This window comes from Corvus hawaiiensis, chromosome 7, assembly GCF_020740725.1.
Source record: "Corvus hawaiiensis isolate bCorHaw1 chromosome 7, bCorHaw1.pri.cur, whole genome shotgun sequence".
NCBI classification, from domain to species: Eukaryota; Metazoa; Chordata; class Aves; order Passeriformes; family Corvidae; genus Corvus; species Corvus hawaiiensis.
Genome location: NC_063219.1, coordinates 16,138,312 through 16,282,490, shown reverse-complemented (window position 1 = coordinate 16,282,490; position 144,179 = coordinate 16,138,312). Strand labels below are relative to the sequence as shown.

At 38.9% G+C, this 144,179-nt stretch overlaps 3 protein-coding genes and 1 long non-coding RNA gene across 7 annotated transcripts; 2 read left to right on the top strand and 2 right to left on the bottom strand.

The window, feature by feature from the left end:
- The first annotated feature begins 31,822 nt into the window (after positions 1 to 31,822).
- On the top strand, positions 31,823 to 67,049 carry ITGA4 (integrin subunit alpha 4). The gene is made up of 28 exons (XM_048308807.1): positions 31,823 to 32,037; positions 32,127 to 32,248; positions 38,165 to 38,271; positions 38,366 to 38,495; positions 39,834 to 39,901; positions 40,550 to 40,679; positions 44,099 to 44,184; positions 44,517 to 44,576; positions 44,670 to 44,807; positions 45,485 to 45,596; positions 46,757 to 46,851; positions 47,226 to 47,316; positions 48,661 to 48,706; positions 49,076 to 49,230; positions 50,560 to 50,714; positions 53,821 to 53,970; positions 55,241 to 55,317; positions 57,597 to 57,747; positions 58,457 to 58,555; positions 58,996 to 59,075; positions 59,422 to 59,508; positions 60,101 to 60,191; positions 60,876 to 60,983; positions 61,241 to 61,360; positions 62,841 to 62,960; positions 63,478 to 63,576; positions 63,786 to 63,905; positions 64,785 to 67,049. The coding sequence occupies exons 1-28, from the start codon at positions 31,853 to 31,855 to the stop codon at positions 64,875 to 64,877; spliced, it is 3,075 nt and encodes a 1,024-aa protein (XP_048164764.1). The 5' UTR covers positions 31,823 to 31,852; the 3' UTR covers positions 64,878 to 67,049.
- Positions 66,718 to 119,433, bottom strand: CERKL (ceramide kinase like). Of its 3 annotated transcripts, XM_048308810.1 has the most exons (14): positions 101,407 to 105,936; positions 99,528 to 99,626; positions 97,629 to 97,871; positions 90,161 to 90,292; positions 85,182 to 85,245; positions 82,207 to 82,349; positions 75,819 to 75,893; positions 74,596 to 74,773; positions 74,265 to 74,333; positions 73,901 to 73,926; positions 73,709 to 73,817; positions 70,670 to 70,766; positions 69,285 to 69,460; positions 66,718 to 68,459 (listed from the first exon to the last, which is right to left on the bottom strand). In XM_048308810.1, exons 3-14 carry the CDS (start codon positions 97,825 to 97,827, stop codon positions 68,378 to 68,380), a joined length of 1,350 nt encoding a protein of 449 aa, XP_048164767.1. In that variant the 5' UTR covers positions 97,828 to 97,871; positions 99,528 to 99,626; positions 101,407 to 105,936; the 3' UTR covers positions 66,718 to 68,377. The 3 variants fall into 3 exon arrangements, with proteins under 3 accessions (XP_048164767.1, XP_048164765.1, XP_048164766.1); XM_048308808.1 differs by lacking the exons at positions 99,528 to 99,626; positions 101,407 to 105,936 and adding an exon at positions 119,211 to 119,433; XM_048308809.1 differs by lacking the exon at positions 99,528 to 99,626 and having other exon boundaries at positions 101,407 to 105,939.
- Positions 119,434 to 128,435: 9,002 nt separating this feature from the next.
- Positions 128,436 to 132,241, bottom strand: NEUROD1 (neuronal differentiation 1). 2 transcript variants are annotated; one of them, XM_048310050.1, is made up of 2 exons: positions 132,096 to 132,241; positions 128,436 to 130,999 (listed from the first exon to the last, which is right to left on the bottom strand). In XM_048310050.1, exon 2 carries the CDS (start codon positions 130,988 to 130,990, stop codon positions 129,899 to 129,901), a length of 1,092 nt encoding a protein of 363 aa, XP_048166007.1. In that variant the 5' UTR covers positions 130,991 to 130,999; positions 132,096 to 132,241; the 3' UTR covers positions 128,436 to 129,898. The 2 variants fall into 2 exon arrangements, with proteins under 2 accessions (XP_048166007.1, XP_048166006.1); XM_048310049.1 differs by lacking the exon at positions 132,096 to 132,241 and having other exon boundaries at positions 128,436 to 131,005.
- Positions 132,242 to 134,329: 2,088 nt separating this feature from the next.
- LOC125328983 lies at positions 134,330 to 139,623 on the top strand. Its single transcript, XR_007204991.1, has 2 exons — positions 134,330 to 135,346; positions 138,436 to 139,623. It is a non-coding gene; the product is annotated as an uncharacterized LOC125328983 (long non-coding RNA).
- The last annotated feature ends 4,556 nt before the right edge of the window (positions 139,624 to 144,179 follow it).

Here is a 144,179-nt window from a genome sequence, read left to right as displayed (position 1 = left end):
AGGGAAGGCTGAAAGACTTTTGCTCATAGAAAATGGGACTTCGTATGTATGCTTTGTTCCTTTGACCCAAGCGTATCCTCTAAATTTTCTCGTATGCCTCCATTACAAGTATTTCAATTTGAAATCTAGGAGAAAACACTTAAAAGCTTAGAATGCTTCCTCCTATTTAATTGTACAGAAAAAGAAGTCATACTTTGTATTCCTTCATTGATCTACAATAATTCACCCCATCAACACACATCAGTAAAGGATGTTCTCTACTTGTTAGCATTTACCGTGGCTATGTTTAAATTCTATATTACTCCCCTCTTTCTCAATGTTCATACATTTTCAAATATGATTCATTACCATGGATGGAATATTTCTGAAAAAGAATTTAGAAACCATTGCTTTTTTGGAACACTCCAATTTTTGCCAACCCAGTAAGGTTGTTGCTTTTTTTTAAACCCTCCATTAACAAGCTCAGACAGAGAAACTAAAACCATCGCACTGTTCATATCAATGCTGTTTTTCTTCATATAATACAAGTGAAACAGCTCCAAATGCTCTAGAGAGAATGATTGAGCAAAAGAAATCTAACTTGATGGTACATGTTGAGGGATGAAATGGACAATGAAGTTTCCATATGTTGTTTTTACACAGTAATTAGAAACTGTCACACACCGTTTCATTTTTTAGTTTCCTTGGGGTTATTTGCATGTATGCAGCTTTCCTTAGAGCAGAATTGCAAGCATCAAACTGGCACTCAGTTGAAATCTGAGGCAGTGATACGTGGGCCTCTTCCACCTTATGGAAAAGAAGCCAGCGGCAGGTACTGTGACGGCCCAGAGCACAGCTCAGCAACAGCCAGCTGCAGCCTTACTCACCTCTGTGCCTCTGCCAAATTTTCTTTTCCAGGCTGAAGTAGTGGCCATTCCTGTAGTGTGAGTCTGTACATTCTTGGGCATGTGGACTAGCTTTTGTTCCCAACAGAAACAAGGAATTTAATATATTATTATGCATGCACATTCAGCAGGAGTTTGGCTCCTCATTCCCTAAGGTCCCTTTGGAAATCCTTACACAGTTTCTGAAGGGCAAGACAGGCAAACAGTGCTCTGGCTCTCAGTTTTCCTCATGACTACATGATGTTGACTATTTTTTTCCAGCTCTTTGGTAATGATTCCTTTCTATATCTTGATAAACAACTGGTTCACTTAAAGCACCTGAATCTGGCTCTCAGAATTAGACCAGAGAAGAAAGACCAATAAAACTATTTGCAATTTATCTTCTTTATCCTGCTGGCAATGACAACTGAGAAATTGGTCATACTGAATGTTTTTTTCTAAAATAGGGGAGATATATATGTACTTTTTAAGTCAGCTAAGAAACTAAGTCAGTGTGTGTGTTGTGTAAGTGGGTTAATATTTTCTGTCTCTGTTTTCCAAGACTTCGTAAAATCCCAGAAAGCTGGATGTGTATCTCTCTTGTCCATGCAAGACAGATTAGCCCTCTGGATTGTTGTTAAATCCTAACGCTTAAAGGATCTATATAACCCTGAGAAGCAGGACTGTGAAAAACATCAAAGGACATTGATTACATTCACGGTTATATCTGAGAGGCAGAACTCAAAGATCTACCACGAAACTACTGGTTTTTAAACACTGAACCAGATCCCTGATATTACTGATGCTCTTTTGTTCATTCCTGACTACAGCAAAAGTAGGGGTCTTTTGGGAAAAAAAAAAAAGTCTAAATAAAGTTTTTCAGCAATCAGAAATTACTTGTACTGTAATAGCACTGAAATGCTCCCCTTTGTCAGCTACTCTGCAATTTCCCAGAGATCCCCATCTTCACGCTCAGTTCAGAGATGGCTCTAACATAAATCTAATTCTTCCATACAAATGAGCCTTTGAGAAGAATAGGTCATGCTTACTCATAGTGATTTAAAACTGCATAACATAGATCTTTACTTTTATGTGTATTTTACTGGATATTTTTAGTTTTGACTTATGCTATATTCAAACTACAACTAGAAGTTTTTTTTAAACATGGAGGCACAAATCCTCAGAAAGCTATGAAGATAGGCTATTGATTTATACCAGCAAAATACATGGATATTATACTACACAGGAGCTTTCAAAGGCAGTTACGGTACCTTGCTTTATTTTTGCAATGAGTAAGACAATGAAAAAAATTCAGAAAGGAAAATTTTTAAATGGAAAATTATGTAAAGCTAGTTTGAGAGATAGCAGATATTGGTCAATACAGTGGAAGGCATGTCATTGGTTATAGCACAGCTGCTGGAGGTGACTGTGTTGGTATCTGTAGCATGTTGATGTGTGAAGTGCAAAAATGAATCTTATTCCTCAGGAGAATCCTGCATATGTCACATATATTGTCTCATTAAGCCAATCCATTTATCAACCCACTGAATGCCAATTAAATTGCACAGGATGGTGCAGGTATATGGTGGGCTGATGGTGCCAAACTTTATTACAGCTGAGCTTTTCTGGCTCAGTACATTCCTGCATAGCAAAATGGCAGACATATCAAAGCCAAATTAAATGTTCTTGAAATAATGCCTTTAAAGAGGAAGAAATGCCACAGTCTGGCACAAAAGAGTATGAAATGTAATGTCACTTCTTAGTGTACTTTTAGTTCCAATGAAGATGTCACGGCTCAGATCCAGCCAGTGCCAAATGTCTTCACAGCGTGCAAATTAGATCAGTGTAATTTCATCAGGATGATGATCAGACTCTGTTGCAGTTCTGTGGCTGCATACACAACTTCTGCTGACTGCTGCAGTCGGATTGGCACAGCTGAGCTAATGCTGCCATCCTCAGAAAGAGACAGAAGCTGATTTTATAGCATTCTCTTGATGCCAGAGTTCAAAGGATATTCCTAAATCCTGGGAATATGTTGATTAGTATTTACTCTGAAATTTTGACTCAAAGCACTCCCCTTTTTTATCTCTGACCACAGTAACATGAATATCTTTATTCAATATATTCCTGTTATACATTGTCAGATGATCAGGCTTTGACTGAAAGTATTTCAGCTGTTAAAATGTGAGCAACAATAATCTAGGCGAGAAGTCCATTCTGTCCCACAGCTTCAAGGCAGTGGCTGGTAGAAGATCTACTGCTTTGAGAGAGGTCTAAAGCCGGTGATGTGAACACAACCTCTTTGGCAGTATTCTTTAAGGGCCCTAACAGATGTACTCTGTTGGATTTAGTATCAGTCACTTAGACAGTATTTTTCTGACTGTTCTCATGACTCCTTTGCTGGAGGTTATGCCCTGTATAGCAGGGATGGGAGAAACTAATATTTTTCTTCAGTTCCCAATTCACAATTCACCATATTAGCTTGCCTTGTTAATTCTGAGCCCAGCATATCTGATCTTCTGAATCTTTGGATATCAACCCTCTCCTAGAGTGGCTGGTGCACACATTTTTTCCTGCTAACATGGTATGAGGCCAGTAACCCTCAGTTCTGCGGAAGGACAAACAGATGGGAAAAGTATGGGTTTAAAAAGACTCAGCCTGCCTGCTGCCTTTTTGTATGCCAGGTCTCCAGGTATGCAACGTGAGCCTGGTTCTTCTCATAAATATCATTGTTGTACAGCAAGATCAAATCAATAATTTGCTGATAAATGCTTTCAGAAGCAGGAACATGGTGTTTGGTTCTAGATAACAGAGCCAGTGCCAAGACACAACTTGTATATATTGAAGGTTTGGGTTTGCTTTAGCTTTTTGAGTGGAGAATATTATACATTAAATTGTTAGATTTGGTGATTTTTCTTCCCCTAAAGCATTTGGTAAAGAGCAATTACTTACACATATAACAGCTAAAATCCCCCAACACCATGGCACACAGCCATTTGAGGCAAGTTGCCAAGTCTGTATCTTCAATTAACCTTCACATATCCCCCCAAACTTGGAACACTATCAGAAGGCTATTATGTTCAAGCCTTACTCATGTGGTGAGCACTTACACACTGAAGTTGAAATCAATAGCACTGGTGGATACATGATTGCTCATGTATTCAGGTTTGCACAAGCAGACTTGACTTTGTAGCAATCTCATCCAGTCTGAAGCAGGGAGATGCAGAAACTTGCAAATACACAGCGATTTCAGGATTTTGGCACAGAGATCAAGTCCATTGTCCCTCATACAGCGTCTTTCCTTTACCTACTTGGTCTCAGATAGCAGCCACTGAAGGTGGGTGAAGGGAAAGGAGCACAGCAAGATTTGGATATCCCGTTAAATCTTTGAAGTAGCCACTGATTCCAGTAATAGCTCTGTGTTCACCAGACGTACTGTGCAAATGGGTTGCTCTCCCTGGAGATTGAAACAGTCTCTATGCATCCCAGATGTTCCTAAGCGGTTTGCTTACCCTCCCCTGTGTGCATTTAATTCTCAAGATGGATGGAGATGGAGCAGAAATGGGAAATGAAATAAAAAGTCAGTTTTGGCTCTGAAAATGTTACTTATGCTCACATGGAAAATGTAAAGCTTCAATAAAAGCAGATAAACACAGTTTTTATGTGGGGGCAGACAAAGGGCTAAATGCCCAGCTGGTACAAACTGGCATAGCTTCACACTGAAGTTGATCAAGCATAGTGCAGCTTGTGCCAGCTGAAGATCTGGCTTACAGTTACTGCTCAGTATCCCCATTGTGTGGGTGAAATCCTATCCATCTAGGACAGAATACGGAAACCAGCGATGGATATATCATGTGCAAAGGCTACAAGAAGCTCGTAAGATTCAGCCTGAAAAACTTACACAGTTTTTAAACCTCATGAATGCCATTACAAATGACTAGAAATTGAGAAAAAGTACTACTACATAGAACCTGAAGTCCGGGGGAGGGGAGTGGGTGTGTGAAGAACTTCTACCAATAGAATAAAGGGAAATCAAACTTAATAAATGTACATGTTTTTATATATAGTGAGAAATGCTTAATCTGAGGCACTTTTACTCGAATATTTCACATTTGTGGTCTAGAGGATCTACACTCTGAAGCAAATTAGATCTTTCAGCTGAGACAAGAAGCAATTTGCCCCGCCTTTGTGTTTGTGCACCTACCCTAATGAGGGGGGTAGCACCCTAGGCCGCTCCTGGGGCATGCCAGGACCCAGATGCCGAGCTTGGGAAGGCTCTAGCAGCAACATCTGGCTGTGTGGCGAGGTCTAAAGGCAGTTGCGCTAACAGATCTGGAATAGCCTCTGGGTCTGGGCTCACTCATGCTCTCCTAGGACACATTTTCCTTCTGCTTACCTTTGTTTTGTCAAATGTGTGGGGTTTTCGTTTATTACACGGTAGAGTAATATGGAAAGGCTTTCTATCTCATCAGCAAAGATGTTTCCTGTATAGTACTTCTTATTTTCCCACAAATCCTTGCCTCAATAACTGCTGCCCATGTAAATCCTTGCCACTTGATTTTTACCTCCTTCATTTTATCAAAAAATGCTCTGTAAGATCTAAGTGCTGACAGAAAACTTGTGACATGAACTTTTCTTCTCAGTTTTAAACAAAAAAATGTTTTTTGACAAATCAGTTTGCTAAAGCTGAAAAATGAAAAAGGAATATCTTTTGATTACACTTATATTTTTGCACACATAGAGGTAGAATTAAGCAATACTGATTGTGCACTAGAATTTGCTCAAGTTGCTTCTGTTAATACAAAAACACCAACAAAAGGACATTAAGCTATGAAAGTTGCCACTACATTAGTAGTTGCTCCTACATTACATTAGAGGTAAACTCTTTCATGCTAATCTTATGTCTGTAAGCCTTTGCTGTGCATTGTATATGCAGTACAAAACTTATGAAAAGACAGATCCTTACATCATTAATATAGAATGAAAAAGTTAAGGACTTCTGAATTCATAGCAAACATTTTTCCTGTAATTGCTCAAAATGTACATATATGACCTAAAAAATTATTCCAAGGGCACAAAGTCTGTTCCATCTACACTTGTGTGCTTCCAAAAATTCAGAGTTTTCTTTGTATCCTTTAATTTACAACAAAAATTTTATAAGAATGGCAAAACCTTTTTAAATAATATCAATTAGGCTTAAAGGGATCATGGCTTAGGAACTCACTAGGTAAGCTAAATAAAATCTTATTGTTATTATTTTATATTATTTATCAATTATATTATTTATATATATAATTTATATATAAATATATATTAATTATATTATTATTATATATTATTAAATAATACATGAATAGGTCACTAGCTTTTGGCCCTGAGCGAGCAAGAAATATGTCATTGCACATCTAACATTCACTAATATTTAATAAATTAATGTTTACAGTATTCGACTTTTTCCACAGGCAGAGTACAAAAAGAAATATCATGGGATGGCATATGTTAGTTGGAATGTTCTGTGCACTGCTAAAGGTATTCAACAAATTTTAATACAAGCTGAAATTTGCTTTCATAAGCCTCTACATAGCAAACAAAGAAATATATGATAGAAAAATAATGCTCCAAGAATTGCAGGTGTCTAACGGCAAAAAATTATTTTTCCCAGTAGTCTTGTGGGAATGAAATAACTATGATAGTTATAGTTCTGTGGAACTAAGGAGATCTTCCTCTTCATGGATCAAAAAAAAAAAAAATTCAAGAAAGCATAAATCCAGAAAACATAATCCAAGGGAATCAGAAAGGACATGTGGATTAATATGGAGAAAAATTAATTGGAGCATTAAATGTTAAAGAAAGCATGAAATGGATAAACAAGAGATCTCTAACTTAACATGTTTTTTAGGGATTTATGTGCAGCTCTGCTTAGCTACAGGCAAATTCATGGGCTCAGGCTCAGTTTTTCTTGAATTTAGAGTTAAGCTTATGGTACATTTAAGTACCCATACTAGGGTTATGTCATGTGTGAAGTGTCAGAGAGCTGGAGCTGGGCATAGAGATGGTGCAGTGATAGCCATTGCCATGATACTGTGCTGTGTTTGAAACTGTCTCATGGAAACTGAGTTGACCATGACAACCTCATTTATACAGATTTGTGATTGAGCTAATTAATAATCTGGGGTTATCACTAAAAATAACTCAGAGAAGAGTGAGAAAGAGTTGCTATTAGTCTGTAAAATATAGTTACACATATGAATTGGAATCTTGGGAATGTATTTACTAATAAACTGGTTAGTACAGACCCCCAGCAATTGGTCCCTTGCATCTCAAGGAGGAATGTAGCCTGCTGTTCACAATCTCCTAGTACATGATATACTAAGCTTTTCCACTTTTTGCACGCATCTGTGGGTGGGTAGATGACTGAGAGAAGCCATTTATTCTAAATGAATTCAAAATGACTGGAGCTAACTTCATAGGGAAATGAACTGTGGAAAAGAATTTTGGCACCGAAAAAATGGTAAGTATGTCTGACAGATTTTTCTTTATTGTCCAAACACAGCTGAACTATAATAGGGTAAATGATTAACTACAGTTAAGAGGTGATGTCACTAATTTTTAGCATATAGGAAAAAATACATTTACTCAATGCAAAGGAATTTATAACCAACTGTTACAGTCTTGCCAGTCCTTCGCTACACAAAAAGCATCAAAATAACTCCAAAAGAGTAAGAATAATGATCAAAGCTTCATCCTGAAGGAGATGTCACACTAGTTTCCCTTGACAAGGGAAAGCTTATCCTCATAACAAAACTTGCCTCTCTTCCAGGAAAAACAATGAAAGCCGTGAGTTCAATTCCCCTTCTGTGACATATTGAAGAAGCATGGCACTAACCCCAGAGGGTGTGGGGGGCCAGCCCTAGGGAGACTAGAAGAGGCAGCCACATGACCTTATGGATCAGCTAAGAGTATTTAAATCTGCTTCTTGTCATAAGTGTCGACATCTAGGTGATATTAGACAGAGCTTTATGAAATAAAATCACCTCACTTGCTGCTCTCCATATTGTTTTTCTTAAATAATGTACTCCTGTGACAGGAATCTGTCCAAATCTCTTCACAGAGTGGTGCCTAGTCAGTGGCCTTGCCACAAGCCCTGACAAAGCAAGTAGCAATGTTTTCTTTATAGCAAATCCAGATACAAATACATGTACATTATCTGGTCTACAGCTATTCTTCTACTTCAGAGAACCTAGCCCTGCCTGATGAGCAGTGAGGGTAGGTAGGGACTTCAGGATCACCCTTAGTGATCACAAGTGTCTCACATTCTTGAGATCAGTGGACTGAACTTCATCACAGGGCACACAACAAAGTCCTACTTTCAGTACATCTGTATTGTTTAATTCCACTGTAAGGAAAGCAAAGGTCATAGTAATGTATATCCTAATCCTTGTCTGTTTCTATTTATAGTTGTTCTGCTCATCTCATTCCTCTGATATTGCATCAAACAGCAGAATGCAGCCTGGGGGGTTTTTTTATGTTAAAAGAGTCTCACAAGACTATTGAAGACATGAGCAAAGCCTGTCCAACTTTGCAAACATGGATCCAACATTTCCATCTTAGGCGCACCTCCAATTTACATGACTGGAGCTAGCAGTGAGGCATTCATGACTATGATATGACCACTCAAGGCATCAAAATTCAGGTGATTTGGAGAAATTTTCACAGAATCCTTCTTCTTTCCTGGGCACACATTTTCCTGAAGGTTTATAGGGGTTTCAGATTTTATGATTTCTATTCGTCCAGAAAATAAAACAGTTAAGTATATTCTATAATATTTAGAGTAGGACTTTCTTTTTTAATTAATACGTACTATAAATTAACTTAATCCATTGAATGACACACCACATTTCCCTTATTTACAGTGTTGCATCTGCTAACAAGAGTGGTCTCATTGATGCATCCAGCTCTTTAAGACTGTTTTGTTACATAAGTACTCTCCAAACTGAAAATTAATATGAAATGTTGTATCATGTTCATCTTTTCTAAATTAACATTCTTCAGCATGCCTCTTTGGTTAACGCAAAGAAGGCACGGATTACTGTCTTTTCCATTGGGTATAACAAGGGGAATACTCTGTCATAAAATACTAGTTTGGAATGTATTTGGCAGATTTATGGTGATGACTTTGGAAAATGCTGGGTTAGAGAAGTAATTTCGAGCACTCTTTTCAATTCAAGCAACTTGGCTGCTCTGGGGAATTTCCTCTTGTTGGTACCAATATTGGCTATATAAACTACAGGGAACTTGGAGCAAATACTTGGAAGTGCACAAATGAGCTTTCACAAAGGTCATATAAAATAAGCCACTGACACTTTATGATTATAAGTAACAGCATCAGATCTGCTGTTTATTAAATATGCTAGATCCAGGGGAACTTCACTTAAAACATCCTTGTGAAGGAATAAGAGCTGCAGCATGGCTCTGCTCTGTCATAACCCTGAGGTTGATTTACACAGGCTCTGTCCCTGCCACAATTTATTCTAACTTGATGGCCAAGAAGATCAGTAGTGAGACAGCAATAACATAGTTATCATTACTAAATTCTTTTTTCCCTTGGGCATTCCAGCCGGAATAGTTGAGACTTGAAGTGAAAAGCTGACTTCATAACTTTCCAATTTCTTTGATCCAGGTCAAGAAGGGAATCAGAGTAGGAGCAACAGAAAGAGTATATCAGACAGTGATCCTCTTAAACAGAAACAGCCATTCAAGCCCACCCTGGGGCTGGCCTGCACAACCAGAAGAAAAGAAGTTAAACATGCTGGAATACCTAAGAAAAGGATTCAAGTTTAAAATGTGTGATTGATTCCTGAAATTGTTGTTGAATTATGCAAAGCAAAACTATTTCATGGCCCCAGCTCTACTGGAAACAAAAACTTGCCTCTGTCTGGAATCATCTAAATTAACCTTGTTGTTTCTTTAAATACTTTTATATCATTTATAGAGACTTGACTGTCATATTTGGTTACTCTAAGGTTTGAGGACAATATACAGATGCTTACCATTGTAGTCCTGTCTGAGGTTAACAGGACTCTGCATGGTTAAATATCACTTATTGCCTTGACAGTATATAATACACTTAATTTTTTACACACAGATCAAATGTTAGTAAGGAAGAACATCTGTTTCTGCTCATATACTATAGAAAAAACCCAGAAGATTAAAAATTGGTAGCAGAGTTGCAAAATTTTCTCTCAGAGCTTAAGCAATCATAATGTTAGCAATCCCTTCTTTTCTGGGTTGCCTGGGCTTTATATTTTTTTAATATTTAATTTCTGATTCATTACTTAATTCTCATTTTAAATTAAGCAGCAACAGATACTCTTGTATACTGAATAAATATATTTTGTAGTTGAACTGTTTGAAACTTGAACAGGAAAATAAGATACTTGGAGGTCCATTCAGTTCAATTTAGGAGTGTCAGCCTATTTCATTCTGTCATGGGGCACTAAGAAAACTGCAGCAGCTGTGACAGAACCACATCACTCAGTGGCACAAAATCTCCAATTAGTCTGCTAAGCAAAATGGCTATAGCAGGTACATGGTGATTTCTGCTCTAAGACTTCTGTTCCACAACACGTCACACTACACAGACACACAGCTGCCAAGGTCTTGTGCCATGACTCAAGTGAGCACCGTGCTTGCTCCAACAACCAACACATCCACCCAGACTTCAAGGTACAGTACTCAGCCTCCGGCTCAGACTTCTGCATGGGGTTAGACTTTGAGGAGGTGTGCCCCTGCAAATTATTTTTCCATGATTTACTGATTTCTAAGCTGAATGGTCAGGAAAAGCCACCAACGGCCTTATTAAACCACTTGACCCCCTAGCACGGTCGTTAAAGTGGACAGGTGGGAATCTCTGGAGCCAGAGCCTAAGGATGAGGTGAGTACATTAAGTGGGCCTTTGTCTGCCTCTGCAGGTCACTCAGCTCTGTGGGCTTCCAGCCTTCCCACTCTGAAAGGCAGCAGCTGTGCAGTAGCCAAAGTCCCCATGGCAAAGGGGGTGAGCTCTCTCAGGGTCAAGGTCCCATCTTTGAGGCAGCCCTGGCTCCACAGTGGCTTTGCTGCATGACCAGGGAGGGATTCACAAATCCAAGGAATCACATCTCTCTTTTTTATTTCCCCTGTGAAAATTATAATGAATATTAAAAATTTCAGTCCATTTGACCAAGCTAAAACTGCATGTCTCAACAGAAAAGGATTATCATGGAAAATTTCTGCCCAGATACAGTAACTTCTGTTTGTGATTGAGAGATTTTCTTTCTAGCTTTTCCATGTATCACATTTTTTTTAACATATATGTCACAGATACTGATTTACTGAATTAAGGTTTTTCAACGGTAGCTAGTCTTTTTTAAATTCAACAGGAAAAACTCCAGGGTCTTGCCTCCACCATTTATCTGGATTGTTTAAACAATTTAAAATCACATTATTATGTAATATATGTTCCATTTATCACAAATGGTGGTAATTTAATTTAATATAGTAGCTCTGCAGTTTGCATTTTTTTATAAATACTTAACAAGTAACTTTACAAAAATGTTCGTGCTTTTTTCTTCTCATTAATGTTTCATTGTTGCAACATTGTTCAGTAACAAACTAAAATTATTGTGTCGCAAGGAAGACATTAAACATTTTATAAGAGGTTTTATTTGGTGAGTTAGCCAGGTATTACCTCCTAGATAAAATTTCATCTGCAGATGAAATACCTTCCCGTGTGTCCTTCATTCCTTTTTCCACCTACTGCTACTGTACTACTGTATTATACTTATGTTAAGAAAAAATTGCTAGAGATAATGGAGAAAATACTGTATCAGCCTCAATGTTTTCTCTTCTTCTTTTTCTGTATCTGCTTCCTATTCAGTACTGGAGTCGTACTTAGAGCAGACGTCATCTGGACATTTCTCATGTAGGGTAGAAGGTTATCACGTAGATAACCCCAATTAGTGTAATAATGCCTCAAATTTTTGCTTATAAAATGTTTTGTCTTCAGAGAGGAAATGGACCAGCGTAGGTAATGGGAAACATTCCTTGGATAAATAAGTTGTTTTCCTTTCTTCTTGTTCAAAACCAAAGTGGCTTGCACAGTTTTAGATTTATTCCATTTACTCAGGAAAGCTGTCATCTCCCTACATTTTAGAGGGAGCTGGTGGTACTGAAGACTTTATCTCGGGCTGCTTCCACCTGGTGCCATTTCTAACTCAGGGGTACATGACCTACCCAAACCTTTGAGTTAGAAAACCATTCCTGTGGTTTTGGCCCATTTAACTGCATTTTAATTTCTGTTGATAGCAACCATAATCATATCTGTCAACAATTCTGAAACAACCTCTGAACACACCAAAAAAGTACTATATACCAGAGATCCTGAACTTCTTCCTTTGCCCCATTCTCCCACCCATTTTATTGTGTCCTTCAGAAATCAGCCCACTTTACCACTTACATACAATAATCTCTTTGTTCTTCACTTGAAATCATATATAACTTTCATTTGTAAGCACTGCTTCTGCTCAGCAGTATTTAAAGAATTTTAAGCCTTCTTTTTCCCATATTCAGCAAGAAATAAATTCAGTACTGATTAAGAAGCATTCTCAGTATTTTAATGTGTAGTGTTTTCATGCTATGTTATAGGTCTTATCCAAGACCAGTAAATACAGTATTGGTTACGTTTTCTTTTATTTCTCTGTGATAAGAGAATAATCCTTCAGATACACTTCGTAAAACTTTTGAAAATCTTGTATTTTCATTCTATAAACAAGTTTTTCTAGCACGTTCATTAGACTGGAGGCATAGACAAGAGGATATTAAATTAACCATGAGATTTTTTTAAGTACTCAAGGGATACCAGGCTGCATCTCTAAAAGGCTTGCAGGAGCTACAGATGTGTTGCAAAAAAGTTTTAAAATCTCATTTTATTTGTTTAACTGGAAAGTAATTGTTCTTATGAGTGGGAATATAACATAGCAGAATTTTTCCAGTCAAATGAAATAAATATTTGTGAAAAAAATATTGGGTTTTTTTCCAAAAGTTTTTGTCTGTCAGGATCCAACCATTCATATAAATGGAGACCCTTGCAAAGCTATTTTCTGTTTGGGCTTTGTTTACATCAAACTTCTGGTTACCCAAATCTCTATGGAAAGGTCTAGTGTAAAGCATGGCTGTTGGATTGTGAAAGAGCTCTGCAACTGCATTAAACTAACACTGAAAACAAATAGAGGGGGGGACAAAAAAGAGGAAAGAACTATCTTGAATTTTCTACTTACATGAAATAGATTTTATAATTAAAATATTCTTGTGATTTTAATAAGTAAGGCAACTAAAACAAGATACACAACAGTGTTTTGTAGATTTTTCAACTCATAGGCTCATTTGAGTTTATGCTCCTGAGTTTTCTAATGAAAACTAAATTCTACTGAAGCCACTTTTTCTGTAACAAACCATCCAACCACACTGTTGTTTGTAACTAAAGTCTCTCAGTTACATCCAAGCCCCTTCACAAATTTTTAGCCACTGCCAAGGTATATAGGAAAGAAAATGCTCAGTCTTCCAAATCCCCAGGCCTTATGGAAAAATGGCCTGGCATGACTTTTCCCTGGATCTTTTCAAAAAGCATTCAGTTATGTACTCTGTAGGGCAGCAGAGTTTAGATTCTCTCAGGGCATAGTTTAAGGCAAGTCAGAAGACAGTAGGAACAAAAACCTGTTAATAGGAAATAAGAAGCATTAGTAAAAACTAATCTGAAAAAAGATATTCCATCCCTTCTACTCCCTTCCCTTAAAAAATGTCACCAAAGCTGGAAATAGAATTCTCTTAATTTGTTTTAATTAAAAGTTTCAAAAGAAGAGGAACAATTATGTTGTATTGTTTGAAAACAGTGAATTCTGTTGTATGAATATTGCTGTACTGAAATGGGAGTTTTAAGTTTGGGCGCTTCACAATTTTCCCTGCTTTGTACAGGCTGAGCTGATAGTTTGCCTGTACCTTCCTTAGTGCATTTTATACCATTTAGTATAAGGTCTTTGCAGGACAGAAGCCTTTTTTCTAGCACATCACTGGAAACAAGCTAGCCAGTATCTGCTTATTTGAGCATGAGGAGATAGATGAAGTCAAACCACATGTTTGAAGAAAGATCTATCCAAACAGAAATAGTTCATTTTAGCTGCTGAGTCACCTCACTGCTCTCTGAGATGGTTAAAGTATTTGGCAAATTCATGTTACAAAAATTCTTGTTAAGAAGAAATTAGCTTAAGAATCTAAAATCCTAGCAGTGTGCAAGCTTTATTTTTCCATATGCCCCACAGCAAAATTGCTCTTGCTTTAATCAGTTTCACCAAGACCAAAAGACCAAAAGAAGCATGAGTATTTTGGCATTATATCCTCCTGATGGACCTGGTTTTGCTGAAGTTAGGAAATCAGACTTAATTCAGTAAGTGCCTGGCTTTGGTTCTGTTGCTTCAAATATACTCTGCATAATAATAGATGAGAAAAGTATTGTACTGTACAAACAGAAGATACAAGAAGCTAAGAGACTAACCTTAGATACAGAGTTAAGATTCTGAGTCTTTTCAGGTTTCCCCTACGCATGCTATTTATTGTCGTAGCTGATACAAAAATCCAAAATGCCTTGCCTTCCTGCTGTTGCTGTGTTATGCTATATGCTATGAGAATGAGTGAATTACAATATATTTCAGTTAGTAGGGGAAAATATAAATTTGCAATGAAGTGAAAAATATGCATCATAGAACATAATAAAGAGGAAACCCACTTTGTTTTCTATTTTATGCTGTACTTTCAACTCAAGAACATTCTAATCTGCATTGAAAGAAGATCACAAAACTGAGGACTGTTTTAGTACAGATGAATGCCTTAACAAAAATACCATTTACTAGCAGAAGTGGTGCTTTTTCCTTCAAAGGAATTTTCCCATATTCATTCTGCTTAAAAATTTAACTGCATGAAATTTACACTAGGGTATCAAAATCAGTAAACTCCCACCGTATGATATCCTGATAACTGAGATGCAGCACTGTATGGCAGTTCACCTTCAGAAGAAGATAAGAGAAACACCATTTCTGTGAAGTTGCAGTTGACACTTTTAGTATTGAAAGCTGTGACTATATGAAGAAAAATTACTCCACATGGATATCAGAGCACATGTAACGTTGAATGGTCACCCAGGAACAGGGTCCACAAAAGGAGCAGCTAAGTAACCCTACCATTCACTACATCTCTAAACAAGATGATAAAAATTATTAAGTAAAGGTTTTTCATGCAACCAAGCTTTAAGCCAAGGATGGCTGTAGAAGATCTGTGTGCAATTCAAAAGATGAAAGGGCAAACTTGTGTAGTATGGAAAAGAGGACAAACAACATCACTAGCTATTGGCTGAACATTGTATTCAGTACCCATAATAATTAAAGTATGTTAACAAATAATTTATGCTACCCTACATCGCTCAGATCCTACAATTTTCATTCTAAATTTCTGAAATTTCATGCTTAAAAGATGTCAGATAATTTGGAGTGCTCTCCAGTGTACCTTGGCTCCTGAAAACAAAAACCTTTAGGAGATGAAAACTGGAATCACATGAAACTGACAAGAAAAGCACACATGAAAATATTATACATCTGGCATTTTTGGATTAATACTATCACCAAAGAATGTTTTATTGTACACACAGCTAGAGTTGCTCTTGTTGTAAGGAGCACATTCTTGACTTGCTATCTATGCCTTATTTGCAATACAGAAATGAATGGCTGAATATGAGAATTGAAACCTTGTCATCTTTTCCCTTCTAGCAGAATTGGATGAACATTCAAAATTAACACTGTTTACCACATGTCATTTTTCCTGTTAGAACTGAACCACAAATGAATAATGATTTTACAAAATTTGCTTGCTATTCATCACTGCTCACTGACACTTGTCCAAACAAATTACTGCCTATGGATTATCTGAAATGTAAGGCTATTATTTGCACATAATTATATGTGATAGATCACTCAAGTCACATGTTATTTAGCTATTAATTAGTTGATCTCTATTTCATAAAAGTAAGCATACCTGAAAATCATTTACCTTTGGAATCCCTAAATCATTAGACAAATCCAATTCCTGGGTTTGGGATTGGAGCTTTTTATTATTTTATATTAAATTTTTTTAACTTTGCATTGAGGGGATAATCTGACTAACTAGCGATATCTTTCCTGGTACTACATGGAGACGTCAGATTTCAAAGCTCATTCTGGTCTGAGTAAGCTGCCTAACAAAATTTTCATTTCCTTTTTCCTTGACATACAAGTCTCAAGCATCAGGAGAGATATGCTTGATCCGTTCGCACACACTGCTCACAGATCCTGATCTCACTTTGATTACCAATATGCGCATGCTGGTCTCACTATATCCCTCCTCAATCCACACCATTTCAGACACCTGTTCCATGCTTAGCTTGAAACTTTTGGCCTTTGAAGAGTCATACCTAACATTGTTCTTACTTTGTTCATTTTCCAACTCATTACACCTGTCCTGAATAAAAAAAGCAATATGTAGTGATTTCCAGTACAGTGGGTGTAGCCCAGTAGTGGTTACTACACTAGGGGTTACTAGTTCCAAAGGCTGTAGCCCAGAGTCCTGCTGGAACCCTGGGAATCCCAAACACCCAGACTTCTCTCTTCCTGCCAATGAAAACTTGGACAGAAGGCAGAAAACATAGATAAATGTTAGCTTTATGATTGTCTCTACAACAAAGATCCCCAAATATAATTTTACTGATGAATGGTTGCAGACTTTGCAGTACCTATTTATGTTTTCAGCACCTAATTATTTCTTCTTTTCAGCAACTACCTTGAGAATGCGTTTTAACTTCAGATCTGCTGCATGGATCTGAAAGGGTTACACATGATTTGTACTTGGAGTTCCTCACAGTTGTTGGACATGATATTTATGTTAAAGTTACTATAAGCAGTCTGCTTCATCTGGCATTTCATCCTGGCCTCTGACTTTCTGTTCAGGCAAAACATTCTCTTCAGTCAATGATACTTTTGTGGAAGAACTAAAAGTATGAGCCCAAGACTTCCTTCCACTGTGTTACAATGGTGTATCTATACTTCAGACAGAAATGAAACACGGTTTTCTTTCTTGTTGATATGAAGAAAATGGAAGCAATTTTGTAGGCTCCTTAACATAAAATCATGCAGGCCAAGTACTAGTAATACTTCAAGAAAATATGCCATTTATTTCTTTTATATGGAGAGTCAATATGATATTCAAAGTATTTCTAATATGATTTAATTAAAACTATCTTGACACAGATTTCAACCTATTTCCTTAAGTAAGCACTTTAGGTAAGTATTTTCTTTAGTATTCTCTAATAGTTCTTCTTTGTTAAAGAAAAGATTCAGTGGCAACATGCTGTGGGCATTTCCTCTGATTTTTTGGAGTCATTTCCAATGCTTTATGATTATTACATTTGTATGGGACAGTGATTATAGCATAAGAGATTACTGAAATACAATTATTTTTAGACATCAGGGAGTTGTACATTGTTCCTGACTGCATCTGTTAAGATCCTGTAAAAACCGAGCCAGATGCTGCGTGGTATGCAAACACTCTGAGTTGCAGAGATCATATGTGCAAAGACTACAAAAATACTCTCTAAAAAGTAACTGTGATTATGATCAACATGACAGGCAGCTAAGATTGAATTCTGTCCATTTAAATTGCATAATCCACACAATTTTATGGGAAAACTTCAGCTGTCACTGAAACTGGTCCTACTTGTGGCAAAATTGCTCTCAAATATTTAATGTCAGCAAGGACTGCTAACAGAGGCAAGTGGGGGAAAATATTTTAGAAAGATAAAAATAAATACCTACTGCTCAAGGAGTGATTGGAAATAACTCACCATACCAGCTTCTCAGCAGGTGTAAATCAGTTTAACTCCACTGACCTCTCATCCCCAACCCTCCCTCAGGCACATACCATTTACCTTTGAGACATGGAATAAAAGTCTGCAGTCTGCCTAACAAACTGTAGTGCTGCATCTTATAGTTTTTAATATATGATCTGCATGATTTACTATGGTGTATTTCTCTACAAGTCACGGCTCACTGTAAGCTCTGCCGGCTGTTCCAGCCTTAGATGGCAAACACTTACTTACTCCTACACGCATCGATTGAAGTCAGACCCTGTGCTCAACTGATTGGATCCAGAGCTGCAATTTTGATCTAAATACCAGAACTGTACATGACACTTCCTTTGTGCTTATGAATCTGTGCTTCAGATATCACCCCAGACTTAAACAAACGTTTCCCTACTTGCAAGTAGCACAGTGCTTGCTGCATTCTCTCTTTACAGTGACAACAGTCCTTGTTGAAAGACAGTTTGCCATGTTTAATATGTAATTTTAAAAGATGCATAGGCACCAATTTTAACCCTTTTAAAAGATAGTTATTTTGCCTTTCCTGGACGTATGTGTGTGTATACAACTGCATCTATAGCTACATCTGTATCTACATTCGATATCTTCCTGTATTTAAAGTGAAGGCCCCCAAGGATCGATATAGAGCATACTGCTCTTTAATATTTTCATAAATTGTCTGGATGATGGGATCAAGTGTACTCTGATGAAATTTTCTGATGATACCAAACTGATGAGGGAAGTGGACATTTTGGAAGGGAGAGCCACCCTGCAGGAAGACCTGAATAGGCCAGAAGAGTGGGCTAACAAGAACCTTGAACCTGGGAAAACATAATACAGGAGCACAATGCAGGCTGGGATCTCCCTGAGGAGCAGCTCTGTGAAAGGGACCTGAGGATCCTGGTGGACAAGCAGCTCAGTGTGAGTGAACAGTGCTGCTGCTGCTGCTGCCACGGCAAAGAAAGCCAGCAGGAAGGACACTGAGCTGCATCAACAAGGACATCACCAGCAGAGAGAAAGAAGTCATTATCCCACTCAGTATCCCAGCATTATGCTTCTCCTGGAGGTGCTACTTCCTGGTCACACTTGGAATACTGGACTCAGTTTTGGTCCCTGATACACAAAAAAAATGCAAACAGGCTGAAGAGGGTCCAGAGAAGGGCCACAAAGATGATCCAAGGACTGGGAAGCCTGCCATATGAGGAAATGCTGCAAGAACTGGCTTTGTTCAGGCTTAGGGGAGACCTTATCACTATGTTGCTGTATTTAAAGGATGGGTATAAAGAAGATGGAAATCCCTCTTTTACAAGGACTCACATGGAAAAGACAAGTGGTAATGGTTACAAGTTTATCCTGGAGAGATTCCAGTTGGACACAAGGAAAATTTTTCACAATGAGAACAATCAGCCATTGGAATAGTCTCGCCAGGGAAGTGATGGATTCCCCAACACTGCACAATTTTAAGATTCAGCTGCACAGGGTGCTGAGCCATCTTGTCTAGACTGTGCTTTTGCCAAGAAAGGTTGGACCAGATGATCCTTGAAGTCCCTTCAAATCTGGTATTCTATGATTCTATGATTCTTTGACTCATTACAGTAATAGACTCCAAACAATTCATGATTGTAAGTGAAACGTTTTTGTTTCCAGATTACTCTTTTTTCTCTGAAATTTTAATGCCAATACTTCTTTTTGCCTTATCTTTTGTAGAAATTAATATGCAAACAAAGGAAAAGCAAAATCCCTTGTGAATAATTACCCATTGCTTGTACTTGACAGCAGACATGAACAATGATTAACAGAAAAAAATTACAATAAAACAAACTTCAGGGAACACTAACATTTGCACTGAGATTTCCATCAGTCAACTTGTTCCATTTAAGCATGAAGACATTTGAAAAGCTACAATTCTCTTCTCTCGTGGAAAGCAGGCACCTACTATTAACTTCTGGGATTGCTCTACCCTTCTCTGAAGAATAAACCTGAATTCCAGCAGTCATTGCAGCCTCTAATGATTTAAGAAGCACTAGATTGCCCTTTTTATAGAAAAGAGCAATACTTTAAAAAATATTTAGCATTTTATGGCTACATCAAACTGAGTGACTGTGACTCCAGTACCTGTTTTGGAGTAGAATTGTACTACTGGACTTACACATGTGACTAAACAGAGCTATTTGGCTTCACAGTCTTCACAAACTGTATCTAATAGCATTTTCAAGAGCTAAACCATGAAAGGAGAAGAAGCAGCCAACACAAGATGAATATTCAAAAAGCTTCTGAAAACAGAGATGATGATACAAACCTAAGGATAATTTCAAAAAAAGTAGACATTGCTGATCTTAAAAACCAGAGGTAAATAAAAGAATGGATCTAGACAAGAAGAAAGCTAGAAAAGTAATGCAGGTATTTCTGCATGTGACTCAGTTGGGTTCAGAAGGTTACTACTGTATTCATGAAGAGATATACCCAACTCGGGCTTTCCAAAATACAAACATTTGGTTGATTATGAGATTTGCTCATTTATGCCTTATTTACTGTCTCAGATAAGCAATAACTTTGAAAATGAGTAAGTGGTAAATGGTCAAAATTATCTGGAACTGATTTCTTTTTAAACTGATAACTGCCCTTTTAACTCTATATTTTCATACATTTTATGTTTGTAAAGACCTTTAACCTCGACTTTGAAAGATTTACTGCCAGTACATGAATCACTGGGACATGAGAAGGGCTATTTATTGACTTGTTCCTCATAGTAACTGCAATAGATTTATAGCAGAAACAAATTTTTTTCAGAAAGAGATGTACAATATTACACTTCCTTCTACTTCAGAAGAAAAAAATGTAACATCTTTTCACAAAACAGAATATTTATAACACTGATACCATGTAGTAAGGACATTATAACACACTGTATCATCTCAAAATAGAAATATCTTAGGAAAACTCATTTAACTCTAGAACGTATTTTTCATACATTGTGCCAAGTATTTATGTAATCATATTTTAAATAAATATGCCAGAACTTTTGTGAGGGTTTTAATTAGAAGATCAATTTTCATTAGCTAGAAAACTTACAAAAAACAACAAAATCACACTGCAAAGCACATTAATCTGATTTTATCTAATGATTATGCTTCAGTTTTCACCCAGTCCCAAATGAATACACAGATTGTGCCTGGCTGAAAACAATGGAAAAACTCCATTAGCTATTAAAAGAGGTAAAATTTCAAACCGAGTCTAAGTTTGAATAGTGAATAGTATGGGCAAATCTCTGCTTCATTAAGGGAAATGCCAAACAGCTTTAATGGCTACTGAGGGTCACAGAGCCATGGCCCATTGCTGAAGATGTCCAGCCTGTGTTAGCTCTAGATCTGAGTTTGTTTTTCTGTGAAACTTACAATTTTGTCTTAGCTACACAAAATATATATTCAACATCTTATTTTTATCCATCTGTGATGACACTCAGATTCTGGTTTACTTTTCTCTGAACTGCCTTCTGGGATGTCAGTAAGCAGAGTTTTATTTTAGATCAGCAACACTCATTTCTCAAAACAGATATTATGTCTTATTACCCCACAGGCATGTCTGTGGTGCAAACTGTATGCTCATTTATGGTCAGGTTTGTACATGGAATAATCCTGACTTGGAGAATAAAGAGAGAATTGTGATTCAGATATGTCACAAGAAAGAACAAGGCTAAGTTATTTTTGCTGTTTTCTTATGTGGTAGGTTAATAACCACATAATTTTTCATATAAAATGAAAAGTGCTATCATGTGGGATTTATAATGATGTTTAAATATATGTGTGGGGTTTTTATTAATAATCTTTTCACTTGCTCTAAAATCATGACCATAAAAAGATAACTGTATCTGCCTAAAAGAAGAAAATCTTTTGTTCTTAGAATTATGATGCATTTTCGTATCTCTAAGCATTATGTCATAAATCCTGTTCTGTAGATTATCCACTCACCTTATCTCAAACTGATAAAATTCACATAGAGAGGACAAGATCCCCAATTGTTCTTAAATTCTGCAACCCTCTGTACAGCCCCAGAAAGGATTCTCATGAGGAAAACATAGTAGGGAAGGTCTACCAGAGGTGAGACCACAAGATAAAATTCTGAGATTGTAATAGCTGTAAACCCCAGTGAGATATTTGTATAACCAAGAGCTGGAACCTTTGCTTATACATCATATGAGAAACATAACATCACTTTAAAGTCTGTAAAAATCAAAAATGTGTGGTTTCTTACTGTTTAGTTATGAAGAACTAGCTTGATTCTTCTGCAGGTACTAGACCTTGATTAAGCCCTCTTTTATCATGACTCTCATGGTAAACTGCACAAAAAAAAAGGGTTAAAAAAAGTACTAAATTATGTTTTACGTAAGAGAGTTAAATAGAGAACATAGTTGTGATATGATATAAATTAATTTACGTATACCTTGAAAATTATCCTGAATATTGGTTATACCTCTAATTTTACAGCCCCAGTATCTTTACACTGAAAGCAGTATTGAGGAATTGGAAAAGGTCTGGAACTTTGTGTTGGGTTGACTTTGTCTGGCTGCCAGAGAGCCACTTAGCTGCTCTCTCACTGTCCCGCTCAAAGAGGATAAGGGGAGAAAGTATCATGAAAAAGCTTTTGGGTCAAGAAAAACCACTAGCAAGTCACTGGCATTAGGAAAAGATTGCTCAAGTTGTAGAAAAAAAATTCTTTCCAGTTAAAATAGATTTGGAGGCAAATTAAAACATCACCTTCCCCATCACCAACAGTTTTGTCACCCACTCAATTTCACTCTTTCATTCCCAGGTCCCCTATATCCCCCAACCATATCCAAGAGGTGCAGAGGGGATGGAGAGTGTGAGGTTGCTATGACTACATGACAGCCCCATCCTGCCTCTCCCTCCTTCTCACATTTTTCCCGAGTTCCACTGTGGGTCCTGTCCAGGGGCTGCAGGTTCCTGTCCATGGGCTGAAGTTCCTCTCCATAGGTCCCAGTTCTTGTCAGGAGAAACTGCTCCAGTATAGCCTCCTCAGGGCCACAGTTGCTGTTACGAGAACCTGCTCCAGCATGGGTGCAATTCCTGTCACTGGCTACAATGTGTGCTCTACAAGGCCGTGGTTCCTGTCAGGGAAAACCAGCTCCAGCATGGGCAGTCCATGGCCACAGTTCTTGTCAGGAAAACACTGCACCAGCATGAGCTCTCCAGGGCCAAAGTTCATTTCAGGAAAGCTTGCTACAGTGTGGGCTCTCCACAGCCAGTAGTTCCTCCAGGCCATATCCCCTGGTTCCAGGATGGGGTTCAGGAGGAGCCGCAGCTCCAAAAATGGCGTTTTGTCCTCCCAGGCCGCAGGCGAGTCTCTGCTCTGGCACCTGCTGCGCCTTTCCCGCTCCTGCCCTGCCCCTGCTGCTCCCAGGGTTGTTCCCTCACTCTTTTCCCCTCACACATCACCACCTGAGCAGTGCTTTGCCCTTTGTCAGGGACTGTCAGAGGTGTTGCCAGCATGGCTGCCTGGCCCAGCCCTCAGGGGCCACCGAGGGAGCTGGCTGGAACCGGCTGGAACAGGCCGGAACCGGCCAGAACCGGCTGCGTGCAGCGCAGGGTGACCCCCGCCTGGCCCACAGGGTGCCTGCAGCCGCCCTGGTGCCGCTGCCCTGCCAGGCACGGCCTAAGCGGCCTGTGGCAATCCCTCAAGGCTCAAGGCACAACGCCTTCCTTGCAAGGTGTCATGGATTCGGCCAAGCCTCTTCAGACTCGGGACAAGATGGGAGAGAGCACAGGGAACATGAGCAGGACATGGCCACCCCCTGAGCTCCCCGGCGCAGCAGCTGGGGGAAATCAAATACAGCCGGGGAATCAGCTCCCAGACAAAGCTGGGAGCTGGTACAAACTCAGTCTCTGGGTCTCTAAAGAGGAGCTCATGTACAAGCTGAACCTTCAGTTCACTAAAATTCAGGGCCATGCTACAGCTGCACGTGTGCCTGCATGGTCCTCCAGGACATGAGTGATTTTCTCACTGGAGTTATTAAACAGCCAGTTCCACTGTGCTTTCTACTCCTTCATAAACATATATGCAGAGAGTAACTGCTCTGTGTATCTGTACAGATCTCCCCACAAAGACACAGACCAGCAAGTGTAGTTGGATGCAAACTACCACTATGTGCAAGACACACATATGGCCTTTCCTTAACTTTTGGAAGTACTGTTACATTAAAAGGAAAGAAAATTATTCCTTCCTTAGGAAATCACCAGTGTCTATGAATTACATTTTTTTTATAAGAAGGCTCCTTTGCCAAAATTTGTTAAGGCATCTTGTTTATTGTGTTGCTGTAACACACAATTGTTTTGGGAGTGATGTATTTTAGCCAAAAAAGCTGAATATCAATATTCTTTGGTAACTGAAGAAACAATGCACTCAGGGTATTCTCTTCTCAGTATAGATTACACTGTGGTGCACCTGCTCTGAAAAGGGGGAATAACATTTTTTTAAATTGATCCCAATCTATCTAAATAGTCCCAAATATCTAGAATGTGTAAACTTTTAGAATAAGTAAATGCAAAAGTATGAGTATGCTATGAATGCTCAGGTCCATTTTGCAACAGAAGACATAACCCATGGAATATGGGATTAAAATACATATGTACATAGTGTATACATGTATATTGGGCAATAAGTCTACAGATTTTACAAGTGCACAAAAGGCCACATACATTTCAAATACACCCAGCTATGATTACAACATTTCAGAAATAAACTGACAATTAAGCCATTTGATAATTAATCAAAACCAAAACCTTAAAAAGAAAATATAAAAGCTACTACATGCAGTACTCTAAAACAGAGCAAGGACAACTCAGAGAAACTTTGTCAAGTAGAACAGCAGCTCACTGGTTTATTTCATTACAAGTTTTATAGCAACTTCTAACATGGTTTATGGTGTCCATTATATAGATTACTATACAGAGGAAACAAACCAGTCAAACAAACAGGCAAATAGACACAGCCTACTTTGACAAAAAACCAGGAACCAGGACAACTAAGTTTACTTGCAAGTGGATGAACTCTTAGTAGTATATCCTCAACGTACTTGGTTATCTGCCTAGTCTCAATACTACTTCATTTTCCTTCAATGAGACTGTAACTTGAAAAAAATTCTCTTTTAAATTACATAACAATGATACAGATTTGGTCTCCTTAATGTTTAATTTGTCAGGGTCTAAACTTTTATTGGACCTGATAACTATGAAATCACAGATACACAGCTGGCAAATAACTACTTACGAATGTAATGCCAGCACTAAGGGCATTTTAAGTTGACATTTTAACAACTAGAGCTCAGATAGCTTGCCAGAAAGCTTTTGTTTTCCCTAATTTTTAAAATATTTAAAAATAAATCCATGAAGACATGGATGGGTTTTGGAATCATACTAAGAGTATCCATGAAAGGAGTACTAGAAAAATATTAATATACAAACATAAGATACACAAAAATCTAGAAAAATATTTTCTTTTCATCTCTTCTGAAAAATTCCAGAAGTGTCCTGTTTTTCATATGGCTATACGAAATCACCCAGTTTTCACTGCCTTCTACCATAATTCCTTCTTATCATATTTTTGTTCTGGATGTAGCTGTAGCTTGTCTTAGACTTTTCTCTGCAACTCTCTTGAACTCTCAGGGCTGGCTCCTGTTTTGAGATGCCTGCTTCCATCCTCACACAGATTAGGAGTTTGTGCAGTAATCATTTTGTGCATATCTAGGATTTCATGCTAGCATCAAAGAAATGACCAGTTGATGAGAAATATTTTCAATATACTCTCTCAGGAAGCAGAATCAGACATTATGATTACCATCCTTCACAAAGGTGACCTGGAGTCCATATTCAGAGGTATGATCTCATTGTGATGCTGTCTGATGAAGCACAGTATCACATCTTGAAAAATGTATGTTATGGTATACCGAAGACAAGACTGAAATTGGAATGGCATTTCCTCCAGATGTTTCCTTTCAACAGTTCTCTTCCAACAACTGTTTCAGTTTTGGTTTTTGGTGGATTGTTTTTCAAGAAATAAGGGGGTCTTGTGAGGTATTTTTCCTATCTGAAATACAGTTGTCACTGCTGAAAGAACATGGTCCACACACAACCAAAACCTTTCTAATTTGGGGGCTGTTTTCACAGCACTTACTTTTTCTATGGTCAGCATCGTTTGAGTCACAGTTTCCAAACTATTAATTGTACAACTTGCACCAATCATGGACCATGCATATTATTTTGTTAAAAATTATTATTAAAAAAAATTAAAATAAATGAGAGAGACAACAAAGAACACTCACACTCCTCTCAAAATATTCAATCATTTAAGTGTCCTTGTATGGACACCTTTGGAAAATAACAATTAATATCTATTAATATAATAACATTGTTACATTGTATTGACATATGCACATACTCAAACACTGACACAAATTGAAACTATCACTGATGGTAAGTGCTACATAAATTCATACCTGAGTACAGAACTGATCCTTCTTTTCAGCAAAACTAATACCTACTTTTTTAAATAACCAAAGCTTGTGCTTTTACCTTGTTCTCTGGTTTATCTTGCTTAGCAGATGCAACAGACCAATGTCTAACTTAAAATTGCTTTGCAGCTAAGAAATAAATCTAGACAAAGTTTTTTCAGATTCTGTTCCATTCCCACTGCATCCAATCTCATCAGCAGCCATGTGGAACCCATGGAAGAATATAAATATGAAAAAACCAGAAACACAATATCAAGAAATGGTCAGGATTTTTTTATATGTAGAGATGAATATGTTGAAACATTAATTATGGGAAATTAATTATAGGAAAGTGTTGATTTAAATAAATTATTAATTTTGAAAACAAAAAGAAAACTACATCATATTTTATGTTGAAATTTTCTGAATATATGTATTTCCTTTTCATCTTAAAGTAACTATATCTAACTAAAATATTTGTTTTAAAAAGTGATAATAATGAAAAAATGCTACAGCTGTGCTGGGCCAGAGTTTTGCAAAGGAAAGCACAGAGATGGTACATGAAAACGCTCTTTGTTTTAATTTCAGATGGGAAAGTTGCAAAAGCTCAGCAATTCCTTTGGGATGGGAAAAGAGGTTACTGCCCAATTCTGCTCAGAACTGGTTATTTAGTTGTGTCTGATCTTGCAACTCAAGAATCTTAGACAAAATTTTAAGAAAGAATAACCGATATGTGATGCATTAATCACACATATACATATAATTATTAATTTCCAGTCCTATCTATCTGTAAATCAAAATGCAGTTATTAGTTAAGCTGTTGTTAATGATAAAAATCTTTTTGTTTGCTTCTCCTAGTCAGGTTGCCATAGTCATTGTCTGTATGACACTATTATTTGTTTAAATATTGGAAAGCTCTTTTGGGAGATCTGTCTTTACTTCAGCAGCACAATTGTTCAAGGGAAGAAAAAATCTTCTTTAAAATATTTCCTAAAAAGTTGAGTTTAAAGCTGATTAAACTAAAAGATTGTTCCTCTTTAACTGATTCTAATTGAAATTCATATCTCTAAATAGAATATAAGCAAAATGATTAAATTAAGACCCTTGCTAACATTTGCTTCTTTTTGGTGCCTCAGACATCTGTGCTTAATTATCCTTGTCAGTGGACAATATAACCTCTTCATGCAGGCTCACATGTATCTTACAGCAGAGGGAAGATGAAGTTTCTTGAAGAGAACCTTAGAGGCAAATGTAAGAGTGTATTTATTTGCCTTCTATAATTTCTCAGATGACAGCATATGAATAATAGACTTTGTGGCCCATTGCCATTGTTGGGGAGCAGCAGGGGAGAAGCTTACAGGAAAAACAAGACATAGTTATGGTCTGACCAAACTCCTAGATTTTCCATGTTTCAGTAAATCAGAAAGGTTTAGAAATTTCAAATTTGAAATAGCACTATTTAAGTATTTAGATGATTTAAAAATTAAACTTTCAAGTCTTTCTAATTAGGAACAGGAATTCAGCCATGGATTGTTTTTATTTCTAATTCAGAGTAGATTTGGAGACACTCTTCCACAAGCAGTGATAGGCTTACATGACACACAGGAGACCAGGGACAGACACAGCTGAAAGCAGCCATATCCATGAAGATGTTTAGCAACATGTGCTTTCATGTATTTACAACATAGCAAAAGCAGTCATGTGATCAGTTACCCAATGCCAGTCCATACACAGGACTTAATTGCCTTCCAGCTTCAGGAGTCAAAAAGGGTGTAGTATATGTTCCAAAGAAGAGAGCTGACATTCAGAATCAGTATGTTCTTCCTTCAGTGATTTTCTTTCCCTTCTCATCAGCACTGGCATGTATTACAGGTAAGCAATGATGACAGAGCGATTAAAGACTGAAACCACTGTTTTTCCTAAATTGAACATGGGGAAGACAAATTTTTTGCTTGTTTGTTTTCCAGTAACTTTCTTTCATACTCCGCCCAAATGCAAAAGCTAACAAATTAAAATCTCAACAGTAGCTACTACTTCATAATTGCATTTGAAATATTAAATATTGAAGGACCATAAATGAACTTTTATAGAACTTGTTCATATGATGTTTGTTGACATTTAGCACCAGTAATTCTGGTTTACTCTAACATAGCTCTTTTTTAGCTGGGACTCATGCAGAAGAGTATTTCGACCAAGATCCTTGAGCTCCAGCAGGAGATCAGTGCTGGGGAAATGGATTTCTGCTTTGTTTTAAGGTAATGTGTAGGTTTTAACTTTGCAGACTTGCCACTTCTAGAAAGTTAAGGCTGTTACCTGAGAAAGTTCCTAAAGCTGCAGCATCAGTTTAAACCACCCTATAAATACAACCAATACAACTGGCCAGCCACAAAATATACAAACTACAAATCTGATCTAGGTTTGGGGGGTTTTGCTGAGTTATTTTTAACCCAGATCACTTCTCTGATGTGGTTAACTGCTCAGACTCTGAACACTATTGATGCCTTTTCCTGGTCTTAAAATCAAGAGTCAAACACGGTTAGAAGGGAAAAAGGGATTTTACCTTGGTATTTATTTTAAGGATCCTTAGGTGCACACGTCCAGGTCGAATGCACCGAAATGCACACCGCAATGCACACCACAAATCACACCCCTAAAAGACCTGGTATAACATTATAGGTCTTACTAATTAGCATATCTATCAAAAATTCCCCAGTGAGAGGCTTGAATGAGCCCCCCTCCCCAAGGAACCTTCCCCTGGATGGTTCTGTCTTATTTTACAGAATGTGTTCTGGAGAGGACTTTGGGGTATGGGGCACACTGATCTCTAGCTACGAAGCTTCTAAAATGTTTAGTCTCTTAGCTGAACAAACAAGTCTAAGAATGTAGGCAAAAAAGCACTAAGAATACAGAAGTTGTAAAAAGGTATAACAGGGGTATAAAAGAAAAGGCAAAAAATCTTCATGGCATCGCTATCAGTGTAACAGGGGCAGCAGTATGATTCAAGAATGAGCAGCAAGAGATGAGGACAGTCAGATGAAATGCATACATCTGCTATAAAAAATGCTGCCAAACTGTGGACTAATAAAATTAACAAATCATCCCACTGGCTCCTCTGAAATTGCCTTAGACGGTGAACCAAATTCAAGCACAAGAGCAAGTCACTGCGATATTTTCCTTGTAGTGTTATTAACCCACAAAGGACTGTGGGAGATGTGCTGTTCTGATTGCATAGCAGCAATATGTTTTGGGGAGATTTTTTTTTTTAATTTCAGGATAACTGATACATAAACTGATATATAACTGATATTTGATTTGTAAATACAGGTATCTGGCTTCCAGGGCTGGTTCCACCTTTTCTGCAAATTCTCTTAATCCCTAATAAAACTCAAGTTCTCTCTCCATTACTCCATATTGTCAGTTGCACTTATTCTGCTCTCTGACTGGTCCTGCACCTGAATGGTACTGAAACCTGCAAATATTTCTCATAATACAGATTTCTCACTCTCCAGTAATTTATATTCCACTGATTTCATTGATGCCTGGTGGATTATGATCACATCCACTCTAGCAGAGTCTAGGAGACAACACACAAATTTCCTCCTGATAGGTGAGGTACAGTTCTCAATTTCATATCATAGCTGATAAGCAGCTATTTATGTGCCAATAATTGAATCCCACGACTTAAGAATCTACCTTCTTCTGTCAGCTCGGAACCCTGCCACCATCTTAACATCACAACACGGCTCCTGCATCATGGTGGTGCAACCATGTTACAATTTCTCACCAACTAAACCACAATTTAGCATTTCAGTTCTGAATCATGCTTGTTTTGCTGCTTTGAAAATGAGGGGGAAAACTCCTTGAGCAGTAGAAATGCAGATTCACAGCTGCTGTTGATTGTTTTAACTCCTTTGATGTCAGTAATTGGAAGGAAGATGAATAGCAGCTGAGGAGCTGTTTGACTCCTTTACACAAAACAGTGTCATCCAGAGAAGCCCTCTGATGGCTCTAGAGATGAGGACTTAAAAAAAGATGCACTGCTGACTGACTGTGGCATCTTCCACTGTGCTGATCTCATTCCAGAAACTACACATCTGCATGTGGTCAGGATGACATGTTTCACTCTGCATTGCCTCAGTGCCCCGCTCTGGTAGTTGCTCAGCATTTTGCAGAAGTGTTAAATTTTTCACATTTCCTCTAACTGAATAGAAATGAAATGAGGGTTTTATCTCAACAATCTTAAAATGCCATGTTCTGAATTTCCATTAGGGGATGATAGTCTGCCACCTCACGTTATTTCTAATGTGTATAATATTTGAGTTTAAATCATACTGGATTTTATTCCAGACATAGTAAGTAATCTTTGTAACTAAATTTTCATTTTAAAGTTCTGCTGTTCTTGTTCCTCAGGTTTGAAATACCATTATACATAGGTTACTCATATACAGGGATTATTACAGCTACAGGGAAGGCCTGGTATTCAAAGGACTTCAATGAGGCAAGGTTTGCAGATAGAAGTAACAGCCTTAATTTCAGGATGAACACAACTCAGTATGAGCTTAATCAAGAGTCAGCAACTGATTGCTGAAAACGTGCACAGTAAAGCTCCTTGCTAAGATCAAGGGAGCCCTTTCAAGGCCTCCTAAATACCAGATCTCTTGCACAATGCTCATTTTCCTTTGTTCATTTGCTGTCTGGAGTCATGGCTGCTAACTTTGTCAGCAACTGAAAAACTGAACAGGAATGTGAAAAAGTTACTCTAAAATGTAAAAGAAGCCATGGGGGGTTGTTCAGACTACATCACACATGAAAGGAAGGAGACATCAGCAGCGAGCAGTCTTGCACAACATGGGTAGGCCAGGCACACTGTGCTCTGCTTCTGCAGCACTGGTTTCAGGAACCAAATACCCCCCAGCGAGGGACAGCAAGGAAGACCCCCTCAGCACAGCGACGGTGGAGAAGGCTTTCAATACAGGGGTACTGGGATTTCTTCCTAAATCTAAAAGGAAAACTCAATATTCTCCACACTTCCTTTCCCAGAACACGGTCCTACGCTTGGGTGGAGCTGCAAGCCCGGAGCTAGGCGGGAAATTTTAGGACAAGTTTGCAGTATCTCCCCCCTTTGCCGGCCCCGCCGGGCAGGTGTGTCGAGGTGAAGCGAGGGGGACGCGGCCCTCTCTGCCCCGCCGCTGCCGGGATGGCCGCGACCTAGGGGGCCGTGCTCTGCCCGGTGACACGGGGTCTCGGGGGCCATGTCCCTTCCGCAGCGTCCCCGGGGGCGCGGACGGGGCGGGGAGAAACCCGACCCCCGCCGCTTGGGAAGGGAGAGGGGCTGCAGCCGTGCGGGAGGAGGCGGCAGCGTGGCCGTGCGACTCCCCCATTCGGCGGGGACACCCCCAGCCCGGGCTGCGGGGAAGGCGACCCAGGGCGGGGCAGGGCGGGGCGCGGCGCGGCGCTGCGCTGCCCTCCGCGAGAGGCGGGAAGCCGGCGTCGGTGCGCTGCCGGCCGGCCGGAGCCATGCGGAGCTGCGGGAGGGCGCGGGGCGCTGCGGGCTGGGCCGCCCCGCTGCTCCTGCTGTGGCAGTGCCTGCCGACGGCGCGGCCCTACAACCTGGACACGCAGCACGCGCTGCTCTTTCGCGGGAGCAACGGGACCCTCTTCGGGTACTCGGTTCTCCTGCACCGCCACGGCGAGGAGCGATGGTGAGTCCCCGGCCCGGCCGCCCCCGCGGGGGCCCGTCGCGCCTTGGCCCGGCCGCGGCTCCCCTCACGCTGCCGTCTCTGCCCCGCAGGCTGGTGGCGGGCGCGCCCCGGGCCAGCTGGCCCGCCAACGCCTCGGTGGTCAACCCCGGAGCCATATTCCGGTGCTGGATCGGGGGGAACTCCAGCGGGGAGTGCGAGCAGCTCCAGCTGGGTGAGTTGGCGGTGGGGCGTGGGTGGGGAGACCGCTGCGCCGGGCGGCGGCCGGGGACCGAGGGTCGGTGCCCGCCGCGTTGCGCACACCGCTGCTCCGCTCCGCTGCCTAACGGGTTGTGCTGGGCCCTTCTGGCTTAAACTGGCTTCTGCCTCTCGCTGAGGGGTGAGATCAGCGCTACTGCCCGAGGACTGTAGCGGCGGCATCAAGAGAAAACATGCACCAAAGCTTGATTTGGGGAAGTTAGGTGTGACAGCTGCCCCTTCCCACAGCCGTTTCTCACCTTTCAGCCTCCGGGTCAAAAGCCCCATGAGAGTTTCGGTCTGACTCCCGCACTGCTCTGTGAAGAGCTAGTGCAGCTTTCAGGGCAGTGGGCGAATGCAATACTCTTGGGGATGGGAGGGCGGAAGTATATGCCTAAATCTTGTTTTCTTTGGCAAAGCCTTTCTTTCGTAGAAGCCACCCTAAAGTAACTCCGAACCACAGTTGCCTTGCTGATGGGTTCTCCCTGCTTGCAGATTTATTGAAAAATTGAGTTTCAGGGGAACAAAGCTATTTTTGACAGAATCAGTTTTTACAGGTCCTGCATTTAAGGTAACTCCTCTATCTCCACAGTCTCCATACTTAGGCGATGTAACTGGCTACACTTATCCAACTTTCAAGTGTTTGACACTTGTTAAAAAGAAGAAGGTTTTGCAATGGGTTACCGTGTGAACATGTGTGAATTGCTTTGGGCTCTCTTCCTGTCCCACTTGCATACAGAGCTGTTCACTCTATTCATATACTGTGTAGAGAATCTTCCTCAACTTTTACTCTGCCACCCTCTAACTGGGAGTATCCCATCCGTTGTTATGAGCCCAGTAAGGATTAGCGCGGGAAAGGCCCTGCTATCAGAGTATTTGAAAGCAATAGTGCGCCATGAACTGGTGGGCTGTCAGGGCAGAGCTCAGCATTCTGTGATAAAAATGGTAAAACAATTATTTCTCTACATGTCTGTGTGTAAAACTTAGAACTGACAGGTTCTGTCCAATTGTTTTGCTACAAATGGATATAAAGAGGTATATTTTGTAGGTGGGCTACAAAAGCCTAAGATACTTCAGTGGTGTTTTTCTTACGGTCACATAAGAAAAAGACTAGCAGTTGCCACTAGAAAGAATGGCAATTAAATTTGTACCAGCCCAAGTACTGGGCTTTTGCGGGGTTTTTTGAGTAATTTCATTCCAATACTATATCTATTGAAAAGTTATACATAAATAAGAGCTTTTTTTTTTTCCGACTGCTTGTTTGTGAGAGGAGGCTTGCAAAAAGTCAAAGAGGTCAACTAAAGTGAAATAGAATATGCTGAGAGTCAGTAAACCCCTATTCTTGGATTGGTGGTAAAAATAGTCCTTTACTGTGTGAGGAAAGGAAAGGAAGGCTTGAAAGTTTCAGGTTCTTTCAAAACCACGCACATCTGCAGTGCCTCTCAATTTACTCATTTAGCCAATGGAGAAACAAAAGCTCCAAAGAAATAATATGATGGGTTTTTCCTCAATAGCTTAGGGGATTCTAAGTGAAATGATGCAACAGGCATATGAAAATGTTTATGTGGTTCCAAAGGCTTAAGTTAACATGGCCTCTATTCCCAGGTTCAGAGGCTGCAGGTTTACCCAATGTAGTTTACTGTCCTGTCCTTTTTAAAAAAGTAGTTGCACCACATGAGATTTTTGCAAACTGTAGATTTTCTTTACTGCTAGATGACATCTTTGCATCACTAAGGTTCATCTGTAGCATTTCTGAAGTTAAATAGATGCTGAAAAGAAGTGCTGTATTGTAAAACAGGTCAATGAGGTCAATGAAGAAGCCAAAGGCAGCTGTGGTGCATGGGATGTGAACGAAGTGGGGTAGTATCTGAGGTCACAGAAATACACAAGGGAACTTGCAATTACAAAGCAGAACTTAATTGTCTCTCATCTAACTCATTCAAGTTTGGGTTCTGATCTCACAGAATAGGGAATTTCCTTAGAAAAATGTGTGGCGATATATTACACTGGTGAACAGGCACAATGAAAATTAAGTGTTTCTATCTTGCTCTTAAGTTATTGAAATCACATTTTGTTCTGGTAAAAGCATGTTTGAGGTGGTAAGTTTCTAATTATAAGTCATAAAAATGTGGAGGTGATAACAGGCAATAGAAGTGACTTTCCAAATGTTGGGCTTCTGTAATAAATGGATGTGAATTACTTAGAGACGTAATTATGTTAAAATACTTTGTGTTTCCTTTTCGCTAAAGTGGCCTTGAAACTGGCATAACTAATTAATGAAGGATTCATGAACAATTAGGAAGCCTTTGATCACACAAAACTGCCGTTGTATTTTTATATGTCACAAGTTCCTATCTGCTTCTTCAGTTGCAAGAGTTGCTGGGAATAGTCTTATGCTGCAGTCACGACAGTGTCTGGGATAACTCATTCAGACATATTTTAGAGAATTTTAATGTTGTTCAAGGTGTTGCAGGCCCTGGGCTGGTTGAAGAGCTGAAAAGAGCCGTGAGTTTCACTAGCAAGTCTTTGTCTTCCTAGCCTCTTACTGGCACTTTTGTATCTCTCTCTGACTGATGAATAGAAAAGTTTTCAGAGTCTCTTTTCGAGTTCTAGTACCTCTGTTTATGGTATCAAGTGTTCCAGACTGCAGACTTATTTGTATTTGGAGTATTTTTAAATAATGGCTTATGTTAGATGCAGAAGCTTGTAATCAAACTTCAGGCACAAACACAAAATACAGTGCTTCAGGCTGAAGCACTAACTGTCCATCTTCTAGTCTTGAATTTCACATCCTTGCCCATGTCAGTTTGGGGTAGTCACAGATTATGGCAGAGGAACTTACACAAAGTTCTTTGGACATTTTGACCTATTGAATTTTGGACTTACAAAATGTTACAGAAATTCTTCAATAGCACTGGCTCTCAGATTTGAAACAGTGATTGACTGGCTAAAGTATATAGGAAACTATATGTGCTATTTTCCATCCAGTCTAAAGAAAGAATTAGTTTTAACTACAAATGAATGCAGGAAATTTAGCGCATACTGTTTAACATAAGGCCAGAAAGCTCTGCCTGCAGTTTCAGTCTTTCTCCCTTCCTTTAAGTCTGTGCTACAATTAACCTGTGAACAAATTGCCCTCTAGCTCCCCCAGCTGAATCATTACAATGGTAAAGTGAGCAGTTAATGGTTTTCCCCAAAAGGCAGAGCTGTGTTTTTTCAACTTTGATTTTGGTAAGTTTGGTTTTTGGTAGTTTGGCTTTTTTATGTCGCTTGCATTGCTCATACCTTGCAAGTGATCTCTTTCAAATAGCCTTACCTATTCCAAGGAATATGAGATCTTCTGGACCTAGGTCTGTTACAGAAGTATGGAAAAAGGTGTCACTTAAAAATGTTTTGGGTAGAAGTCGTTTGAGGGGTGTAAGACAGATAAAACCTGTCAGATCTGTTAAAAGAGAAAATATTTCCTGGGTGAGTAAAAGTAGACTCTGAGACCCTGACATCTGGAGCAGGATATCAGAAGGCTTATCGCCTTTGCAGTAGGCTTTGTAGTTTTCATCAGTTAGCAGGAGGACCAGAGGAGTTCTTGGGGGATAAAATGGATCATGAGAGTCTGTTGGGCATGGAAAACACTGGAGCAAGTTATATAAAACTGGTTTCTCAGACGACATTGCAAACCTCTGTATAATAATCCTTGAGGCCAAAACCAGAAGTGGCTTTATAAGTTGTGACCTTATTTATATGCAGTTGCATTGTTTCTGTGGATGTGTTCAGTGGGGATTATAGCAGGAGTGTATCTTCCAGCTGTGTAATGTACACAGGCATGGGCAATTACTTATTTCTCAGTGACTTTATGACAGCACGTGCTTCTTTTCCCTGAGGCAACCAAGCTGCCATGTCCTCTTGAGCTTATGCAGTGCTGCTCTGTTGCTTGTGCAGAGAACTGCATTTTCTCATTTGATAAAGCTTTTATAATGTCATACCCTGAGCAGGGACTCATCAGGGTGTCTGGGATGTCAAGTTATCACTTCTCTCTCCCACAAAGGTCTGTAATTTTCAAGGTGGTTGAATACTTACCAGCCAGAGAAAGAGAGGAAACATAAGGCAGCAGGTCAGCAGAGGGCGAAAATAATTCTGAATCAACATATACTGGAGCAAAGGAAAAGGGGATTGCAATCCAATGAGTGTCAAGGAATGGTGGTGCTTTTTCTTTTTACAAACCTCTGAAACAGGCACAGAAATGAAGCACTAAGGCTGAACTTACTCATCTCTCACATCATCATTTTCTGGTTTTATTTGATTTACTGATAAAAAGTCTTAATCGCTTGGGATCTAAATTCATTGCCCTGATCTTCTCTACTTCCATTTCCTGCAAATCCACATAAAAGCAAGTCCCAGGTAAGTCATTGTTATAAGAGGATGGAATGCATTGCTAGAAGGGAGTTACCAAAGTGCCTTTTGCAGTTCAAAGGAGGACTAATTCTTACATGTGGGAGTGTAATGGAGTTTTCTTTTCTGAGGAGATTTCAATCAGGTTAACATGCTCTATAATTCATGCAAACTATGGAAATGTCTCCCTTAGGAAGTGAGAAGTTTTCCATGACGTAACTCCAAAATTCAATTCCAAAACTAAATTCTAAACTTGTTTCTGAAAAGTGGTATATATTTAGTACATGGAATTTCATATCTCTGACATTAGCCAATAGGATAATCTATGTATTCATTTAAACTCTCTAATGCATTGGACAGTAATAAATGCCAGTTCTGCTGTCAGCACAGGTGTTTTGTTTGGTGGGTTAATTGTTGAAGGCTTTTTGGTGGGGCAAGGAGTGAGAAGGTGTGGGGTGTGATTTATTTTTTCCATGCAAACAATGTCCCATCAGCATTAGCACTCTGTGGTCTGTACTGGCATCCTCTTCAGGGTAACTAAACTCACCCTTAAACCTCAAATATTTTGGGTTCACCTGTAACTATTCAATCTGAGAAAGTCTTAAAAATTATGCAAAAGAATTTGTTCAAATGACATAATGTGCTTCTTTATTTTGTAAGATTTTTTTTTTCCATGAACTGACATGCTGATGCATGGAAGGTACTGATTCAATAATTTGATTAATGCTTATTCATACAAACATCTTAAAAATGAAAAGCTTGCTTTATATAACTTGGAATAAATGTGTAGCTTCTCCTTACGCTGGGGACCATTACTACTTTCCAGAAGAAAGCAAATACTTGCTAACTTAGCAATACTGTAGCCTTTTGGGGTGTGGGGGCAGAGTTAGAAGAAATTTGCATGTATTCTCTCAAGGTTTTAAAAAATAACTCTTCTTAAGAACAAACACTAAGAGCTGCTGGTGAATAAGTGCAACAGTGAAAGGAGAATGCAGAACATGCATAGGTGATGATCTGGCACCCCCAGTAGAGATTGCAGATATACAACCTTTATTTGATAGCCATTTGCAATAGAGATTGTTTTAAGGTCTGCTATCAACAGATATGTAGTTGGAGAGATGTTTGCTTTAGACTAGAGTTTAGGTGGCACTCACAGGTGTTACTTGTGTTTCTTATGAACTTTTAGGCTGAAGAACACTTACAGAGACAGCCTTCACCAAAACTGAGTGTAATGTCACTTTCTATCTTAGTAATGATGGAGAAGCCAATCCTCCGTGCCAGCCTATCACATTCAGAGCCAGTATGCTCCCTTTGGCTACCCACAATCATACCTTTGCTCAAGAAGAAAGTAGGAAGTCTACATGACCTGTGTAAGACAGAGACAGAGGTCAGATCCACCAAATCCGAATTACGGCATTGTCCCCCCAGAGTTCTTGGGTGCTCCCGTTAGCCACCACATTGTTCTTCACTTCTCCCTCTGCTCAGAGCATTGGTCCTTGTCTCCTAGGCAACCCCAGTGGAGAGCGCTGTGGGAAGACTTGTTTGGAAGAGCGTGATAATCAGTGGCTGGGTGTCAGCTTGTCGAGGCAACCAAAGGAAAGCGGCTCGATCGTCGTATGTATTAACCATTGGATCTGCGTGTCTTGGTCAGACTGCAACGGCCTTTCGCATGCTTCCATGTCAAATGCTGTCTGTTTTATATCCGTAGGCTTGTGGACATAGATGGAAAAATGTGTTTTACGTGAAAAATGAACACAAACTGCCACATGGTATTTGTTTCGCCATCCCTTCTGATTTTCGAACTGAGCTGAGCAGGAGAATATGCCCATGCTATATAGGTAAGCAGAATGCTTGAGTCCTTTTGTAGGGAAGGGTGAGATACACAATTGGATGGTACAGTTTGTGAAAAGCCTGTGTTGCTCTGAGCAGGTGTTCTGCAGCCAAAGGTTTGGGGGCTGAGTGCTGATTATATGAGCCCAGTTTGTGATGTAAAGATGTTTATCAGTTTAAAGGAAAACTGCTTTCAAAAGTCAAAAAAAATTTATGTATAATAGCGGGGCATCAGAATAGCTTTTCCCTGGACTGCATTGCTGAAGGATGTGTGCTTCTCAAAAACAGGCCAGTAGAGGACATCCTCCTTTCCTTTACTCTTGTCATTTGCTTGCTCTGCTCAGGAGAGTCACACAGCAGAGCAGCAGAAATACCTGCAAGTGATTGTTGCCATCTGTTCCTTAGCCTTTGATACAAAGGTGCGGTGGTGCTTGTCACAGCATGTGTCCTAGTCCCTTACTTGCCTTCTGCCAAGCCTGCTGCTGTGGCATGAGACCTTCAGGGGTCTTTCCTCAGAGAACTTCAGGAGCAGAATAAGAGTCAAGACCTGAAGCTAATAAATGATTCCATCCATGCTTTTCCATTCTTATCTACCACCCACCCAGGAGAGCAATCTCGTGCCCTGATCTCATGCCCCTGTGTCTTGCCAGTGCAAGGATCAGCTGATAATCTGACCTTTCTGTGCAGAGTGTGATGCCATCAAACATCCCACTGCTGGCTTTGGAGAATGTTACAAGGGATGGTGAAACCATGCTTTTATCTTTAGAGACTTTAGGTGTACAAATCTATGTATGGAATGAAGGGTATCCTGATGGCAGGCAGTCAGCAAAGAATTGCAGGAAACCAGAGCTGGGACAGAGTGTTGGATTGCTGAGGATGAAAGCAATATGTCAAAGACGGCCATAAAACGAACACTTCATGGCACCAGTGGAGCACAGGGCAAGTTCTGTCAAGATACATAATCCTGTCAGTCAGAGTGTGCCAGAATTACAAAGTGGAAGGGTATCCAGATGTGGTGCTGAAACTATTTGGCTGTTTCATTCATGGAACAATTTTGAAAGGAAAGTATAGCCTTAAAAGTCACAACATTTCAAAGGCAGGTATGATCAAGTGATACATAGTGTTTTGAGTTTGTTACAATACTATATTGCACCCAAAGGCCATAGAGTGGAAACCAGTGTTTTTAGTGTTATTACAGAACTGACAACCAACTTTTTGGGGGATGGGGGGATTGTGTTTTTTTGTTTTTTTCCCCTAAGTTGTCTCAACTTCTGTCAAAGGCCTGGTAACAAAACTCTGGAACTACATGCTTCTCATCCTTTTTAATATTTCTTGCCTATTCCCAGATCATGCACGAAAGTTTGGAGAAAACCATGGGTCATGTCAGGCTGGAATGTCTAGTTTTTACATTGAGGTGTGTATTAAAGATACCAAACGTCGCTCTGTTTATATACTGACTTTTATGTATAATATGTAAAAGTGTATACGTAAATGCAAACATCAACGCCGTATTTTATTGGGGGAGGGAAAAATCACTTTTCTAATTTTTTTTTAATTGAATATTGCTATGACTTGCATGATAATTCCCAAGTAAGCTTTTAACTTTTATTCCCAAGAATACTTTTACACCTTACTGAATGCAAAGTTATTTTTCATCTGGAAAAAAGGCATGGATATAGCAGAGGATGAAATTTTATTATTTTCTTTAATCTGCTTGATGTAACATTAGTAATGCTTACCTTCTTGCTTTACAGAGTAATATTCTATATTATTTAATCTCCATTCCACCCTAAGATTGTAATTTCTAAAAAACTCCTTTGAGAAGAGAATATCCTGTTTGTTTTTGTTCTTATAGTTCAAAGCTTTTAATAACCATATTTTTACAAAGTCTGGAAAATATTATCTGTAATCTAGTGGTAAACCACAGTGCTGAGCCAGATGTATCTCCAGTAGCATTTCATGGAATTCACAGGAGATCTAAAGAAAAGCATTTTACTTGTTTTGCTTATTTTCATGAATATTTCAATGTGAATAACACGGCTTTGTTTTACTTTTCTTTTAGGACTTAATTATAATGGGAGCCCCTGGATCATTTTATTGGACTGGTTCTGTTTTTGTATACAATACAACTGCGAATACAATCCACGCTTACACAGATTCAAATAACCAAGTAAAATTTGGCAGTTATCTAGGTACTTAAAATATTTAATACTTTACTAAAATATAAGCTAAATAGCTGGTCTTGGGATGAGTGCGCAGTGTTTTTCAGTGTTTTCACTATTAACCCCAGAAGCAATGGTTTTAAAGATGTGTTCTGATTTTGTTAAATATTATTGAATTATAAGGCTTCCTCTCTGTTCTTTTTATGAGGAAACTTCTCCAACATTGGATTTCTGTTCTTATCATCTCTCCACTGACTTTTAATCATTTCTTGATTTAGAAGGTAGAGATGCTTCTGATTAGCAATGGTTTTCACTTCACTCTTAAGTCCGAAATGCTGCCAAGAGCTTTCACAGAAAAAGACAATGATTTTACATATAAGAAAAATCTGAAAAGATTGTTACAGTGAAAGCTGCAAGCAAGTCTTAATTGCATTGTCAATAAGGGGAAGTATGCTATGACCTTTAGAGACAAAGTTTCCTCCAATAGTTTTTTTTTTTTTCTTTTTTATTCCAAACATATCTTGGTCTAGATATGTGGGAAGGCAAACCTCATCTATGAATGTCTGCAACCAAGGCCATGAAGTTCTATTCGTGTACCTATATCCAAGTAACAAGCTGAATTTAGGGCTACAGTTTGGAAAGGTTTATTCCAGAAAACATCAGCAGCTTCAGTCATTTCACAAACACTAAGAAAAGCTCATCTTTCCTTTCTGAAGTCCTGAGCAAGAATATTTTTGCTTGTGACCATTGGTTTTTGCGTTTTCCCATTCAGAGTTCCGGTTCACGTGGATAAACATTTCCTGTTTCTGATTCCACTCCTCTGACAATAGGAAGTTGGCATATGTTATGAAATAGCTGTTGTGAAACATAGGAACTAACTAACACTTCAGAATTCAGTTCTGAGCTGCAAAGGCCGCAGTGCCTCTGCGGGAAAGTCAAGCAAAAGAGAAGCTGTGTCGTAAAAGGGGATCAGGCACGCAGATCCTTAGGGTCAACCAGTAGCACTTCTAACCTTTCACAGGACAAAAGAAAAGCTTCAGAGAATGCTCCAGCTTTCCAGTAATAATCAGCAGAAAAACTACTGCACCTGTCTGGGGAAAAAAGTTCGTTCCAGATTTCTGCTTCTACAAGTATAAGAACGAGAATTTCTGTAATGAATGAGTCAAATCATTGACAGCCAGAAGCCAGATACAGGCAAATGGGTGAAAACCTGCATAAGGACTATGTTGGAGAGAGTGTAGGGAAGGCCTTTCCACACAAATGTGGTCTCTCTTAGTTTCCTTGGCCATCCAGAACATGAAATCAGCTGGAGTTTGCTTCCAAATACTGCTCTAGTGATCTGGAGCATGTTGGCTCAGCACAGCCATATGTCTTCTAAACTTGCCCTTCTACAGGAAAGTAAAGAAGGGCACCATTAACTCATCTGTGTGTCTTTACAGTAGCAGCTGTGATAAACCTTGAATTTTGCATTTTCATGCTATACTTTAACCTCTGCTTCCTTCCTTCATAATAATCCATAGTGTGGTTGAAAGAATTTAAAGGTACCTTTCTTCCCCTCCCTCAGCTTCTGTCCCATCTTTGTGATTGTTGAAAATAAAAACTTGTTCAGGGTTAATTCTGTTATCAAATTTTTTTTTTTAGAAGTCTGAGTTTGTTTTTTCCTTAAGTAATGAATAAAATTATCCCTACCAAGTGGTGGAAGAGTGTGACCAGAGTGTAATTCAAGCACACGATTAGATAGAATTATCTATTTACTCTGTTCTTCTTCTGGTAGGGACAAAGAAGTTGGCATCTTTATTTATGTTTTTCATGACACTGTTAAAGAGTAATAATTAAGAAACTAGAGACTACAGGAAGTGCAAACGTATTGTAGCATTTTCCATATGTTGGAAAAAACAAAGCTGTTCATGTACCAGACAACTGAAAGAAAGAAGGAACTTAGAAAGACATTCGTAATACATAACTCTAGGTAATATTTTCTTCACTACTTCAGTTTCTACCCTTGGAGAATTGTAACTGACTTTTATAAAAGGAATTTTCTAAGTTATTCAGTCTTTCAAATCAGCTGGCCCTGATGAAAGAGTAACCTACGGTAATTAACAAAGTGCCTTAAAGAAATCATAAAGTAAAAGACAGTTCCTTTTAGAAATCTGAGGATGACAAGTAACATTTCAGAAAACTGAAACTGTAGTAATGGTAAAGAGAAGAAAACTATGGAGTTGGAAATAAAACTTCGTTTCTCTATGCCTTTAAATTTAAAGTGTCAGTTACGTGATTTCCCCTCCCCTGCCAAACATTCTCATACCATTAAAGAAAAATGAGGACTATGCGATTACTGTAATTTTTGTGTATGTTTGGCTTTTTTTTTAAGTTCTTAAGAATTTGTAATGTTTAAACTTTAGCAAAACCAAAATAACTAGAAAATAAATGACAGAGGAGGTAAATTAAGGTTTATACTTAATTTTTTGTTGAGTAAATAAAAACTAGGTGTTGACCTTCAAGTGATAAATTTCCCTGTTCATCTCTTTTAGCTTAAGATATGAAAAGAAAAAGGTGTCTTAATGGGAACTTGAATTCTAGGCAGTTATTTTCACAGATGAAAGATTCAAGGCTTGTTCTCATCTATCCAAGATGATTTTTCCATTTTCTCTGCCTGCTGTGAACATCGGCAGTCATTCAGTAAATGCAAGAGTAGCAGAATATGTTATCTGTCTTTCCTGTTTCAGCTGAGCTGTAATGTATTCTGGAAAGAGTAAAGATGACTTGTGCAGCTACAGGTTAAGATGTTAGCCTTTGTTTTGCCATTCTGTGTCTGGATGTCTGCAGCAAAATATGATCCTGTTTAAGATCTGTCTCCACAACAGAAAGGCTTTGGAATGTTGATTTATTTACAAAAGCTACTGTAATTGTTTTTTATTACATAATCAGGCTTTTGCATTTCGTTCCTGACATTTTCATGTGTTGTGTCCATGGTGCTCTGTGTGTGTATGTGCATCTAGAAGTAGCACTGCATTTAATTTTTCTTCAATCCACCTACGATAGTCAAAGCGTAACAATTGAATCAAGTATTACGACATTGTAGTGCATGTACTTTTGATCATTTTTATTTGTATTAATAATATGGACACCTGACCCATTGCAGAATATGCATTAACAGAAGGTGTTTGCAATTTATTTTATTTTCCTTTGAAGTATGGCAGATAATTGAGTTCTTGGGAAGAAATTAGTGTTTCTGACACTTTTTCTTGCTTGATGGAACTTACTGTTTGTATTGACCTTTTACTTGCACTTCAAAAACTTTCTGTTCTTTATACATTGCTCACTTGCGTGAGGTCTGAATGTCAGACTTACAAAAATTTATGGTGTTGACAGATTTTATACAGCATGCTCCCATTCTTTCTTTGTTATGTAGCATTTCCAGTATTGAATAGTGCATTTCTAATTTGCAGGATATTCTGTTGGAGCAGGACATTTTCTGACACCATCCAGTACAGAAGTAGTTGGAGGGGCTCCCCAACAGGAGCAGACTGGTAAAGTAAGTGATTGTGATATTGTTTTGAAGACTACAACCACACAAAAACACTCATGATCTTCCAATTTAGATTAATATATTAAAGACAGGTATCAGATACGACTTCTCATGGGGGGGAAAAGTTGAAGAAGGATCTAGGGTAGATAGTCTAGGTAACATTGATATGAACTATGGTGTTAAAAAAAGGTGTGCAGGTAGGAAATAGGGGATAGCTGTACTTTGTGATATTGTGCATTGTTTTGCTGATTCTGTAGCACCTGCTGTAGAGAAAACACTGAGAAGTATTTCAGATTACAGTTTTCTGAATGCCACTTTTATTTTTTTTTTCATTTTAGGCATATATTTTTAGCATTGAGAAGCAACTAAATATCCTATTTGAACTAAGGGGTAAAAAGGTAAATGTTTTGTATTACTTTTCTGCGCCTTGTAACTTCTAGCGCGTCTTCATCAAAATTCAAAAATAATAATGATTTCTTGTCTGCACACAGCTTGGTTCTTACTTTGGAGCTTCAGTCTGTGCTGTGGACCTGAATTCAGATGGCTTCTCAGACTTACTAGTTGGTGCTCCAATGCAAAGTACCATCAGAGAAGAGGGAAGAGTTTATGTCTATATTAATTCAGGTTCTGTAAGTATTTTCTCTTAAAAACACATGGCAACACAGCCGTTCTGATTTAACAGGCGAAGAGGAAGAGTTTTCCTCTCTTCGTATCCAATATTTCAGGATATGGGAAAAGCAGCAGTAGAGCTGTGATGACTACCCAGGAGGCGTGCATAACACACCCCCAAAGGCTGTGGTGTCAGCTGTAGCACAGTTACTCACAGCAGTGTTGGAACTGAAGACAGACTGGGTTAGTTTCCTAGGAGCTGTAGGTGGTGACAGCCTGTTGCTGCAGCCCCTTTCCAAGCTCTCCTCCACTACTGTGCTTCTCGCTGAACTGCCGTGTGAAGAACAGCTGATTAAGCCCTTCAGAAACAAACAAGGAATGAAACATTTGCCCGCTGTTACTGGTACCTGTCAGGAAAGAGACTGGTACTCCTCAGCTTTGCAAATAAAGTGACTGGACAGATCATGCATTAAAATTAGCTTCTTTTTTCTGAGGTTCAGTAGTGGAAGTGCAATCACTTTAATATTCTTACACTAAATACCATAAAATATGTTTGAAAATGCTTGCTTCTACTCCAAGGAATTTGGTGGGATTATATATCTACTATCCAAGGCAGTTTTAACATTTTGAGTAATGTTCCAGGTCACCTGGAAGATGCTCTGTTAATGAATGTGCCATTGACTCTGTTTTCCTTCAGGGAGCAAAGATGGTAGAACTGAACATAGAGCTCAGTGGGAGTGACTCCTATGCAGCGAGGTTTGGAGAGTCCATAGCCAATCTAGGAGACATAGATAATGATGGCTTTGAAGGTAAGAATACAAAGAAAACCAATTTCTCAAAAGAGAAATTGGGTAATATAAAGTATTTCTTCTGTAGTAATTAAAAAGCAGAGCAGAGCCAACTTCTTTAATGATCTAAACCATCAGTATCAGCCCTGTAAAGATAATGGTGTGTGTGTTGGTGTAGAATCTGACCTCAAGAATGTGTGTGTGTAATTTTAATTGGCATGATTTTAACTTGACTGTCCCATTTTCCTCTCACCAGTAGAGAGATGTAATGTGTTTTGTGTGCTTTAGTTACCACAGTATGGATTCAGTCAATGTGGATTCAATCAGGGAATTGTTCAGTAAAACCAAACAGTCAGAAGCTTTGTGTTTCTTGTGATTTTGGTTTGGTGCAGCATAAAGTATTTCTGATTTGCAGGTAGTTCAGGTTTTGCTTATTTGTAAATGCAAGTTTGCAGTTATTAATAGTGACTTTCAAGATGGTTTAATAACCTCCCCCCCTCCCCCCCTCTCTCCCCTGGCTATTTCAACCATGGGGGTTTTTGGTAAGGGCTGTTGAGGATGGATTGGTGAGTAGGTACATTCATTCAGTTTGTTATGAGTTGCTGCACCCCTCTGGGGTTAAGTAATCTAGGCATAAAACATATCCCTTTGTACCAACCAGCTACCTTCATTTCCTCGTTAAATGCCTTTTCAAGCTCATTATTGACCGTTATGGACATTTCTTAGAAAAATAAATGGTTCATTTTGGCACTTTATAATAAGAGTACTGTATTTCAGTGACCTAACCCATGTGGGAAGAGCAGGAAAACCATCACTGTTCCATGAATACAAGGCTTTTTTTTTTTTTCTTTTTGTAAAGATCATGATAATTTTGGCTATTTGCATGGTAACCTTTTAACCTCTTAAAGGTCAAAATTAGTATTGCTAGAAATAGACTTCATCTTTAACATAATAGCTGTATTTGATTGTTGCTTTTCATACATAGTAACTAAGGTAGAATCAGATTACTGGTCTGTTTTGGTTTATATCTTTGTTTGCTTGTATCTATGTTCAACACTGCCTTTGAATTCAGGCAAGTGAATTGGGTCTGGCATTGCATGCATCAGGATTTGCATTTCTTTTAACTGTTCCTTGTTCATATTTCCTAGTGAACTGATCATTGCTAAATTTTTTTTCCACAGATGTGGCAATTGGGGCTCCGCAAGAAGATAATCTAAAAGGGGCTGTTTATATATACAATGGGAGGAAAGATGGAATAACACCATCATTTTCACAGGTGTGCTTTTTCAATGCAAAATACCCAATACAGAAAAACCCTAAGTTTAAATCTTAGAGGGTTTTTGCTTCATTTAACGCTGACCATCTGAAGGACTTTAAAAGACTTCAGAAAATTTTTACATGGTCTGTGATTTCCAGTCATAACATAACCTGTAAGAGTGAAAAAAATTGTTTTGGGGGGCTTTAGACAAGGTTTATGGGATTTTACATATTCAGTAATTGAGGAATGTTATTTTCAGGGTTATACTTTCACGGTTAAGTCCATAACTGCATTCAGCAGCAGGATTGTTGTGCTAACATTTTTCACTGGAAATTGTAACTCAGAGATTAGTTTTCCAAGAATAATTTTCTCTTTTACGTTTTTCTTCTCAGAGAATACAAGGACAAGAAGTCAGTAATTCTTTAAGCATGTTTGGACAATCCATATCAAGTGGCATTGATGTAGATAACAATGGTTATCAAGGTAAATTAAACAATTTTGTTTATTTTTCATTTTTAAAAGAATATAAATTCATAGGGAACAACCCTACTGTGCTACTTGATACTTTTAACAAAAGCAGAATCTGTTATTGAGATGACATGTCACATCTCATATTTTAGGAAGAAAAAAGAAGAGGTAAAGCTGAGGCCAAGCAGTCAGTTTTCACGGTCATCTAACTATTATTTAAGGCCTGATAACAATGTAATAGTATGATCATAGTGCACAAAGAGGAAGAGAAATGTGATTTTTATTTTTAAAGTAGCCATCTCATCTGATAATGTCACAGTGAGCTGGTTTGGGCACTGGAAGCGTGTTTGTTGTCCAGACTGGTGTGCTAACCTAAATATATTGCTGGCCTTCCCAGAGTCTGGATTTTGACAGGAGCCATGGGCTCCTTGACTCTGAGTGAACAACACTTTAACCTCACATAGGGCTCATGGCTGTGAATTAAGACCATTGTGGTGTTCTTGTGGCCATGACAAAGTAATGTTAATTTGGTGTAAAACAACTTCACTTTTTCCAAGTATATATTAATTGCTTTTTACATTTCATCAAAACATTTTGACATTTTGCAGACAAGTGTGATGTCAGGGCAGGTATGTCTGTCTGGCTCTTGTGGATGTAAAAGCACAAGGTTACCATGAATTGTGTGTCGTATATTTGGCTCTGTCCACAGAAATGTTATCCAGGTTAATTTGTAATGCTGGGCTAAAAGGTAAGTTACAAGTAGTTTGCTGTCAGGTCAGCTGTTGGTTACTAATCTGGAAGTCACATCCTCAGGCCCTTACAGTCATCTGACAATTTACTTTCGCTACCTCATTTGAGAGGTATATGTACTGTCTATATTTATTTCCTTCTTGCACGATTAGGTGTCAGTCTGGAGTAAAGTAAATACTTTTTTCTATCTCTCTCTATGTATAATTTCATACATAAATAGAGATAAGCAATTCTGCTTTATATATATATATATATAAAAAACAATGTGCATGTATAGCAATATTGAATATCTGGATGGAGAAGAAGGCAAGTATCTCCTATTTAGCTGAATTGTCCTTCAGTATCAACCACCTAAACTGCTTTTCTTTGATTAAGAAATCAAATCATCACATTATCAATATCTGCAAGTCCAGGAAATTAGCATGCATCATTAATGGACAGTGGACAAGTATTTGAGGAACCATCTTTGAGTATTAGCATACCCCTTTTAATAAAAAAAGGGAAAATGGTGTTTTTATGACCAAAAGGTGAATATGCTATAACGTGCTTGTACCTGACAAGTAATTCCTGTTGACAAATTGTGCTTATTGATATTTTTTTTTTGTGCAGATGTAGCTGTTGGTGCATTTTTCTCTGATTCTGCTGTGGTGTTGAGGTGAGATTGCTCCATTTCAGTGCTTTTGAAGACCATATAATTTAACTCAATTTTTTAAGTGCAATTTAATAAAACTCAGTAGTGTAATTTAACCTCATTATATTCTTGATGTCTTGAACTTCAGTCATTAGGCTCTAGAAGGCTCTACAAATGAAACATTTAAATAAACACCTTGAAAAAATGAAAATATCATTCTGAAACTTACTGAGACAACAAATAATGTACATAGAACAATTTGTAACTATCTGAAAAATGCAGATAACTTCAAAATTATAATTCTAAAATATAAAAATAGATTGTCAGAGATGGTTAGTTTTTGCAGCTATTTCTGGCCACTATTTGTGAACACTTACTCTTTTCTATTCGTAGAACAAAACCAGTGATAATTGTTGAAGCTTCTTTAAAACATTCTAATTCAATAAATCGAACTAACTTAGACTGTATGGAAAATGAGCAGCCTGCCACCTGTATGAATTTGAAGATATGCTTTACCTATAGTGGACGAGAGGTTCCTGGTTATATTGGTAAGCTACTGGAAGAAAAAGCCAGTATATGTATTCATTTTAAATGTACCTATTTACAGAATAATGCTACTGGTATTTATTAGACCATTAATCTAAGTTCAGTATAAAATGAAAAGCTGAAAACTTTTTTTATGTCATGATTACTCTATAACATCAAGCCATTATGCTTCTGTTCAGTTTAGAATAACTTACATCTACTTTGAGAGACAGCAGCATTAAAAGGGTGATATTTAGGTGTCCTCTAACAGCAGTCCTCTCAGGCATGGACCAAACCAGATGGGACTCCTGTGGGATGCTGTCTTCAACTTAGCAATAGAGAGAAGACATTCCTTCATAAACCAGCTCAAGCAGCTGATCATGCAATTGTGGGACATTATGTGAAACAGAGGGAGTTCCACCAAGATTACTGAAAAATAAATCTTGTATTATATTTTATATAATGCATGTTTTGCTCTTGGCAAAACCAGGTATTGCTAGAGGCAATATCTATCAGAGGGAATATTCATGGAGAATTAATTTAAAATAATTTACTGTCTAAATTTGACTGTATTGCCTGAGTGATTTTAACCTACTTGTCATGTGCTATTTGTAAACTGCAAACAGCCCTGCAAGTACATGGTATATAAAATTAAATTGCTTAACTCTTCTGTGTGAGAACATTCAATAACCTTTGGGAGCATGTTACAGAGAACATATGCATTGATGACCTGTAAAGTTGTCTTTTGATCTTTATCAGATCTTTTGAAGCTCATATTCCTTTTGAAAGATGAGCAGTCAGACTGGGTCACCCTTGCTGGACTTTTACATAAGACTTTTTAACTTAAAAAAGAACTAGTAGAAACTGTAGATAACCTAACTCTTGGCAAAAATTTAGATGTTATAGATTTGTAATGCTCTGAAACTTGCTTGCAACTTGTTATCATAGCAATTGATACTAACTTAAATAGAAAAAACAGTGAAGTTAAACAGTATTTGTCAGTGTGTGTTGACTTAACTGTTGTAATTTACTGTCAGCCCTGTAACTAACTGAAGTGGGTTTTCTATAAACAGATTTTGGTAGAAAACTATGAATACAACCTGATAAACTATCCCTGATACTAAAGCATGTATCAGGGAACAGCCATGAAGCAATCAATTTTCAGGGTACTAGAAGTTTTTATTTCATATGGATTTATGTCAGAGCATTTTTAAGCAGAGCATTTTAAAATGGATGTTACAGAACATACTTATGGAAGTGAGTCAGAAATTGTAATTTCTACCATAAATTCATTAAAATTGTAACACTTAAAGATTTTACAACCTTTACTTTCCCTGGGTTTTATTTTGTAGTATTGCTTTATAATCTGAGTGTTGACGTGAACAGAAAAGAGGATACACAAGCAAGATTTTATTTTTCCTCCAATGGAACATATGATACAATCTCAGGAAAAGTAAAGATTTACAGCAGTACTACTGCCTGCAAAGATCATCCAGCATTTATGAGGGTAATGTAGTTTTCAGTATGTATTGTCCTGTAAATCCTTCGTTCTCCTTTGAAAAGCAGACCTGCTGTAAAAGGACCTATTCTGTTTTCAACTACATCACATCATTTTAGAAGTAAAATATTTGTATTCAGATCTTCCACAGTTAATATGTTGTAATTCTGATGCTTTTTCTGGGGAAGTCAGTGGGTCTGCCATCTCTTACATTGGTGACAACATGCATTATAATAATAATAACCACAGTGATGAAGTTGGACACCATGAGCATTTTTGAAATTTTTTTCATCATTTTTATGGATGACAGGTCACACATAGATTGAGGTTGGTTTGGAGCAACCAAGAAGATATGATATAACATGCATATTCTGCTGAATGTTTCTGATGGAACTTTCCTATGTACTGCTTAATGCAATATCTTAAAACTTGTTATTTTTGTGTTTTGTCATTTGTAACTATTTCAAAGAACACGTGTATGGTCTTGCTCCTGTTTTTATTGTGAGCAGATAAGGTAGACTTGGCTAAAAAAGAAAGAACCCACTCCTGATCTACAGGAAGTGAAATGAAGACCGTTGCTAGAAAAGTCTGTAGTTCAAGGTTTATAGTGTGGTGTGCTTTGTGAATTTGCTGCAAGGAGCCAAATGCTAGCAGGGTGTGAAGAAGAGCACTTGCTTGGGCTTGCTTGATTTTTTTTTCCTTCAACGAATGCAGCCCTCCCCCATAATCTGAAGGTGGAAATGGGGTAGGAAGATCACTCATGAGAGTTCCACAAATGAATTTAGAGCTGAACAATATGAAGAATGTGCACTGTGCTGAAAAAGTGATCTCTCTACTTCTCTGCTTACAAACGTGAAACCTGCACAGATATGTCTTTCTCCTGGACCAGATTAGTAGTGAATGTGGTTACAGTTCTCCCTCTGAGACAACTTTGCTGTAGAAAAACCTGCTGATAGCAGTGCTTCAGAAGAGAAGCCACCGAGATAGAAGGTCTGCCAGAGCAATGGGCACAGCAGGAGGCAGTTGGAGACCTGCAGGGTGTTGGCCGGGGAGGCCTGTATCAACACCAGGATTAGATGGCACCAGCTGCTGGGTTGACTGTTGGTTTCTGCAGAAGTAGAGTTTGATCCAACAGCCACCATCCTTTGAAGCTGAGCATGGTACTGACCCAGAAGTAAGTTAGTAAGAATCTAGTCAGTAAGATCTTAACTGCCAAAGTAGTCTCAAATCACTGTTGCCCTGGAGGGTATGAACTGTTGTGTTCATGCTTGATGTATCACTCTGAGAGATGAATGAGGGACTTGTCTTGAAAGTGGAAAAAAAACCCAATAATCAGGACAAGGATATAATATTTTTAAGGCCATTCAATGAACAAGAAAAAGCTAGTCACTTGTATTCTATCAAACATCTTAGAAGCTTGTCTTCCAAAACAAAAATTTTGGAAAAACTTCGAAGCCCTAAACCACAACTAACAATAAAAATTAGTGGACACAAAGGAACCATATTTTATTAAACTCAGAAAAAATAGACTTATCTCCTGTCAGACCTTGTTTAAGGGGGAGGAGAGAGGGAGTATTTAGATGTAAAGGGGAAATAAGGGCAATAAAATAATGGACTAGTTTGCCTAGACTTTTCTTAAAAATCCTCAAGGTAGCAATTCTGTGACCTTTTGAAGCAAACATCTATCAGGGTGAATGGTGCAGTTGATCCTGTACAAAGGCTGGAAAATAAATTTAATTTTCTACAGCTACAAAAAAACCTGCAGGGAAATATTCTTCCATGTATTTTTCTTCTTCCTTGGTTTCACTTACTTTTTGTTTATGACACCATTAGAAGCAAATTCTTCATCATAAAGCTTCAGGATAGAAAGGAAAGTTTATGTTACCTACTGGAAAATTGCCCAGATGGATCTCAACTGATAGTTGCACCTAAGTGAATGTTGCTTGCAGGAGCAATGGTAAATTGCCACTTACTTTGTAAGAGTTCTGTAAACTAAGAGAGATGTGATTGACAGCTCACCTTGTACAGATTGCTGTACCAGCATTAGCAGGTATTTGTGTAGGAGGAAGGAATTGATTTGCTCCATCACTTCCTATACTCGATCATTAGTATTTTTTTTCCTCCATAGAATTCAATATTCTTTTTAATTCTTAATTAATAGCATTATAAGCATCTCCTTCCACCCACTGAGGTTTCTGTGCTTGTATGAAGCTCCTAAAGTTAAGTAAGTGTGAATGTCTGTCAAGTACAGTCCTTGCAAGAGACAATATAAATTTTATGTATTTTGAGTAAAGGCTAATTAATAGCTAATTAGTATAACGGAAGTAATATAAAGCAGATGCAGAGAAGACCTTGTGGAAAATTATTGTGAGTTACATAATACGGGATTTGGCCAGTACAATTGCAGGTAAGAATTAAAATAGTGGCCATGTGGAAGGACAATCAGTCTCTGTCTATCCCCTAGACTTAGGCAGTAATTTAATCAGGTTTGTTACTGTTGGTGCTTCAAGCTGTTCAGTTTTCACAAGTAGGTAGTTTGGGTTCTGATCTGAACATTGCTATGCAGGCAAGGCTTCAAGTACAAGTAGTCATTTATTGAGGACTTCAATCTTTTTAATACAGAATGGGAAATAAAGAGGCAGAAAAATAAAATGCAGTCATGACCTGATTTAGTGGTACTGTGGGAGAACTCATTTTGATTTCATTCATAAATACCCATGGAGTTTGTCTGGCCATATTCCACTGGTTGACTTTCTCCATTTTAGCCAACTTTGCCTATTTTTCTACTTGGGCAGTGCAGCATTTCATAGGTGTGTGAGGCGGGATTATTGACAGAAGTAGGCTCACTATTCAATAAGTTTTCTCCTCTTGGAAGAATCATCTATTCTGAAATGCCTGATGCTGTCATTGAACATATTATGCTTTTATGCATTTCTGATTGCCTCCTTCAGCAACAAAGATGTCTGGAAAAGTATATGAGCCATATGGAATTATTTTACATATGAAAAATAAGCGTTGCTGTTTTAGTGAGTTCTAGGCAGCCTTATAATTTTAAAACATAAGCATACATGTTTTGTCTTATATGATTAACTCATTAGGTTTCCAATTTTCATAGAAAGATGTAAGGGATATCTTGACTCCTGTACATGTTGAAGCAAGTTATCATCTGGGGCATCATATTCCACAGAAAAGAGATGCTCAAGAATTTCCACCACTTCAACCTGTTCTTCAACGCAGGAAAGAAAAAGATGTTATAAAAAGCAAGGTTAGTGTATGAGTTCTCTAAAATAATAACCTTTGCAGGACTTGTATACAATCTGTATTATGATTTTAAAATAAAAAAGGTATGTGCAGAGAACTTGCATGTAGTATGTGTGTAGTACTATATGCCTCAGAACACACATGTATGAAATTCACTCTTTGAATATCCAGTCTTTTTCAACAGTATGAGTCTCTTTCCAATATAAAGTTATACTTTAAAATTATTTCTGTGTTAAAAACACAATAGTGTGTTGGTATTGATCTTGAAGTGTTTGAAGTGTTGATGTTGCTGGAATATTAGTTCTGTGAAGGTATTGCAGGTTTTCAAACACGAAGTTTGTGAGGGGAAAGAAAGAGTGTGTTCTGTATCCTTTAGTAAGTATGAAATTAACCTGTTTTCCCCAAAAAAAACCCAGCTTATTAAGAGACTTTGACTTTAGCGAAAGTCAGAGTGTGCTGAATTTTTAATTTTTCACAAATAGTTAGCTCCCCAGGAAAGTGGTCAGAGCACCAAGCCTGTCTGAGTTCCAGAAGCATTTGGACAATGCTCTCACGTATGGGCTGTGACTCTTGGGGATTCCCTGTGCAGGGCCAGGAGCTGGACTCCGTGATCCTGATGGGTCCCTTCCAACTCAGCTTTCTCTGTGATTTGTGTAACTGAGATACAGTTGGCCATAAGAACTCCTGAGATACGTAAAAGCTTCTTTTAAAATGGCGTGCTTTGACTTCTTGTTTTCATTCAAAATTCTGTTTTAGAAACCTCAAACTTATAGAGACAGAAAGAGGGTGATGTTGAATACAATGACATAAATGTACTCTGTAACATATTGATAGCCAAGGCATGGACACCTGCAACTCATGGTGTCTCTACTCTCATCAAACCTTACTAACTATGATAAGTAAAGGCTGTGTAATGAAATTAGTGCAAAAATTAGTGTGCTGTATCATAGGAGAAACTGCACAGACATCAGTTCTGGATCTTCTAAAACATTCTGCCCTCTTTATGTACTGCTGTAAAAAATTGTCTGAACATACACCCACAGGTTTAACTGTGAGAGTCTGGAAAGCCTCTTCACTGTTACTCTGGATGCACAGAATATGTTTGGAAAATGGAAAATCATAGCCTGATTGAATTGTATGTTAGGAGTAAGAGCTATTAGAGACTTCCTGATCCTTAGTTACTAGGTGATGGGTTTCTTTCTTTGGAAATACTGTTACTCACTATAGGAAGCATAAGACACTGAAGTGCCTTTTTTTTAATTTGGCTTTTACAGTTTATTTTTGCAAGATTTTGCTCCCAAGAAAATTGTTCGGCTGACTTGAGAGTTTCTGGAAAAGTTGTTTTTCCAAAGTAAGTATAACGTAGGTTTCATTTTTTTGGATCCAGTAAGATTTTATCTTATCTTATCCAGTAAGATCCAGTAAGATTTTATCTTAATTATTCCTTACTCTTCTGTAAATAAATAACAATAATTTGCAAAAGTAGACTATGGACTCCCTAAGAAAATACAAGAAGAAAAGTTGTGCTTAATTGAAGACTATCTTTAAATCAGAAATCTTCCAGGAAATGTAACAGAAATATATATAATTGAAGAACTGTTATAGCATAATTAGAAGATTTTACAGCTCATAAAATACATCTTCACAAAAACATAAATTTGTGCTCTACACTTCATGTATAACTGGGCTAAGATAACACTGCATAGTGCATACTCAATATGCAGACATTGTAACTATTGGCAAATTGACAAGTTATTGGTTATTTCTGCTGCTCTTTCTGGAGATACTGTACAAAGTCTCAATCAACAGTATAAAACTGAAGATGTCATATTCTTAAGCAGAAGAGCCATTTAACTGTTTCAAGTTGTATTTTATCATCACAACTTTTTCTTTATTTCAAAGTAAAAAATACAGGTAGTTGGTGTGCAAAAAGAGGAATTGTACCTGTTTTAAATCCCAGACACTTAGATATTTTACATGTGACCTGGATTTCTTGTCATTCATCACTTTTAAAGTTGCTTCTACTTAAATCAAAATACTAGGTTGAACAACCTAAAATGGCATCGAAAGACGCTGACAGTCACATAATGCAGACTAATCACACCTGTATAATCCTTAGCAAAAACTTTGTCATCTTCATAGATTTCAGAGTAAGATGAGTATTTTTCTCCCTACTTTAACACCTAGCCTGTTGCACGAGTCTTAAGCCCTTTCATTTTCTTAGGCTGGATGGTTATTTTATTTAAACACTCATAAACTTTTCCGAAAGAATGATTGTGCAGAATTTTCGTTTGTGACATTAGCAATGCAGTTTTTTAAGTACTTTGAAGCTCTAAGAAAGGAAAACAGATTACAATATACCTGCTTGACATTAGGCACCAGTAGCAGATTTGCAGTGTGAATAAATAGTCTAAATTTAATCTTGATAAAGTGTTAAGTATCACCTTTAATTACCTTGTGCCCCTGGAATCTCAATTAAAAACTAGTTAGCTGTGAAGCGATAATTTATTTTGTCTAGACAGAATGCATTCATTATCCTTGAAGAGCAAAGCAAACACCTTTGGTTTTAAAAGAATGAAATCAAATAGGGATGGCAATGCAATGCTTTATTTACTGAGTAACAAGTCTTCATGCATACACTATCATGTTTTGTTTAAATTGCTTCGATTTTGGCCTGCTCTGTAAATTTCTAGTCTGCATCATGCATTTTTTAATGAAGAATGAAATATGATTACCAGGGAAAAGCTTTAGTTCAAGCTTTGTTGTAGTCCCAGATGTGCACCTGGTACTTTTGTGTACTTGTGTGTTAAGCTGGGAGGCATCTTTGTGACAGCATATTGTTAATGAGCTTGGCTTTAATGCATGTAAGAGGAGTGACTGGTGGGTATATAAGTAGTAAAACAACATTCAAATTTAACCTAAAGTTGACAAGCTACCGAAATGTTAACATTGTGTTTTTCTTTAATTTGCTTTTGTCTTGGAACCTATCTGCTTAGGCAGTGCTTTTGCCTTCTGTTGCTTTTATAAGTGCCAGCTTCTTTCCCAAAGGTGTTCAGTGACTAATGCTTTGGTTTCGAGCCAGAATATCTGATAAATGTCTATTTCTAGGCACCCTTTCTACAAGTCTTAATTAAACTTTAATGTCAAGCTGAAGTTTACTTTTAGCCCCTGATAGGGTGTCTGTACTTGTAACATGATTATAGAACATTACATAGATCATAAAATAGGCATGTTTACTATGCCCCTTTTCATATTAGCTCCAGATCTGGAGTGCAAAGAGTGAATGTTGAAATAATGTGTGAAAATACTGTAGCAGTGGTACATTGCTATTCTGGCCTGTAAAGGAAAGGACTGATCTCGTAAAGGCCAAAAGCCCAACTGACTGATGACAATTTTCTTGCCCTTTCATTAAGCAGGTCAAGCTTTTAGAGGTGCAGTGCTGCAGTTGACCATCATATAACTAGTATTGTACCTTGGTTACAGAATTGAGTAAAACCTTCCCCTTACATCTCCAGCTGGGCTTTGTCTGAACCAACTGAAATTACCTAAAAGAGCAGTGGGGGAAAAGCTTTGCATACAGGCTACGTCTAGAATTACTTTCCATTTATATTATGGTAATTATTTTTATAGGCCTCATGATAAGAAAACATACCTTGGTGTTGGAAGTGTGAAGACTTTATTGTTGAACATTTCTCTGCTTAATGTTGGAGATGATGCGTATGAAACTGTCCTTCACATTCAGATCCCTAAAGGTCTTTATTACATTCGAGTTTTAGAATTGGTAAGGAAAAAATCTCTCAAACAGTAATCCTTTGATATTTTTCTTTTTCAGCCAGGCATTTTTCAAATTATATTTATGAATTGTTGAGTTTCTTCAGCTACTGAACCTACATCCCTTCATCAAAAGCTGCCAAAACACCAGTTTTTAAGTTCTTAGACTTCTAGCTACCTAAATCAAGTGCAATTTAATCAATACAGGTGACTTCCATAATTTCAGTAACAACTAAAATAATTTTAAAAAATGTTTTAAAATTATTTCAGGGTGTTACGGCTGGTTTTTGGCTGATGATCATGTTTTCAGTGATCACAAAGATCTCATGGAATCTGCTTTTTCCCAAATACACAGGCTTATAAAAAGTCATAAACCTAATTGGGCTCTATTTCTGCCTTTTAAAAATAACTGTTTGCCTTGTAAAACAATCCCCCAGGTCCACCTTTGTGAGGTTGGCTTTTCATGTGGGTGGGTTGAGATCTGCTGCATGTGCCTTAGGTTCGGTAAAAGCAAGAAGCAGATGAAGTAACTGATACAATAATCAATATAATCTGTTATGTTAAAGTGGTGATGGGTGTCCTGGATATTGGCATCAGTGAAATAACACCTGGTTCAGGAAAATACAAAGCACCCAATTTTAGTGTGTACATGTAAATTGAAATGTCCGGAAAAAAAACCTTTTTTCTTTTAATCATTAGTAATTTGTCCTTTATTTTAGGAAGAAAAACAGATACACTGTGCAGTATTCGATAAAGAAATTAATGCAGTGACACTTGAGTGCAGTGTTGGCTATTTATATGTAGATCACGACTCAAAGGTAAGCTATAAATGAAGTTCCTAGATTAAAAAAACCCTGAATACGTTATGAGGATTTTCATGGGGGAAAAACCCCTTTTTTTCTGAATCTCTTCGTCATTCCAAACTAACATCTTTTACCATGTTGGTATCTGTATCTCTCCTGTTCCTTTTAAAATGAGTTGCTTAAACACTCCCTGCAATAATTCCTTAAGGGACAACAATGTTTGCAAGATGCATCGACTGATTGTGCTTGGCTTCTAGACAAGTGAGCTGACTAATGCTATGGACATATGTGTTAGGTCAATAGAAAGGGAGTAGAAGACACAAAAAGCAAGTATTTTCTTAGTTCTGAATTTTTTAGGGCAGGAAATTCTAAATGAGTTTAATAAGATACTTGAACTGAAACTGTGTCAAGGTGCACTATCATTTAATATAAGGAAAATTTTATTTGTTCTACAGCTGGATTATAGTTTCCTCTTGGATGCAAGCTCGTTAACCAGAGCAGAGGAGGACCTCAACATCATCATTAATGCTACCTGGTAAAGTCTAATAAAAATTGAATGAATGAGAAATACTACTAGCTTTGGAAAACAAATAAAGGAACACTGGAAAGGCTTAGCAAAGCATGATTGCAAGAAAGTACATTGGTTGCAAATCTGTAGAGACAGAGAAATTACCAAGAAAAATAGGTGATAGATATTTAAATAATGAGCAGGTTTCTGCCTGTAAAAAATGTGGGGGGCTTTAGTGCCTGACATGTAGTTACGAATTAAATATTTTTATTTTAATAAGCTGAAAGGTCTGTTTAGCATTTGTTTACAGAAAGAGTGCATAGCATATGATGATACCTTCAATACAGATTTTTCTCACTTTGCATTTTTGTAGTAAAAATGAAGATGGGAACATGTTGCTGGATAACATGCTGACTTTACCTATACCTCTAAAATATGAGATTGAGTTAAATACTCATGGGTAAGTCACCTGTTGGTATACCTACACGTCCGTACAACTGTTGTCTTGTTACTATTCTAAATTCACAAAGTTTTTAAGCAGAAGTGTGACATAGCTGACAAAATCCTGGGACTGCTCAGCTCAGCTATCCTGCACTGTGACCCAGACACTTGTAAGAGTTTGTTTCCCCTATTGTAAGATGAGACCATTGGTATCTATGGTGCTTCAGATTTGTTCCTTAACAGACTAATGTTTTTAAAAAAGTGGAATATTTTTTATAGAAAGATGTATTTAATAAGAGCATAGCAGATCCTCAGATTCCTTGCTTAACATGAACCATACTCTGGTTTTCTTGTGGGACATTCATGGAGCGTAGTTTTGGGTGAGGATTATGACTTTTTGTGATTCATCTGCCTTTTTGAGAGGAAAGAATAAAAATGTGGAGGGTTTCTATTCCAAAGGCAGATGATGTCTACCCTGTGTTCCTAGATTTACTTAAAAGCAAACTTGGGTATTTTCTTACAACTAATCTTACTGGAGGCAGCATGGAGCAGAAAGTTATGCTAATGATATATAGCAATTCTGTTTATTAACAATTTCTAAATTGCTGTAGGTTTGTGTCACCAACCTCATTTCTTTATGGAGCAGAAGGGAAAGATTCACCAGTTACATGTATGAAGGAAAATATCAACTTCACTTTCCATGTAAGAGTTTTCCTTTGTAAACCCCGTCATCCTTGTTTTGAGGGTTAATGTTTAGTGTATCTAATGACAGTCTAGACAGTCAGTAAGGAAACTTTTAAGAGTACAAGGGCACCATGAGTTACTTTTGTGCATTAGTGATGGGAAGTTGCTGTTAATCCCTCTTAGAACACATTTTTTGGCCTGGAAAATCTTCCACTGAATCATCAGAGAAAAAATTCTTAACACAAGCAGGATTGAAAGTGGTAGAGCAGTCCTGACTTGCCCCTTTTTCCTTTCAGAAACAATTTGAAAGGAATTATGGTAAGAAAAACGAATTAGGAGCTTCTTATAAGAGTATCTATAGCATCAAATTTGTCTCCAGTGGATTAAAAGCAGGAGTTTGGACATAGATCTCTCCTAGTTCCTTTTGCATACTCCCTGGCAGGCAGTCTGTATGACCTCAGGTACTCATCACAGATTAGCACTTCTTACTCATCAGCTTTGGAGGAGTGAAGGGTGCAGTAAGCCCACAGAATGAATGAGCAAAATGTTAACACTCCTAGCACAATCCACTTTCATGACAGCATAACAGACCAGCTGCTACCCCATTCTGTGAAGTTTTATGTATTTATAGATGTATATTTTTGTTTGTTGAATAGGTACTGTTGAAGCTTTAACTGTGTAACTCTACCTCTTCCCCACAAGGTTATCAGTGCAGGACCAAGCATGTCTCCAAACACCAGCTTAGAGATAATGATACCGAATGCTTTTCCACCCAGGGACTCCAAATTATTCAACCCACTGGATATCAAGGTAAGCAAAGGTTACTTAATGTATTACTAGCTGTATAACTCTGTGAAAAAGAGAAGCAGAACAAAGTCAGCTAGGTACTTAGTCTGTGATTTGCTAGCCATGGTGAAGCAGAGTGAACAAGGATAGGATCATCTTCAGCCCCAAGTGTTTCAGAATTCTGGAAATAAAATTTACATTTTTTTTAACCTTTCAGAAATCTTTATTCTGATTTTAATCTGATACTTAAATTCTAATAATGACATTATATTTATTTCCAGACAACAGCTGGACACTGCTCCTATAATAAATATCCCAGAAACTGTAACACAGCAGAAAATAATGAAAACATATTAAAGGATGTCATCACTTTCTTTTCAAAGCCTACTAAGAGGCACATGGTAAGGTCTGTCTTTTGGCATCAGTGGGAAATGACTGTATGAATGAGCCTTCTACTAGAGTGTATCTTATATAATAAGGTCACCAGAGCCATCTTCCAAGGATGTGTGGTGAGACCTGTGATAAGTTCAGGGTAGTCATAAGTGACTTCAGTGAATGGGGTGAGAACTGAGCTGAGAAAGTTTATTAATGACACATTGCTGAAGTCAGGGTGGATGGCAGGCACCTACAAAGAGCTGCCAAAGGGGTATGGAACTGAGTGAGTGGGCAAACAGAATGGCAGAGGAAATTCAGTAACAAATAGAAAATGATGCATCAGGGAAAAACAGGCTTTATTTTAATTACATGAAGTATGCAGATCAAATATTGATTGTCTTTTCCACATCAAAACAGTGCTATCAAATATAACTAACAGGAGCTAGGTAAAAAAACCCCAAAAGAGTACTTGTGGTGGAAGTTCTTCCTGACAGGTGTTATGAATGTTAGAAATAACTGAATTCCAAGGAAGACTATACAAGTTAATGGCACTGGAAGTCAATAAGAATTACAAAATATATGGAAACCATTTTTGGCTGGGAAGCTATTAAAAATATTTGGGAGGCTGGGAGAGTACCATACATGCCTGGCCTGCTCCAGCTCATCCCTCTGTTCCTGCTCACAGACCTTGCTGGAGATCAGACCCTTGACTACAAAGTCCAAACCAGAACTGCTGTTTTAGCATTGCATTGCTGAGGGTTTGTCCTCATAGAGATCTGTTTCCTGCACCTTGTCTTTGATAAAGTACAATGTTGTTTAATCTGTCATCTTTAAAAAAAAACAAGAACAAAAACTAAAACAAAAAACCAACAAAAAAACCCCAAACCCAAGAAAAAAACCAAAACCACCCATTTTTTAAATATGTTAATTGGGGACTTTTAAGTAAGTGCATTACAGGGAATATCAGACAATGATTGAGATATACCTTGCACTAGAATATCCAATCAGTACATCAGCATGGTAGCCTTGGATAAAGAATAATGATAAAGATTTAATAAACATAATCATGTACAGCCTTGTGGTTTTGTCTTCTCCAAAGCTCTGTGAAGTGTGCTAGTTGTCAGTGTACAAATGTAAGGATCAACCAATTACACTGTTTGTACTGGATAGCATAGAGTCATTTATCATTATTGATAAAAGCTAATTTGAAATAAATGTGTAAAAATAAACCTTAAACATACAAACAAATTATGACGCTTGTTCTTTTCCAGTCTTAAAATAATCGAATTTTTGAGAAAAATTATTTGTTTTGTATAACAACTAGGCTGGTCTCTTGTTACTGTGCCTTTAACACCACAGGAATGACAGGGATGGATGACAACCTCGAGTTATACCCTGAGTTTTCAATAATAAACATGAATCTTTTTGTTTTGGTCAGTTCCTGATTGTCTTTATAATCTTAGCACTAAAGTTAATTAAGTTTTAGTCTTTCCCTCCCTTGTACAGTACTGCATGAAGAACGACAGCCTGTGCTTACAAATACACTGCAAGCTGGGAAACATGGAAAGTGGAAAAGAAGCGACTGTTCAGTTGCATCTGGAGGCTACTCCTTTACTTTTAGAAATGGTAACACATGAATTTTTCATACTTGAGGGGAATATTTCAAGGCATATTTGCAGTATTCCCTGCATATAAATTCTAGGTGTTAGTATTTGTTTTCTAACAGTGAAACATGATTCAAACATGATTAAATCTAAATCTTTTAGGTTTTAACCTATTTTATGTTGCCAATGCTAAGGCTTAAGGTGATGTATGAAAAACAAAAATATGTATTTTAGTTTGTCACATTATGGTGTGCATTGCTTTCCCTATTCTGGCTGGGTTATATAGGATGGGGATTTAATTTCAACTCATAATTGTATTTTTCTAAGAAAAGCAGTGTGGATGTGGACTTAAGTAAAATCCAACCTGGCTTCATTCCAGCTTCTGGAACTAATTTGTTTTGTGCTCAGAAAAAGGCACCATTGTGTGTTTGTGTGAAATTGTGGTTATGGCAGCAGCTGTGTTACCATTTTTGCTGGGCAAGAATCAATGTGTTTAAATTATTTTTTAAAAGATAGAATTTTTTTTTTTTTTTAATCAGGATGATGCATCAGTATTGAAGTTTGAAGTGAGAGCAAGAGCCTGGCCAGAAAAAAATGCAAAAGTTATTGAACTACATAAGGACAAGCAAGCTGCATATGTAAGAATTCTCTTACGAATTTGTGATAAACATGTTGAAGTAGAAAAACCAACAGCGATTAAAATTGTAGAATCCTATACATACCTATACACAGGCAATGACTAGAGTGTTAATTACATGAAAATTTAATTAATTTTCATAGGTTTTTTACTATCTTTTACGGGAAAAAAGCCCAACAGTTAACACTAAGCTTATTTTCTGTTTTTCAGGTCTATCTGGAAGGAGTGCACCACCAAAAGCCAAAATACCATGTTACTTTGCTAATTATTACCCTAGGCTTGATAGTTGGTGTTACCTTGTTTTTGGTTCTTTCATTTATATTATGGAAGGTAGGTTTTCAGTATTTCTTAGTTGCTCTCAAGTCAGGAATTCACACTATTGAAGGATTTTTGGATCTGGGTTAAAGCAGGTTAAATAATAAATAACGTTTAATTATGATCTGTCTTTTCTAAAGAAAGAAATTCCTCTTGTAACTTGGGGTTTTTAAAAAGTATTTCTCTGGGTTTTTTTCATTTCATCTTCTGCATATTCTACATTTTCTATTACTCAATATCACAGTCCCTTTACAATGTTTTATGTGGCATCTCATGTTTGCAAATGATTTATGTAATTTAATGATATCAAATGGATCATTTTTGTGGGATGGTGCTCCACATTTAATGTCACTTGACACATGATGACTGGTAGTTTAAAACATGGTTTCATACCAGTATAAAATGTTTAAGATTTCAAACTGCAACATAAATACTAAAAAAATTCTGTGCATAAGTAAAAGAGAAAACTAATAAGAATGCAGCTCCTCTGACAAGTGATTAAGAGATTGTTAACTTCTTTACCTACATGGAGACTTTCTCTATCCATCATTTTTACATGGACATGTAGAAATGAAATAAATTGAACAGGAAAGTTTTATTACCATTTCACATTTTCAAAAGTACTGAATTCTGTGGACTGTTAAAGTTCACAAGCCTAAGTCTTTACTCCATGCAGGAGAGCATTAGCCTCCCAAAAAGTAACAGAAGAAAAAGCAAACCTGCTTTTTTGATGGATGAGTAACACTTGATTACTTGGTATGACAAAGCACTGATAAATACCATACTTCATAAATGCCACATATATGCATTTTTGTTTTAATTATTCTTTTATATGGTTTTGATTTGATAACAAAGATTTGCTGACAACAGATTATGACAAATTATGTATTTCAGATTGGCTTTTTCAAAAGGAAATACAAACCAGTCCCTCAAGACACGAACAGAAGAGACAGCTGGAGTTTTAAAAGTGGGAACAAAAATGACTAAGAAGCCAAATAAATGTTTGATTTTAAAATGAAGAAATTAAAATTCAGGTTAATTCACAGGAGAAACAATCTAGGCCTTGAGCTCACTTGCTCTTACAAAACATGCTTTATTTCCTTGAACTGTGTGGAGGATACACCTTACAGTACTGTTGTTCTAATATCAAAATAGTAAACCAGTCTGTTCTGAGGTCTCACAGTAATATTTGAAATGCCATATATATAGATCTGGTTTCAAACAGACAGAAGAACACTAAAGATAAAGAGAAGAATTACTTACCAGAAAGAAAGTAAAAATTTTTGGCCAATCCTGGAAAGTATGATCTCAAGCACATTAGCATGAGTTATTCTATTAATTTTAAAGTTTCAATAATATTTTGAGCAGGCGTTCAAGAAGAAATCCTCTCTCATCTTGCTTTGGCATTTTACCAAGGTTAGATTAGCTTAAACCAGCAGGACTGTAAGCAGAATGCACAGACATAGAAAATGGTTCTCAGAAGCTCTGGGCTTCTGCAGGTCACCATGTAAGCTTTGGCTTCACAGGCACAGCCACATCACTGAAGACTCAGACACCCAGGCACGACAGAACCAGGAAAGCCAAAGGTGGATTCAGAGCAGGGAATTGTGTGGGGTAGCCTGGAGATGCAGCTGTAGAAAGATTAACATATTGGAGATCATAATCTGTAGCCATCTTTAACATGGTACTTGGAAGCATGACAGAATTACTTGTTCCATCCTTTCCTCAGATCGTGCTGCCATAAGGCTTGGGACTTCTCCAGTGAATTATTTCTATGTGGGTTTTTTTTAAAGCAAGTATTTATTTTTATTTATTTGAAGATTTTTCTATAGTACTTATAATAGTATTTAGTGCTGGCATTCTTCCAGAACCTGAAAAAAGAGACAGGCTTCAGCTGACAAAACAGAGACACATACCCAAAAGACTCCAACTGCAATGGGCCAAATTTTGCCTTTAGCTGTGCCACCCTTTACCTGAAAGTACTTAATAAGGAAGTCACTTGGAGAGCCAGCTTGGGTTCCTGGGAAGGTGTCAGATAAATACCATCCAAACAGGCACCCTCAGCAGCCACTCAGTGGAAAGGCAAATGACTGAACAGAAACATGGATCAAACCACTGCTCTGCTACTCCAGGAAGCTTCTTCAGCTAGCTAAGTTTGCACTGCCACCTAGCTTTGGTGAAACAGCACAAGCCAGGGAAAAAAACCTTCCTTTGCTCCCCAGAAGAGCTGGAGAATGTACACCTTCTTCAAGAACTGAATCTCTTGCAGCAGAAGGACAGAGTATGGCCCTGAGGCCAGGCCTTGGATGTCTTTCTGAACTGCACAGAGAAAGGAATGTCATCTGTACAAATGCTTTGAAGCTGCACCACCCTCTGGGAATTAGCCTGAAACTCAAACCCACGAGAGTGCCTTCAGCAAGCGCTTCTGCTAAGAGAGTGCTTGGTGCCATAAAAGCCATGTTGCCCACAGATTCCAAAGGTATTTGGGACCATTTTGTAACTTCCTTTCACTTCATTTGATGCCAAAGATGTGGATCACTCCAAAGTATGTTTTCCTCTAATAGCTACAGTGCAAGGACAAATGAATGTGCATATATTTTTTTTAAAAGTCAAAATAAAGTATGTCAAGAATGAAATACTTTCTTGCAAGTCTATGAAACTGTACCAAAAAATGCTTACCTTCCACATGGCTTTAGTGAATTTTTGCACTTTAACCAAAAAACCTTTGAACAGAAATTAGTTTGACATTACAGCATACTGTGAAAAATATACCTCAAACACTGGAAGAAGCATTCACGTTCTTTTGAGTACAAGCAGTGCAAGGAAGTGAAACCAAAGCATTTTATTTATCTTTGAAATAGTTTACATAAGTCAGTACATGTGATCATGATGCCTTGGAAATTGTACACTTTCTATTCAGATCTGATTGTTAACATGTAAATGTTGGCTACCTGTTCTTAGGATATGAAGCAAAATTATGAAGCTTTTATAAACCAGGTCGACAAAAAATGAATGTACAATGTCCTGATGGTGGCAAGATTATAAAGTATTATTCGATTACATTTTATTAAAAACCCAAACAAGTTAACATGAATGCTGTTTGTTCTCCAAGTTCAATTATTTTGTTAAATTTCATTTAATAAATAACATTTAAATCTACTAAATGGTGCTGGAATGCCTTTTTAGACAGCTTTAAGAAGCTTAGTTTGAATTGCCTTAGCATGTTAAAAATATTTGATGGGATAGAGTATGAATTTTAACTGGAGACTGGTCCCTGTGACTTTGACAACAGGTAACAGTTTGGGTCTAGGAGCCAAATCTTCATCTGCAGTACTTAAGGTGCAGTACTTTGTCCTGTGTATTTATCACAGATGAGAATTTTTCACAAAAAGTATTTAAAATCACAGTAGCTATAGATGTCTTGTAAAGGTTTAAGCCCTTGACTTAGCACCATCATACAAGGACTGGATTTCACATTACCCTTGACTGCTTCCTGAAGAAAGCACCTGAAACAACTCATTCTTGCCCTGAAAAAATTCAGCTTTCACACCATTATTTGTGCTCTGCCTTCTGAACGATTCCTAGATCAGTGACCAGGAGAACATTCATTATCCATGGTCCTGCAGACTGAAAAACACACTCTGCTACTTTTCAACTCAAAGGAAGCCAGTTCCCAGAAAAATATAGTCTTAATTTGCTGTCCTCTGAAATTATTGTATTCGATATTAAGTAAGTTACCAAAAAAAACAAACACTCAAAAATTGTGTTTATACCCTATAGGGAAATTATAAAAACTTAAGTCAACTCCAAATTATTTATCATAACTTTAGTCTCAGCAACAACAAAAACTATGCTGAATAACATTTCAGTTCTAAGATAAAGAAAATATTAATTTTATACGAAGAGCAGTTTTTAAAATACATTTTAACAAAGGAAAGCTGTATAAGACATCAGCATATTCTCTTAGATTATTTGACTAGAAACATTTTGAGAGCACAAGTATTAAGGCAATATTAAAAATTGTAACTAGAAGTACTTGATTAAAAAAATAAATGCAAAATAAATTAATTTTTATTTTGCCACCACTCTTCAACTAGAGCTGGTGAGTAGAGGTATGGTTCTTCCCTGTTCTGAACTGAGTTACCTGACAACGTGGATAGCAGCAGCAGACTTAGAAGTATCTCATTCTAAAAAAATCTAGACTATAATGAAAACCAAACTTTTTTCTATTCTGATGGACACTTCTCTAATCCCAAATTTGTAAGAGACCAATATAATCAATTTTGTTAAAGCCTAACAGCTCCTATACAGTTAAATACAACCCAATAAAAATATATCATTTAATAAGAATTTAAACCCAGAACTTGAACAAACATCCCAGTCAAGCTTCTGCTACAACTGACATCAGTACAAGTCCAGCACACTGGAAGGCTGTGCATAGAGGTGAGAATAGGATTCTTTATTACAGAATTTCCAGTGTGTCCCTTCTATATGCAGTTGCACGTTGCTTGGGAACTCTCCAGGTCATCAGTGTTCACTCCATAGAGATCAATAAGTTGAGGATGCACCCTGTGAAGCAAGGAAGTCAAACTTTATCAATCAAACTTCATCAACTTTTGCAATGGGTGTGCTGCTCTTTGAGGTTGGGGAGGAGAACAAATATGTATGAGCTTTTATATGGAACTAAATCAGAGTGAATTACATTTTGGCAATTCTTATAGGATCATCTTTAGAAGAATATATTATGTATCCTACAACATGATCTACCTTTTATTTCACATACCAGACTTACTCTGAGCTGTGTGCCTTCAGCTAACCCTGTGTGCATTGCAGAAAAATGAGCCACTGCCCCCTTAATTCCACGGGTAATCCTCCCATTTCCTATGTATTTGTAGTCTCGTTCTTAGATGCTGGAGACTACAGAGACTATTCTCAAGCAGCATTAAGTTTTCCTCAGTTGAAGAACTACATGTTTTTCTTAACCTTACACATGCTGCTTTTCCAAGTAGCAATCCCTGTCCCAAAAGGAGCTCCTTATGGAGACACATTATATACATCTGTTCTCCTCCAAGAATTGAAAGGGTAAAGTAACAGGAAAGAAGAAGCAGTAAAGTAACAAGAAAGAAAACTGGAGTGGAAGCTGATGGAGGACCAGGATGGAAAGGCCATGTGAGTTATAACAAACCTTTCCAAAGCTGAGCACAAGGCAACCAGGCAGAGGCTCAAACAACGGCAGAAGGGCCAGACCCTGCAGTGCACAGCAGCTCTATTGTAGGAGCATTAAGAACACCTAACTTTGGTGCCATCTGTGCTCTACAGAGATGTAACACATCTAAGATTGCAGCACTACTCTGTTATGGGTATATGGTCCTTAAATGGGATATTTGACCTTACCGAATGTGAACTTCTGATGCTTCTTTCATTAAGTCTCCATCTATATTCCAAGGGTAATTTCCTTCTGCAGAGGCAGCATTCAGACGCGTATTTTCCTTGGCATCAGGTCCACTTTTAAGCCTTGGTTGTACTTTTACTTCTTGAACTGTGTAGGTCTCAACAAAGGGAAAATTGAACTAAACCAAACACAGATAGACATTAAATGAAGATGAAAGATATAGGTGGCAGCTTAGAACAAAACGGGTTACTTGAAATTTAAAAACTGGCTTTTTTTTTTTTGTTCTAAGTGGGAACATTTAACTCAAGCTTTGACCACATGAGCCATTATATATTCCAGCTAGCATTTACAGACTAACGTGGTGTTTTTTCCTAAATAGTGCCTCAGAAAAAAAAACAGTAGTGTTCCATTTGTATTCCCATATTGGACTCGATCAATCTGCAGGTAAGGGGGTATATTTTGCACATATCAAATATGTGAAAGTCCAAGCAGATTTTTTCCTGTGCTCTGTTCATCATTACCAGTAAGCTTGTCCAAAACCAGGCTACTTAGAATTCTAGTAAATGGTTGTCTTAAGCTTAAAGAACAGCCCACATCTCCTTGTCTGATTTGTAACTACAAAGGCAGACAGAAAAGCAAGGCCTTCTTCCAAAAGCATAACTGGAAAGTTTAAACTATTTCCTCAATTCAGCCATTAGTGCTGTCACCTGGAATTGTCACCCATCTCTCCCCCAAACTCCCTGACTGGAGATGAATTCAAACCCAAACCTTCCTGATAAAATGATTTCACACAATCCCAGAACATTTGAATGAGTACCAGTGTCCTTGGGCCATGCAGTGGGTCTTTAGACAGCAATAAGGTCTGTGTTTGAATGCTTCATTTTTCTCTTCCAAGACAGAATAATGACTACAATTTAGAAAAGCAGTTCTGCAAACATTCATAACTAGATGGAATGCATCCCTGCTAAAAATCAATGCTCACAACCTACTGCCACCAGCACAGCATGCTGTGACCTGCTGAAATTAGCAACTTTACCAATTTCTGACAAAGTTACATGATGCTGCCCCAGTTGCGCATTCTTGATCTCTGTACTACACAAAATTCAGCCAGCATGCGTTTCCTTATTGTGGTGAAAGGGCTTTACACCCATAAAACTATGGTACAACACAAACACAATTTAAACCACAACAGATGGACTGAAATAGGCTAATCTGTATTAGTCTAGTGATTTAAAAAAAGAAAAAAAAAAATCAGATAAAAAGGGGCTAATGTATTCTGACAGGAAGCTAAGTCTCCTTATGAGGATGCTAACATTAACTCTTGCAGCTTGTCTACTTTCACGATTAACTGTTCTTTTTATAATCACCAGAAAGAAATTAACGGTACCTGATTTTCTACACTGGTGTATCTTTTCAGATGCTTTATAAACTCTGTTCGAGAAGTATTTTGTACAACAATAAGAGCCATGCTCCCATTATTCAACCTGAAAAGCAAACCAAAGAGATAATTCATTAATTTGGAAGTATAACAGGCTCTTCAATAGCCTAGATTAGAAAGAAAAACTTTTAAAAGCCTACAAGAGTAAATTAATAGAATAGTCTCAATGGTATTTCAAATCCTTTTGCTGACCCCCACTGCATGGATCAATATAAATTATCCAATGAAGTAATTTAGCATTGATATATTTATAACATACACTGTAATAATAAACTGTAGTCCTTTATCAATATCCATCATTTCTTGAACACAATACATATAATCCAAGAAAACTTTGCTTTTCTACTTAACAGATGGCTTTTAAACATCAGGGATCACAAATTTCTATTTTTACTCTTCTCTGCAGCAAAGTATAACAACTACCAGAAGTGCTGTGAGGCAGAGCTGTACCCAGAAGACATTGCCATGGTGCATGGAAGCCCCCCCAGCACAGACGCAGTGCAGATGGGTTGCCCACCCCCTCCACCAACACCCACGCTGCCCTAACAAAGGGTGCCATCTTCAACTGTGCCACTGCTCAGGCTCTCTTAGCAGTTCTTCGTACAGTTCTATTTATACATTTCACAGAACAAAATGAAAGTTAAGGACTAAGAATTTTGTGTGAGATAAAACAGTCGTGTACTGGAGATTAAACACGAAGAGCCCCCACAGTGCAGATGCTCAGTGGTTCTCAGTATCTGGTCACCATGGGTATTTTAGCATCTTTGAGAACTGGGGTCAGACAGTGAGCCAGCGTCAATTCCCACATTCCTTAATGGAAAGTACCTGGACACAGAAGCTAACAACTGGAACATCCATGCAACCATGCCTAAGTCCCATTTGAGTTATAGAGACAAATCAGTGTTCAACAAGAGTATCTGGTGAACATGGCAATCCCTGCTGAGACTGCCTTCTGGAGAGAGATGGTCTATTTCCTGTCTCCTGCACATATATGCATACATATATTTATTTACTTATTCAGCATATATGTTTGGAAAACATCTCAAGAGTGTTTAAAAAAATTACCTCCAGCCTACCAGCACTGGTAGTAATAGTTCAGATAGCTACTGAGCAGCTGCATCAGGAATGTTCTCAGACTATGATAACAGCACTGTCTGGGAGGATAATTGTTACATAAACATTGAGCAAGTCACCTGGCACAGCAGTACTTTGCTGATTCAGAAAAGAGGGATGGTGACATTTAAAAAGTTGCCTCCTTATCTTATTTGTTTCAATGAAAGGGCACAGCAGACTATTAGGCATTCAGCACTAGGGCCTTTCATCTTCAGGAATGACAAAGAATTCTCATTAATTCTCAAGGAAGCCCCATCTGCAGTGAAGCACAACACCTATGCTGTGAAAAACACATCCCACAGGGCTCCCATAGTACAGACAGTTAAATGTATCTGGACATGTTTCTGCAAATTTAGACCAGTGTAACTTGTGTTGCAGGCAGCAGCCAAAGCTTGCATCCTACTTCAAATGTCTTCATATGGCAGAAACCTCTTGGGGAAACAAGAGAGAGAAGAAACCTAGATGAGTTCCTTCCATAGTGGGTCTCGAATCTCTAACAATCAGTGCAACATTTTTGTTTCCCATATTGAAAAGACTTACAGTCAATTCACTATGACAAAGGAAGCTCCTGTTTGAGGAGTCTACCCTTCCTACACTACTAGCTGACCACACTTTAAGATTATCTTTTAAAAAGAGATTAAAGAACAAAGGGTGTTCTTATACTAAAAAAAATAGGGAGATCCACTGAGCAGCTACACCGGGAGAGAAACGGCTCGTTCACACCTGCGATAGTTGCATGGAGTTGTCACAAAATTCTCTGTCACTGAGAAATGGGGCAGAACAGATGGAAAGAGAAAGCAAAGCTAAAATTCTCATCAGAATTTTCCAACTGACTGGAATATAAAAACACTAAATGCAGAACAAAGTTCCTAAGACAGGACAGCATCAGAGCACTATCTTGAGGAGTATGAGATTAGCAGGACCCTGGTAGCAAAGAAAACTTCTCATTAAGAGTTTAATCATAAATAATTTGGTTCTACATTGTATCCACGAAGTCAAATTCTACAAGAGAAGCCAGTAATTTTGAAGAAAAATACCTCATCAAATTCTTCTCTAATTTTACCTAGTGACAATCTAATGAAACAAAAGAGACTCATTCCATAAACTTCCCTGAGTGTTGGGGGTTTTTGGTGCGCATTCATGCACACACACAAGTCTCTGCATTCTTCTTTGAGGGAGCATTTTGTATTTTGCATACAACTACAAAGTTTGTGCTTGCTATTCTGCTTAATTGCCAACTGGATACAACAAGTACATATATTTATCACCTAAGACCTCTTGTGGTCACCACAAAGAAGGCTCTCAACAAGGAGCTAAAGGCAAAATGAGTCAATGTCAACAACCACATTACATAGTCCTTTTTTTCCCCAAACCGTGCATGTAGAAGCTGCATTTCTCAAGTTCAGAGGAAAACAAAAGAAAAAAATAACAATAAAAAAAGATAAGTGTGACTTTTAGTCCTTAATAACATGAGAAAGACTTGTATTTTATTTTTGCTGGCTGTAGAGCAGAAGACAAGGGCCACTTTTATATTTGAAAAAATAAAATAAAGTCCAAGGGTGAAGTTTCCCCATAAAGCCAAACCCTATGACAGATGACTGCTCGATGACTACTACTTAAGTCAGACTTGCCAACTAATTTAATCACAGCAATTATCCACTCATAATTCTAGTTAGACTGCTTGACCTTATTTGCCTGATCCAAAAACTGATTACAATTCCTGGGATTATCGAGTCTGCTGCAGTCTCTGCTCCCTCCCCCAGCCCAGAGGGACTAGACTACCTAAACATAGGCTCATATTCTCAGAAAAGCCAAGGTCTTAAGGTAAGATGTCAGAATTTATAGACATGACTAATTCTCTAAACCCATACTGACCTCGTATTAGGTGCCAAGCCTCTTGGTGCCATTGAACACAGACAAGGGATTGCCATAATGCTCACATTCAGGAAGTGACCCTGAATTTTCTGCCATTGATCCTTGCTACCTAAATATAACAGAGTAATTTTATATTACTCCAGTTAACTGGCCATGGTTCACTTTTAAAAAATCCTAAAAGCAGAAACTCACCTTTTTTCGTTTTCTCTTTCTTCTTTCTAAAATGGTGGAAACATGTAGGTAAAAAATTAAAGTCATTTTTTGCACATTTAAGCAACACATAATTTAGGAAAAAAGCAAGATATTAGTGGACCTGAACAAATCAATAATACTGAGTGGAAGACTACCTGGTAACAAAATCCTCTACAACAGTCCACAGGAAACACTTTACAATGTGTACAAGTTTGCAGTTGTCAAAATAAATATTTTAAAATTATATCACCTGTTGATTAAATTTGAACAAAGTAAAGAATCTTATTTTATTTTATTTTTCAAATTTTATTCTTCAAAGACACTTTTTTGTAGCTTTGGAATTGCTTGACTCAGTTTTACTTACCTGTCCTTCTCCTGACAGTCTTCCTGCGGAATTTGTAGAGGTAGAAATGATAATTCACATTCCTCTGGCCTAGAAAAGTATTGATATTTACTATGATGTAAACCAATATTCTGACTGCTAGACAGATTTTTATCGAAGTTAAGATGTTTTTAGGGAGATTCTGAATGTACAGAATTTCTCTCGTCTTTAACTTGTAAGAGGGATCCACATCACATCTGAGTTAACTGTCTGCAATTAAGATAAGCTACTGCTATCTCTTTATCACATTAATTATTGCACTTTCCTTAAGAAAATGAGAAATACTAGAAAAACATAGCATCTCTTGGCATACTTGAGAGCTGCCAGTGTTTTGATAAAAGCAAAGTCCTTCCTCTGACTGGAGGGCATCCAGCGGTGCTTCTCAGCCAAAGCCAAAGTCCTCGCCCCAAACCCAAACATGGCCGAGAACCCAAAGCGCAGCAGCTTGCTTGGAGTGCTGAAAGTACACACATCTACTGCTTGAATGTGTCCTACAATTTCATAGAGAGGACAGAAAATAAAAAGGACATCTGTATTTCAAATGACATACAACATAGCATTTCTTTTTCATCTACTTTAGCTGGGGGAAAAAACCCTCCAGACTCTTCTCTCTCTAGGAAATCAAGTTTTACTAACTGAAACCAGAATCAATCTGGATAAAATTAAGATTCTATGAAAGTAGTCATTTCAGGTACTTGAAAACGTTAAAGTTATGGTAAAACATTCAGCTACTCCATAAGGCTGCAAGGAGTCTGACTCTTTATGCACATTTTCAACAACTAGTATCAAAGAAAATGTAATATCACTAATATTTGCATAAATCTCTGCAACCATTTCACCAAATATATGTAATGACTGAACATTGTACTGGAGGACTTATGGGAACTCTTAAATATAGGTTTTAAATATATTCATGTTTACAGTTATAAAATATAAACATATAATTCTTTTCAAGATAGGACATACATTATTTCTGTAATAAACCCTGGGCATTTTCCATTAGATTCAGTGCCTCTGATTTTTTAAAGAGAGACAGGTTTGGATTTTGCCTGTAAAGGGTTTTTTATTACTACTTGAGAAACAGAGCAAAGACTCTTCCACTGCAGACTGCAAGACCAAGAAAAGAGATACTCAAGATGGACCTTCCCCATTTCTCTCTTTTTTTTTTAATTTAAAAAAAGTCCTAAAGAAAGACTGCTTTGAGAGTAATATTAACATTGCCTAAGTATTTGCTATTTCCTAAGAAACAAATATAAGTTTTTCACTAGCAACCTAGTTCTCCTTTCTAGCACAATTACATTTTCACATTCAAAACCCATTTATTGTGCAGACCCAGTGGCAAGAGATACATTTTTTTCTAAGAATAAAGCTTTCTTCTAGAAACTGTTAGTATTTAAAAGAAATAAAACCAGGATAGAATCATTTGGGTTTAAAAGCCTTACAGTATAGTTTACACTGACTGAGCAACTGGTTATGACAAACTTCTAAATGCTGCTTTATTATTTGAAATCTGGTAATGAATGTAAAAATATTTACCCATTACAATGTGCAATGTTGCAGTCACTGCATGTTTAATACCATAGAGTGTGTGGGCCAAAATATTTGTAGTACCTGTAAAAGTGAACACAACCTGCTGTAAAAACATGAGAAATGCAGAATAACAACAACAAATATATACAGTATTTTTAATTACTGCATTTTCAAAAAAATAAAGCTTCCCATAAATCGTCTTGTTAGCAGCAGAAATGCTGAATAGTGTTAAATTACAACCTTTGAAACTTCCAGAGGTCTATAAAATCTTCTCTGCAAATTCATTCATAAGAGTCATAAAAAACAAAAGTGGCGGGAAAAACAAACTTTTCCAAAATTTGCCTTTTTGGGTTTTTTTAAACCATCTCCTTAACAATCACCTCTTATATACCTAAGTGCTGTACTAAGGAACTAGAAGATTATCTAATAAGATGTATTAAGGGAATATTTTTAAGTTGGTAAAATAATACCCATGACAGTGTAAAACTGTACATTTTCCAAGCCAAATGGTACTAGATCTAGTCAAAGACAGCTGCTGTGCTTCTTGCAGGCTGCTTTTTAGATTCTTAGAAGCAATAGTGAATAAAATTAATTACTGCACATCAGCTGCACAAATAAGAAATCAATGACTGAAAGACAGAGAAGGCAGGATGTGACATCTGACAGAGGTGACTTGCATTCAGTGCATCCAAACTCATCCATAGCACTTGTATTGTCACTGCCTGGACACGAGGAGAGGAGAGGAGAGGAGAGGAGAGGAGAGGAGAGGAGAGGAGAGGAGAGGAGAGGAGAGGAGAGGAGAGGAGAGGAGAGGAGAGGAGAGGAGAGGAGAGGAGAGGAGAGGAGAGGAGAGGAGAGGAGAGGAGAGGAGAGGAGAGGAGAGGAGAGGAGAGGAGAGGAGAGGAGAGGAGAGGAGAGGAGAGGAGAGGAGAGGAGAGGAGAGGAGAGGAGAGGAGAGGAGAGGAGAGGAGAGGAGAGGAGAGGAGAGGAGAGGAGAGGAGAGGAGAGGAGAGGAGAGGAGAGGAGAGGAGAGGAGAGGAGAGGAGAGGAGAGGAGAGGAGAGAGATTTTGAAACAAGGGAGTGAGTAATTCAGGTGGCAAATAGAAGGAAAAGTCAAAACCCAGCAGTGTCAGCACAGAGTTGAAAGAGAGAGTGGAAAACCAGCTGTCAGTTTGCAAAAGAAAGAAGCAGAGTTCTGAAGGCCCGTGACTGGTGGTGATTGACATGTCAAGGCACTTTACCTGGGTAAGAAACATGGAGATATATATATGTAAATTTTGCCCTTCTGCTTTAATGCCTAGGACATAAAATACTGTGCATCAGCTGACTTTTAAACATAAATTTATTTTTTAAATCATGAAAAAGGAACAGTCGTGTATTTCCTAAATGGGTATAGTTTTAAAAAATTTCAAATTTATTTTTCTCATTTCTGTCATTACTTTGCCAAGCAGCAGAACAAAAGAACTCACCTCCAGAAAATAAAGAAGTAGGGCCTGCCACCAAGCAGGCAGAACACTGACTTCTTCATATCACTCATACGGGATGAATAATTCAACAATAGTTTAATTAAAAGAACAAAAATTACAAAAGAACAGTTTAGAACCTAACACTCCCATATAAAAATGAGCTCACACAGATTTCCAAATTATTTTCGTTCGAATTATTTAAAATGCTACAGCAGCAACAGACAATTCTGGATGTTAAATTTGCCCTAAGTTTTATGGAAGAATTACTTGTCTTTCTAAAGTAGGGTAAAGGAGAGGAAAGGGAAAGACTATCACATTTCAAACAACAGGCACTCAATATTTAAATAAGCACTTTTAAAGCATCACATACCAGATTGAAAAATTTTGTTTATCCCCAAATTCTGCTATCTTTGATGTCATGCAGGTGGTAGAAAAAAAATACTGAATTTGCAAAGACTGATGTATGTAATTACAAAGCTCTAAAGGCATCATGTCATTCTTATTCAGGAATGTATTGCTGATTTTTTTTCAATAATTTCTCTAAATAAAAAATTGTAGTATAACTGGGAATCCCACAGACCACCAGTAAAGTCCTTAGAGCACCTTAACCTCTGAAAGTAATTCAGGACTTCGTGGAAAACTGCCATAACATCAGAGAGAGGAGCTCTGAGTTTCTGCTATATGAAGGAAGTGAGGTACATCTATTTAGGAAACAGATACCCAAAAACTACAAAAACCCCCACAGTTGCCCTAAAAAGCAATTCTTCACAGAATACTACAAGTATATGCCCAACACTATTTCATGTTTGAATGACTTCAGGGATTTAGCTTCCAGATCCAACTAGTTCTGCTTTGCCAGTGAAGGTAGCTGAAGATGTAACTCAAAAATACTCAAATATTTCCTTCAATCAAAATTATACAGCTCTATTCAACTGTTACAGGTATCTCTCCAAAACAAAGGAAATCACACACATAAGCAGCAGATCGTTACAAGTCAGGCAAATCACGCTTACTTCCTGTATGTTGAAACAGGGAAGTTGTTATTCTGAAAAAAATATTTCACTTCTCACTAAAGATCAAACTAATAAAAGAGCACAAGGTGGAACACAGTTTGGAAGATCAAGCTTGGTATGAGTTTAAGCTGCAATCGTCATTTAGGAGTAATTTATCAATGCAGATGGCAGCAAGATACCAAATGACCACAGCTGAAGTCGGTACCAATCTTCAAACTGACTCTAATGAGACTTAAATCACATTCCTACTAAACAGGATGAACACAAGTAATTGCATCCTTCTCTTAAATCTTTGGAGCTCATTAACATTTGCAGAAGTAAACAAGGCAAAATCCCACCTTTTCACTACTCCAAGGAAGACAAAACAAGTTCTGTGCTCTAAAACGTAAGTACCACATCCACCCTTCCACAAATTGAAGAACTAGACCAAGCAGTTTTGTGGGAGCAAGGACCATCATATTCTCTAAAAACCCCACTTGGTACATGCCTACCACCATTTTTGGTCCCAATAATGACTGAATAATGTGCCTCATTAACTAAGTCCTATACAAGCAGGATGCCAGACAAAATAACCCAAACCAAAACAAACATGCAAACCCAAAACATGCAGCCTATAAACAAAGCAAAAACTATAAAAGTTATACAAAAATTATAATACAAGCTTTTCTGATTTAAATAGTGATTCAATAATAATGGTTTTAATGCCCTTATTCATACTCCCAACTAATCTTTTTTCTCCCTATGCAAGCTCAAGATATCATTTACTAATAACAATTGTTCCCCTGAACACTATCATATTACTTCAGAGACTAAAAACCTTTGATGCCCATGACTTGCACCCCTCACACATTAGTAAGTCACATTTTTAGTTCTCACTCCAGCTACTCAATTCAATGTGAAAAGGTTTCATCCATACAATTCCAGCATCTCTATCATCTATGTTTTTACAGAAACAAAGAAGATTTTATTACTCCAAAAATGTAATTCTGTTCAAAATATCAATCTATTTTCCTGATGTTGCAAACAACTTCCTACCACCTCCTTCCCACCAAAAGTGCAAAAGCATCTCAGTAAGGACAGAGTATCTGCAGGTCATGTAAAGCATGACTGATGTAGGTACCAAACAGAAATTGTAGAGAAAAAAACTGTCCTTGGAAGTGCAAGCACTTCTGCAGTACAATTAACTTAATTAACCAGACGGCATGAATATTCATAAGGCTGTTAATGTCTCCCCCATCCAAACAGATAAATGTGATGTAATGACTTCCTAGTCAAGCATAGCTAAAATTCTGATGAAAACTGCACCAACATTTTGGTTCTTTGCCTGAAATATCATGGAAATTAACAGTCCCTCAGTAACATTTTATTTTCTGAATTAATTGGGAATCATGAATTTATTTAAATGAACCACTTTGGACCAAAAGGTTCACAGGCATCAGATATAGATTGTCTCTTGTTCTGTAACAACTGGATAGCTTTTTTAATGTCCTTCCAGTTCCCCCTCCCCTTTCTCTGTTTCCCCTTCCGTACAGTTTCTTAGCAGTAGTTCCCATAGCAACAAACACTCTTGCTAATGGCCAGCAGTACAACTGCAGGCTTCCCCACATCTCATCCATTTGATTTGGACCATAATAAGGCAGCTCAGTAGAGTATTTCAGTAAAAACATACTCCCCTCTGGACCTCTCTCTTCAGGAGGTAAATTGTTTCAAGAGCATCTCCTTCACATCAAGATGATTGAAAGTTCAAAATGCTGTCTTAACTACTTATTATAGAGGCTAAAACCAGATTTTAAGCCACTCACATAATACTACCCTGTAATACAGTTGCTGTTTCTACTTGGCTGGAAAATCATAATAATTTTGTACAATGGATTTCTGGTGGGGGAAAGAAGTTTACTGACCAGAGTTGCATCCTCATGAGAACAAGTATCATACTTACCTGTTTCCTAACTGACTACCTCATGGAATATCAGCAATATGGAAATCGAACAAACCATAGATTATTTTTAAGAACTTATTAGGAATTCCTCACAATATCATTTTATAAATTGTTCTCATCCTCTTTTACAAAATCTATGCCATTCTGTGTAAGAAGCTGTACAGAATTCTTTTGGGTATACAAGTGCTTTCTGAGCATGATGCATTTATCTTAAACTGAGGAGAGTAAGCACCAATGATGAGGCACAGTGACCTCCACACAACAGATTCAATGAGGTGAGATTCAATGAACTGAGATATTCAGAATGACTGAGCTGGTAAGTGATAGCCCAACTTATGTACTCAAATTCATTAATTACCCTCATGTCTTTGAGACTGCTCTCTTTACCAAGGGTTTTTTAACCTGAGAAAAAACCTAATGTAATCTTGCTCTTTTACAAGCAACTAATACTCTTTTATATGTGCAAACCAGGTCAAAGCATTTAAAAATCTGCTTGCTCAGTTCAAAGTGATGTGTTCCTTTTTTTTGGTAGAAACTAAAAACAGTGATTTGCTGTTTTACTGGCTGTAGGAATTTTTTCCTTACTAGTTAAAAGCATCTGAGAAACTATGCCAAGTAGTCTTAGCAAACATCCACACCAGAGAGTAGTGTTCATGCAAAAGTACCTCTCTTCTTTTCAAGAGAAGTGATTCATATCCTAGTCCAGAATCAACCCTGGCTGTACTGATTTGTGCTGGTTTTGGCTGGGGTAGGTTTAACTTTCTTCCCAGTGGCTAATATGGAGCTGTGTTTTGGATTTGTACTGAACACAGGGTTGATAACAAGGAGATGTTTTTTTCATTGCTGAGCAGAGCTTACACAGAGCCAAGGCCTTTTCTGCTTTTTGTACTGCCATGCTAGTGAGGAAATTGGAGGTGCGTGGGAGGGTGGGAGGAGACACAGCCAGGACAGGTGATCCCAACTGACCAAAGGGATATTCCAGACCATATGACATCATGCTCAGTATATGAAATAGGGGAAGGGTGGGACATTTGAAGTGATGGCATTTGTCTTCCCAAGCCACTGTTACATGTGATGGGGCCCTGCTCTCCTGGAGATGGCTGAACACCTGTCTCTCCAAGGGAAGCAGGGAATCAATTCCTTGGTTTGCATTGCTGGTGCACACAGCTTTTTCTTTTCCTATTAAATTGTCCTTATCTCAACCCAACAGTTTTCCAGCATTTACCCTTCTGATTCTCTCCCCGATGCCACTGGTGGGGGAATGAGCGAACGGCTGCGTGGGGCTTGGCTGCTGGTTAAACCACAACAGTTCTTGCTGAAGCCTTCCTGCTGGGCAAAGTTACACTCCAAGAAGGGCAAATACAAAAACTGTGAGAAGAAGGGACACACAAATCCCCCAATACAAACAAAATCACACCACAAGACACAAGTTAATAAAAAGAGCAGACTTTTCAAGAGACATAGATTTTCACGTCTGTAAAACTAAAGAGAGAAAGCAGCTTTGTGTGCAATTTTTTTTTTTTAATATAATGCACACAGTGTATTTCTGGGACACCATTTTAAAATAGACCCTAAGCATGAATCCAACTAAGAATTCTGCCAAGAAAACTGGAGATGCAAGAAAGGAAAATCTAGAAAACAAAGCTTTCGTTTGGTATAATTTCTGTCAGGAAATAAGGGTGAAATTCGATCTTTGTATGGATCAGATGAAAATTATTTTAGTTTTATTCCTTCTCAGCTTCTTCCTTCAGGCAAAGAGCTCATCTGTGCCATTACTAAAAATTATCATTACAATTTAAAATCAAGTCTTTTGTAATCAATATAAATCACTAATTTAAGGCATTTATTCGATAGCTCCCTTACGTAACTGAAGCTTTAGCATCAAGAACTGCCTTTAGTAGCCAAAACTGCAGAACATGCCAGAGGCACTTAAAACAGATGACTAACAAAACATAACAGTACCTTTCATTCTCACCTGCTGGTATTACTCCAAGAGGAACCGGTGCTCTGACAGGCTTTGATACATAGTCTGTGTCTTTCCCAGCATCTATCTGGGCTCTAAGTAGTAACCCATGAGCAACTTCGCTGACAGATCCATCTCCACCAACACAAACTACCCTATTACAAAACAAAAATGCCAAACACTTCAAAACAAACTCTTTCATAGCTGAACCCCACACCATATACATAATGAATCTTCAAAAAGCTAAAAAACATTCTTTCTTTAACAACAAGCTTGGGCTTCGCTCCCAGATCAGTGAATGTTACCTGAATGTTCCTTAAGCATTCTTATTTCTGCTTTCAGTCTGAGTAGGAGTAAATATATTTAACTTACATCTAAGTTAATATATTAACTTACCAAGTTTTTCTTATCACATGAAATGCACATAAACTGATCAGGTAGAAGAAACAAACACGTTTAAGTGCCTCAGTGGAAAAGCTCTTTACATCTTTCAATCCTGACCCATACAAACATTACAATGCCTTTTAATTGCCCTTATAATAACAACTCACCAAATATTACAATAAAATAAAAAAACACTTGAAAACAGCTATTTTCACACACTATGCAGGCAGTTGAGGGATTTAGCAAGGTATAAAATCCTAGTGCCAGCAATCCTTTGCACAAAGGTACTTAATCACTGCTTCTGGAGCACATAATTAAACTCCCACCTGCTGTGGCTACAGAGAAGAATGCATTTGTCTGTAAAAGCTCTGTTACAGCAAACCATTTTTTATCTTGTTTTTGTTTATTTAAGTACATATTACAGAGATTCTCCAAATTAGGAAGCATATTTTAATAATAAGAATAGTAATAATACATTCCAAGCACTTATGACAGAAGTGTCAGAGTTACTTTAGGAGGCATTCACTTAAATTATATTATTTTGTTTTATCTCTGAATGCAGTTGGGAAACCACGTCCAATAATTCAACCAGGTAAAGCTGGTCAGATCTTTATAAGAAAAAACTCATTTTATGAGTTTAAATGTTTAAAATCGTTTACCTCATCTTCAATATTTTCTTCAGTTCCTATTACTATTTGCAAGATGATTTTCCATCTCTAATTTTTAGGAATGTTTCTTCTATCTAGCTAAACACTGCCACATTAAATAAAAAATACAATATGTAGTTTGAAGAATAGAATACAAAAGTTTGAAGAACATTTTCTTCCTGCTCGCAATCAGGAGTCATCGCCTGTCTTTTGACTCATTTTTTGTTTATTCCCAGGCTTAAAATTTTCTGTCACAGTAGCAAAACCAGTAATCTTTGAAGTCTGATAAATTGAATACCCAGAAGGACTTGTGTGGATTGTCTTCTGGCTATTAAAACTTTTGAAAACAGATATATTTTCCTCTGATTTTGGAGAGCTGTGTAGATGAAGAGTCCCAGGAATAACATGAAAATGCTGCTAAATTTGACTTTTATTATTTTACCATTAATCATCAAGAGTTGCCTTTTTGGCTGGAAATAAAGGTACCATCAGGCACCTGGGATTCCAATGCTAATCAGTGAGAACCTGCTATGCATAAGGAGTAGAAAGTCTTGAGCAAACAAATTTTACTTAGACCTTGAAAAAGGTTTTTGAGAGGAAGAAACATTTAACCATCAGATGCAACTTTCTTAATCAACTATTCACTAAGGACTGACTAACCTGGGCTACTCTAAATATCCTTAATATTTTAGGCTCCTAACTAGGAAAGAAATATGCATGGACACTGTCAATTTCTGTCACTGTACAATGGGAAAACCCAGCTGAGATAGCAGCATCACAAATGCAGTCTCTCTATTTGTCACCAAAGCTCAGCCATAAATCAGGGGGAAAAAGCCAAATTGACAAAGTGCCTAAATTTTCAGTGTCCCTAAAAAAGAGTGGATAGCAAAAAAGGTGGAGTATATAAAACATATGCCTATGGTCCTTCAAGACAGAATGGTAGCTGGGGAAATCAGAGAAAAGAAATTATAACTACAAACAAACAGCTTTGAAAAAGAATTAACACATAGGAGTGCTGCTTTCAGAAAGCACTGAGATATAAACTTCCAGTTTACTACTGCAAATCATAAGCTTAAGTTTACTTCATATGCTGTTAACATGGAAGGAACCATAACTCTCCTAGAGAGAAAATCAAGCTCAGAAATTGCATGTTGCTATGTTGCTTACATACTGCAGTGAATTTTAAAAAAAACAGTTGTCTTGCCATTTCTCCATTTTCACTTCAACTAGGTTTCTGCCAGTCTGAAACAGGCACCACTTGACGAGCAGGTGCTGATTAGAGCAGCAGATTAATGCACCCTGGCATGGCCTTCAGTCCACACCTAACCCACCTGCAGCTGCCTCCCAGCCTGGGCAAGGCATGCAAGGTCTGTGTGCACAACCTGCACACGAACCAACTCACCTCCTGCCACCACACACAGCGCCCAAAGGAGGCACAGAAGTGCTGCTCCAGACAGGACAGGGGCCTTTTCACCTCAGAAATCCTGGCATCATACTAAGGGTTATATTCTTCCAGCTTCTTCTGCTCCTGTTCGCCCTTGGGTGTGACTACTAGGGGAAGAAGTTCCCAGTGACTCTACCCAAAGATCAAAGATGAAACAATTCAAATATGACTCAGTGTAGAAGATATTTGTGAAAGAAGATACAATCCAGGCTTTTTCATCTTTGTCTTAGTATTCTTACAGAGACTGAAACTTTCATGAAGCATATTTCGGAAAGCTTTATTTTTTTATCTACTGTTACTCTTTATTTACCATTATTTATGAATCCAAGATACATTTCTATTGTCAGTAATTAATAAATACCAAAGCATTTAACAGAACTGACTTTCCCAGGTTTCATATATATGAGAAACAGAGTAACTCATTAAATACCCACTAGCATAATTTTGATTGGAATACAAACAAAAATAACATGATGAGGTTTACTAACATTCATAGTCACTAACCTACTTACCCATCAAATGCCTGCAGTTCACATTCTTTAAGTACTGAGAGAGCATGTCCTTCATATTCAGTTACTGCAAAAAACATTAATTATCAGCAGATTAGACCATTTTAAAGGGGTTTAAATTATTTTGCCCATAAGGAACAAAAGAGTAATTCAATTTAGATTATTTTTTAAATCATTAATGCATTAAAAGTATGAGAAGTTATATTTTACAGTTATGCTAGCTAAAAGGCCAAACATTAAAATTCAGCTGCTATTAGATACATGGCTATTTAGTATATTTAAATTCAGATAACTCAAGAGGATGTTTGTTGCATCAAAATGCAAGTTTTAGCACTGACATAGTGGGTAAACTTCAGGAAAATAAGCATATCCTCAGTTAAGATTGAATTACTTCAGGATCAATCAAATTTAATTGCCTTTGTGTTAGGATATGCAAATTGCTAAATCAAAAATAAGAGGACTTAAACTCAGAAGTATGAAATCAAGCCAAATACCAGTGACAACAGAATATAACACACAGAGGAAGGTGGCACAAGTATACACCAGAGTTCATAGCCTCTGGAGGAAATGAATCTGTCACTCCACATTGATGTCTCTGTGTTTGCTGATACCCTATATAGTACTGTAAATGCCAGTGAAGACAGGATAAACTGGCATACTACAGATGGCACGAAGCATCATAACTACATTTAGCATTTTCTAGGGCAGCTTTGCCAGAAGAGACAGCCCAGCTGCAGCCACCCATCAAAGATTTTTGCTGACTGACATGACACTTGCAGATGGATTTTTTGTGTAAGAATGTGCATCATTATATGCAAAATTACATTAATCTTTCATGCTTGTCTGTCCCTGGTGCTCACATAGTTCAAGGCTTTTCTCCAGTGTTCCTAAACACTGCTAAAATTATTAGTCTTGGTGTCTAAAACAATCATTCCATATCTGTACCTGTTCCAACAGTATTTCTACAGACTACTCAAATGCTGCTTACAAGAACTGAAAACACCCCTATCTCCTCCTATACACACACACACGTTTGTGTGTATAGTGCGTGCATACACCTTTTCTCCTAAAAAATAAAAAACATCAAAACAAAATCAAAACAAAAGTGATACTATTTTTACACTTCACATTAAAAAATTGTATATATTGCCTATAACTTCAAAATCCCCCAACCAGTATGAGCAAAGTTCTAGTGCTTGGTGTTTTGAAAATTCTTAACTATAAACTAGAGTTGTTTTGATTATCTGGAAGGCAAAGATTTATCATTTTGCTCCAGAAACAGCTATCACTATAACAACTTCTGGAAATCATTTACAGAATTTACTTCCATCCAGGGTCTCTCTGGACTATCCAAGCACAATATTTAAGCTACCATATTCAGCTTTGCATTACCAATAGGAATTATGCTTTTATCAGTATCTGTAGGCTGTGTGAAAAGTGACCAATAAAAGTGTGCATCATGCAAAAACGCAGAAAGGTTCAAGTATCTTACCATTGCTTAGCTGTGAAAGAAACTCTTCCCATGAAAACATAGAGTTGGTTACCAGGTTACATGCCTTTTTAAATGAACACGATGACATTTAGAAAGTTATGAGTACAGTCTAATTAAAATGGAACAGTAAATTACATTTATTTTGTAACAGAAAACATGCTCAGTGCTTTCCTATGCTTACTATTACAGAATTAATTCACTCAAAGAACAAGGATGTGAAAATAAAGAGGGCTCATGTCTACAGAGAAATCAAGAAAGACAGTAAAAATGACTAATGTTAACCAGATTAAGAACAACTCCATCCTCTTTGCATCTAATATCTTAAGTTTGGAAATTATGTAGAAGAAATGCTCAAGGCTTAAGATTGGGGAATTCCAAGAAATTTAAAATTTGATGGGAGAATGACAGAGGATCTATTTTGACACACTGTGACAAAAAGACAGTGAAAAAATGAGGTTTTCAGGAAAAACTTTGGGAGAACATATAGAAAATCATTCAAGTAGAAAAAAAAACCTAGAAAAATCCAACATAGACATAAAAAGACCATGTCTAAAAAGTTTTCTGCAGGCTTGACAACCTCCAGAGGGACATGTATAAATCATTCTGATGGCTGGAAAAAAAGCTAAGTGTTTGAATATTTGGCACTCTTCCAATTCAGGGGGAAAAACAAACAAACAAAAAAACCTACTCAATGTATTTCGGTAATAGGAGGAAAGCTTCTTTCGTTGTTTGAGAAGGATCCAGATTACATATTTGGCAAAAATATAATTGCAAAAATATAATCACAAAAGTATTACTTAATGATTTTTTGACCATTTCTAACACATAATTAAGAAACTTGGGGTTTTTTTTTCAAGAGTGTTTTGCTCTTAAATCGCAGATAACAGCATTCTGAAGGAAGGACACCAAAGGTGCATCTCCTTTGAACAGAGTCACACATACTCCAAACACTTTCAAGCCCTCCTCACATAGCAAACAAGAACTAAGGGCTTGGCCTCTACACATAGAAAAAGCAATACACAGTTAATTCAAGACTTCCAAACAGGGGATGCTTTCAAGTGATACCTAAATATACTGGCACTCATGCCACACACTAAAATCAATGGGATTATAACTGCTAATGATAACATTTTATTTTCATCCAGCATCAACACCAGTTATCTGTTGTTATTTATCATATGGTAAATTTAAACCAATGCTATTTGTCCAGTTCTCAAGTGTTCTTTTTCTTTGTGATTCTACCCTAAAAATAGGAGTTTGGGAAGACTGTTATTTTTGCCTAGATGTCCAGGTTTTAAGTGTACATAAATGGAAGCAAAAAAGTCAAAAAAAGAAGTGAGACAAGCTAGGATTCAAGTCAGGGTTTCCTTCATTTATTTTTCTTTAATTATGTGTAAGATTTTTCAAGATACTAATGTATTTCTAAAATACTAGCTCCAATTATCACAGTTTGCCAGTACTTGCAGGTATCTCAACAGCAGAGTGAGCTTTTGTAGAACTCAATTTTTGGAAGAGTCACTTACCCTAGCAGCCATATCCCAACTGCAGCACAAAAGATTGCCCAATTCATAAAAGAGGCCAGATTTTAACTATTATTTCACCTTAGCTACAGTTAAAAAATTGTTACAGTTTAAATTTGCTAATTCATACTTTATAGTGCACTAAGCACTTCAGAGACTTGCTTACTGCACGTAACAAAAATAACCCAAAACCCCAACAAAACACAATCCACTCCCTAAGACCTTTGGTTCTTTTTATTGAAATTAATACTGCTGCAGCACACAAAGTCATTTGGGCGGGGGAAGAAAACCCTAGAGAATTTAAAAATAATTAGAAAAAGTAAATGTTACTTCAGCACTCGCTTATTTGCATTCATGTCTTTAGATTGCTGTATGTCCTTGGATAGGAGAGAACATTTCCACTCCAAACTTCTAAACACATAAGATGTTTATTCCAAGAGAAGCTACCATGAAGAATAAGATTTTCTGAGAGGAAGCAACAACCAGCTACCAATGTACAAGATGGGCTGAGGAGAGCTCTGTCTTTCAGCATTCCACTGTCAATTTTTGATGGTCTGAGGTGTTTTTAGTAGCCTGCAAGCTTTGTATTTTGTATGCACTAGAAGCCACTTCAGAGGTTAAAATTTGCTACAAAATTTTTGTGTTCAATGGATTTTAGGCTTTAAATATGTCTATGTGGAAAAGTCTAAATGTAAAATATCTTCAGTGCAAAAACGGTACAAAAGCATTCACAATTTCAGTACCTAATGCCACTAGTTATGTAAATACTGGCCATGTTCCAAAAAAGCAGGAACAGCAAGATGCACACTCCAACTTCACAAAATCCAAAACAACTATGGGATGAAAAAAACCAGTCCTAGCTACTTGAAATAAAGCGCTTAGTTTTATTAGAATATGGTACCAGTGGACAGGACTTTTACTCAGCACCCACCACCACCCTCTTTTTTCCTTTAATGCATAGTCCTTAATTATCTCTACTAGCATTGAAAACTGATGTAGTTTTCTCATTTTGCCTGTAGGAGGAGTGTTAGGCAGCTAATAAGCACAATAGTATTTCAACATTGCCAAAATAACCTTAATTAAAGGATAGGCCATTAAACATTTTTCTGGCTCAATTCTGAAGTTTCCTATTAAAATTTAAAAGGCTAATAATTAAAAAATAAACTTAAAACTGTTTTTATTCCACTAGTAAAAATGTTTTTGAAACCTCTACGAATTATATTCGCAACTTATATTAAAACTTTTTTTAAAAATTGCGACCAAAAAAGGGTAAGTTCAATTTCTAACATGACAGCATTATTAGTCTGTTCACATTATGATACATGCCTTCCAGGTGGAAAAATATGTCTGTGAGAATTAAAACTTATATAAAGCTGCTGGCATTCCCTCTCAGTTAAGTATAGTTAAGAAATTATCACTGCAGAATTATAATACAGACAATCTTTTTCACATTTCTTCTAATGTGTCTTTAATCTTCAATTGATTTTACTTTAAATTTTGGGATAAATAGTTAAAAAAATACATAGATACAGGTAATAAAATTAGCAAGCTAATTTTCATCTACCATTATTGTATTATTACATTCTCATGGCTAAATCGGATTTTCTCAGAATAATTTTTGGACTGCAACCTGAACTAGTCATCATTTCAGAAGAAGTTTAAGGAACACCTGCAAGATGAGACCTCTTCTAATTTGCGTAAACTGAGACTGATAATTTTTCAAGTCAATTACAATAGACACAGGAAAAAGCCTAGATTACTAGTATTGACTGCTATAGGTGAAAAATACTGAATCAGTAACAGAATTACAAAAACTTTTTTTTGACAAAATAAAAATATATTGTGTTGTATTAACTAGAGTTCCAAATGCACTACTTGCAGTCAAAGGCAATAAGGTTTAGCAGTAAATTCAAACTGTGCTTAAGCATTAGTTTCACAAAGGATTAAGCTATGCTTTTGAAGCAACTTACCTGTGACATCAGTTTTTATGTCAGCAAGTTTAAAAAGAGGTGCAACTTTTTCAAAATAAACATGGGTGGCTTCCCTTTTGTGGCTGCTTGGATTAACAAACACTTTCAAGGATTTTGGTCTGCTTTGAAACCCTAGAAAGAGAACACAAAACATTTCAGATTACACACAACCTGACTATTTTTACAGCTTAAATGAATTTCTAATGTCAGAACTGTTCCAATAGTTTGACAGGATAAGTAAATTATAGTTTAAAAAAGTCTAAATTTCTTCTTGCATGCCCACTACTTATCTTTAAACTACAGTATTGATTAATTTTGTGTGTACAGCTAATAAACAGTTGTAGGAACCAGGACAAAAGTGCATATGTCACAGCCTAGTTAAACCCTGATTCAGGAGCAGGATGAGTGTGAAGTTAAAAGTCTGGGCATCAAAAAAGAAAAGAAACCCAAACATAAAAATGTATCCTTGTTGGAATTTAATGTGACTCAATTTCAGCAGGCATACAAAAATAACACCCAACAAAACTGACACCACAATCCAACACTTTTCTGAGAGTGCAAATCAAACAATCCAAGGGAAATTTCCTCGTTGTGAAAGAGGTACAAAAATATAAAGAAATTGAAAACTTGGCAGTATCATTTGGAAATCTGACAATTATTATTCATTTAGGTCTTTGGAGTAACAACATCCAAGGAAACAACACTGAGAAATACTGCTATGCAAAGCTGAACCTTGTCTTGCACATTGATCCCATGAAGTAATTTTATTATTTGAAATATGGCATTTTTGTTGAAGAGTAAGTAACTCACACTAAACCAGTAACATTACTTTTCAAGTTCTCTTTTCTAGAATTCCTACAATTGCCAGTGAGACTGCTTTGCTACAAAAAGCAAGCAGTAGTGTGCAATACTGCTCTTCTTTTGGTATTTACTTAAAACACACAATTTGAACAATTCTAAATTTTGTTTTAGTATCAGGGTAGACTATCACTTTCTTAGTCAAATAAAAGCTAGACTATCTGGCAAGTGTACTGCTTTCAACATTCAAGAACAAAATTAGTAGTAGGCCACAACTCCAAAAGGGAGTCAAGAATGAAAGCACACTTTCCTGCCCCATGAAGAACATTAGTTCAATTTTTACAGCCACATGTACCTTCAGAGTGTCAGCAAGGACTCATTCCACTCACTCTACCTCAAAAACTGAACAGGAACTCAAAGAAATTATAACTAAATACTATTTCAGCATTAAAGAGGAAAGTATTCCTAAGATCAAAACATAATTATAAAAGTCACAGAGATTATTTTTTCATATATTTAAACACACCAAAGAATCTCAAAATGAAAACTAGCACTTTAGCCAGTTTGTGTCAAAAAATTTTGAAGATTTCTTAAAGATACTGAAGGAAATTATTGGATCGGCTTGCTGCTATAACATAAAAAGCATACACAAAAAATTGTATAACCATATGTATGTCAAAATGTTACACAGAGTGCCAAGTCATGGCACAGCAAAACAATCCTGGAGAATCCTGCATGTCCTCAGTAACAAATACCTGTGTTCATAATCATCTCTTTCAAAAGGAGAAAAAAGGAAATAGGCAACTTGGTGAGGGACTGCAGTTGTGCTGGAGGAAAGAGTTGCTGTTCATGAGGACCTGCTTAGCTACAAGAAAGGTCTGAGAAAAGCCTGAAAATATTCAATAAAGACAAACACAAAGCCCAGTACCTGAGCCAGCAAAACCTCAGAGCATGGGCTGGGGCTGGGCCAAGCAGGCAGCACCTCTTAGAGAGCACTGGCAGCTCCTGATGGGCAGGAGCTGGACAAAAGGGAACAGGGTCACTGCAGCCAGGAAGGGCAAGGGCTCACTGGGCTGCAGCAAGAGGAGAGCCAGCAGTGCAAAGGATATCCCTATACCCTTGTTCTCAACATCTTTGGAGCCTGAAGCTAAAAAATTGCATCCACATTCAGGCCCCCCAGCACAAGACAGATGAAGTGGAGCAAGTCCAACAGAGGACTGTGAATACAACGAGGGGCCGGAGCAGGCCACAGGAGAGTCACTGGCAGCCACCTTGGACAGCCTCAAGGACAAAATCTACCTAAAGGTTTTCCTTAAGCATCTACTGCGGGAGTAACAGGCCACCAAGCCAGGCTTCCTACAGGTGCAAGGACAAAGAGGCAGTGGACACAAGTGCCACAAGGAATATCCCAATGTGAAATAAAGAAAATTGCCCTTCACAATGAGGGCAGCTAAGCCATGGATGACATTGTCCATCCTTAGAGATTTTCAAAACTTATCTGGACATGGCTCTTAGCAACGTGATCTTTATTAGAAGCTCACCTGTCCTGAGCAGGAAGCTAGAACAGATAATCTCCAGCGGTCCATTCCAACCTAAATTCTTCCTGATTCTCTGGAAACAGCAACAAGGACTGCAGATATGTACTACAGTGGAATTTCTTATTACAGGAATTACAGCATAAACAAGGAAGACTAAACAAAAGCTCCCAAAGACTATTATTACATATAAATAATCATCATAAACACATTATAATAATGCCTTAATTGAAATCTACTAACTGGTATTGCTGCAGTCTTTTAGAAGTCAGAAAAATATTAAGACCAAAAAAATAATTTCTGTGACTCTATCCTTTGCCTAAAGCATCACTAGAAATTAAATGGAAAACTGTAAGAATAAGGATTCCTGCTTCAAAAGAGAAAAGATTTAACCAAATCCATTAATGTGCTGTCATGTTTCTTATTTACAAGAACCTGTGATCAGCTGCTCCTCCTAATACTCAACCCCCCACCAACACCCAGAGCTAAAAAACTGTAAAAAATTACTTCAGTCATGGATATCTAAGTATACCTTGAAACTTACAAAAAACAAACCAGAAACACCCCCCCAAACATACAAATATAAGAATATAATACATAAAGCAGTGGGAAAGAATAGGAAACAGTTTGTAGAAGAAGAGAAAGCAGCTGAAGTATCAAAAATTCTGTTACCCAGACAGTGTGAGTTACAGTATTGTGAAACAGACGTCAGGAGAAAACTGAAGGGGATAAAAGCAAACATCACTACCTCACTTCAATGTTTTTGAGTATTACATGTAAAAAATTAACCCTAGGTGGTAGTATAAAGTTTCAGAAGAAATTCTAAGTAGGCAAAAGAAAATAGACTTTTCAGTTGGTGGGGGGAAAAAAATCCTAGATTTTTGAGGAAATGGTTGAATTCAATTTCTTTTTAAAGAAAAAATCATTCATTAAACAATTCTAAACCAGAAACTGTATTTATGATTATGTATATTCGGCTATGGCTGAAAAGTCGATCAGAGCTAAGACATAAATCCTAGCAAGATTTTCAAGAACCAAATGCATTCGCAGGATGAAAGTATTACAATATTCTCTTTATGACTATTTGAATATCAATTTACTTTTTTAGAGAGATAAAATATTTCATTCACAGACTTTTTTTCAAACAAGGCTTTTGAGCAGAGATGGTACACTATTGAAGTGATTTTGTTTGTGACAAATAATTGCCAACTGACATGAAAGGATGATCACGACAAAATTTATTACTTTATCATTCCTGGTGTGCACTAGACACATTAAAACACACCAAACAACTGAGTTTAATGAAAGCATATCCAGTAACAGCCACAGATTAAACTTTCACACAATATTATTGTGAAGCTTCTTTAAAGTGTTTTTAAATAATAATCTTTTAATTGTCTTTAAACAGCATCTATATGAATGAATCAATGTCATTGACTACCGTGTGCAACTGATCCCAGTCTGCCAGCCTTTTGGGGCTCTCCTAACTGGTATTCTGTTATTGTTTTCTGTGGCTGCTCCATTTGAAACGAGCCAGCAGCCCAAAGCAGGAAGGCCAACTGTTCCCCCAGTACTAACAAATGTGCTAATATGCACTAGTTTAAACTTGATCTATCAAGTGAATCAGTGAACCATGAAGGGTGGTGGGTCAATCAGGGTGTTCTGAAAACAAAGGCTCCTAGGGCAGCAGAGACGCTGTGCTCAGACATACATCTGTGCTGCTTTCAGGCCTCGGCCTTAGGAAAATGGGTTTATGTTACAAAAGTTAAGAGCCTGGAATCATGTCATTACCACCTACATTTATAAATACTTTCTACAACATTAGGAATATTATACATGAGAAAAACTAACAATATGAGACAGAGTTGTTAGAGTAACTATGGAGACACCACTGTTAATATTAACTAACCTAAGTTAATGTTTAACATTAATGGTTTAATTAAAACTTCATGCATGAAGTTTCAGGCATTCATATCAAATCCCAGTGTGATAGATACTGCAGAGCAGTAGATAAAAATAAAATGGACTTCATGCTTTTTTTGCTATTTTATCATTTATTCTTAACCACATTTACTGTCTTTTGTTAGTTTACAGAGTTTTTAAGTAAAGCTTTTTCAAATCAACCGTTAGTAAGTCTTATCTTGTTAAAAAAAATGGATAAGCATTGAAAACGGTACATTTTCTCTCATTTTTGAGCCTGTCTCAACCCTTTAAGAACCACTGTGTATTTGAATGTGCAGAGGATTTTAGATGAAACAGTGAATTCTACTGACACAGTGTGTCCCCACATGCCACGCCCATAAATCCTTTACAAAAAGATGTGTATAAATGGAAATCACAGAGTGGGGTGTGCACCAGGGCTGACATGAGATAACAGCACACTAGACCCTGTCTAAGCTGCCCTTTGGGGCCTTCCAGGAGCCAGCCCAGAGCCAAAGCTCCATAGGTGCATCAAGATGGCAGTGGTTATCTTACATCAGTTTAACAAACATGATGTGCAGAAGATCAGATTTCAGGAACACCACATCAGTGAGCAAGCTCTTCGTATCTAGCTGGCATGCACTGGAACAGCAGCAACATTAGGCAGAAAATAAGAACTTCTTTAAGTATGGGAAGATGGCAGTACATCTATTTAGTTACCCTGACACGCACACAAAAACATAATAGCAGTCACTGTAACTAAATTCTAAACAGTTATGTCTCTGTGTACTCACCTATATGATAACAGGCTTCATAAAAAATTATAGCCCAGTTTAAACTGAAGTACTCTGAACACAAATTTAAAGCAACAGAGGACACTCACGATGAATATAATAGAAATGAACAGGGAAAAACCATGTATGAAACATTCATGACAGACACAGATCACACAGTAAAAAGGAAAGTGTACATAAAATTTCAGAAAAAATAAAATCCTCATTAGAAGATTAGAAATTCAGATAAACTTTGGCTCGTATCATCACTGATAAAATTGCTATTGTTGTTCCTTAATTAATGTATATGTATAAAAATCTAAAAACTTGTCAAAGGGTAAGGTAAACAAGTAGAAATTGCATTTATCTGCAGAGGAAACACACCTGTCAGTAACATGTACTCCCATTTGTCAGAATGTCTAAATATTACTGACCAAATATATATATATATTCTACTTTGATAAATCACCTGCTTTTAATTTGCTCCAGACCAAAAAAAAAAAAAAAAAAAATCCTTCCAGTAAATAATGCAGCAGTTAATGAAAAATTACTTTGTGATCAGATAGACTGGGGGAGGAAGGAGGGCAGGGAAGTAATTTTCACTATTTTAGAAGGATAAAACCAGAAGCAGCCAATTTGAGTTTATTAACAATGATGAGTCCAGCACTAGGACAAAAAAAAAAAAAAAAAAAGCTGCAGCAAAAACTACAAAAATCTATTACTGTTTCACACAGAAATACCAGTCACTGAGAAATCAACAGAAGTCAACTGCATTGTATACTTTTAGTTCAAACTTAGAAGAATATACACATTAGCAACTGGTATTAGGAGGGGTTTGTGCAGTTATTTTTATCACTCTGAGTCCTGTTTATTCCTGAAGTGGAAGGCAAGGAGAAAAAATGTACTGATCAGAGATCAAAAAATCTGTACAAGGTCTGAGCTTATGGAGAAAGACTGAAGCAGGAACTTGAAACAGCATTGCACAGAATACTTTTTTTTCAGGTTCAGGTGGCTTCCAATTACAAGGCTATAAAACAGAGACTGCACCTCGAGGTCAAGGCAACCTGAGCTAGAGATACTGCAGCTTTTTTTTCTGTGAACATATGGTATCACTGCTCCTGATAGATGGAGGGTAATCTGGGAACAAAACAGACATTTGCTCCTTATGCAAATGTCCTTGCCTTTATGGGTAGCTGGAGATCTACAGGAATCCTGGCACTTCTGCAGATTGAGATATTTCATGATAAAGTCTTTCAAAAGGGGAAAAGGGAAGGCACTTTTTAATACACATCTTCATTGGGAAAATCGAAAGCATACTGTAAACAAACAGTGTAAGAATGCACCATTAATAACTCATGTTGTTTCTCTAATACCTGCTTGTGAAACTTTACTAGAAGCACACTATAAATTGTTATTCAAAGTGTTGTTACAAACACTACAGATGTACAAGATTTGAATTCCGTAACCCAGCTCAGTCTTAACAATTCAGCTGGAGTTCTAATAGTCTGTTACAAGAGAGACTGCTTTTCTTCTGTAACAAACAAACTCATTTGCTAAAATCTGTAAACAGAGGCACATTTTGGAGCTAAATCAGAGAGTTTAGTATTGGGGAAGGGGCGTCATTTTGGTTTTTTAAATCAAAAGTGTGCTATATTCTATGTCTTTCAAATACAAACTACAGTGAAAGGCTTGGATTTCTCAGAGCTATTTTCCCTACATGGTTAATATTTTTTTCTTAATTTTGATGGAGCTTCCATAAAATAAAAAATAAAAGAAACCCCAACCAAGCAACCAACCTTATAACTGGTTAAACAAAGCATCCTGAAAATGGCATTAGCCTAAGCAAACACAGAAAGATATTTTTAAAGTAAAGAATTACCTTCCATCACTAGTGTCAATAAATTTTGTATCAAATTAGACAACAAGAGTCCTACAGAACCTTAAGAGCACTGCCCCCTGTGAATTTATGAAGATGAGGAAAGTATCTCCTATTAGTCTCCTAAAGAATCTGGAGGTCTCAAGTGGGATTTCCTAAACTGTCACCTGAAGAGCTCCCAGAAGTGCAACTACTGTAGTACCATCATGTGTGATGCAATTTCAAATGAAATTTTGTTGAAAATATCAACAAAATATATTATTTCTTTCAGAAACAGATTTCCCAGAAGACTCTTCAGTCAGAATAAACTACTTATTTTCAGTAGCTTCCAAAACTCTTCCAAAAATAACATCAATTTGTTTCAGTTTTACAGATACATTAGTCAATTATTGTCACTTTCCTAAATTTTACACTTCACCACATAAAACTTCAGTAGTAAACATTTGGCAGAAATAATATTCATATCTGTGTCTTAATTTCTACAGGCAAAACGTTTCTAAGCTTCACTCAACCTCACGTATTGCCAATAGAAATAAATATGACATCAACCTCAATTAAATGCTTACCATTCAGAATTTCCTTCAGATGTCTAAACCATGACTGACAATGATCTTCACTTAAGTTATTTAAATGGATAGCAAAGTCTGTAAGCTTATTCTCTTCTTTATTCAAGCATTTAAAAATTGTGATACCCAACAAAGTACCACCTTTTTTCTGCCCTGCAAAACGACGACGTTTCAGTTTTACTGAAAATACATCTTTCATTTCAATAATCTCCTCTTGAGCCTGTAAGGCCACACTGGAATCACCTGTAAGAGAAAAAAAAGAAAAAAAAAAAAAAAAAAAAAGAAAAGCATTACCAATATGTTTGGGAGTAACAACTAAAAAAAACATTGTTACAGCTTCATCTCTAGCTTCACTTCTTCCATCTGTTCATGCTTGCATTGAAACTTACTGCATATAATTTCCCTCAATCACTGGTCTTTTATTTTACCAACTTAGTTATGTATCCAGCTGTACAAACAAAACAATTTCAAAGAGGTTATTTGGTTATTTACTCAGCTTTCTGGTGTTCAAAAAAATTAATAAAATTTCACACTCTAAGAAATACTTTTTTTTGCATTTGCATTCAAAAAGCAAATTCTTTATGGTATTCACCTAAATCATAGCAATCACAGCAGTTGTACACTCCTAAATCATAGATCAGAAAGTGTGCTATGACCCAAGCTGACTATATGCTCACTATATTTTTTTATTTGATACAACCATTGCCTTTTGTGTTTATATTAGAAATAAATCAGAAAATATTTAAGCAAAAATAGACAAATAAAGCAAAACTCTATTACTCATCTTTGCTTTCATTTTTGATGTATGAATTCAGTTTAGAAGACAAGAAAAACAGTTTCAAAAAAGTTCTTGGGACAGTTCAAGATCCTCATCCCAAGGGAGATTTGTGTTAGGCAAAGTGAAGGTTTTGTTATCTTGGAGCTGTTATTTACATGGATGCTGTGGCTGCAGATGCTATCACTTCATTTCCAAGTGCATTTTGGAAATGTAACAACTGAGCCACTGTAGTACAGGCTTCTCCCTTTTCTGCTCTCTTGAGCTGCATTCCGATTCCTCAAAAACAAAGTCAAATACACAAACTGAAGGAAAAGTGTCACCATTTCTGTAGGTATCAGATTCTCTGGACACAGAAAGGTTTCCCTGATTTCTTTGTAATTACAGCAGATCTGATACAGCAGGCCAATAAAGGTCCCTTTGCTGCCCAAGGAAAGAAACTCTAGAAACCAGAAAACTTCCCCAAATCCAGCAACAGCTCTGTCAACTGGTTTCTCAATAGCAAAAACCATAACAGATTCTGTTTGATGAATAGTTGATACATGCTGTACTGAAGTGCTGGGAAAAGTCTATTTTAATTGTCATCCTGGGAAAGGTGGGCAGCACCACCACCTTCATTATACCACATGAAGCTGAGGGTTTCAGAAAGTCATACTTCCTCTGGGCAGGAGAAAGACCACTTTGTCAATTCTTGTAACAGTTTGATGCTGGCATTTCTCAACATCATTTCTGGAAGGAGACTATGCAGTGATCATCTCTCTGTCCAGGAATCTTGGATGACTTCTCTTCAGCCATGCTAACACAGCTAAAGCTCAGAACAATATTACCTCTCCTCACAATTCTCAAACAATTCATTTTTTCCTGTTCCATACCAAATAACCTGCTACAAATAGAAGCATGACCTTGCTATACTTCCCACATATTTTTTCCCAGCTTTTTATATTTTACCATCCTAATTTCTGTGTAAATCAGCTACTAAGGTGTAAAACTGGACTGAAATCATTCCGTTCTTAGCAGGAATACTGTGACAAGTAAATGTTGGTGTGCGTTGAGATAGTACACAGGAAACTGTCTGTAGTGCAGATTTTCAGAAGTATACAGCAAATAAACAGGAGGAAACTCACCTAAATAGTTTTTTTAAAACCCCAACATAAATCTTAAAAGTACTGTAATGACTGCTGTAAAAGTATTTTCATTCAATGTATCCTGTAGAAATGAGGGAGCTGAGGGGGGAAAAATACTGTATGATTCCATTTGAACTATGATTTTACACAGACTCCAAGTGGACATTGTACAAACAAACTTGATACAAACATTACCAAACCCAAGACCTTCATTTTTGTCAAACTTTGTATTGCTCTTCTAAAACATTTAGGGGTAAATAGTCTCTGTAAGTCTGAAATGAAAAACTGACTGGTTATGTCCCATATCACTTATCTAGAACTACATAGTTTAATACCTATATTAAAGATTTGTTTTTTATTTTTAAAACAGATTTTTTGAGGGGTCTGCTTATGTTTTTTTCACGAAGTCTCACTGTGAGACACACAATACACTGAACATGCCAACACACAACCTCAATGCTTTAGGAAAATGAGTGAACAAAGACACGTGATATATAACCACAACCATTATGCAGCCATAACTGAGCTGCAGCATTCATTTCCCCAGACCAATACAAATATTTTAAGTGGGCTTGCTTTTAAAATACTTTTAAATAAATCATACTTTTTAATAAATCATATTTTGGATTTAACTCTTAGTTCTGCTGAGGATATCACAAACTCTATTATGCCAATGTTATGAATGTACACCACAAACAAGTTACAAACATTAGTCTACTTGACAGGCACAAGTCAAGGAAAATGAAGGCCTGTTAAAATACTTTTTTATTCCCCACTAGCTTTCATAGAATGACATTTAGTCATAAACCAGGTAAGGCCTGCCTTTTCTTTTCATGACTATTTCAGCAGGTTACTTATTTGCTCATGCATCTTCCTCTTACTCTGTATTTATCAAATTCTTACGTTGCTCAGATGCATATCAAAACTTTTGATATTTAAAATAAAACATTCTTACTAGGCAGCACCAGACTTTCAAAACCACTATTTGACTTTGGTTGTTTTACAGGAATACATTTCTACATGCTACCTGGAGAAGGATTTAAACTCTAGGAATGTTGAACTATAAAAAGCTATCATCCTCAGGTTTTAATTTGTAGAGGAAATGTTGAAGCAGCTAGTAGGATTAGGACAGCCAATTTTTACTAAAGTTGTAAAGAAATCTGCATAAAATCCAAGGCAAATTCCATAATTTTCATCTTCTCTGCTTACTGAAAATAAGACCATCCCAAATGCAGTAAAATTTTATAAAACAACTCAGATAAAGAAAATTTAAGTCACGAGCTGTATTTATAAAATACTTCTAGTATGAGACAACAACCAGGCTAATAAAATATTAGTATAAAGTATGAAAGTAAATAAAGCATATATTGGATTCGACACTTTTTTAAACTTCAAAAACCGTATTGGCTCATTAGTATCGTATTGGTTATTGCGAGCATTTTCAGGACATTAACTGTCCTCTCACATTACTTAGAAAGATATTGGGTACCATCTGTTCTTGCAAGAGATTTAAGTATACATCTATTAGATATCATGCTATTTATTTAATTCAGTACCCACTTCCCATTGTTGTATCTTCTGAAAAAGAGAAGTCAATTTAATTACAAGGAATAAAGATAATCTCTTCTACCGGGCTGCCCTGTCATCATGAAAGCACAGAGGGAACCTGTATAAAGTAGGTTACAGGCGTTAGGGAAGAGCAAAATGAACAGCACTTAACATTTAACAAAGATCTAACAAAACCACAATATATGGCACTTAAAAAAAAAAGTTACTATAAGCCAAGGGCTTGTCTAAATCAATCTCAGCACATCTGTCTGATGTAGAGCGTAAACAGGATTAGAGTTGGATTTATCTGCTTGACGCTAATTGTACTCACAGTTTCTGCACATGTCCACTTTTTTTTTTCCAAATGCAGCATGAAAAAAAGAAAAATCTGCCTGGATAGATGAATTTCTAGGAAGTTTTATGCCCCTATTTATCATCTCACTAATTTCAAGCAATGAGACTATCCTACATTTTTCCTACTTATGGTAGTCTAATCTCTTATTTAACAAAAATTATGTCTAAATCAACCATACTGAGCTAAATCAAAAGATGAGGGACTAATACACTCAAAGAGTTTAACTGTTAATAGCAAGCCAAATTTTAATTGTTAAGAGTTTTAAACTAGGCTTTAAACATACTACCTCATGTTTACAGCAAAATTGATGAAAATACATGCAAAGAAAAAAAGCAGTACTATGAAAAATAGAACAGTTTTAAAGAAAATGTGGTATTTAAATATAAACACCAACAGTTCAACAAGGAAACACTTTTTGGACTGTTATCTTACCACAGAGGCCCAACATCTAGAAGTGGTACTTAAGGACTTGATTTCCATAACAAATATCTGGAGTATATGGAAAATATCAGAAAACACACATGAAATGTGACTATAATTCAAGAACAAGAGTTGGACACAAAGTGTGTTATACTCCCTTGGTCACAAATGCTTCCTCTGACCTTTGGCAAGACACCTAGTCCCCCCTGACTATAATGAATAGATAAATCTTTTACACATTTTAGGCTCTCTGTCCCACTACATTCTCAAAGTTTACTTCCTTAATAGTTAATTGATATAGCTGAGGGCAGTGTAACTTAACAGAAATAATTAGAAATTTTAAAAAAATCATCAAGACTATACCAAAGCAAATATAGCAATCAGTACTTATTAAAGAAGTGGTTTATAATAAAAACACTTCTTTATTATAAAATTGATCACAGACCATCCTACACTGTATGAACACTACTTTTAAAATAACCATTCAAGACATACAATAAAACATAACTGTATTAATATAAACCCAAAAATAAAATAAATAGAATTAAAAATTAAACTAGTTTTGACAGTATGTCTATAAATCTATGTTTAGGAATATTTAATATGATAATGTCTAATGCATATAAACCAGCACCTATTAGCCCATCAATTATTAAGCCCATTTTTCCCTCACTGTAAATCAGCAAAGCACGATAAGCAGCATGCAGCTGATTCATAAAACCTCTATAGCTTTCAGCTACTTATTGATTAAAAAGGGCTGGAAAAGCAGGTATGATCATTCTTGCCAGAAAAGCCAAGAAACACTGTAAAGCTTGTCTGGCTCTTTAGCACTTATTTAAATACTCTAAACATGAGACAGAAAAGCTATTTCAAAACACATGAATTTTGAATGATTTTTTTTATTTCAAAAATATAGGTCATGCAACACTTCTGGCAAAATTTGATGCTATGCCTCTTATTCTCTGAAAGCAGAGAAAGCAAAATTCCACTTTCTGCTTGCCAAAAGTATCAAACAGTAAGCTGAGGAGAAGGTGGTACAGCAAAAGCCAGGTTGGGGAGGGGCTGATTTTCGTTTGAAGATTAGCTTTATGTTACTCTAGTCTTTCTAAAAGGTGGTGTAGAAGTTTAACACAAGCAAGGCCCTAACCTAGAAACACATTTCTCAGACTGTGTACAATGACCTGCCTGGGAGCAGCAAGGAGTTCAGAAAGTACTACAAGGGACTGAAGAGATGCATCTCAGTTTCTCCAGAGCTGGAGAGTAAAAGCAGGGTGCAACAACTAACTTCACCTTTTAATGGCAGCTATCCACTTGCAGCAGCAGCTGTATTCCTTCAGGGCAGAAAACTGAGCTTAAAAACATCTGACAGGGATATAACCCATTTTCATTCTCCTTTTCTAGAGAATCTTAGTGTGATGTATTTTGCCAAGCAAACGCAATACCTTGCTGCTAATCCGTCTCTCAACACAAGACACCCACCCTCGACTCACCTGCCATGACTGTGCAGTCCAGCCCTTCTCCTGAAGTCTGGCTCTGCTTAGTCAAATCAACCCCCTAAAGTAACATAGATTGCCCACTTTTTCTTTTCCCCCTGCCTAGTCTTCTGACAAGTTGTTTAGTATAAGCAGCTCAACACCAGTCCTATAGAACTAGAGATGCTACAAATTGATAAGAAAATTCACAGCAGGGAAGAAGGAAGAACTGGTACTGTCTCCTTTCATCAGCAGGAAGTCAACATGCCTTGAGCCAATCTGCTGTGCATTTTCACTTCCAACTGCTAACTCCCCAAAGATCACTGAGATCAATAAGAGTCTGCAAGAACTGGAAGAGATGAACAATGGCTTCTCTTAATTCTTTAGCGTTCTAGTGACATCTTATACATTTAAAGAAAATTGTAAGTCTCAGAACTAAACTCCACTTTACAAAACTATAATGACACATTCAGTTACATTTCATTGGACAAGGAGTTATCCACTCTTCCAGCTTAAAGAAGTCATCTTGTTTTAAACTATCATCACAGATAGCTACCTCTAAAGAGAATATTTTTATGAAGAATAACTGACATAATAAAAAAATAAAATTCTGGAACAAATTTGTACTTCAGATTTCAATTTTTCAACACAATACTAGCAAAAAACCCAATAAACCCAGTATTTTCCAATGCAAACCTCAGTCATGGGATAAAGGCTTACATTACATAATAGAATAATTTCACTTATTTTTAAACAATTTTACAATATTCACAGCATGGGTAAATCCATCTAAAACTGTAACCTCCTACCTTTCATCTTCCCCTCTTGTCTCTTACCACTTCATATGGCTCTTTCCCCCAAGACACCACAACCAGCTGATTCCAATTCCTGTTCTCCACCATACCTGTTAAAAACTAATCCTCAAGCTTCTGAACATCCCCATCAAATCAAGAGGGCTGTTGCACACACAGCCCCTGTGCACAGTATCATATCACAGCAACTGGAGGAAGAGCAGCTTTAGGGAACATTTGGAGTAGTCCTTGAAGTCTTGAGTGCAACCATACTCAAGCACTTAAAATTCGGTTAACTTTCACTACAGCTTTAAAAGAGGGCAATAGGCAAACTTCTGAAAAAGAACAACTATCACCAAGCTACTTAGTTCTGGCTGAACCAAAAGAAAAGAGGATTCTGGCTACTGGCAGAGCAAATATGGGAAGAGCTCAATTGATCCCATGCTGTAAGAGCGTAGTTTAGTACAGCTCAGAGGCTGGTTTTGCTGGAGCTGATACCTTATGGAGAAAGGCCAGGTTTGGGGACTTTCCCTCTGAGCATGACCAGATCTCAGAGTGACACTTGTACACAGCACTGGGGGTCTGCTTGATGCCCAGCAGGCCACAGGAAAGGCCTTTCCTCTTGAAATGAGGCTCATTAGACATCTATCCATCAAGCTTTCATTAGTGTCTTGATTCAGCTCTCAGAGCAGTGAAATACCTTGCTTACTAACTACAAGCTAATGGCAGAATTTCATTAGAAAAGCATACTGAAACTGGCAGTTTGAAAAGAAATCAAATAGCTTATTGAAAAAATACCTCTGCAGAAAAGTGTGACTGAAGCTTTGGCAGAAGTACTAATGCTGTTCCAGAAAAAATCTTCACCCTAAGGAAGAGTTTCTCCTTCATTCTACAAGAAAAGATTTGAGGGAGATGATGAATTTAAAAATAACAAGATCTATTGGGAATAATATTAGAACAACAAGGTAAGCTGAAAGGAAGTAAGGCAGACAATGACTGATTCCCATCCTGAAGCATTTGAGAGGATGGATGAAGCAAAGGTTTTGCTTTTAATAATTACGTTTTATTATTAACACCACTGCAAGAGAGAGGTCACTGGAAATATACTATAGAAAGCTCTACATTTTATGTTAAGAATATGGTCCACATACTGCTTAATTTCATAACACGATTTGAAAAGCAGCTGTAAACCTTTCATTTAGTGGCTGAAACTTTGAGGCTTTTCATTTAGTGAGAGGAGTTATGTAAGAAACTTTAGAGTAACAACAGGGTAAAAAGCGCCACTGATTTCCATCATTTTCCAAAACCTCTGCAAACCTCTGCATCAGATTAAATGACTGGTCTTACACAGACCAACCGTAAAGCCATCATAAAATGGAATTTATTTTGAGAGAGATTTCTGAAATAAACAGAAGACTGGGATCTAATAGCCTACATGATTTAACAGAATGGGTTAGCAGAGCTGAAATATACTAAAGAATCCCCAAAGACAAAACATGAGCTTAATTTTACATTTCCTCGAAAACATCTCACACATACACAGTGTTATGTACCTACTAATTTATGTTACAATCATGCAATTACTTCTGTCATTTCAGAAAATAAAGCGAAGTGGGGAAACAAATGACCTATTATGGCCATACGACATTACTGAGTTTGATTAAGTACAAGTTAATAATTACTTTTACTTGGAGCCTTACTTGCACCAGATCTGCCTCAGCCTCAAATACAGATTTAGAAATCATCCATACTGCTAAATACCAGTGTTTCAGGGAACTCAATATGCCTCAAATATTGGAATCTTAGTCTTTTCTGGAAAAGATTTTCAAGAAATATTTTCTTCAGGAAAAAAGAACAAGCAGCCCATTCTAAACATGTGTCAATGTCCTTCTGTAAACTATTGATAATTCATGTACCCTAGTAAGTCATACTTTTATTTATTAAAGCATAGCTATCAGCTGCTAGATGAGCTTATCCAGGAACTTCTACATGTTTGGCTTTATCCTCATTGATCTCTGATCTTTTCTTTTTTTCAGAGATTTATGAAGGAAACTCTGCCATCCTTTGTATCATTGTATCTGCATCTCCTACAGTTGCCCAAGGGCAAGAGATGGCAATAGCACCACCAGAATCCTCTGACAAGCATAAAACCCTTCCCTCACTCCAACGCTCAGTTGCCACTTAGGAACAGGAAGAATGCAGGCTACACCACTTTGCCTGCAGGGTGAATGAATCCTATTTTGTTCATGTACATCACACTTGTAACAAACTTAAAAGAAAGCACCAAAAACCCCCAGAATTTTGTTAGATGATCTTTTTAATATAGATTTTTTTCCCCCTTCTCCTTATGGACACTGTTCATATTTCTCTAACTTTGTAAAATATTTTGTCATATTAAAAATATAATTTATATTACATTATAGATGTACAATACAAAAATTACTTAGAACACAACACCAAATTTAAGGTATTCTTAGTCAATTGTGCAGTATACAAATTAGCACTTCATATAAAGAGAAAGCTTAAAAAATGCAACACTCCAGAAGCTTTATGGTATTACAATTATTTTTATTATATAGAAGTGACTCCATTTGCAATGATGCATAATTCTGTGACTGAGGAAATTACATTCTCAGACTTTCATCAATTTTAAATTTTTTTTGTAGCTTACCACTATGACAAATCTCTCACAAAAGATTTGATACCAATATGATGTGACACAACTGAACCAAACCTTAATTTCACTCACAGTAAGAAATCACAGGATTAAGTAACACTGTGCAGTCTTTTAGAAAAGTTTATTGCTTCCAGATGGATGCAAGTTTCCTTTCAGCACTGATTGTATCTTCTGTACACAGGGTGCCAGTGTTACTACAAATATAGTCAAAAGTAGTTATAAAGATAAATTGTTAAAATATTGACATAAACAAGCTCATACAATAGTGTCTCTGCACAAAGTAAGGACAACTACATTAGAGTGCTGCCTGTCACAAATGTTCAATACAAAAACATGCACACCCTTTTTAGAAATTACAACCCGTATATGAACAAGCACAAATTTCCAAGGTATTCATAAAATGATTTCTAATTCCAACTGTGTGCTCTTTGCCCCATGTTGTGTAGTGCCATGTGTTTCCCTGCATGGTGCACACCACCAGGACGCCCACCTGTGCCCATGTATCTGCACCAAGCTCAGGATACACTCACTTCATTTAGCAGCAGAACTGCTGCATACACACTGCAACACACGTCAAACGATAACTGTAAATAATAAATATATTTAAGCTAATTTAAATTTCAGTCCATGTGCATCAAACACTGCAGATGTAGCAACAGGTCTACAAAATGTTTAGCAGAAAGAGTAATTCTAGGAAATATCTATAAAAAAATCTATAAAAAAATCATATACAATGCTATTTTGAAAATCAAAATACACTCAAAATTATCAGGTGAAGCCATTAATTTGAGTTGTTTTGATATTTTATGTTGTTACGCTGTTCACAAGTTATACGAATAAATGGTAATGAGTCATTTAAAACATTATTTGAGATTTTCATGACATTCTCAAAAATCTGGAGATCTCCATTTTGAATTGTGACGTAACCTGTGCATAAAGTAGGATAAGTTAATGCATTTCAGAGAACATGCAGAATTCATAAAATGGTTTATGAATAAAATGTCAACATTAAGTTCCATGAAATTCAAAATTAAGTAGAGAGATAATTTTCACTTTTATATCAAACTACATTAGTATATTAATTTATATACAGAAACCTACTTATTTTCTGCCAGGCTGATCAACAACTTTAAAACAGAGACACTTGTCAAAAAAACCCTCCAAAAAAACCCACCCCAAAATGCTCCACAATGTATGCTTTGCATCCTGGCATGCACCGACAACTTCAAACAAGCATCTCCTCTGCACCTTAAGCAAGTTCTTTGATATCTACCACCAACTTCTCTCCAGTACGGTAACTGCACCTACACGTGACATTTACATATCCATTCCTAATCCCAGTACTAAGTACTAAAATCAAACAGAGAGATTACTGATCGACATATCAAAAAAAACCCCAAAAAACCAAAACACAAACAAGCCAGTTTCTGATCAGATTTCACTGTTGAATAATCACGTAAAATGACAAAGATGCACTTCAAATCTCCCATAATACACACAAATTTTTACTCCCCAAAACCTTTTGAACGCTAGCATTACACCCATATGTACAGGTATTACCACTATGAGGTTGAAGTAAATAACTTACTTGTAGATCCTATGAATTTTATTCACAGCATCAAGTTCCTGCATATGGTTCCAGGGTCAGAGAACAACTCCAATTCAGAGCACCCACACAGCAACAAAGAGAGATGCATCTTCAAACTCTCCAGCATGCACTTGCTCAGTGTGTTATTGTTACTATTGCATGCAAATTTTCCTCTATCACAATATTAAACTTATTTTGCTCATTTAAAAGTAAATTTAACAAATGTGAGTTTCCACACATATCCAGCTACACATTATAAATCATACAATAATCTTTGACTTAGCCATAAAGTGAATTAGTGCCAGAAAATTATCACCACCTGTGTTGAAGAAATAATCAGTATTGATACCTTGGCACACATCTTTAAGCTGCTGACATAAAAAATGGAAATGGATGTTTCATATTAAGGTTGTCTTCTGTGAACATCAGAAATCTTCTCAAATATATTTATGAAAAAATACCAGCAAAGCATATTGAAGCTACACTTTTTCCTTATTTTGAGGCTGATCAAACTAAATCATTCTCAATGGCTTCAGACTCTTATCCTATACAAGCCTAACTATGTCTTTGGAATTTAACTTCCTTTCTCCACAACAAAAATAAATATATTAAAAAACCCCAAGATTATAATAATTATAAGCATTCATATGAACAATATTTTCAAGGGAATTATGGCTAAGAAATTCAGGTTTCCTATACAGTCTCCTACTGCACTGTAATTCTTAACCAACATTTAATAAAATTAACCCCTTGGTATTTTTTCAGGCAAAGAACATGCATTCTTTAAACTGTATTGTTCCACCAATAAAAATAAGTACCTTGGCGATGGAAGGCTAGGCAAACTGAAGTTCAAATTTTATCATTAAATCTTGCTTGGCACTGCAGATACAGGTGGAACTACAGACTAGTGATGTGTGTGCTTTTACTCAAAATATCATTTAAATAGAATTTAACTGGTTTCTGGTATGTAAGACCAGCAATACCAGGACAGAGCAAGCATCCATCTGTCCCAGTATCTTATATCAAACCATAGTCATAAGCAGATGCTAAGAGAAGAGAAGGATAAAGGAAGCATTTATTCTCTTTCCCACTAGTACTTTTCCATTCCCCACCTGTTTTCATTTGGGACACCCTGAACTGACTGTGGTTTCTACACATTTAACAGCACTCAAATGATGCCTTCCATCTCCATCTGAATCCACAAAATCTTTTAGCACTAACAATTTTTTGGCAGTAAGTTTTACAATTCTCTTAGCTATTCATTTGGTTTTCAGCCTGGTTCTTCTTAGCTTACTAGAAGCACCTTATTTCTTATGTTGCAAAACTGCCACTTTGTCCAGGCCACATGTCAAGAACCTTCCTTTTAGACCAAAAAGTGCCAGCCTAGTCCACCACTCTCATCCAGAAGCCATTATGTACCTTTAACCACAGTCACCCCTTGAACCTTCTCCAGTCCCACATCACCTTTGCTGAGAACACCAGAACTGCACACAATATTCAAGACACTGTTAAATAACTGCTGGTTTATAGAGCATACAAACATCTGCTTTAGTCTCTATTTACGTTCTAATTATCCTTAACATAATAATCCTAACAACTGTTTAAGTGACAGATGACATTTTCCACATGATAAACCTATAATTATACACATTAGAAATGGTATAGCTACAGCTCCTGATCTTTATTCCAAGCTGATGGCATTCAAATAAAAGATCAATACATTACACTATGTGCAATTATTCCAACTCTCAGACTCACTGTCCCGTTGCCTGGTCAAATCCGTAAAACTGCCATGGCTCTGAATTTGTGCTGTAGGAAAGAACTTGCTTTATTACTCTGCTCCCACATAAAATCAATATTGCTAAATGCTAATGAAAAAAGCAGTATCTCCCTTAAGCAAGACAAACAGTTATATACATATAAATCATTATAAGTTCGGTACTGAATTCCTGTGAAAACCTTCCCCAAATGGTTTCCATAAAACAAGTGAGACCTAGGAACAAAATTTCAAAATCACCACTTGCTTGTTTCCCTCATATTTTAAGTAATTAACTACTCAACAAATGTAAATGCTAAAAAAAAAAAATGCTCTTATTTAATTTTCATTTGTACTACAGTTAAAAAAACCCAAACATTGATCAGGTACTCTTTTTTTCTGCTAAGCATTGTTTTCCAAACCAACTCTAGTTGCTACTAGCCTTGTTTAATGAGCATGTTGCAGTCAAGTGACGAAGAAACATTACATTTGACATGAAATACTCAGAGTATTCTTTTTCCTTTAATAAAAACAATACAAAATTAAAACCAGACATCTAGATACAATCTTTTCCCAATCATGGTAACATACAATACACGTAGGTTTACCCGAGAATGTGTCAGCTGCAGAATTCACTGAATGAAACCACAAATCCGTTCAAAGTTTGATGTTGACATCAGTTACCACCATCCTAAGCCATTTAACTGTTAGGGTATTATATGCTGGCACTATGATAATTTTGATCCCTAGCTAATCACCTCACTCCAAGTTAAATTACATAGATGTGACAGAGCAGACCTTTGGGAAACCCAAAACCATCCAAGTGTAAAATCTTTCAGTACCTTTCTTGACAGAGCTGTTTGACAAGTCTCCAAAAGGCCATGCAACAAACAGGAGAGCAGGGAGAGGACTTGGACAGGAGCAATCTCATTTTGAACCATCTTCGGAACAGTCAACAGATCAGCCAAGCAAAGACATGCTATTTTCATACCAAAACCCAGCAAGTTACCTGGAATTTTTTCCTATTTATTGTTAGCAATTTATTTACAAGAATTTTCACTCCTTAGAATTACACAGGCTTTTTTCAGAAGTCATTATCATATGTCATTTTTAAGTGAGAATATTTATTCTATTTCTACTATGCTGTACTAAAACAATGCAGAAAAATATAACTACAAGATAATTTTTAAACTTCTGTCAAATGACAGGAGGGTAATATAACAATGAGCATTTAATTACCCAAACTCAGATCAGTACATGCAAAACAGCATTATATTTAGTGGTAAGGATTTATTGCTGTTACCCTTAACTTGATCATTCACGTGTCAAATTTTGTTTTTCCAAGACTGCCTGCACTGTGTAAAGATCTGTTTCCAGGATACCTACAATTGTGCAGTACATAACATCTGTTGCTTTGCATTTTCAGAGCCTCACAAAGAATACTTTCCTATATTCACTTGAGTGTATGGACTGACAGAACAGATATATTGTCACAGTTCAAATAAACTGACAACTACAGCAACGATTCAGTACTGAAAAGCATCCAACTAACTACCATCTGACGTTGCTCAAACAGGCAAAAGCCCGGAACTTCAGAGTTCAGCACTGAATTCTGTTAATGAACTGACCATTTGTTTAAACTTGCAACACACAGGCAAGAAATAGCCACACTCCAGACTAGAGAACTGTGACTTAAACCAACTCACTGAAAAAATTGTTGTCAGTGATTTAATATATTCCTATGACAACTAAGTGAGAAGTCAGGGAAGGAGGAAGTTGCAGATCTTAAACATAAGAAGTGAATTGTCTTTCATCAAATCCCTTACAGGTAGGCTACCAGACATCAAGGCTCACATGAATATTCAGGCCTAAAATTTCCACGGTTTTTTTATAACACCTGGTTTCACTGTTCAAATCTTCTCTTCAGCTAAAGGGGGAAGGGTTCCTAAATTGCAAGAGAAGAGCTCCAAAACATCTTCCCTAGTGAAATAGTTTGAGATGTACCGTCCACACCTTTAGCCCACAGACACCTGTATTTTTGAAACAACCTGAACAATTGAAAGGAAGATATTCTAGTCACTTATTTCAAGTCAGCAGTTAAAAAAATTTTAAAAATCACAACCCAAAAAATTGACAGTTCATGTCTATGAGACAGGAATCAATTTAGAAGAGGATCCCGGTAAAACACAATTCTATTGCAGTCACAGTACTACATGACAAAAAGGTCAAACTTTGAAAGGAAACAGCAGATACCACCACAAAACTAGCAGATGTTCCTAAAGGATCATCTGTACAAAAACATAAGCATATGTGAGAGAAATCCAACACTATCATGAAATCAGTTGGTGTCTAACATAATAGCAGTTCCTATTGGCAATATGGTAATGCATGTATCAGATACTCAACACATTATGGTCTTTTGTCTGCACATACTGTTACAACATAAGTCATAAAAACCAGGACCACTGATTTCCTTGAAAGGAAAACATTAGTTCCACAGCCCACTAATGTTAAGTTCCACAGACTACTCAGTTCTTCAGGTTACATTCTCAGATTTTCACCCACTTAAGCTTTTTCATAAATTGTCTTAGTAGGATAAAAATATCTTTGGAGTACTGCACGTATTGAAGAAAAACTTCCTTCTAAAGATAGTGCATAATATAGCCAGACATACCTAAATGAAACAGCAAACAAAAAGGGATTTCTTCTATCCAATACCTATTTGTTTGGGTTTTGCATAATTGCAACAGTATCCATTATTTACCTGCTGCTTCTGTAACATACATAGTTAACAAGACATTTACAACCAGAAGAAAATTGTTTTTCTAAGTTTATTTTTATTGACTCCAACAAGAGCAGATGACAGATTGTCCGGCTTTTATTTCTATTTTGCAACTGTAAAAAAAACTATGCATTTTCCAATTAACCACACTTAAAGTCAAGATAAGCTGGCAACACTTGATGCAATAGGAAAAGACAACAGCGCATAACAGAGGGATACAGATTCAGGGATGATATGGTAAAATGACAATCAAAGAAAGAAGATAACCATATCTAGAATCTGAAAGAGGAGTTAAAAAATTAGCATTCCTCAAGGGCCAAAAAACAGGATAATTAAGAAACTGAGATAGGGGATTTCTACATAGATAAGGGATTTGACTGCATACTCTTTAATGATTTAAAAAGAACATTAATTTACACTGAGAAAGGGACTCAGTGTTACAGCACTATTGTGGATATGAAAATACCACTAGCATGGGCATCAAAGATTGGTTGCATACCAACTTTTTCTTAATATACACCTTTGGATTCTCTCCATCATGCTATATAAGGAAGACCATCAACTGACTCTTGCACACCTTTGCCCAAAAGGCATAGTCAAGAGCTGTCAATTACTCTGTGAACAAGAAAATTATGGAACCTTGATAACTTTTTTTATTAAACAAATTTGGATTCTACTCTTCATCCCCTTACTACGTCTCCTGTGACTCTCCAGTGATTCCCCCACCCTTTATCACACACACCCCACACTACAGCATCACCCTGCATGTCTCCCTGTCTGCCCAGCAGCAGCTCCATTCCATCCAGTGTCCCCTCCATTCACTCACATCCCTCTCCACAGTACCCACAGATCCCTCCCATACCCACAGGGCACTGCACCAAAACCCTTACACTCCCATACTGTATCAGCTCACCCCCACCACAGCACGCTTGATTGCCCCCTGATTCCCACCCATCTTTCTTCAATCCGCCTGCTCAGCAGCCAAAAACCAGCACCAGCTACGCCTGGCTTGATCCTGGTGTGCCAGCTGCTCAGTGATGCATAATGTGCCAAGCACCCAGCCAGACACCATTCTCACTCCCCAGGAAGGAACAGGAGAGGAATAAAGCAAAACATGGCCTTATCTATAATATCAGAACATGGCAAAGACTGAATTATTACACAATGCAACAGGAGCAGCAAAGAAAAGAAACCTCCACCACAAAAACAGAACGCATCACGTTTACCCAAGTCAAAAACTTGCTGAGTTTATGGCCTACAACAACTTTAGGATAACACAAACCACAGTATCATCAACAGAAAGTTTTGCATTAAAAAGAAAAGGCCATGAAGAAGGGCTACTTTCTATGAAAGCTAAATAAATCCTGTTATTTCAAATTCCCATAGCATCAGAATCCAACTCACTAACATAGGCAGCACTTAACGTGTATGGAAACCTGAACACACAAATATAATTTGCAAGATCGAGCATAGAAACCTTTTTTTCTGGAACAAAGATTTAAATATCTGATCTCTCTCTTTGGAGGTAGAGAATTGAAGTGCATAGAAAAGGCCATATATTAGATATCCAGGTTATGTTAGCCCCTTTCAGTGTAAGCAAAGAGGTGCATAAATGTGTGAAACACAAGAAAAAACAGAAACCATGAAACAATGAAAGTTGCCACAAACACATGAACTGATCTTCTGATAAATGAAAATAACCACACGGACAGTCAAGATATTCTGTTTTAAAGTTCCCTGAAAAAAAGAACACGTTTTAAGACTCCTTTAATCAGTGTATCCTAGTTCCATAAACATTTTTCAGTTTCCACAATAAATTGCAGCTTAATAAATTATTTCGCAGCTTCATGCAGCATTTTTCTAAAAAACATTAATTTTACGGACTCCCTGGAAAAAGATTTGAGTGTCTTATAAGTTCAGACCTAAGTTCAGAGAGTTTAAAACTGCATGCTTTCCTCCTTCAATTCACATCTTAAAGCCATATATTAATGTGGCACATGAACACCTCACTTTCAGTTACACTTCATAATACTTATTTTTATGTCTCTTCCTTAAAAACAGTTTTTCTGTTTGGACACTAGATAAGCCACTTAGAGAAAATATGTTCTCTACATGTCAGAAGTAGAATCAAAAGCTTCGAATTTGGTCCTCTTGGAACTTCAGTAATTCACATTTTGTAACAGCCAGTTTCCATTTCCATTATTCCTGACTGACCGATAGACTGACAGATGTCTTACTTTAGAGATCCCAAACAGACTATTGGTATCTATTTCAGCCACATCTGTTCCTAAATAGCCTTGGCAACAGGCCACTATGCACTCGGAATTAATTTTAAGTTCTTTACTGCTGACTCTCTCACTGTTGAAATGCATCAGTGATTCCTTTTCCTTATTGCTGCACTTATAAAGCAAATCTATAAATCTATATTTTAGATGAATATCAACAAGAACTACAGCATACTATAGATAAGAATAGTATACTTAAACAATAATGATGTGTTTTACTTCATTATGAAAATATATATTTGTTATTTTTATTTTATTCATTATGAAATATATAGTCAACATTACATTAACCAATTTTGCTTGGTTTTGATTGCTTGATTGCTCCAAGATCTTGTTTTCTTGTTGGATAATTAATTTAGAAATTATGTTCAATTACCTATACTTAAAAAGCAAGCTTATCCAAATTGTTACTATTATTATCCCAATAGTCAGTCCAGCTTGCAAGCTGTCAGTCAGGGAATAACTTCATATACCATTCAGTTTAGTACACTACACACACAAGAAACTACACTTACAAAGTTTTTCATAATGATCAAAATCCTCCAGACTTCACATACTGATAAAGCACTGGGCAAGTGCCATTTTCATTACACTTCCTACCTGACAGAAATCTGCTGAAAAACTGCAATTATTGTTAATTGGGGAACTCTGTGGCAATCTTTAAAAACATGCTGGAGGCTTTAAAAAAATCAGATTTAAAGTCTTTATTTAACAACAAAAAAAGCCATATGCATAAAGACAATACAAATGATCTCCTGGGAACTTGTAAAAATCACGTAAAATTTTCAAATCCGTACTTAAGATAGCTTTCTCTGCTATAGTTTTGAAGCAGCACTCAAAACGAGAATCTCCACAGTTCAGGGCTGGATTATTAATAGAGAGAGAAGTCTTGCCTTTTTGCTAATTTCCATGATTATATTTACAGCATAGGAAAGCCACATAGAAAGAAGCTAGAGAAAAAACTAGCAACTACTGACTGTGAGCTCTGCTTCTCGTTGAGGCACCAAGTGCACTGTTACAAGCAAGCAAGCAGCTATGGGTCAGAGGGGGTTCTGCCTCCATGAGGAGAAAAGGCTCAGCTGAGCTGCACACCCAGGCTGTAGCTGCAGCCTTTCCAAGGGGGCAGCTGAGCCATGCCTCACACTTTCCCTTAGTCCCACCTGACACATTCAGTCCCCCAGGCTCCACATCCAGTTGCCTGCCCAAGCCTCACTTCTGCCATAAGCTTTGTTATAATAAAGAACACACAAAATTCATAATGGGTCATGCTTATTTGAGAGGGAAGAACTTTGCTGGAGAGTGAAGAACAAAAGAAGCCATCAAAAATCATCAGCAAGCATGGGCAGCCAAAAACCGCTTGGGGAGAGAAGCTGCAGAAATCCAGGACAAGGTAAAGAAGTAAGTCCTCCTGATAATCAGGCTGCCTAGAGCCCCACAGGAGCAGTGCAACGGGGCAGAACTCCACATACGTCACTGTGACACAACTGGGCCCAGGTACAGCAGATGTCACCTGCTTGGGAACTTTGAGGTGGGATTTGGAGCTCTGGCAGAATCTGGAGAAGCCAAGGCTGCACAAACTACCATGTATAAGAACAAACAATTGGAACCACAGAGCTGTGGGTGAAAAATGACAACTTCAGCAAAACAGGAATTCATTTGGAGAACTATAGGGGATGGGAGGTTAGGAAAAAGGGAAGAAAGCAACTACCTTCAAGTTCTCTGATTTTAACAGACTGTAGCAACTGCCGAGAAGAAAGACCTTTTCCTGAAACAGGAAGAATTGCCACATACAAGTCCAAGCAAGAGACATTCAACAGCACTTGCAAAGCGTGAAGACCTGGCTTGACCTCTTAGAGCCTAAGGCAAACTGCGTTATGAAGCTTTTGGGTTGGAGAAAGCATGCATAAGCCAAATCCCAGTGGAAAGACTTGTCCAGAGAGCCGTTAGCCATCTCTGAACACTGCACTGCTGTACTTATCCAGGAACGAGACCCTGCCACAGATGGCTCCTCCCAGCACCAGTACAGAACACCCCAGGGTAAATGCTGCTGGGAGCCAAGAATGAGGGAGAGAAAAACATTCAAGCTCCAGAATCCACATTTGACTGCCGCAACTGCAGCATCTCAAAAATGAAGCTATTCAGCAGCTCAATGCCACGTAGTATAAAACTAAATTGTCAGAGAAAGAAGTTTCAGCAAATATTTAATACATGTGCAGTAAAAGCCCAAATCCTGATACAATTGGCAGCAGCTTGTCAGTGCTGCTTTCCATAAGACTCCTGAAGTCCCGCCATCTGCTACAGGTCTGACTTTAGGCACTGCATACTTCATTACCTTTCAAGAACTACGAAAAGTTTCTGACGTCTGTATGAGTAACATGAAGATGAAAAACTTACACGAAGTAGCAACTGAGGGGGATGAATTTTTCCTAGGAAAATAAACAAACCAAACCAGCCAAACAAAACAAAAAAAGCCAAACACACACATACAAAAATCCCAAACCACAGAATATACTCTCCATCTCTGGAAGCATGGACCAATATACACCAAAATCCCTGTCTGCACTTAAAATCCTTCACTGATGACAATTAATGGACAATCACAGACCCTTAATTCCTGATATACGGCAATTCAATCTACATTAAAGGAGGCAGAACATAAAGTGGCACTCATATTAGAGCCCCACACACAGAACTAAATAATTAATAAATCACATTACAGATCACATACACAAAGACATGTAGTTAATCCCAAATGGGAAGGAAGAGAACCTTCAGCACTGAGTAACAGCATTATACTTAAGGCACCCAGACTAGCTCCCCAAGAGGAAGGACTGTGCATCCTCACTGGGTGCAGGGGTGATCAGAACTCAGCGGTCCTGCTGAAAAGCAGGTATTTAAGTCTGAGACAGCACTACTAACATGGTTACGCTATTCAGAGGAGAGGAGTCAATAGCAGGGCATGACTGTGTATTTGTTCAATTTCGGTAGCTCCGGTATCCCAACACTGTTACATGAAATGAACCATAATGACTTGATCTGTGAGCATCTGACTACTTCTTTGCTTCTCTCAATGCTGACTCTATGGCTATGAGATCTTACCTGTATGAACTTCTACATTCTGTCCAATACACTTATAAAATAAACCTGGTAGTTTAAACCTGAACAAGCTAACCATGTTGTCCTAGAAGGCAAACATGCTGCCTGGAAACTGCATTCCTGAACACAACTTTGATTTCTTCTTCATGTAAACACTGGGAGGTCACGGAAATAAACAAGCACCTTTAGGAGTGTGTACACAGTTTTAAAACTACGAATATGTTTACACAGTTTCTAGGAGAAAAATATCTATTTGGATACGTTCAAGCAGCATTCCTTGGCTTCTTAAACTTTTGTGTATAATTTGTTTCACTTGATCAAATCCTTTAACCACACTTTCTCAGCATGTTGCCATGTGAGCACCACAGAGCAACGGCGACCTGCAACAGAAGCCTCATCACAAAACTCAGATGCATCCCGCAAAACTACACTCTCCTCTCTGTGCTCTGGTTTATGTACCTGCCAAAGAACATATGCCAGAAAAAGTTGATGCCGCAGAAACAAAATCAAATCCTCTTACTGCTCTGCCTGGGGCTAAGAGGCCCGAAAAACATCCTCTCTACCTTCTGTCCTTTTCGTATGACCCACCAAGAAGACAAGGCTCTTGCCAGAGAGAGGTGGTTCAGTTACAAGACACTCAATGCGTCCTGAACAATTTTTTTTTCTTTTCAGTCAGCAAAGTACCCTCTAAGGGAACAGATGTACCTGACAGCACTGCCCTTAAGCACTTTACTGCAATCCCGGTTTAGGGTGACTCAGCCCGCGCTGCCCGGAGAGCCCCCGGCCGCCTCTCCCCGCACGCCGCGGGCAGCCCAGCTCGCCCTGGGCCCCGCCGCCCGCTCCCGGCGGCAGCGGCCTCAGCCTGGGCCCGGCCCGGGGCGGACACCCCCTGCCCCGCCCTGCCCCGTCCCACCTGTGGGGCTCTCGGGCAGGATGGGGCTCCAGCGGAGCCGCCGGGCGCTCAGCACCACGTCGCAGCTCCTCTTGCCGATCTCGAAGATGCCCCTGAGGAGCGGCTCGTCCCCCGCCCGGGCCGGCAGAGCCGCGGCCAGCGGGGCCACTCTCCGCCGCCGCTCCTGGGGCGCGGCCCGGGCGCGGCCCTGCGGGCGGGGGAGCGGGGCCGCGGCGCCCGGCATGGCGGCAGCACCCCCGCACCCGCACCCACCCCACCGCACCGCCCGCGGCCCGCCGGGTCGAGCAGCGCCCGCCCCGCCCCGCAGGCGGGGCCGCGGCCGCCCGGGGGCCGGCGGGAGGGAGCCCGTCCCGGACCGGAGCCGCAGTCGCGTCCTCGGTCGGCACCGAGGGATTGCCCGTGCCCTCGCCGGCAGCGGCGGGACAGAGGGGCCCAGCTGCCGGGGCCGCGCGTCCCTCCTGGCGCCGGGCAGAGCGGCACCCGGCCGGACCCCGCGTCAGGTGCGCTGCCCACGGGGCGCAGCGGCCAGAAGGCAACTCGGGCGTCTCAGCGCTCTGCTCTCCTCAGTTACTGCCTCAAGGAGAACAACGAAGGAACGCTCCAGCTACAGAAATTCATTTTCCTTGTCAGTGTCCCACGTCTTCCACTTGTCTGTTATCGTTAACAATATTGCTGTTTCTTAGCTTTAGAAAACTACCACATGAAGTTCGAATAGACCTTCCATACTAAAAAGGCTGAGTCTTTCTCAAGTTGTGACTCTGACATAACCTTCATGTAAATACCATGTCGACGTTCGTTCTGCAAAACAGATTATTGCCATAAGCCAGGGTGGAGGCATCACCCAGTTATACCCTTCCTTCATAACAACCGAGCAACACCGTGACTCGGAGTCTGACACTGGCTCGTACAACGACAGATCTGCTATCAAGCGGACCAGTGCAGAAAGAATACCCAGAAGGATTGTGTAGTCATCCCTCACCCTCAAAGCTTGAATGCAGGGGAGGAAGACCACTTTACTCCTGCTCTATAAATTATAGACTTTACTGCTTGGAGGTATGACAGTTTTACTCACAGGTGCTCTAAGATTCACTGATGACAATCACCTTAGAGTGCAGGGCCAACTCCCATTTATAAGGTACTCCTGAGCCTGTAAGGGCTAAATTTGTACATTTTATAATATCATGGTGGCTTGCTAGTGCATGAAAAGGATATTTTTAAACGAGAAGTTCAGTAATTTTATCTTTATTGTTTCCCTTTCTGGTGTGTCTCCTTACACACCAAATGTAAATGTCCTGAGAAATAAAGCAATGCATTGAAAATATCACCTTTTGCTGATGGATACAAGTTACAGTTCAAACCACATGTTAGAGTATTCAATGCTCTTCCTGTGTTTAGTACCGTAGAAGAGAAATGTTGTTATGGGTAAGGAAATCTGATTGCAATCAAACCAGCCAAGAGCACGAGCATGAGATGATACATGTTCTCAAGACATGTTGCCTTTCTTCACAGTTCCATAAAAACAAGCTGCTAACTATGTAGCTGACAAGACGGCTTTAACACACATTTTAAAAGTCACCGTGGTACAACTTTTTGATACTTTGCCATGTTTAAAGTATATTCCAAATATTTGTTAAATGTGCAACCTGTAAGTGCTTTTCAATTTGCATCAAGCCATTAATACAGCTTGTACTGAAATGCAGACCTCACCAATTTGCCTTTCTGAATCACAACATGACCACATAAGGTTTTTGCTTGCTTAAAGCTTGTAATAATTATCTCCTTTTTTTTTTTTTTTTTTTGCCCCTTAGGTTTTCTTTGTTGGGATATGAATATCTCAACTGCAGAGTAATCAAATAGAATAAGGTGTAAATAATTGAAATTATGTGTGGACTGTGCAAGTTTTGTGCAAAATATCTTTAAGCAAAAAAAAATGAGTGACGAGGCAGGAAAAACTATGAGCCAAACAAACAAGCTTGCCTTAAGATTTATCATTCTGGTACAGCAGTAGATGAACCAATTCAACTTGTGTCTGTTATTTGGTGTCAGTGATCTTTAATGTGTTTGCATTTATGTCATTCAAAAGGAAAGCTAAATGATTAACTGGAAGATAAAGAATAACATGGAGCTAGAAGATATAGTCAAATCACTTTTGAGGCTGTATGCCCTATATAAACCCCTGCAGTCATTTGTATTTGTTTCTAGGACAATTTATTAGCCTATATCACCTGGTGTATACTATATATTATCACCAGATAATTTCTCATAAGGTACAGGAAAGGATAAGCTGCTAACTGTCTTGGAACCATAAAATAGTACTGTTTTCAACAGAACAGGTTTTTTGGTTTTTTAATGGAAAACTATTGTGGTTCCTAAGAGACTTATAACATCCTTCAACCAATGTAATTAAAACTTCTAACACCCTCTTACAGACATTACTTGAAACGTCTATTAAATCAGTAACAGTTAAGAGAGTAAATGTATTAGATAAAAATATAAAATAGTAAGAGAACTGTATATAGTAACAAAAACCATACTAGTCTGTTCACTCTGTTTTGCTACTCTTCACAAACCCTCAATCCCCACAATTCTTTGCAAATCTGAGACAAACACTTTTTTCTTGGGGGGAAAAGTTCTGAGCAAGTCTACTCCAACAGACTTTTTTTTTTAGGTATCACAACTTTCAGATTTGCACATTGAATTTGGAAATGCATGGAATAGCCCAGCAATATAATTTTATCCATTTTTCTACACTATGTCTGGAACTCTCACACACAGAACTTTCTTGTGCTTTCTTGTAAGAATATGGTTGTGTGTATCAGTGATCTAATGTAGTATCTTCTGTGATGTTCTCGTATCAGAGAAAGAAAAGGAAGATGCAAGACAATCCGTAGGATTTGTATAGTAGGCATTCAAGCAGCATAGAGTACCAAGCCTACATGCCACAGTCTTGATTTCTTCCATATCTTTGATCATGGCCAGTTTTGGAAGTGGAGCATATCAGTACCTGTGACAGCAGAATGATCAAGGGACTTCTAGAAGTACAGTGTGCTGCATGAGGAAGTGGCATGATGTAGAAGACATTGCAGGTCAGCCAAAGCAGCTAGTGTATTTTACTTTCCTGTTCTCTCACATGCATTTTGGTTCCGTTACCTGAAAGCAGCTTACAAGAAAGATGGAAAGAGACTTTTTAAAAGAGCATGTTGTGACAAAGGGGAAATGGTTTCCAGCTGAGAGTAGGTTCAGCTTAGGTATTAGGAACAAGTTCTTTATTGTCAGGGTGGTGAGGAATTTGAGCAGGCTGCTCAGACAAGTTCTGGATGCCCCACCCCCGGAAGTCTTTAAGGCCAGGTTGGATGGAGCTCTGAGCAACCTGGTCTAGTGAAAGGTGACTGTGGTGATAGCAGGGATGTTGGTACGAGATAATCTTTAAGGTCCTTTCCAACCCAGTCCATCCTATGATTCCATACCAGTAGATACAAGAAAACAGAGAAGCCTTGTTCACCACTTAATAAAGAGTAAGTTGAATAACACTTTTTATAATAAGCCTTCAAATTAAAGTTTTCCAAATCAAGTTTTGAAACTTTTCAGGTAGTTCCGGAGAGGTTGTGGAGCTGCCTTGGAAATGGTCTTAACATTTTTATTCGGTTGGGTTTTTTTAGACAAATACCTCAAGTAAAGTCAGAACAAAAAAAAAAGAGGGCAGAGGGGAAGGAGACCCACCAGAAAGAGAAGCAAAGCCATTGTCAAGAACAGCAAGGGCCAGTTGCTCCCTAAGAAACAGGGAGCCAAGGAAAATGCCAGGGCTAGCAAGGCAGAGACCTTTCTGGCCAGGACCCACCTGGAAGTACCTGAGCAAGGAAGTCTGGGGAGTGTACTAGAATCCATCAAAGCCGCAGATCATCAGCCAAGTTTATAATGATGAGGCAGGTCTGGATCAGAAGGGTTCAGAGCCAGATCAGGGTTGTGGCTGAGCTGCAGACCAGCATCACACAGCATCTGTAAATGAAAAAGTGGTCATCCCAGACTGAGCTTGAATAAAGCTCCAGGCTCATGGGTAGGGTCAGTGAGAGGGTTTGCAGGTGGAGCTGCTCAAGGTTTTTAAGGCTCAGTAGTGGCCTCATGGCCCTTGCAGCCAGAACGGCAAGAGGAGGAATTCTGAGGAATAGTAGGAGTAAGCTGCTTTGTAAAGGAAATGGGGTTTAGAGTGATTACAAGTCAGGTAGGATCCCTACCTGACCAAGGTAAGCAGAACTGTGTGTAGCTAAGTTCAACAGGAGTCCAGGTAGCTGGACAAACCCCTTGTATCAAGGTAGGTCCACCATCAAGCTGAAAAGCAGAGTCATTAGGTTAGGTCAGATGACAGTAGCCAGTGCCAGTGCTAGCCCAGCAGCCATCAGGGAAGTTTGTATTATCAAGGCAGGTCCAAGGTCAGGGAAGAATATCAAGTTTGTGGGTGAGGACCTGGATATGGCACACACATTACTGCAATAACACAAAGGCAGACACCATGCATAAGATCTTCTTTTAAATCATAGATCTTGCATGGGGGGCGGGGGGGACAGACATCTCCCTTGTGGTCTCTTCGAGCTAGTTCTCAGCAGTCTGGACCCAGGGGAGGTTTTGCCCTAGGTCAGGGTGATGGTCTTGAGCACAACCAGACAGCCTAGGAGAGGGAAGCAGCCTCTGGACCAAGAGAAGAAGTAGTAGGAAACAAAGAGAGGAGCTAAGCTCTCCTTAACTAACGGTATTTCTTTCTGGAAATCATCCCTTTCTCTCTAGATGCTAAGAAATAGTGAGAGCCTCCCAACTCTTTTCCAGAAGAACTTTGTGAAGTGAAGAAAGAGGTAGGACAACCTGTGACAGAAATAGCAAGTGAGGGAAGTACAGCTAGTGTTTACTGAAGGACAGAAAGCAGGTAAAGGTTGCTATTGGAAAATATGTTCTCCCACCTCAAGAAAAATGTCTGTAAAAATGCAATGAGGTAAGTAGGCCAGTTTTTGATTCATGAGCAATGTGATGTTCAAGTTAAGGAACAGGAATTTAGACAAGAAAAGATGAGGGGACACTCTGGGGAAATATACCTTATCCCCATTTTGAAGGTTTCAACTGAACATTTCAGGTAGCTGACTTGTTTTCAGTAGCTAATGGAGATTTCCTTCTGGAGAAACCTTAATTTTGAAGTTGGCAGCATACCCTTGGCTTGTATGTTTTTCTGGCTACAGTGTGTGTTTATACAGTGAGGGTTTAGTGTATAGTCAGTTACACTTCAGCAGTTCATTCACAGATATTAGCTCTCCTAACTATGCTCCCTTCTTACATTTCTACTTTAGAAAAGAATCCTTTGTAACTCTCAATATTAATTCAGCTCTGTTGAGCTGGTTTACCATGAAGAAGTGACGTTAAGCAGAACGTATTTTTTTTTGCATGATAAGCAAAGCCATAAAGTATTCTGAAGGAAAATGGCATCAATGATCTGTAGAAGAGAGCATTACTATTGCTATACATCTTTATCTTTTCAAAAGAAGGAAAGCATTAAAGAACAGAAAAGGAAATGTAGGTAAGGAAATGGACAAACCTTTGCAAGGAGAACAACAAGAACAAGTGAAATTACTATGCAGGTATAAGAAGCTGCAGGAACACAGTCTGAAGTTGAAGCCATTCCTGATACCCCATGAATTGAAACTAATCTTAATCAGAGAAAAATGTGGTAATGGCAAGAATATAAAATGAGAATGTGTTAGTCAGAGCATGTTGTCTATTCTTTGCCTTAAGGTTGGTATGCTATCTTTTTAGGGTGATTTTTTTTCTCTAAATCTTATTTTCTACTGCTCTGTCAGAGGGTTGGTAAATGTGTAAATATTAGTTGCTTCTATTTTATTTCATGCAAAATGCAGTTAACTCTATGCTGCACACTACTATAAGCAAGGGAACCGAAAACTAGGGCTGATATTCTATGTTTTACATACCCTGTAGGCAACCTAAATACTTAAGAGAATGCTTTGAGAGCATTGTCAGTTTTAATTTTGTATTGCATAGCTTCTGACAGTTTGTTAAATACATATATGAATTATTTAAAAAACACTTATGTAGATATCTAAATAACAGTGTATTTGCAGATCTTCAGCTCACTGTTTCAACATGTATTTATGTACTATGTTTTTCAAGGTTTTTCGTAATGTGGGATTTTCAGCTAAGGAAAGAGTGTAGACCATTTATAATTTCTGAAATAATTACTGTGCAACCCATCTTAGTCAATAAAAACAAAGACCAATTTCTGCATATTTTCCCTGATACAGCACCAGGCAGAATTCCAAGTTTCATTTCTGTTCTTCCTCAATAGGAATGAGTGAGAAATGAATGAGGTTTTTTTGAATTTTTATCTTAAGTTACCTTATATATATGTGTAAGATATATATGGAATATATATATATATGGAATTTAACTCTGTAATTTCTAAAACTATTTGACAAGATGGTTCTCTGAAGAGAAGTATTGTATTTTTTTAAAGAGAGATTCACAGTTTTAATATGTCAAAAGCAATTGATAAGGTCATGGTGGATCTAGTTCTAATCAGTTACAATATTGAAATAATTGCAAGACTTTTTTACTCTTACAGAAGACAGAAAAGATTTGTTTTACTTGCTCTCAATACTTAGTTTAGAATTATTTCTATTAATCCTTATTACCTCTGTAATTACATATTGATTTTCCATGTTAGTTTATTAATATTCTGTAACAGTATCTTTTGGAGAAAGTGGCTCTCTGTTTTCTTCTGATGAATTCAGGAATCTTGGCTCTCCTTGAATCTACTTTCCTTCACCTGGAGACTCCTTCTGAATGCACTGGGCCAAAGTCTGACGTTGTTCAGGCACCTTGTTCATTTGTGCTAGGTGAAACTAGAGGCTTCAGTCTCTCAGACATCTTGTGCATGTAACCTGGAATTCTACCATTTCAGATTCTTCTGCTGTAGCTGGGGCCTCAGCTGTGTCTGTCACAGTCAACAATGGGTCCACAACCTCCTCAGATCTTCTTCTGTTGTTCCAGAACACCAAGAAGGGAAAAGCTGCAAGTCGTGACTCTTTCTTATATACTGTGCCTGCAGATTTAACCTCAAGTGTGCACTGGTGGCAGAGCAATTTCTGCTGCCAGAAGTATGTTATAAAGAAGAAGGGAAAGGCCACTGGACACAACCAGCCCTAAAAATAGAGTTTTAGGCCTGTGCTGGATGACCCAGTGTGTGGGTACAAATCAACCCCAGAGTTTTCTCTGCATGCGGAAGTTGGATAATCCCACTATAGCCTTAGTTAATTAGCGATATGCTCATAGGAGAGGAACAGTGTGAGTAATTCTTTCCATTAAAAGAGACCTTGATAGACCTTCCTGTGGGAGTCATGAGCAGAAATTTCAACATTTGGCTTGATGTTAATAGTACAAAAGAAATATCATGGAGGCATCAGAAGCATCAGCAAAGCGGGAGAAGGGGGAAAGGTCTCCAATATTTTATACGGGTGGTGATAGGAAAAAAACCACCCAAAACTAATTGAAATAAGAAAACTCACAAGTGATTTGTAAAATAGAGCCTCTAGTTACCAAAATGCGTGATTCATTTTCCTTATTAGGTTGCTCATAACATTAAAATATTACTTTCTCTGAAGTATCGTAGTAGCAAACATTGAGATAGCCTAGGTAGATCTTTCAAGTAGGTTGCATTGGCTGGAGGAGTTGAATTTTGTTATCAACAGTGGAAAAAGAAAAGGTAATTGAAAAGGTTTCTTGTGGTTTGGAAATGCCTTCCAAATATTCATTAAACATTTAAGCGACTAAATTTGCAGAATATGTTCCTGACATTGGCACTGGTTCTGTGGTATTTCTCTCATCAGATGGAAGTACTGTGTGTTATGCAGAGTGCATTCATGCATAAACAATATCATTTTCATAAATTAAAACCTCCCCTGCAGAAGGAACATCTGTGCCTGGCTTTGAATAAAAGATGGTGGCATGTGAGTTGCCCCTTGACTGACTAGAAGAATCCTTATATTTAGGAAGAAGGCACATAACCAAAAGGCAAGCAAGCCTGGGTCAGCTTTTCCAATTTTATCTGAAAAATCGTCATTCATTTACCCCCCTCGGGTTATCTAGGGCACATTTAGTTGTATTGCCACTGACCAGGAAAGGGTAATCGGGCGCTTGAAAAGTTGCCTTTTGCTTTCTTTCTTTTCAGATTCAGCAACAGTTTTCGAGTGTGGAGCTGCAGGCTTCAGCAAAACGCAGGGAGATGCTGCAAAATCCATCGGTCAGCATCGCAATTAATTTTTAGCATGTTTTTGACGGGGAAGCCTGGCAGCGGGGAGTGCTGAACTTCTAGGACAGGTTTGCCATGCTTACACGTTGGATTTCTGTAGCTATAAACACCTTTAAAATAGACACGAGTAGCTTAATTTCTCTGGGGAAAAAAAAAAAAAAATGATGCCCTCATCCATCGGAAAGCCTGTTTACTTTCTGCTGGGTTTAACTGAAATATTTATGAAATACCTCCGATTTGAGACAGGCTTCATATAAAGTATTTCAGGTAACGTCTTAAATCTGTTTTTGATAGTCAGAGGCAAAGACCTGTTGATAATTGTTCCTGGTCATTAGGGGAATTGCCCTCCTGCAGGTTGCGCCCCCGGGTTTCTTAAGCCTCAGAATAATCAGTGGAGATTAAAGGAATACGTTTCCCGTCTGGGAAGAGGAGGGGACGATGAATCGATAGCGCGAGTCCAGGTCTGCCTTGCAGGGGAAGGCGCACCTGCTACCTCCGCGCCGAGGCCGAAGCGCCCGCTCCTGGTGTGCGGGTCCCGGGCGGGGCTGGCTGCGGACACTGCCGCGGCCCGGGAGGGGAGCCCCGCGGGCCGGGGCTGGCTGCGGACACTGCCGCGGCCCGGGAGGGGAGCCCCGCGGGCCGGGGCTGGCTGCGGACACTGCCGCGGCCCGGGAGGGGAGCCCCGCAGGCGGCAGGGCCGGGCTGAGCTGCCCGGGGCCGCCCGGGCGGGTGCGGGCGCCCGGCGCAACCCGCGCCGGCAGCCGCAGCTCCCAGGCGAACTGCGCTTCTGCCCCGTTCCCCTCATTCAACAAATCAGCATTGCAAATAGCCGGGTTCGCTGTAAACAAACGAACACCACCCTCCCCCCCCCCCCCCCCCCCCCCCGGCCCGTCGTGCTCTTCAAGGTAAGCAAAGAATCCGTGTCCTTTTTTTAGTCCAATTTTATTCTACAAATAATAAGTGTTGCACCTTTCATGAGCTATCCGAATAAAACAATAATCCCATAGGAATTACTTACACTAAGAAAAAAAAAATCACATTTAAGGAAAAAATGCAACATTCGACCAAATGTTCAATACTATGTTGTTGCCAAAGGATGGATGTTTTTTCTAAAATCCCAGTGTGCATTACACCATAATATACAGGATTACAAACAAAATTACAGTACAGATTGATTCCAGTTGAACCAGCGTTACATTTCAAACAGCACTTATTCTGGACTGCATTGTACATGCAATAGCTATTGTTCTAATTACGGATTAAATGGTTTGAATTTGTTTCAAGCTACCGTACTAATCGACTACAATAGGTATATAGCCCGACTTTAACAACCTGATTAGATTTCGGTTCAGATTTATAAGATGAGCATATGACAACCACGGATTGTGTGAACATGTATAAAATCATGCATTTATATCGCCTGGAAACATTAACATCTTCAAGTTATCTTTGAAAAAAAAAACCAAAACAAAAAAAAAAAACCCAAAGCAAACGAAAAAACCCAACAAACCAAAAAATTGGAATGCCAAGGGGTTCAAAGACTAAAAAGAAACAGTGCAAATTGTATGTGATAGTCAAGCAGCTTTCGATTTAAAAAGGGTGTTGGCATTTGCTTATAATCTTTATATACAAGTTTGTGCAAGTAATGTGTTGAATTGATATGTTTTAATAGAAAATAAATCTATCGTTCTTAATATCTTCTCAAGACCTAGGGGATCTGGTTCTTATTGTACGGGGGAAAGGAAAAAGAAATAAAGAAAAAAGAAAAAAAAAAGAAAAGAAAAAAGAGACTTGCATGGGAAAGAAATTGCCCGGATTGTGCATTTTTTTTTTCTTCTTCATCTATTTGAAAAGGAAAGAAGTGCTAAGGCAACATAACTTCTCTAAGCACTTTTCTGCTGGTTTAAATTAGTTAAATCATTTTGTATAAATTAGATATAATTCTACCTTTCCAATATGTATAAAAATTGATGAAGCTGCATGGTTTAAAATAGGAAATTCACGTTATAAAAAGTCATTAAAAATTCTGTACAAAATCACAACAAAATAATTCAGCATGGGAAAGGTAACAAGTAGTAAAATGTTGGTTGAAAAATATAGATTTCATATATATTTTGTAATTGGCCCATCGCTAGTTTAAAAATTGCATAGATCCTAATTATTGCTTGTGATTTTGTTATCCCGATCAGGTAATTGACGCGATCCCAATGCCCCTACCCCAATTTACAGCGTCGCTCCGAGGAGCGGAAGCAAAGACAGCGGGTGAGCGGGGGGGACGCGGCGGCCCCGAGGCGGCGGCGGGACCCGCCGGGCTGCCCCCTGTAAACAAGGCGGTGGCGGGCGGCGGGGCGCGGCTCCCCCGGCCCTCCCTGCGGCGCGGGGAGGCTCAGTCGTGGAAGATGGCGTTGAGCTGGGCGCTGAGGACGCGCTCGTGGTGCGGGTGGCCCTCGTAGGGCGCCAGCCCGTCCACCGGGATCTCGCAGCGGGAGGCGGCGGGCGGGAAGATGGCGGCGTGGGCGGGCGCGGCGGCCAGCGCGGCGGCGGCGGCGGGGTAGTGCATGGAGAAGGCGTAGCTCTTGTCGAAGTCGGCGGCCGGCTCGTGCTTGAAGGAGAAGTTGCCGTTCACGCTGAGGGGCGGGCTGAGGGGCCCGTCGAAGGCGGGGCTGGCGCCCTCCGCCAGCCCGCTCTCGAAGAAGGGCTCCAGCGCGGCGCCGTAGGCGTGCGGCGGCTTGAGGTGGAAGAGGTGGGAGCTGTCCATGGTGCCGTAGGGCGGGCTGGGCAAGCCCGGCGACTGGTAAGGGTAGGGATGAGCCGGGAAGGGCGCGCCCGCCGCCGCCGCCGCCGCCGCCACGTGCGGCGGCACCTCCTGGCTCTGCTCGGGGAGGAAAGTCCGCGGGTTGAGCTGCAGGCAGCCGGCCACCAGGTTGGTGGTGGGCTGCGACAGGCCCTTGCAGAGGGTCTGCACGAAGGACACCAGGTCCGGGCTCTTGCCTGAGCGCAGGATCTCGGACAGCGCCCAGATGTAGTTCTTGGCCAGGCGCAGGGTCTCGATCTTGGAGAGCTTCTGCGTTTTGGAGTAGCAGGGCACCACCTTGCGCAGGTTGTCCAGGGCCGCGTTCAGCCCGTGCATGCGGTTGCGCTCCCGGGCATTGGCCTTCATGCGCCGCAGCTTGAACCGCTCCATCCGCGCCTTGGTCATCTTCTTCTTCTTGGGGCCCCGCCTCTTGGGCTTCTGGTCGTCGTCTTCCTCCTCCTCCTCTTCCTCCTCCTCTTCGTCCAAGTCGTCCTCTTCGTCCTCCTCCTCACCGTTCCGGAGCGAGTCCTCCTCGGCCTCGGCGTGCAGACCCTCTAGGTCCTCCTCCTTCTTGTCCACCTCGTGCTCCTCGTCCTGGGAGCTGAGGCACTCGTCCGTCCAGCTCGGGGGGCCCTGCTGCTGGGGCTCGCCCATCAGCCCGCTCTCACTGTACGACTTGGTCATGGTGAGCCTCTGCATCGCGGAGGAGACAGAAAAGAGACGCGTCAGCACCCGGAGCAGCGGCCGTGGCCCCGCGCGGTCCCCCGCGGGGAGAAGTTACCCGCGCTTCGCTTCTCGGTCCCACCGCCCCCTCCCGAGGGAAGCCCTGGATTCCCCACCGTGCCAGGGCAAACTTTTAATTGTCTCTGTGTTTCTGCTTTGTAATTAAATTGACATATGTTCAAATGCCATTATGTAACTCGCCGATATTAACGGGGAATATAAGCAGATTATGTGTGCGGGAGGCAGCCCAGGCGGCACGACGCAAGTGGACCAAGCGTGGGTTGTTTTGTTTTGTTTTGCTTCGAAAAAAATCCTCAAACATTTTTACCGAATAGGGGAAGGGGAAGGCGGACACACAGGGCACCTGCAGGACGGATGGTGCCTGTGACGCCTGTCCCCGCCGCTCTCCGCGGCTCCCCGTTGCCGCCTCCTTGCGTGGGGCTTGTGCCGCCCCAGCGGGCGCCGAGCACCTGCTCCCCCGGTCCCGCCTTCGTGCACAGGACTGTCGCTGGGTGCCCGCGGCGGAGCTGCGCGACCCCTGCCCGTGGTAACAGGTGCGGGATTGGCCCCAGCTTCCCGTCTCCGTCGTCCCCTCTGCTGCAAACGGGCATCGGTTCCCCCGCTTCCCGCGGGGACCTTTCGTGTGGGGTTGTGACCGCCCCCCGGTAGCGTCGGGTACACCGGGAAGAAACAATGCCGCCCGTCCGCCGAGGCGCTGGGACCTTGGCGATGGCGCTCCGCTGAGGAAAGGGAGCTGAAAGTTCGGAGGTGCATCGGTGGAAGGACGTTAACATATGTAACACGCGTCTGTATAAATGGACGCACATATACATATTTATATGTGCGTATGGACGCATATACACATTTACGCATATGTATGTGTGTGGATGGATGGATTACAGGTGTGCCCGCGCACACCAGCGGGAACGACAGCAAGCGACAATAAAACCCGAAGCCGTTCCGGCAGAGGTAGATCCCGTCCGCCCCGACCTCCCAGGGTCCTCTCCCACCCCGGCAGCCGCCGCGAACCCTTTCCCCGCGGGGGCAAAACACGGTTTCCCGTTACCTCCGTTGCTCAGCCTCTCCTGCGCGGTGACGGTCTCATAACCCCGGCACAGCTCTCCGTGCGAGGGCGCCGCGCGTGTGTGTGGTGTTTTTTTTTTTCCCGAGGTTGCCCAGCGCCGGGCTCCCCCCGTTATATAGCGGGACGGAGGATGCGCGCCGGGGGGCCGGCACCGGGACCCGGGTACCGCGCGGGCGCCGCGCCCCGCGCGCCTGCGCCCCGCCCCGCGCCCCGCCCCGCCCGGTGGCACGCGCCATATGGCCGCCCACGTCAGGCGCGGCGGCGCCCCCCCACGTGACGCCCCTTATTTGTATGCGGCCGCGCGCCGCCCGCGGAGCCGCCACGCCCGCGCTGACCCGGCGGGCCGCGCCATCTGTCACCGCGCAGCGCCCCGGTACCGCGCCGCACCGCCGCCGCGGAGCGCCGGCCCGCGGAGCCGCATTGTTCCCATTGTTCTGGGGTGCGGCCGCAGAGGGTCCCTCCGAGCCCCCCATAGCATCTTCTAAAGGGCGCCTCTGACCCCCGGAGACTCCCTGTCCCAGTCCTTGTCGTTCTCTCTCCGCCACAGATCCCCTCCCCTTTCCCCGGTTTTCTCCAGAGCTGGGGAATATGGACGTCCCGGGGCTGTTGTGACACCCCCCACCCCGGTCTGTCCTAACGCCTGGAGTAAACGCCGGTTCGCTTTTCCCGGGTTTTCGGTGGGAATACTGCCGGTTAAGGGGAAGTTTGGAAGAAAGACGCCGAGTGGTGGCTTTAGAGTCTTTAAACGCCTCGGCGGAGTTTGCAAACGCGGCCAAACCTTAGGGATGCGCTTTAAGGAGGGAGATGTCCCACTCGTATGATAGCTGTGCTACCGGCACGCGTTATCCGGATATTTATTCAATAAAAATAAAATTATTTTCCCCTCTTGAGGCTTTAAATGCGAAACAAATGATTCCGTCCTGAGGAGATGGATTTGGAAGATACTTTTCCAGGTCGGGTTATTTTTAAGATGCTTCTCTCCTGTTGGTGACCTACATAGCCCGGCAGGGCAGCAGGAGGGGACTCCGGGGATGTTCGCCTTCTCGGTAATCAAATACAGAGAGCAACCGACTGCATTTTGTTATTTCAAAGCTGGCCGGTTCTCCGTGGGAAGCGAAGGCCAGCAGTGCGGTGTGCGCCGCCAGGTCGGGCGAGTGGAGCTGGAGCGGGGCACCCTCGGGTCACCGGCGGCTGCGGCCCTTCCCTGGGGCACGGAGGGAAGGGAAGCGCCGGCGCCGACCCACCTGCCCGTGGCGAGCCTTCTCTGGCCATAGAGGGGCCCCCGGGCCAGGATCCGGGAGCATGACCGTACACTGGGTCGGACCTCCCGCCGGACCGGCAGCCCCCTCGAGAGCGCGACCCCATTAACGGGAGCTGCTGGGGCTGCCGCGCTGCTGGCGCGGACGCGTTTTGGAACCAGTGAGGTTCGAACAGGTTTGGAGGGCGCAGGAGAGAGATGGGTCCGGTCCAGCCCTGCCTCGGCTGCTGGAAAATGTTCCTTAGAATGGGACTATCTGGGAATACACCCGGGAGTGTGGGGCGCTGAGAAACACCAGGCAAAAATACTGGGAGGAGGGCACTGGCAGAAAATTGAATTTCGGGGAGCGGTGAGAACTTTGGGGTGCTCGTGTGCTTCTGAGCGTGATCAACACAGTCATCTTCCCTGGGAGCAAAATAAAATCAACACGTTGTCGATTGGCAGATAAGTAGAGAGACAAATAAAGAGGCAGAGGGACTTGAATCCTCCGAGCCCGGCTCGTTCCGTCACATCGGCTCTTGGCGAGGGTACACGCGTGGCCGTGGAGCCGGGCCGACAGGTACCAGGCACTGCTCCGTGCCTCCCGTCGGGGCCGGGGACGAGCGCTGCGCTCCGGGGGCGCAGGGGCTCTCTGCCGCTCCGCCTTCATCCTTCCCGCTCTTCCCGCTGCTTCGGCACTGGTTTTCCTCCTGGTTTCCCAGGCAGTCGGCTCTGCCTTCCCTTATCGGGCCGTCCCCTGGCTCAACGGCTCCAGTTTCCCACCTTCCCTGTTTCTCCTCTTCCCCCAGCCGCTTGATTTTATCGCTCCAAGCGTGTCTTTTTTTTCTCCCTGACCTACAGACTCCTCCTTCTCCATCTGGCTTCTAATTCGGCTTCTGTTTATTTTTCCTCCCGAATCCTTTGATTTCCTTTTCCCTTTGATTTTTTTATTTTTAAATTTTTTCCTTTTGTCTTTCTTTTTCCCTTTCCCTTTCTTTTTCTTTTTTTTTTTCTTTTCCTTTTCCTTTTCTTTTTCTTTTCTCCCTAGCTCCCTCCCTAGCTCCCTTCCCGCCCCCCCTCCCCTCCTCCCGCAGCGCGGCACGCGAACCGCACGCGTCCCAACAAAGCTCCGGCCGGCCCGGCCGCCCCCCGCTCCCGCCTCAGCTGCTGCCTCCCGGCCCTGGCAGGAGGCGGTCCCGGGGCCGCCTGGGGCCCGCTGAGGCGGCGGCGAGCGCGGCCCCTCCGCGGGTCGCCACTGGGGCTGAACCCTGTCCCAGCCAGGCGGGATGGGGTTTTGTTGCGGGGGAAGCAGCGCTGTGGAAACGCCTTACAGTTGTCCGGAGCTCGAAATCCGCTCCCGATGAAATCTCTTGGGTTTGCGGCATTATCTTAATTAAGATAATTGATTCATATTGCACCTGCGAGAGTGCGGGGAAAAGATGCCTCCCCAAATAGCTTGGAGCTATCGGAGAGAGGAAGCCACGCTTATAATTGAGCGAGTGATTTACTGCCCGGGTAGCCCGGACTGTTCGGGCTCTCTCCTCTCGCTATCAGATTTCCCGTTCCCTCCCTCTCCAGAGAGGCACCCACACAAACCCTGAAGGTTATCCTGAATAAAAAAAGAGAAGGGAAAACGTCTCTCCCCGCTGCCCCTGTCCCTCCGTCCCAGCCCACCGCATCCCACCGTGGGGCCGGAGCCACCGCCGGCGCGGGGATCGGGCTCGGGAAGGGCCGGCTTGGGTCTGCCCGCGGCTTTCCCCCGCTCGCCCATTTCCAAACGCTGCGGTGAGAGGAGGGGACGGGAGGAGAGGGCAGCCCCATCGCCCGGATCACTCCGAGCTGTGACCAGCCTGCTGCGGCTGCCGTGGCTCGGGAATCACCGCGGGAGAACAACGCTTTGAAGTGCCGCTCCGGTATCGGTTCGGTGCGGGGCGAGACCGCATCTCACTTGGTAGCGTCTCTCTAGGATACAATGTACATCTGGGCTCGAAAATTGGTACGGCTGACTAAGGTGCCTTTTCTGCTCTTTCCCCCCTTAAAACTCAGTGTATTAATTTTTTTGAGCCTTTCCCCGCTAAATAAATGCTGTTGTTATTTTAATTCTATAAATGTAAACTCCTATTTAGTTAATGGAAAATACATCACCACCAAGGTTTAATTATCATCTTTTTAAATTACTCTTCTAGTCAAGTGCACACAATTATGAAATCACAATAGATTTAAAATACAATTCAAATTGATTAAAAAAATACAAATCAGAGAAGTACATACCATTAAAGCAAACGTCTAAATTGTATTGGTAGGCCGGCTACCACCTGAGCTACAGTTTAAATAGCGTCAGCAGTCTTTGCTATCGGTGTCAAACCACCTCTGTTATTAGGAAAAAGGATTCTTATCAGAAGGGATTTAGATGCTGTTGTAACTGCAAAATCTAATTATTTTTGATCCAGGCATTTACCCCCAGAGTCCCACCTTGTTTAAATAAAGTGTTTTCTTTCCTCTTGAACAAATGCATTTCCATTTGAATTAAATATTGATAATTTGACCTTTTAGTTCCTTTAACTAATCAAAAGGAAAAAAAAATCCAAATGTAGATCCTAGTGCCTTGCCCTAGTGGGTCTTTCCGCTTGAATAGACACTGAGATTAAATGAGTCAAACTTCCTCTTTCATTGCACTCTCTTTGCACTAATTGCTTATGCAAAAATGCAGATTTGTATTAATTAGTAACTCCACTGATTAGTTCGGTGGTATTTTCACGTAATAAATCATGCTGCAGACACGATTTTTGGCACATCCCCAGTAGTGGCTCAGGATGCAATAAGTTTTCCATATTAAATAAAATCTTAGCCTAAATCTACCTTTTCGTTGCAGGTACACTGTGTACCACCTGCTGTATGCACCTGCTACGGGAAATTACCTTCTGTCCCTGGCAAGCCTCTTTCCTTGATAATGCACTCCTCTTCACAGGGTGTAGACTTTAAAATGGGACACATGAATCACAGAATCAAAGAAGGAGAGAAATATGATGGTTTTTTTAACCCTTTCAAATGAACAGTGCTCATTTTTAAGGGGATGAAAGATACATGTATCTATGTAAGATACATCAATGTCGATTTTTTTCTTTTCTTTCCTATGCCCAGCCACGTTACCTCCTTTTACAGCACCATTCACTGTGTGTCCAAATTATAAAACCCAAGCCTATTTTTATTTTGTACCTTTCTTTCTCTTCCTTGAGCTGCAGAGGCTGAACTCCTACAAACATGACACTTGTTAACTGGAGTTCATATCTCGGTTGGATACAGAGGCCTCAGCAGCAACAAGACTCCACAGCATCTCTAATGATATCTACACAGTAGATATCCGCTTGCTTGTATCATGAAACCTCTATAAAAATGTCTCTAGATCACACACAGGCTGATGCACAGCCTCCAGCTTTCTACATGTGAAAAACCTTTCCCAATTCTTTCTAAAATCATCCTAGATATTACCTTTCTCCTGGTTCCCTCAGAGTGGTCTATATTTCACAGTGCCCTCAAGCAAGGCAGCACAAGGCACTGGTATATCTACTACAACAAATAATGCCAACTGGTGCAATGCTTGTTAAAAAGAATATGAGGCTCCAAAGGAATATAAAGGATGATGACACTGGTGTAATTTCCTAACAGATGACACTTTCAAAGGCAGATCCTGACCAGTCTTTGTCTCTTTTCTGCTAAAACTCTCCCTCACACAAGCAGGACTGTTGCCACAAACACACTTACAGGATCTGGCCTTTGGCCTCAGTCTAAGCAGTGCAATGGGGTGGAAGAGCATCAAACACAGGTGCCAGCAGATTATCCAAAGCTTTGCTGAGATTAAAATCTTGTCTCAATATGAGTTATTGCATATTCTCTAAATAGAAATCTCCTTAGTGGTGGCTTTAAAAGGTCTGCTTTATTTTCCTTTAGAGAGAAAGTAGCAGTTGAACCCCAGGCTGTGCACAAAACAGTTTATGCATTTGTTCCCTATGGCAATCCAATCTGAACATTTTGCCAACATTTTGCAGTTCCTAGCAAAGCCATTGCTTCTGTTAGTGTTCCTTTATTGAAGAAAGTTAAAACCAAAATGCTCTTAAAGGGTTATACAAAAAAATGGCCCTGATTAATCTCAGAACACGGTTACTTGTTTAAGCAATATCCTGTGAACAAAACAAGAAAGGTTAAATCAATGATCCACAGGGATGGAAAAAGAGATTCAAATAATCATTAAATCTTATTATGTAATACGGCTTTGTTTTTACCTCTTGCAGTGAGTTCACACCTGGGTCTGTGCTTTAAGTCCTCAATAGTGAGCTGGGCATGATGAAGAATCATTCCCCATCACAGCACAGTGAAACCTCTACAGCTGTAGAACAGAACTAGTCAACTGAAACTCTTGCTAAGCATTTTAAGTGTATATGAAGATATTCTTAGTTATACACATCACCACATTTTAAGTGATTTCCTTCCTCTGCCATTCCTGTCACCACTCTTTTTACCCCCTGGATTGCCACTGTTAGTTCACAACGTTGTGCCAAATGCCTCAGTGTGTGTTATCACATGTAACTGCTTTCCAGAGATGCTCCTAGGACATTAACTATCCCAGCTATGCGTGTGATTATCCCCAGACTACACTGACATGATGTGGTCCTTCTCTGTGTCTTGAAGAGGAGTGTCGAGGAGGTGTCTAATCCTCAAAGGACAGGATAAGCACTAGATGGCACACTTTGTTTGCCCTCTTTCACTGCAAAGACTCACATAAAAGATGGTATCTTGTCATCCAAAAAAGCATTTTTGTTCTTATATCACTTCCTGCAGAGTGTAATTTCATTACCTTCCATCAGCTGGGGGCAATCTTAAAGTTCACCTAGAGGAGGTATGGACATATCAAGGCCCTGGGGTTTGATAGGTCCGTATCATACCAAGCACAACATAGACATAAATAGACTGCAGTCATGTTCCAAGGACTTTCAAAGGCAAGTGTCCATTAGGGTCAAAAATACATCTAAACACCAAAATATTTTATTGTAAGCTCTCATGCAAAATTAACTTTCTGTCATCTTTCAGCTGGGAAGATGCCAGCCTTGCTGAAGTGCTCAGTGTTGGAGAACTGATGGCCGTGACTCTAAGTAATTGTGGAAGAAGTGTGGACAAGCTTGAAAAAAGCAGTAAATGAGGAATAATCTACACACTGTAGCCTGTCAGGTGTCCTTTGGAGAAAGGCTGGCTGTAGTGGAGTTATGGCATGAGCAGCCAGTGATGCAACAGCTATGTTCTGGCTGGAGTAATCTTGCAGAGAGACATCCTTAATGCTGAGCTTTAGTCCAAAGCTCTAGGTCAGAGTACTTCTGAGGTGCTGGGACTGAAGTTGTGTGCCACAATGCACACACACTTTTCTCATGTACCAGGTAGACCTTTTCTATTTATTTGTGATGACTCTGTCCCAGGAAAACATTTCTCTTTGCTAGTCATCATGTGAGCCCAGAGAAAAGTATGTACTGAAAACTTGTAGTTCTCTCATCTGGCTTAGTCCTTCTGTCAGAGTTTTTTTCTCCATGCTGAACCTTTGCTTGGTTTATGTGGATTCCCAAGAGAGGAGGAACATGCTTGTAAATCATTGTTTTCTCAACAACTGAGCTCCAGTTACATGCCACTATGATAATATAAATATTTACTCATTTTGTCCCTCTTCACCCTTGCAAGTGGATAAGAGCATCTGGCCCTTTGTTGGTAGTCTATTGTCAGTTTGCTAGAGCATCCAGTTGTTTACGTTGACTTGAAAAAGGGCACATAAATAACCCTGCTCTCCACTGCTTTGCAGAGTGTGGTCACTGTTGAAAGGGGGTGTTAAGCCTATCCTTCCAACAGGAGAGGGGAATTCTCACCTGGCCACTCTTCAGGTGGCTTGCAGATCTGTATTTGACAATTTCGCAAAAGAAGCAGTGGAGAAGAAATCTATGGGTTTTGTATTTCTGTATATTTATCCTCAGAGTTCATGCTGTGGTATTTACAAAATCTTTTTGGCAACACAAATAACCTCAAAACCAATGACAAGACGATTTTATTGGAGAATAGATCTAGCATTTTTAAAACTGAATTTTAAAAAGCTCTGGTGGAAGAAGAAATAGAGAGTATAACGTTAAGATGTATTTTTTAAAGATCTATTTCAAACTATCATCTGTAGTCCTTCTGTATCCATGCCATCTCCAGGTAGACTGATGCTCTGTAAAACTATCAATAAAGAGAATGACTACATATTCTTTCCAAAATTAATTTTAAAATTACTGTTGTCCAGGATTGAAAAGCAACTGTCAGCAGGTTGTTTGGTTTTGTTTGTTTTCTTTTAAACTAGGGGGTCAAGGTTCACAACAGCAAGAATCTCTACCTCTGATAGGTTTGTACTTCTAAAACGATTTGTTATTGAAAAGGATCAGCAATTTCAGTTGGTGTCAGGCACATACTCAATCTCAAGTGTAATTTATAGTCCATTTCTTCTACTATAGATGCACAAGTAGTTATAAGTTTCTTGGATCACCGTGATTTCAAATTTTCTGTTGAAAGTTTGGGGCAGGTCATTCAGTAGCTGCTCTGAACAAACACGTGTGGGAGCTGTGAACAGTAAGCAGCAGCGGTAAGGAGTCAGTCTGGCCGATGGTTGGCAGCACTGTTGTATTCCCACCCTTGGATTAAGGATTGAGAAAATGAGCCTGTGACAATGTAGGTGAATGTAGCACTTGAGGACTCAGTAAAAGCCGTGTGATTACTGCACATCTTCTAGCTCACAAGTCTGTGGGGCTGGAATTAGGGCATTATGTCACCATGTGCAGCTGGAGAAATGTAACAGCTTGGTGCTGTTCGGGTGGGAAGGCTCACTCCCTCTGCCTACTTTTCTATTTCTCTCTTCCCTTTGCTCTTGTCGGTGTAATCTGCTCCATCCTCTGAAACAGATGTGGTGTCTGTGAGACTCAGTTTAGAAAACTCTTTTGTCACTGAACTGGCTACATTGGCTCATAGAAGACCTGACAAACACCGTCACACATGCAGGACAAGAGGCCAAAGCACACAGCCAGGAGCAGCATAAAGACAGGGAGAGAGGGGGGAAAGGAATAGATGGAGAGCCTCACTTTTTCTGCTGCAATGTGGTTCTGCATTGAGCCATCAAGCCTGGTGGCACTGTACCATTTTCTGCTCCTTGCTAAACCATCCAGGATGGACCTGCTGAACACATCATTAGCAGGCTAGATGAACCTTTGATCAGGTCCAGTAGGGGATCACCGTGTTTTTATGTTTATAGTATTTTGCCCTTTTACTCATTTTTAGCTTTGTAGGAATGGCAGAAGGGAAGTCCTGCCTATCCGAGCTTGGATCCCTAAAAAAATGATCTCTGAGATGTCTTCAGGGAAGCTGAAGTCTCCCTGGATGGCTTAAGTCCATGTCATCCTACCCTCTGCACTGTCCATCTGCAACGTTTCCTTCTCACTCCAAGCTAACCCCAATGTGTAACCTGTGCTCATTCACTCTGAAGAACAGACACACAATCCTGCTTAGATCTGCATTTTCAGTTTGAAGAGACGGCAGCTTTTTATTGGCCAGGTTTATCTGGCCAATAGAATTGTTTTAGTCAGCAACCAAACTAGCAAGAAAATATCCAGCCAAATACTGGCGTTCTTTAAGACCGGGTTGGAGAGAATTCTGTAAAAGGATTCCCAGCAATATTTGGGACACAAGAGTCCATATCAGACTCAGAGAAGGAGGCATTCAGTGCCCATCGCTAGTGGCACAGTACTTCATGCATCAACCACCAGAAGCTTGCTTCTAACAACCTTAATGCTAACATTCATTTGAATAAAAGATTTAGTATTTTCTATTAATCCTTTTTACAAATAGAAGAAAACCTCTTTTCTTTAAATACTTGGGATTGTTAAGTAAACCTTATGCTAAAGGCAACATAAGAAAGGCTTTGTTTTGTTTTGTTTCCAGTTAAGTGCAAGAGAACACGTCTTCATTTCTTTGCATTAAGATGAAAATTAGAAATAATATTCTTGACCATTATGGTGAGGAAATTTACAAGAGACTGAAAGCAAGCCTTTAGTGACATACAGACATTAGAATATTAAAGGAAGGAAAAAAAAAAGATCAGATATTTTTCTTCATAGAGGCAACAGAGAAGAAATGGAGCACCTGCAGGCAAGTTCATTTGTGAGTATTGCTGCCATGGTGGAGAGATGGATGGCAATGGTGGCAGTGCTGTGCAGATGAGTGGGAGGAGTGGGGCAGGACACAAAACAAGGTAACTTAAAGCCATTTCTGTGCTCATTTGCCTCCTGCATTCCCAATCAACCTCTGAAATAAATTAGAGAAGATGAAGAATGTCTCCAACTTATACCAGCTGCCAGTTGCCTGGCACAGTTAAAATGTGCAGAGAGGTACTACTGTGCTCCATGATCTGCAGGGGCCATGGAAGCTCCCAGCAGTTACTGATGTATCCTCAACAGGCCCCTCTCTTTGTCATCGAAGACCACACCACGGTCACACAGGAGCAGGATCCGCCGAAGGAATTCCACCGGCTCCCCCCCATCTCCTGGACCTAGCTTTAAAGGCACAGAGCTCATGTCTGGCTTAGGGCAATACAGTATCATACAGTCACCCCAGGACAGTGCTCCATTCTGCTCTGAAATTGCACTTATATCTGAGCACAAATTTCTCTTTCTCCACCTCTGTCCGCAGTCCAGCTCAGCACATGTATAATTGAAGATGGCACAGAGGGGTTGCTGTAAAGTCAGCAGTAAAGTGATGATAATGACAATGATCCTCTTCTCCTTTGCAAAAATTTTCTGCTTTTTCTGGCAGAGAAGATGGGAATGTCCTTTTATTGCATACTCAGTAGAGAAAATACTTATTAGATGATGAAAATAAGAATGCTAACTCCCCCCCCCAAAAAAAACTATGTTCACATTTGCATTTACTTGAAAAAAAAATCTTTTTTACGTATTCTACATACACATAGTAATGCTCTATGTGTTCCATTTATTTGCATACATGTAAATTCATGTAAATGTGTATGTGTTGAAGGAGTAGAGAGCATAATACAAATTATACAAGTTATATGCAGAAAAAAGAATATCTGCTGCTAGATCGTGTCATTCTGTTCAATAAATTGGCAGAAATAATTATCTATATTGACATTTCATCTTCTCCACCCTGCATAAGGTTCAGCGCCTCAGTCGGTCTTCCTGTCGATCATGCCCACCAGAAGATGGCACTGAAGAGCCTGTCCTACGGACAGAACCGAGAAGGAAGAAAACTCAGGTTCGCAAACTGGCTCTGTGTTTGTGAATACAAAATAACTCAAAAGGTATCTGTCCTCGATAGTATCTGCTTTTAGGAAGGGCTTAAGACTTTGGTTTTTTCATTTTGTTCTCAAGCATGATGCAGAAGAGGCTAGAAGTCAACCAACTATAGTACCTAGTGAATGCCATCTGAGCTTGCCCAGTGAAGCACATTGCTGTTTTCTAAAGCAAGTCCTCTTATCAAACTACAACACTGATGAACTTTCAAATACAAGATCTTATGAGCAAAAGGGGATCTGCTCATATAATTATTATTTAGAACTCCTGTTTTCTGAGTGAACAATCAGGCTGTTTTGAATATAATTATAATTCTCACTGAAAAAAAAAGCACTTTAGCAACTTCATGTGGAAATGCATTTTTAAAAATTTTAGTAAAAAATGCAAAGGATTTTCTAGTGACGTGAACACTTCCACCTTTTAAAGACTTACCTGGTATATACTAAATCTTTCTTTGGCTTATTGCAGAATTTCAATAAACTCATATTCCTGCCTTAAGATGCAAAACAGTGCTTTCAGATAGGTTCCTACTGTTGAATGACAGCTGAAGGGATGTAAATCTTTCAGAGTCAGTAGCAGAGACATGAGAAGAAACTACTTATATGTAATATTTTTGGGGGAAAGGCTAGTTACCTAAGAAAACATAGAGATTACAAGACAGAAACTTGCTCATGTCTCTTTCTCTCCAATAGCTGTTACTTCTCATGAAGATTGATGAAAATGTCTTCAACATGATCTAAATGGCACTTATGCCTCAGGGTTCACTTCGTGTCTTTTGATGCGTCCCTGATCAGGCTTTGTTTTGGGAGGTGTGATGGTATAGGACCATTAACCGTTACCAGTAAGTGCTAATGTTAATTACATTAAGCACAATCCTCCAGTTGGTCCATCTGTTACTCATTTTTTATGTGCTACCTATTATTGTTTGGGGTTTTCTCTGTGCTCCAGGAAAATATCTTCTAGTTTTCTTCTTGGCTTTATTTAAAAGAAGTTAATTTATGTGTGCCTCAACGAAATACTTCTATATATTTCAAATTTAGCTTTCATTTTTGAGTGATTTTTTAAATATTATTTTTGCATGTGGCTTCAGTATTTAGTTAGGGTGTTGCACCTGAATGTTTAGCTTAGTAAACCACCTCAGCATCTTGTATTTCATATAGTGTGCATCTTGAAAATTATCAATGTTGTATTTTTGGATGAATTTGGGCTGTTTTCCTCATATTTGAATATCACAGGTTTTTTTTGTTTTTTTTTTTTTTTTTTTTTGCTATCATTGTGTGCAAATTGCATCAGTTCCCATTTCCCTCGCTGTATTTTCCCTTCTTTTTCGTGTTATTCTAAACTGAAAAGGGTATTTTAGGTATTATTCACCTGCTGCTTTACTTCTGGTCGGACTCAGCTGTGCCACTGGCTGAAGAGGCGGCGACAGGGACAGGCTGCTGACCCATAGCTCTCGGTCCGCAG

Bases quoted from the DNA above. Each gene is read 5' to 3' on its own strand.
- CERKL (XM_048308808.1), bottom strand. From the start codon at position 119,433: ATGCCGGGCGCCGCGGCCCCGCTCCCCCGCCCGCAGGGCCGCGCCCGG. The intron at 90,293-97,628 runs GTAAGCATTTAA...TTCTCTTTCTAG, and splicing joins TCTGAAGGAAATTCTGAATG to GGTTTCAAAGCAGACCAAAA. The intron at 74,774-75,818 runs GTAAATATTTTT...ATGAAATTGTAG, and splicing joins AACATTGCACATTGTAATGG to GACACATTCAAGCAGTAGAT.
- ITGA4 (XM_048308807.1), top strand. From the start codon at position 31,853: ATGCGGAGCTGCGGGAGGGCGCGGGGCGCTGCGGGCTGGGCCGCCCCG. The intron at 44,577-44,669 runs GTAAATGTTTTG...GTCTGCACACAG, and splicing joins TTGAACTAAGGGGTAAAAAG to CTTGGTTCTTACTTTGGAGC. The intron at 57,748-58,456 runs GTAAGGAAAAAA...CCTTTATTTTAG, and splicing joins ACATTCGAGTTTTAGAATTG to GAAGAAAAACAGATACACTG.
- NEUROD1 (XM_048310049.1), bottom strand. From the start codon at position 131,005: ATGCAGAGGCTCACCATGACCAAGTCGTACAGTGAGAGCGGGCTGATG.